Consider the following 114,270-nt stretch of genomic DNA (forward strand, 5'->3'; position numbering starts at 1 on the left):
CTTCCGACAGGCCAGGACACATGGTTCTGACGTTCCAGCTTGCAAAACGAAGGGCTGGTACCTTCTTTCCTTTTTTGGTCGTGCTGTTTGGTGCGGTGTTACAGTCCACTTGTGGGGCAATGACCCTGAGCTCCAAGCACCCATTGAAGCAGGTGGACTGTGGCGGGACAGAACCTTACTGACCGGGGGCTGCCCGGTTTGAGGCGGGCGATAGCTGTCCTGTGAGATGCGATGGCCTCTCCCACCGACGAAGGCAACCTGTGGCGCCCAATCTCTGCGCCAATTGAGCTGGACTTATAACCCGTAACTGCTGACTTCCGTGTTGATTTGGTCACTGTGAGGCAACTATGGAATGACCTCTCCATGGCGCATGCCTGGGCGGATGTATGGAGGTTGTGAGTTGCCCAAGCGTCAAAACCCCTCTCTCGGCCTTCCTGGTGGGGTCCAAAGGAGTGCAGAGCACGACGTTTGGCACCAGTGTGGCTGCAGGAACTGCCGGAAACATGCCAAAGGTGACACATGACCGCCTTCGGGGTTCCGCTCCGGATTTTCTGTTCGAGTTTACTCCCTTAGCCTTGGTCTCTGCCGAGACGCCCACAATGCAGTGGGGTGATGGGGGTCCCTACACATGGGTAGGTGGATGCCGGTGGGAAAGAGGTGGAAGGAAGGGGGGGGGGGGAAAAGGGGGTGCAGGGTGGGGGGTGCAAGGAGGAGGAGTGCAGTGGGAAGGGGTGGAGGGAAGGGGGTGCAGAGGAGCTGGGAGGGGGGCTGCAGGGGGTAGGGGTGCAGGGGTGCGGGGGAAAGATGGTGCAAGGGGGGAGCTGGGAAGGGGGTGGGAGGGGGGTAGGGGGAAAAGGGTGCGAGGGGGTGGGGCGGGGGGTGCGGGGGGGAGGTGGGGAGTGGGTGCAGGTAATAAAGCATTGCATCAGCTCCCACCATTGTCCCTTTTAAAATTACTTTAGTAATTTACTTTAGACTGTTGGATACGGGCATTAAAGATAGAAACCACATATGAGAACCTTCGAGAACTGATTCTCTTAGAAGAGTTTAAAAACTCCATTCCTTCAGTAGTGAGAACTCATATGGATAACCTGAAAGTTTTGAAAGCTTGGCAAGCGGAAGTGATTGCTGATGATTTTCAGCTTGCGAATATTCCAACTTATTTTGTCCGTCACCCCCATAAACACGAGAAAGATAGAAGGTTTTTAAAAAATTCATTCAGGTGATGTGGGTGTCGCTAGCTGGGCCAGCATTTATTGCCCATCCCTAATTGCTCTTCAGAAGGTGGTGAGCTGACTTCCTGAACCGCTGCATTCAATCGGATGATGTGTGACTTGGAGGGGAACTTGCAGGTGGTGGTGTTCCCGTACATTTGCTGCCTTGTCCTTCTAGTTGGTCGAGGTTACGGGTTTGGAAGGTGCTGTCTAAGGAACCTTGATGCATTGCTACAGTGCATCTTGTAGATGGTACACACTGCTGCCACTGTGCGTCGCTGGTGGAGGGAGTGAATGTTTGTGAATGGGATGCCAATCAAGCAAGCTGCTTTGTCCTGGATGGTGTCACTTTTCTTGAATGTTGTTGGAGCTACACCCATCCAGGCAAGTGCAGAGTATTCCATCACACTCCTGACTTGTGCCTTGTAGATGGTGGACAGGCTTTGGGGAGTCAGGAGGTGAGTTACTCATCACAGGATTCCCAGCCTCTGACCTGCTCTTGTAGCCACGGTATTTATATAGCTACTCCAGTTCAGTTTCTGGTCAGTGGTAATTACTAGGATGTTGATAGTGGGGGATTCAGCGATGGTAATGCCATTGAATGTCAAGGGGAGATGGTTAGATTCTCTCTTGCTGGAGATGGTCAGTGCCTGGCACTTGTGTGGCGCGAATGCTACTTGCCACTTATCAGCCCAAGCCTGGATATTGTCCAGGTCTTGCTGCATTTCTACACAGACTGCTTCAGTATCTGAGGAGTCGCGAATGGTACTGAACATTGTGCGATCATCAGCGAACATCCCCACTTCCTACCTTATGATTGAAGGAAGGTCATTGATGAAGCAGCTGCAGATGGTTGGGCCTAGGACACCACCCTGAGGAACTCCTGCAGTGATGTCCTGGAACTCAGATGATTGACCTCCAACAACCACATCTGTAATTATGGGTGATTGTAATCTGCATATAGATCGGGCAAATCAAATTAGTCACAATACCATAGAGGAGGAATTCTTGGAGTGGAGACAGGATGGTTTTCTGGACCAATACATTGAGGAACCAACTAGAGAACAGGCCATCCTAGACTGCGTATTGACAATCTAGTGGTGCGAGACCCCTTGGGGACGAGCGACCATAATATGATAGAATTCTTAATCAAGATGGAGAGTGACGTAGTTGATTTTCAGACAAGGGTACTGAATCTTAGTAAAAGAAACTACCAAGGTATGAGGCGCGAGTTGGCCATGACGGATTGGGAACCGTTACTTAAAGGGATGACAGTGGATAGGCAATGGCAAACATTTAAAGAGCGCATGGATGAACTGCAACAATTGTTTATCCCTGTCTGGCACGAAAGTAAAATGGGAAAGGTAGCCAAACCATGGCTTACAAGGGAAATTAGAGATAGCATTAGATCCAAGGAAGAGGCATATAAATTTGCCAGGAAAAACAACAGATCTGAGGATTGGGAGCAGTTTAGAATTCAGCAAAAGAGAATCAAGGGATTGATTAAGAAGGGGAAAATAGAGTACGAGAGCAAGCTTGCGGGGAACATAAAAACTGACTGTAAAAGTTTCTATAGGTATGTGAAGAGAAAAAGATTGGTGAAGACAAAGTAGGTCCCTTACAGTCAGAAACGGGAATTTATTATGGGGAATAAAAAAATGGCTGACCAACTAAATGCGTACGTCGGTTCTGTCTTCACAAAGGAGGACAAAAATATCATACCAGAAATGTTGGAGAGAGAGGAACCGAAAGAAATCAGTATTAGTAGAGAAATGGTTGGGCAAATTGATGGGATTGAAGGCAGATAAATCACCAGGGCCTGTTGGTATGCATCCCAAAGTACTTAAGGAAGTGGCCCTAGAAATAGTGGATGCATTGGTGGTCATCTTCCAAGATTCTGTAGACTCTGGAACAGTTCCTATAGAATGGAGAGTAGTTAATGTAAGCCCACTATTTAAAAAGGGAGGCAGAGAGAAAGCAGGGAATTATAGACCAGTCAGCCTGACATCAGTAGTGGGGAAAGTTCTAGAGTCCATTATCAAAGATTTTATAGCAGAGCACTTGGAGAACAGTGGTAGATAGGACAGTCAACATGGACTTACGAAAGGGAAATCATGCTTGACAAATCTACTTGAATTCTTCGAGGATATAACTAGTAGAGCCAGTGGATGTGGCTGATTTGGACTTTCAGAAGGTTCTCGACAAAGTCCCACGTAAGAGATTAGCATGTAAAATTAACGTGCATGGGATTGGGGGTGGTGTATTGCAATGGATAGAAAATTGGTTGGCGGGCAGGAAACAAAGAGTAAGGATAAATGAACCTTTTTCCGAATGGCAGGCAGTGACTAGTGGGGCACCACAGGGATCGGTGCTAGGACACAATATACATTAATGATATAGATGAGGGAACTAAATGTAATATCTCCAAATTTGTAGATGACACAAAACTGAGTGGGAGGGTGAGTTGAGAAGAGGATGCAGAGAGGCTTCAGGGTGATTTGGACAAGTTGAGTGAGTGGGCTAATGCATGGCAGATGCAGCATAATTTGGATTAATGTGAGGTTATCCACTTTGGTAGCAAAAACAGGAAGGGAGATTATCTGAATGTTTATAAACAGAGAGGGGAATATGCAGTGAGACCTGGGTGTTCTCGTACACCAGGCGCTGAAGGTAATCATGCAGGTGCAACAGGCGGTAAAAAAAGGCAAATGGTATGTTGGCCTTCATAGCGAGAGGATTCAAGTACAGAAGCAGGGATGTCTTGCTGCAATCATACAGGGCCTTGGTGAGGCCACACCTGGAATATTATGTGCAGTTTTGGTCTCCTTATCTGAGGAAGGACGTTTTTGCTATTGAGGGAGTGCAGTGAAGGTTTACCAGACCAATTCCTGGGATGGCGGGACTGACGTATGAGGAGAGATTGAGTTGGTTCGGATTATATTCGCTGGAGTTCAGAAGAGTGAGGGGGATGGGGGGGATCTCATAGAAACCTATAAAATTCTAACAGGACTTGACAGGGCAGATGCAGGAAGGATGTTCCTGATGGTGGGGGTGTCCAGAACCAGAACCAAGGGTCATAGTCTAAGGATACAGGGTAAACCTTTCAGGACTGAGATGAGGAGAAATATCTTCACCCAGAGAGTGGTGAGCCTGTGGAATTAGCTACCACAGAATGCAGTTGAGGCCAAAACATAGAATGTTTTCAAGAAGGAGCTAAATATAGTTCTTGGGTCTAAAGGGATCAAAGGGTATGGGGTGAAAGCCGGAGCAGGTTACGGAGTTAGATGATCAGCTATGATCATAATGAATGGCAGAGCAGGCTCGAAGGGCCAAATGGCCTACTCCTGCTCCTATTTTCTCTGTTTCTAACCACAACAATCTTCCTTTGAGCTGGGTATGACTCCAACCAGCAGTGTTTCCCCCTGATTCCCATTGACCAGTTTTGCTTAGGTGCCTTGATAAACGAAGAACAAAGAAAATTACAACACAGGAACAGGCCCTTCGGCCCTCCAAGCCTACACCAATCCAGATCCTCTATCTAAACATGTCGCCTATTTTCTGAGGGTCTGTATCTCCTTGCTTCCTGCCCATTCATGTATCTGTCTAGATACATCTTAAAAGACGCTATCGTGCCCGCGTCTACCACCTCCGCTGGCAACGCATTCCAGGCACCCACCACCCTCTGCGTAAAGAACTTTCCACGCATATCCCCCCCTAAACTTTTCCCCTTTCACTTTGAACTTATGACCGCTAGTAACTGAATCCCCCACTCTGGGAAAAAGCTTCTTGCTATCCACCCTGTCTATACCTCTCATGATTTTGTACACCTCAATCAGGTCCCCCCTCAACCTCAGTCTTTCAAATGAAAATAATCCTAATCTACTCAACCTCTCTTCATAGCTAGCGCCCTCCATACCAGGCAACATCCTGGTGATCCTCCTCTGCACCCTCTCCAAAGCATCCACATCCTTTGGGTAATGTGGTGACCAGAACTGCACGCAGTATTCCAAATGTGGCCGAACCAAAGTCCTATACAACTGTAACATGACCTGCCAACTCTTGTACTCAATACCCCGTCCGATGAAGGAAAGCATGCCGTATGCCTTCTTGACCACTCTATTGACCTGCGTTGCCACCTTCAGGGAACAATGGACCTGAACACCCAAATCTCTCTGTACATCAATTTTCCCCAGGACTTTTCCATTTACAGTATAGTTCACTCTTGAATTGGATCTTCCAAAATGCATCACCTCGCATTTGCCCTGATTAAACTCCATCTGCCATTTCTCTGCCCAACTCTCCAATCTATCTATATTCTGCTGTATTCTCTGACAGTCCCCTTCACTATCTGCTACTCCACCAATCTTAGTGTTGTCTGCAAACTTACTAATCAGACCACCTATACTTTCCTCTAAATCATTTATGTATATCACAAACAACAGTGGTCCCAGCACGGATCCCTGTGGAACATCACTGGTCACTCGTCTCCATTTTGAGAAACTCCCTTCCACTACTACTCTCTGTCTCCTGTTGCCCAGCCAGTTCTTTATCCATCTAGCTAGTACACCCTGGACCCCATGCGACTTCACTTTCCATATCAGCCTACCATGAGGAACCTTATCAAACGCCTTACTGAAGTCCAAGTATATGACATCTACAGCCCTTCCCTCATCAATCAACTTTGTCACTTCCTCAAAGAATTCTATTAAGTTGGTAAGACATGACCTTCCCTGCACAAAACCATGTTGCCCATCACTGATAAGCTCATTTTCTTCCAAATGGGAATAGATCCTATCCCTCAGTATCTTCTCCAGCAGCTTCCCTACCACTGACGTCAGGCTCACCGGTCTATAATTACCTGGATTTTCCCTGCTCCCTTCTTAAACAAGGGGACAACATTAGCAATTCTCCAGTCCTCCGGGACCTCACCCGTGTTTAAGGATGCTGCAAAGATATCTGTTAAGGCCCCAGCTATTTCCTCTCTCGCTTCCCACAGTAACCTGGGATAGATCCCATCCGGACCTGGGGACTTGTCCACCTTAATGCCTTTTAGAATACCCAACACTTCCTCCCTCCTTATGCCGACTTGACCTAGAGTAATCAAACATCTGTTCCTAACCTCAACATCAGTCATGTCCCTCTCATCGGTGAATACCGATGCAAAGTACTCGTTTAAAATCTCACCCATTTTCTCTGACTCCACGCATAACTTTCCTCCTTTGTCCTTGAGTGGGCCAATCCTTTCTCTAGTTACCCTCTTGCTCCTTATATATGAATAAAAGGCTTTGGGATTTTCCTTAACCCTGTTTACTAAAGATATTTCATGACCCCTTTTAGCCCTCTTAATTCCTCGTTTCAGATTGGTCCTACATTCCCGATATTCTTTCAAAGCTTCGTCTTTCTTCAGCCTCCTGGACCTTATGTATGCTTCCTTTTTCCTCTTAGCTAGTCTCACAATGTCACCTGTCATCCATGGTTCCCTAATCTTGCCATTTCTATCCCTCATTTTCACAGGAACATGTCTCTCCTGCACGCTAATCAACCTCTCTTTAAAAGCCTCCCACATATCAAATGTGGATTTATCTTCAAACAGCTGCTCCCAATCTACATTCCCCAGCTCCTGCCGAATTTTGGTATAGTTGGCCTTCCCCCAATTTAGCACTCTTCCTTTAGGACCACTCTCGTCTTTGTCCATGAGTATTCTAAAACTTGCGGAATTGTGATCACTATTCCCAAAGTAGTCCCCTACTGAAACTTCAACCACCTGGCCGGGCTCATTCCCCAACACCAGGTCCAGTATGGCCCCTTCCCGAGTTGGACTATTTACATACAGCTCTAGAAAACCCTCCTGGATGCTCCTTACAAATTCTGCTCCATCTAGACCTCTAACACTAAGTGAATCCCAGTCAATGTTGGGAAAATTAAAATCTCCCATCACCACCACCCTGTTGCTCCTACATCTTTCCATAATCTGTTTACATATTTGTACCTCTATCTCACGCTTGCTGTTGGGAGGCCTGTAGTACAGCCCCAACATTGTTACCGCAGCCTTCCTATTTCTGAGTTCTGCCCATCTTGCCTCACTGCTCGAGTCCTCCATAGTGCCCTCCTTCAGCACAGCTGTGATATCCTCTTTGACCAGTAATGCAACTCCTCCGCCCCTTTTACCTCCCTCTCTATCCCGCCTGAAGCATCGATATCCTGGGATATTTAGTTGCCAATCATGCCCTTCCCTCAACCAAGTCTCAGTAATAGCAATATCATACTCCCAGGTACTAATCCAAGCCCTAAGTTCATATTTGGTCAAATGCTGCCTTGATGTCATGGGCAGTCACTCTCACCTCACCTCTGGAGTTCAGCTCTTTTGTCCATGTTTGAACCAAGGCTGTAATGAGGTCAGGAGCTGAGTGGCCCTGGCGGAACCCAAACTGAGCGTCACCGAGCAGGTTATTGCTAAGCAAGTACCGCTTGATAGCACAGTCGATGACACCTTCCATCACTTTACTGATGACTGAGAGTAGGCTGATGGGGCGGTAATTGGCTGGGTTGGACTTTTCCTGCTTTTTGTGTACAGGACATACTTGGGCAATTTTCCACATTGCGGGGGTCGATGCCAGTGTTGTAGCTGTACTGGAACAGCTTGGCTAGGGGCACAGCAAGTTCTGGAGCACAGGTCTTCAGTACTATTGCCAGAATATTGTCAGGGCCCATAGCCTTTGAGGTATCCAATGCCTTCAGTCATTTCTTGATATCACGGGGAGTGAATCATGCAGAGTGAATTAAATTGGCTGAAGTCTGGCATCTGTGATGCTGGGGACGTCAGGAGGAGGCCAAGATGGATCATCAACTCGGCACTTCTGGCTGAAGATTGTTGCAAATGTTTCAGCCTTATCTTTCGCACTGATGTGCTGGGCTCCCCCATCATTGAGGATGGGGATATTTGTGGAGTCACCTCCTCCAGTTAGTTGTTTAATTGTCCACCACCATTCACGGCTGGATGTGGCAGGACTGCAGAGCTTAGATCTGATCTGTTGGTTATGGGATTGCTTAGCTCAGACTATCGCATGCTGCTTACGCCGTTTGGCATGCAGGTAGTCCTGTGTTGTAGCTTCACCAGGTTGACACCTCATTTTGAGGTATGCCTGGTGCTGCTCCTGGCATGCCCTCCTGCACTTTTCATTGAACCAACGTTGGTCGCCTGTCTTGATGGTAATGGTAGATTGGGGGATATGCCAGGCCACAAAGTTACAGATTGTGGTTGGGTACAATTCTGCTGCTGCTGATAGCCCACAGCACCTCATGGATGCCCAGTTTTGTATTGCAAGATCTGTTCAAAATCTATCCCATTCAGCTCGGTGGTAGTGCCATACAACATGGAGGGTATCCTCAATGTGAAGGCGGGACTTCGTCTCCACAAGGACTGTGCGCTGATCACTCCTCCCAATACTGTCATAGACAGATGCATCTGCGGCAGACAGATAGGGGAGGACAAGATCAAGTATATTTTTCGCTCTTGTTGGTTCCCTCACCACCTGTCACACATCTATTCTAGCAGCTATGTCCTTTAGGACTCGGCCAGCTCGTTCAGTCGTGGTGCTACCAAGCCACTTTTGGTGATGGATATTGAAGTCCCCCACCCAGAGTACATTCTGCGCCCTTGCCACCCTCAGTGCTTCCTCCAAGTGGTGTTCAGCATGGAGGAGTACTGACTCCTCAGCTGAGGGAGGGCAGTAGGTGGTAATCAGTAGGAGGTTTCCTTGTCCATGTTTGACCTGATGCCATGAGACTTCATGGGGTCTGGAGTCGATGTTGAGGACTCCTAGTGCAACTCCCTCCTGACTGTATACCACTGTGCCGCCACCTCTGTTCGGTCTGTCCTGCCGGTAGGATGGTGATGGCAGTGTCTGGAACATTGTCTGTAAGGTGAGTATGACTATGTCAGGCTGTTGCTCGACTAGTCTGTAGGACTGCTCTCCCAACTTTGGCACAAGCCCCAGATGTGAGTAAGGGCTGGGTTTGCCGTTGTCATTTCCGGTACCTAGATCGATGCCGGGTGTTCCAATGGCTTCGTTCAGTGGGAGAGTGAAAGGAAGGCAAGTAGCCGGGGACAAGAAGGAAGAGCTGGGAATGCCCCAGGATCACCTCCTCAGGTCAAAAAGGAAGGTACTAAGGATAGAAGTGAGGTTTGTAAGCCGAAGTGTTATCATTGCAACAAAACGGGTCATCTTCGTTCAGAGTGCTGGAAATTGCAAGGTAAACCCATAGGACCTATTGGGGTACGCAAAGCTAGTGCAGAGGTAAAAGACTCTGACAGAGTATAGCAGAGCAGGCTATAGCTTTTACGACAGCTGTGAATGTGAAACCAGCTACAAAAACTAAAATGAGTGTGGAGGTTAAGAATAAAATACCTGAGTGTTGTAATGAATTTTTGTCAAAAGGGAGAGTAACTCCGTATCCTGTAAGTGAGGCAGGAAAACCGATTATACTCAGGGACATAGGAGCAATCCAAACACTCTTGCTGGGGAAAGATACAAGATTTCCACCAGAGGGCACCTTGAACGCTAAAGTTTTAGTTAATGGAATTGGCGACGAGTACATACCCATACCTTTGTATAAAGTACGCCTAGAGAGTGACTTAATATCTGGGATAGTAACTGTAGGTTTGTCCACAGTTTACCAGTAAAGGGAATTGATCGACTCCTGGGAAATGATTTGGCAGAATCAAAAGCATCAGTTTCTCCTATAGTTAGAGGAATCAAGTGAAACTAAGGAAACAGAGCAATTACAGGAACAAGTTCCAGGAATACTTCCTGTGTGTGTAAGCACCCGAGCAATGGCTAAACAGGATCCATTGTCAGAGGTAAATGGGCATCACAAATAGATAGCCAAGTATCTGAAACATTATTTGGGGATTTAGATAATTGAAATGAGTTAACAGGTTGTCTATCATTGCAGCACAGCAAGCTGATCCAGAGATATACCAAATAGCACAGATGGCTCTGTCAGAAGCTGAGGCGAAAGGAGTTTGGGAAGGCCATTATATGGCAAATGGGGTTTTGAGGAGGAAATGGAGACTGCCTCATAGACCTACCAATGAAGACTGGACAGTTGTGGAACAGATAGTAGTACCACCTAAATATCGACAAGGATTAAGGTTGCAGGACATAACGGAATTCGGAAGACCAAATCACACATAACCCAACATTATTACTGGCCAGGTCTTACAAAGGATGAGAAACAATTTTGTAGAACATGCATACCTGTCAAATTGTGGGAAAACCACAACCTAGCATAAAACTAGGGGATGAAGTATTAGCGTTGTTACCGTCACAGGGAGAACCATTAAGAACACAGTTCAGTGGCCCATATAGAGTGATCAAAAGAGTGGGTAAGGTATATTACTTGACTGACATCCCTGATCGCCAGAAGAACCGTTGTGTCACATTAATATGCTCAAACAATATTACTGCTGGGAGGAGGATAAGCCAATACTGGTACGTCAGGTAATCATCAGGAGTTCTGATGAAGGGTCACTGACCTGAAACATTAACTCTGCTTCTCTCTCCACAGATGCTACCAGACCAGAGTATTTCCAGCATTTCTTGTTTTTATTTCAGATTTCCAGCATCTGCAGTATTCTGCTTTTACTATATTAAAAGGTAATGGGGACTGTTGAGAAGGAAAAGGATAGTGAGGATGAGGCAGAAGCAGGCCTAGGAAATTCTCAGATTGAACCTCCAATTATCCGATTAGCAAATACAGAATGGCTAGGAAAATTGAATAATAGGCTTTTACACTTCGAAGCAAAACAGCGTGAAGTCCTAACCAGGGCTTTCACAACATTTCATTACGTTTGTTGGGATAAGTCAGGATATACAACCTTACCCACACATGTGGGTATAAGGGGAACCATTCCTTTAAAAGAACATCTTTGTCGCTTAGGTCCAGATAGACAGGCTCAAGTGGAAGCAGAGGTACAATGCATGCTGAAGGGCAGCTTAGTTGAATCTAGTCAGGACAGCTGGAATTCACAGATGGTCTTGATGCTTAAACCTGGTGGGTCAGGTTAAACTTGCATAGGCTCTAGAAAAGTCACTGTGGTAAAGGTAACAGACTCCTACCCAAATTCTCATTTAAAGGACTGTATGGACAGAGTGGGCGACACCATGTGTCTGAGACACAAATGTATTAGAGGAAACCTGTCAAATTCCTTGGACATCCCAGGGTGAGGGGGAAAAAAAAAAATCAGCTTCTCTTACACTGGATAGGGTTTTCCAGCGTCAAGTGATGCCACATAGGTTAAGGGGTACTCGAGAAACTTCTCAGAGAACAGTGAACCCAGTAGTGGTCGGTGCCCCTAGCTGTGGTGATGAACAATAGGGACACTTGGAAGGAAAACACGAAACTGGAAGACAATCCTTAGAAATTTGAAATGGGTTAATTGGGACAACCTTTTTAGCAAATTTAAAGCCAAATATGTTCTGGTGGAATTTGTTGCTGTAATCTTACCATTTTAGAGAAACTGTACATCTGTAAATACGGGGAAAAAATTAGTTTTTAAAAAAAAACTTATTTTTTCCCCATTGTCATGAAACGCATTCCAGGAATGGTGTTCCATTCTACCAGGGGTGGAGATGTTATGATCCTTTAGTTTTCTTTTCTTTTCTGGGAAGTATGCAATGTGCATTTAAGGCTGTAACAGGAGCAGTACTGCTTTAAGGCAACAAGCTCCAGATACTGTGATTCAAAGAGTGCATTCTCATTGCCACAGGATACAGCCACTCAGGACCAAAGACACAAGATACATTGTTGTCGACTGACATTTGAAACTAGTTGAAAAACTGGCTTTTGAGACACAGTTAACAGGGACAGACAGCTGGACCAGCATATACTGAAGGAAGGAAAGCTCTCTCAATTTACTTAAACTCTATTTATTATACTCTCAGACTTCTGATGTCAAGCCAGATTAATTTTTAAAAGAAAATAACCAATTCCTTTAACTACAGAACTGTAATTGTTGTAATTCATCGTTGGAAAAAAAGAGCATCAATTCAACTGCTATTTTAGAATATGGACTGCTCTACTGTTGAAGAACCTTTTTGCCCCCATTGGATGGCTGTGAGGACTTCAAGCAACCTTGGACTATTCCACATTGGAAGATTTCACTTCGGCAGGAGCGTAAATCTGTAAGGACGCATTTTTTTCTATTTTAAAATGTTGTTTATATCTTAGTAGTGTTTAAGAATTTAGTTTTTCTAATTAAACAGTTAATTTGTTGATCTAAAGACATCTGGTTTGGTTAGTCTCATTCGGGAATTAAGAGATGGTACAATTTGGCTGGGTCTTTCCTTAATTTAGAAAGTTTAAAATGATATGTTAAACAATCTGTGGAGGGACAGGACTGAATCAACAGTGCGCTTCTCCCACCGCAATCAATCGTATATTTTGATTGAGGGCTTTGACTTGAGTTGTCGGTCGTAACACCAGACCCCTCATGATTTTGAATACCTTTATCAAATCTCCGCTCAGTCTTCTCCAGTCTATCTTCATAACTGAAGTTTCTCATTCCTGGAATCATTTTCGTGAAACTTTTCTGCAACCTCTCTCATGCCTTCACATCCTTCCTAAAGCGTGGGCGCCCAGAACTATCCCAACAATACTCCAGCTGAGGCCGAATTAGTGTCTTATACAAGTGCAACACAACCTCTGTTTTTGTACTCTATGTCCCTATGAATAAAGTCCAAGATACTGAATGTAATAGAGGAAGGGACAAGCAAAAAGGAGTACCATAGCAACTATGAGGAAGTGTTTCCTATGCTCAGTATTCTGTTCAGTCAGTGAGAGTCAACTTGTGGATATCACCGATAATTAAAATGCAATTCATCATAACTAATGTGAAACCTAAATTTGGTTTGTAGATGATAAATTGCTTGTGAAGTGCAGAAACAAAAAAAAAAAAATCAATCCTGTTCAATGATGCACAACCATTCAAGGAGGACAACCACTTCATGGTCAAATATTATTTGAAGTTCATCCTGGATAAGAACAAATTCAAACTGCCTTACTCCAGCACTACTCATCTCCTCTGACCTCACTTCCACCCTCTATTTCCTCTTGACAGTGAGAGCTCAGACTTCTTTGCCCCTCTTAGCCATCTCAGCCTTGCATCATTCTGCATAGCCCAATTAGGCCAAAACTAGGAAGGAGAAAATATCCAAGGAAGTAGACAGTGTACCTTTTTTATATTAGGTAGGTCTAACCTCCTAATGTTCCTTGGTTCACAGTGAGTGTTAGTGTTCCCGAATATGGATTCACAGCAGGTCAATACCTTGCACTATTCTGTAACATTTCTAGAATGTGATCAGCTCAAGTTTAGAACTGCACAAGCTTAGTTAAATCTCTTCAATAAAACCAACACAAATCAGGCATTCATTTGTAAAATAAACTACCTGCCACAAACTCCTCTCCCTAGCCACCAAGTCTATTTCTCTTCCTGGCTCTAGTCCACAGCTGAACCAGACTGTTCACAACCATGGCGTCCTACATGACCCCAAGTTGAGCTACCGACTGCATATCATCTCCATGACCATGTCGGTTTACTTCCATCTCTGCCCCTGCCTCAGCTCTTCCACTGCTGAAACCCTCATCTATGCATCTGTTACCTCCCGACTGGACTATTCCAACATACTTCTCGCTGGCCCGCCACCCTGTACCCACTAAACTTAGCCTCATCCAAAACTCTGCTGCCCATAACCTAACTCACACCATTCACCCATCCCTGTGCTCATTAAAACTCTTATCCTTGTTTTTAAATCCCTCCATAGCATAACCCCTCCCCATCTCTAATCTCCACCAGCCCAAACATCACAGATACGTACTCCTATAACTACAGCCCTTGCATATCCTGATTTCCTTTGCTACACCATTGGTGGCTGTGCCTGCAGGTGCCTTGGCCTTAAGATCTGAAATTCCCTCCCTAAAGCACTCTACCTCTCTCCTTTAAGAGACTCTTTACAACCCTCCTCTTATTCTTACCATTCCTTCCTAATATTTTATGTAGCTCAGTGTTTTGTTTGATAACACTTTTGTGAAGCATTTCAGGACGTTTTACTGTGTTAAAGGCTCTATAAATGCATGTTGGAGTTAGTTAATCACAAGCGTAATGATGGTCATTTTGCAGACATTAAATCATCCACCTGGAAAAGACAGACCCCATGACAGTACCCAACTGGCCCACACAAAGGTTTTTGCCTCCTCCATCCCTACCTTTAAGTCTCTTACAGGTGTTATTGCCTGCAAAGAAAAATATCTCATCAGTACTAACATTGCTGTGCACCAAATATGATTAGTTAAAAAAGGTTGATTAAAACTGTAACATTCCTCAAAGCCGTCTGCAAAGTCAGGTTGGCTTAACAGTTGACTAAATATTGGAGAGTAAGGTATATAAATTGTGAAATAAGTTGGCCATGTCTGTGGTCAGACAATTCCAACTAGCACAATCCACTGGAAGAAATTTAAAAATGTTCCAACATATATTTAAATGAGATTAACCTGAATTTGGGACTCAAAATTACAGTGGTAATTTTAAATTTTTTTGAAGAAATTTATCAAAAGCACATCTAATGTCGAATTAAAAAGCGATACATAAATTCAACTGTAAATGGGGTCAGGGCACTAGCCCAAAATTTTACAGTCTCTACTAAAATAGTTCAGCTCAGGCAGCAGCGGGGAACAATATCTGGCTTCAGCACTCCTTGGTCAGGGAAGAAAAAAACCCAAAGGACTCCTTTTCCTGCTTGCCATCCAGTGAACTTCACTAGAAGGTGCACGTGTGAGCAGATGGGAGCCGGCATGGTTATGATGCATCATCCCTCCATCCCGGATATATCCCTGCCTGCAGCTCAAGTCAAAAATGACCACCTGGACAAGATACCCCATGAGCGCCACCAGTGCATCACCACCATCAGGAGTTGGGCAAACTGGTGGGGAGAGTAAAATGTCTTCTGCTTAGCTATCATCAGCAAGAATCTTAGAATGCTCCTCCCAGAACCCATCTCCAATGATGTCCACATGTAACGGGAGAACTTTGTTGCGAGTCCTTTTAACCACAAAATGTTTCCCCTCTGGTGCATCCGGGGTTGTGGCCCTTTTATCAATAGTTTCTTCAACCTTAAGGGGAAAAAAATCAGAGACATCTCAATACCCATAAACTTGTTAGATTCTGAAACTAAATTGGTCTTTATTTCACAATGATAAAATGATTTTAAAGGAGTTTAACAACCACCATCTGAACAGGATAAATTTCATCCCAAATGCAAATTAAAACAAAACATTTGACTTATTCCCAGGATGGCAGGATTGTCCTATGAAGAGAACCAGGGGAAAGCCACTTAGGACCGAGATAAGGAGAAATTTCTTTACTCAGGGGGTTATGAATCTTTGGAATTCCCTACCCCAGAAGGCTGTGGAAGCTCAGTCACTGAGTATGTTTAAAGCAGAGATTGACAGATTTCTAAACACCAATGACATTAAGGGATATGGGGATAGTGTGGGAAAAAGGCATCGAAATGGATGTTCAGCCATGATCGTACTGAATGGTGAAGCTGGCTTGATGAGCTGAGTGGCCTACTCCTGCTCCTATGTTCCTATGTACAAGCAAAGGGCATTCAGGCCCAATAAGATTGTCCTATTAAAGGATCAACTTCACCATATCTCCTGGACACAAAACTCTCCAGTAGAGGATCAAATTGCCTATGAAACTATTTAAACTACCTACTTGAACAGCCTTTTCTTGTAAGTTATGCCCAACTCATTATAATCAGGCTGAAAATGTTTTACACAACTTCCCTTCTTGCATCCCCTGGTATTTGAACTCCATAGTGAACATCTACATCTGCTAGATAAGGAATCAATCTTATTCTCTTTGGAATGGTTTAGCTAATCCAGTATTCGATTACTCGTGCTTGGAGTACATCATGCAACCTGGAAGCTTCAGCACACTCCTAAACCCAGAATGTGTCATGAACTCAGAATCCCCACTGCCTCCATGCTCAACCTCTGAATACCTGTCGATTATAAATATACCAAAGGGTTTCTTTTCTTACAATACTTCCTCTTTTAACTTGTTTTGATTTTGGTTCCTGGTGTAGGCGGAAATGAGGAGGGTGCTGCAGTGGCAGCTGAGTAGATGGCCTTGAACCAGCAATGAAAACTGATCACAGTGAAAATCCTGGACATTCAATGGTTGGTATTCCAACTCTATACAGCAGTCCTCACCTTATGCCATATCAGCACAGTTCCTTTCCTATAGATTTCTGGTTCATTATTGTAGTTAATATTGAACTCCAAAAATAAAATCTCATTTTTGTCTGCTGCAATTGTGCCCTGTGACCAAAAGAGAAAAAAATGCATCATTTAGTGAAGTAAACAATGCCTATCCAAGATACAAATTTAAAAATAAGCAGTTCTTAAACATTAAAGATTAAAGACTTGTATTTATATAGAAAGTTATTACACCTCGCAAACAACTCAAAGCACTTCACATAAGTTATTTGAATCGTGATAATATTGGCAAATTGGCAGCTATTTTACACAACAGGATCCCACAAACAGCAATGAAAATAATGACAAATTATTTTAGGTGGTGTTAGTTAAAGGCAGAGTGATGGCTAGGACACCAGACGAGCATTCTGCTCTTCTCTAAATAATGCCATGGGATCTTTAGTGTCAACCTAAACAAGATATATCAGTTTAATACCTTGCCTGAGGGACTGCACCTCCAGCAGTGCAGCACTGCACTGAAGCGACAGTCTAGGTTGGTTGGTTGGCTTCCTTCCATCAATGAAAGATGGACATGCAGCAAACAATCCGTTTAAGCGGGGGGGTCTTCTCTTGGTGCACCTTTGTTAATGGCTGTGAACCCTTGAGATGTAGGTTCTGCCACAAGTGCTGCACGTGAAGCTGGCGAGCGATGCTGAGTGTTGTTGTTTTTAAACATTTGCGCCTGTTGCCAAGCTGCTGTAGCAACTGGTCATGGTGGTAGTGCACACCAGTCCACAGGATGTGTCACCATTTCCTTCTTTCGCCACCTAGTGACTTCAAAGTGCAATAGTCGACATTTAGCACCTTCATGTCACGCTAGCAAGCATCCTTGAAGCAGAGCTTTGGGTGCCCCACAGGTCATCTGGCCCCAGCTACCTCACCATACAGAAGGTCTTTGGGTATGCCACGGTCTTCCATCTGTGGAAATATCTGAGCCGCCTTTTTGATTAGTGCCAACACAATAAGGAGCTCGGCCTTTGACAGGACTGCTGCATTTGTGATTTTGTTCTGCCAGGATATACCCATAATGCGCCAAAGATGGAAATTATTGAGCTTTTCATGGTAGCTGTAAGTTGCCCATACAGCAAAGTGCTGAGAACATAGGCCTTATAAACCATGAGCTTGGTCCTAAGGACCAGCTTGGTGTTATTCCACGTGCGTTTCGCAAGTCAGCCAAAGATGGTAGCTGCTTTCCTGATGCGTGCGTCAAGCTCTGCATCATGGGACAGATTGTCTTGTTACCGTTGACCCAAGGTAGCAGAATTTGTCAACCACTTCCTGTTGGGTGTTATCTAGTGTGATCAGGGGCAGAGATGCAACACCTTGTTCCATGACCACGGTTTTCTTGAGGCTTCTAGTCAAGGAGAACAAGTTACAGGCACGGGAGAGAGTCAGTGAGTCTGTAGCTGAGTTTCTGTGTGAAAGACTAGCACAGCATCATCAGCCTAGAGGAGTTCTCTGATTAGGGCGTGTTGTGTTTTTGTCTTTGCGTTCAGCCTGGATAGATTGTAGAGCTTGCCGTCTGATCTAACGTGCAAGTAGACTCCTTCCCTATCTTCAGGGAAGGCGAAGGTCAGGAGCATGGAGATGATGATGCCAAACAGAGTGGGAGCTAGGACACAACCCCTGTTTCACTCCATTCTTCACTCTGAAACTGTTGGAATAGGAGCCGTCAAACTCTACAGTGCAGTGCATGTCGTCATGGAAGGAGCGGATGAGACTGAGGAGCTTCAGTGGACAGTCAATTTTTTCCGAAATCTTATAGCTCTGCTGACTGTGCCAAATGCCTTAGTGAGATCTACAGAAGTAAAGTAAAGGGGTAAAAACCTACGGTAACGTCTAGATTGTGAGCTCGGATTATGATGTAGGGCTTGAATCCACAACCTGCCGACTATCAAATGAGCCAGTGACATCAATTCCTTGCCCGAGAGGGCCAGCGATCAAGGTAGAAGAGGTTAGAATGCAGAGAAGTGCTGGACAGCACAAGGCTTTTTCCTCCAAAACCCTTTAAAAGTACCTCGTTTCAAATCGAGAGACAATTGCCAGCAGCAGCCCTCAACTAGGGAAGTGAAAAGTTAAGCCTCAAAGTGATCAGTATGTCGCAACTGCTGCTAAAAGTGCACTTGTCTGGTACCTGTGCGAAAACAATTGGAATCCACTGTGAGGTCCTCCATAATCAGATGGCCTGCTGACTCTCAAAACTCATGCAAGTATTGCAAATTTGGCATTGCTCAATAGGACAACCCTGATTGTTTTACTGCAATAACAGGCACGTGGACTCAGGAGAGAGAATATCAATAATCTTTATTTATCAAATGCATATAAACCCAACAGTACTTATGAGTTAGGCCCATTTAAACAGACTCATTGGAGGTTTGTGAACTAAGCCTTCTGACTACTCACGGTACACTCTCAAGACTATTTAGTCCCAATAGTTTTTCAACATACCCAGTTCGCAAGGTTGATGCCCAAGTGCATCAGCAGTCCTGCCACATCCAGTGGTGAACAAGTAAACTACTAGCAGGAGGAGGAGGAGGCGGCGCCACAAATATCCCCATCTTCAACGATGGGGGAGCCCAGCACATCAGTGCAAAAGACAAGGCTGAAGCATTTGCAACCATCTTCAGCTGGAAGTGCTGAGTTGATGATCCATCTCAACCTCCTCCTGAAGTCCCCAGCATCCCAGATGCCACTCTTCAAACAATTCAATTCACTCCACGTGGTATCAAGGAACGGCTGAAAACACTGGATACTGCAAAGGGTATGGGCCCTGACAACATTCCACAATAGTGCTGAAGACTTGTGCTCACAAAACTTGCCCCGCCCCGAGCCAAGCTGTTTCAGTACATCTACAACACTGGCATCTACCCGGCAATGTGGAAAATTGCCCAGGTATGTCCTGTATACAAAAAGCAGGACAAATCCACCCAGCTAATTACTGCCCCAGTCTACTCCCGATCATGAGCAAAGTAATCGAAGTTGTTATCGACAGTGCTATCGAGCAGCACTTACTCAGCAATAATCTGCTCACTGATGCTCAGTTTGGGTTCTTCCAGGGCCACTCAGCTCCTGACCTCATTACAACCTTGGTCCAAACGTTGCCAAGAGTTGAACCCAAGAGGGGAGGAGAGAGTGACTGCCCTGGACATTAAGGCAGCAGCTGACAGAGTGTAGCATTAAGGAGCCCTAGCAAAACCTACAGTCAATGGGAATCGGGGGAAAACCCTCCACTAGTTGGAGTCATATCTAGCACTAAGGAAGATAGTTGTGATTGCTGGAAGTCAATCATCTCAGCCCCAGGACATCACTGCAGGAGTTCCTCACCGACCCGGAAATATCATACCAAAACATTACAACCGAGTCATTTTATTATTCCCAAGAAACATCTGTAAACCAGAACATCCTTTTATAACCAGTTAACCATTTTTTTTGAACGTATGTGTGCGCGCACATGAGGGTTAGGAAGAATAAGAAGTCTGAAAAGGATCCTTTCACATATAGAGTTATCTCATTATTGTTTAAGACTTAGTTTATTAATAGTTAATTTTGTTGTTGTTTAAAGAAACCTGATTTGGTGTGTTTTATTCTGGGGGACAAATAGAGTGTTTAATTTGGCTACTTTTCGGTAGGTGGGAAACTTTACAAATATGCTGTGACCTGTGGAGTAGTGGGTCTGAGTTAACTGTGCATTACTCCCGCCTTGATTGTAACATATTAATTGGAGGCTCTAGTCAGGATCGTTTTCAATGCGAATTACGTTAGAGGGGAGCAATAATTTGAAAGAGAAATAAGAAGACCAGGCTTCTTGTATAAAGGTAAAGGCTATACCATCTGAATGGCATTAGCAGTTGCAGCAGTTTTGCTGGGAAGGAAGAATGTGCCCGAGTAACTTGACAACTTTAACCCAAGATTAAACTGAAAGATTTGGCAGGACAATTGGGGTTAGAATTGAAATCAAATGCTAAAAAAGAGATAATTGACGAAATTGCCCAACATTAGAAATTGGAAGATGACAGCAAGTCAGATAGTGATGCAGTTGAATTGGCTAAAATTCAGTTAGAAATGGAAAGACTTAGGCTTCAACAGGAGAAAGAAAACTTGAGGCTGAGAAAGAACTGAAAATGAAAAACTTGAATTTGAAAAAGAGGAAAGGGAGAAAGAGCATTTCAGAGAGAAAGTGAAAGAGAAGCAAGGCAATTTAAATTAAAGGAGATGAAACAAAGACAAAAGGGTAGTCTTGACTCTAGGGAAAATTCTGGTCAGTAAGAATTTGAATCCAGCCCAGGACCCAGCAAAAAACTGTTCAAATTTATACATGCTCTCCCTAAGTTTGAGGAAAGTGACATTGAGGCATTTTTCATTTTTTTGGAAAAAACAGGCAAACAAATGAAATGGCCAAAGGAAAGTCGGACACTGCTTATGCAAAGCAGGTTGACGGGCAGAGCTCATGAAGTTAATGCCATGCTTTCTGAAGAGGCTTCTGCAGATTATGAGATGGCAAAAAAGGCTATTCTCACTGCGTATGAGTTAGTCCCTGAAGCTTACCGACAGAAGTTTCAGAACCTCTGGAGATTGACTGGGCAGACTTATGGCTTGTGAATATGCCAAAATCCTTTGTCCATCACCCTCACAAACCCAAGTAGGATAGAAAGAGAGAGTGAAAGGAAGGCAAGTAGCCAGGGACAAGAAGCAGCAGCTGGGAACGCCCCAGGCTCCCATCCTCAGACCAGAAAGGAAGGTGCCGAGGGTGGAAATGAAGTCCGCAAGCCAAAGTGTTATCATTGCCACAGGGTGGGACATGTTCGTTCAGAATGCCAGAAGTCGTGAGGTAAACCCATGGGACTTGTTGAGTACACAAAGCTAATGCAGAGAAAGGGGTCCTGACTGAGAGTACAGCAGACCAAGCTGTAGTGTGATGGCAGCAGAAAAACTAGATACAGAAAGTAAAGTGTGTGTCAGGGTTGAGAATAAGATACCTGAAAGTTATAATGAATTTTGTTAAAAGGAAAAGTAACTCCATATCCCTTAAGTGAGGCAGGTAAACCTATTATCCTCAGGGATACAGGAGCAACCCAAACTCTTTTGCTGGGGAAAGGTATAACATTTCCAGAGAGCGCACTGAACACTAAAGTTTTAGTTAATATTATTGGCAAGGAGTATATACCCGTACCTTTGTATCAACTGCACCTAGAGTGTAACATAATGTCTGGGATGGTAACTGTCGGAGTTGTCCATAGTTTGCCGGTAGAGGGAATTGACCTACTCCTAGGGAATGATTTGGTAGAGCAAGAGTATCAGTTTCTCCTGTCGTCACAGAGAAACCAAGTGAAGTTAAAGAAATGGAACAATTACAGGAACAAGTTCCAGGAATATTTCTTGTGTGTGCAGTAAACCGAGCAATGGCTAAACAAGTTCCATTGTTGGAGGTAAAATTGGCACCACAAACAGACAGCAGAGTATCTGAAATTTTCCTTGGGGATTTAGATAATCCAAATGAGATGTTTAATAAGTCTTCTTTAATCACAGCACGACAAGCTGATCCAGTTACACAGAACAGCACAGTTGGCTCTGACAGAAGTTGAGGCAAAAGGCTATTATGTTGAAGACGGGGTTCTGAGGAGGAAATGGAGACCGCCTCATAGACGTACAGATGAAGACTGGACGGTTGTTTGACAGGTAGTGGTACCCACCTACATATCACCAGGAATTATTAAGATTAGCGCATGACATTCCTCTAACAGGACATATGGAAATCCGGAAGACTAAATCACATATAAGTCAACATCATTACTGGCCAGGCCTTAAAGGACATGAGGCAGTTTTGCAGGACATGCCATACGTGCCAAATGGTGGGAAAACCACAACCTATCATAAAACCGGCACCTCTAATTCCCATACCAGTTACTGAGGAACCATTGAGTAGGGTATTGGTAGACTGTGTAGGACCCTTGCCAAAAACAAAAGGAGGACATCAATATATAGTTACCATCATGGATATGGCTACTCGATTTCCAGAAGCCATTCCCTTGACGACAATTACTGCTAAAGTAGCAGCAGAGAAGTTAATTCATTTCTTTACGAGATATGGATTACCAATTGGATCAAGGTCAGTGAACTGGACAGGCAGGAGACAGAAAAATAAATGGCTGGGACCAGTTTTTTTTTGCAGACCAGATAAAAGACCTCTCCCTGAAAAAAGGCTTGCCTCTCTTGTAAAAAGAAATTCTACATTTGAGGTGGTGGCTGTGGTCTACTTGGAGAGAGGAAAAGACCCAAGAAAAGAAGAGTTGTAGCTCTCTGTGGAGAAAGGCTCCTTTGCTTAGAGGAGGCCTCTGATGTTTTGGGAGATCCTGAAAGCTCCTATTGCTAGACTGCTATTTTAAAACCCAAGTAGACCTGTTGCTACACCCTTTGCTGAAAGATCTGTATGACACCTGCAGCAGACAAAGTGCCGCGAACGCCTACACATCACAGACTGTTCATCAACCTCGCCTGGAGAGACTCCAAGCGGCATCCAACTATTCGACTCTGGGACACCTCACCAACCCTGAAATATCCTACCAGAACATTACAACCCAGTTATTTTGTTATTCCTAAGAAACAGTTGTAAACCAGAAAATTCTTTTAAAACTGGTTAACCCTTACTTTTGGAATGTATTTATATGTGCACGAGGGTAAGGAAGAAGAAGTTTGAAAAGAATCCTTTCACATATCGAGTTATCTCATTATTGTTTAAGACTTAGTTTATTAATAAATAGTAAATTTTGTTGTTGTTTGAAGAAACCTGGTTTGGTGTGCTTTATTCTAGGGGACAAATAGAGTGTTTCATAAGATCATAAGAACTAGGAGCAGAAGTAGGCCGTCCGGCCCCTCGAGCCTGCTCCGCCATTCAATAAGATCATGGCTGATCTTTTCGTGGACTCAGATCCACTTACCCGCGCTCCCACCGTATCCCTTAATTCCTTTATTGTTCAAAAATATATCTACCTTAGCTTTAAAGACGTTTACTGAAGAAGTGTCAACAACTTCACTGGGCAAGGAATTCCATAGATTAACAACCCTCTGGGTGAAGAAGTTCCTTCTTAATTCAGTCCTAAATCTGCTCCCTCTAATCTTGAGGCTATGTCCTCTTGTCCTAGCTTCACCTGCCAGTGGAAACATCCTCTCTACTTGTATCTTATCTATTCCCTTCATGATTTTATATGTTTCTATAAGATCCCCCCTCATTCTTCTGAACTCCAATGAATATAATCCCAATCTACTCAGTCTCTCCTCTTTCGGTTAGGTGGGAAACTTTACAAATACGCTATGACCTGTGGAGTTGTGGGACTGAATTAACAGTGCATTATTCCCGCCTTGGTCGTAATAGCTGATGACTTGCACAATATTCAACACCATTCGTGACACCTTAGAGTACATATCCATATGAAGCAAGACCTGGATAACATTCAGACTTGGGCTGATAAATGGCAAGTTACATTCGCGCTACCCAAGTGCCGGACAATGATCATCTCTAACAAGAGAGAATCCTATCATCTTCCCTTGATGTTCAATGGAATTACCATCACTGAATTCCCCACCATCAACATCCTGGGGTTGTCATTGACCAGAAACTGAACTAGAAGAGCCAAAGAAAGTACTGTAGGTACAAGAGCAGATCATAGGCTAGGAATTCTGTGGCAAGTAACTTGACTCTCCAAAGCCAGTGCACCATCCACAAGACACAAGTCAGGAGTGTGATGGAATACTCTCCACTTGCCTGGATGGGCGCAGCTCCAACAATACTCAAGAAGCCAGACACCATCCAGGACAAAGCAGCCCACTTGATTGGCACCCCATCCAGCATCTTCAACATTTACTCCCTCCACCACAGCGCACAGTGGCAGCAGTGTGTACCATATACAAGATGCACTGCTGCATCTCACCAAGACTCCTTACACAGCACCTTCAAAACCCACGACCCCTACCACCTAGAAGGGCAAGGGCAGATGCATGGGAACACCGCCACCACCTGCAAGGTCCCCTCCAAATCACACACCATCCTGACTTGGAACTACATCACCGTTCCTTCACTGTTGCTGGGTCAAAATCCTGGAACTCCCTTCCTCACAACACTGTGGATGCACCTACACAACATGGACTACAACGGTTCAAGGTGGGGCTCACCACCAACCTCAAGGGCAATTACTGATGGGCAATAAATGCTGGCCTTGCCAGTGACGCCCATATGCTGTGAAAGAATTTAAAAAAACATTTCCTGCTCCAGATGTGCATTTTAGCTCAATCTGTTCATTGTTCTCCAGACATTTCACACAATTGAACAGTTAGGCCGACTGTGAAGGTCAGCACTTCCTATCTCCACAGACATTTCTTCCACTTGAAGATCTGCTCGTCCCTGAATTATCATAACCTTAGCAGACATTCTAATGCCTAGCACACACTCTCTCTCTCGCAACATTATATTTCCAGCTTTCTATTCAACAATTAAAGCCTCAAATTATCCCTACAACAACTACTATCACCACTATTCAACCTTACTTAATATTCCTAACATTGTTCAACTAGGAAACTGAGAAAGGGATACATTTCCACCAGAATGCTGCCCCAAGCCATTAGGAAAATAGAAAGTAAAAAATTACAGGGCAAAAAAAAAACATCCGTTTAAAACAAAATTTCATATGTGCCATTAAGCAGTCCCAGTCCTAACCCACAATGAACAGCATGGTCAGGATTTGTACCTTCAGTTTCTCTTCAGCTTCGATGTTGGACAAACCACCTTGCTGCACCAGTGCCCAGAATGTCGTGTTGTAAAGATTATTGATATGACCTATTGATGGAAAACTGCAGTTAGTGCATTTAAAAAAAAAAGTTCTGAATATTTGATTTTAATAAAAACACACATTTATACAGGCGTGCAATGGCTCAGTAGGGGCAGAGAACTCAGGCACTTGAATAATTTATATACACCCACTTATGATACAAAGTAGTGCTGCCACTAATGTTTCAACGGGAAAGAATTTTGGGACAGGGTCGAAATTTTCATATCATGCTCACTTGAACAATAAAAAAAAATCCAGTAAACTGAGCCACAGACCAGGACAAAAGGAGTGCAACAGAGATTCATCAGATTAATCTCTGGGATGGCGGGATTGTCTTATGAGGAGAGACTGGGCCTGTATTCTCTAGAGTTTCGAAGAACGAGAGGTGATCTCATTGAAATTTACAAAGGCGGATGTACATAGGATGTTACCCCTGGTTGGAACCAGGGGACATAGTTTCAGAATAAGGGGGAAGCCATTTAAGACTGAGATAAGGAGGAATTTCTTTACTCAGAGGGTGGTGAATCTTTGGAATTTTCTACCCCAGAGGGCTGTAGAAGCTCAATTATTGAGCATGTTTTCTGGATACTAATGACATCAAGGGATATGGGGATAGTGTGGGAAATTGGCGTTGAGGTAGATGATCTGCCATGATTTAACTGAATGATGAAGCAGGCTTGATGGGCTGAATGGCCTACTCCTGTTCCTATGACATACGCCTGGTCTGTGCTGAGGTGCCTTATGTCGATTGGGCGAGACTAGCCAAGGCTCCAATTATCACACTGCACCCTCTGTTCAAAGTGCATAGAAGTGGCCTCCAGCAGGCTGTCTTCACCAGACCTCAGCACGTAGAGATGTATGTACACACAAACAAACACACACATCCACTGGGATGTTTGACTAGGATGCCCCCATCCCAGTTTATTGATGAGCCACAGCAAGGGGGCAAAGCCTTCAAGAAAGGAGGGGGAAAAATTGTATAGTCATTCAATTATATATTTTTTTTTACATTATTGTGTAAAAGCATTAGAAAATGAAAATAATCTCCCCTAAATTACAAATTTAAAAAACCTGTAAATTTCTCACAATCTGCCTGCCTCCAGCTTAGGTAGTCTCGCAAGTTCTGGTTGCTAGGATACAGAACAACTCTCCCATCAAATCCAGGTGGAAATAAGAGGGCCTGATCTTTAAAGTAATCTTGCCAGTAGAAAACAAAGCTGGAAGAAAACTGGGAGACCACATGGCTCATGAATTTGCTGTTGGAAAAGGGGAAAAAATGAAATGTTAATCTTACAGAAAATTAATTTCTATTTGTATTCCCCGTTTTATAATACACTGGATTCTGAAGAGATATTTGCCCATTGGCTCAGTAGATAAATATACAGCCCTAGTAGTGATCGGTGGTTAGAATGTGGGACTTACTACCATATGGAGTAATGAGGCAAAATGGCATAGATGCCCTGAAGGGTAATCTAGATAAGTACATGAGGAAGAAATGAATAGAAGGATATGCATAGTGTCAGATGAAGTAAGATGGGAGAAGGCTTTATGCACATAACCACCATACAACCAGCTGAGCCAAATGGCCAGCTTCTGTGCTGTAAATTTGATGTAATTATGCTATTTGGATTAGGTAGCCCCCATGTGTGATCCTGTTTTATGCTGAGTGAGTTAATCTCAGTCAGAGCTGTTTAATTGGTGGGCTCAGTTTCCTAAGTAGATAAAAGAAATAAAAGTCTATGCTGGGGAAGCAGTGCGAATGTCCAGAGGACAGTTGAACAGCCTGCCGAAGCTCACTGTCTTGGGTAATATTGGAGAACAGCTGAGTGAGGTTCCAGGGGGCTGATGTCACTGAACTCAGCACCAATCTAACAGCTGAGGGAGGGGGAAAAAAAATTAGCAGCCAGCCAGAATTACTATTTCTCCCACCTTCACCTCCAACCAAACAAGCCATTTAACCCTTCACTGTAAAGCATGCAGAATGGTTACCACAATCTGTTTATCGCATCCCAATGTATGCTGCAGTGTCCCTAAAGCACACAGAAAGGAGTCACCCTTCAGCACATTGTGCCTGTGCCAGCTTTCTGCAGAGCTTTTCTGGTGATGATATCAGGGCTAAATGGGTCAAATTAGGAGGTCAGATTGGATGGACTAGGCTTGTATACCCTCAAGTACAGAAAATTAACGGGTGATATAATACAGGGTTTTTTTTAAAAAACAATTAAATGAGTTGACAGGGAGATTGATTGATTTTTTTAAAATTAAGGTATTAAGGGATATGGAACCAAGGCAAGTAGATGGCATTTCAGATACAGATCAGTGATGATCTAATTGAATAGAGAACAGGCTCAAAAGGCTGACTGTCCTTCTCCTGTTCCTATGTTCATTCCCCTACTCTTTCCCTATAAGCTTTTAAATTCTTTTTCAAATCCTTACCCCATTTCCCTTTTTAGAGCCATTATGGAGTCTACTTGCTCATTCCATCTCCAAACCATCCTCAGAATGAAAGTAAATCTTCTAACCTCTCCTATACTTCTCTGACGGATCTTAAATGTATGGCTCCTAGTTACTGTCTCACTGACTAGCAGAAAGTTTTCCCCTGTTTACTTCAAAGCTTCTCAGTAGTGGGCAAATTATTGGAATCTATTCTGAGTCACAGGATAAACTGTCATTTAGAAAGGCACAGATTAATCAAGGACAGTCAGCATGGATTTGTTGAGGGAAGATCTTGTCTGACCAACTTGATCGATTTTTTTGCAGTAACAAGGAAGATTGATGAGGGTAGTGCAGTTGATGTGGTCTACATGGATTTTAGCAAGGCTTTTGACAAGGTCCCACATGGCAGACTGGTTTAAAAAACCATGGGATCCAAGGAAATGCAACAAGGTGGATATAAAATTGGCTCAGTGGTAGGAAACCAAGGCGAATTGTTGAGGGGTGTTTTTGCGACTGGAAGCTGTTTCCAGTGGCGTTCCGCAGGGCTCAGTACTGGGTCTCCTGCTTTTTGTGGCATATATTAATGATTTGGATGGAAATGTAGGGGGCATGGTCAAGAAGTCTGCAGACGACACAAAGATTGGCCGTGTGGTAAAAAGCGAGGAGAATAGCTGTAGGAAGATATTGATGGTCTGGTAAGATGGGCAGGAAAGTGGCAAATGGAATTCAACCCAGAGAAGTGTGAGGTGATGCATTTGGGGAGGTAAAACAAGGCAAAGGAATACACAATTATTGAGAAAATACTGAGAAGTATAGAGGAAGTGATGGACCTTGGAGTGAGCGCCCACAGGTCCCTGAAGGTAGCAGGACAGGTCAATAAGGTGGTTAAGGCAGCATATGGAATCCTTTCCTTAATTAGCTGAGGTATAGAATATAAGAACAGGGAGTTTAAGCTGGAACTGTATAACTCATTGGTTAGGCCACAACTTGAGTACTACGTGCTCATTACAGAAAGGATATAATTGGACTTGAGGGTACAGAGGAGATTTACGAGGATGTTGCCGAGACTGGAAAAATGCAGCTATGGGGAACGATTGGATAGGCTGGAGTTGTTTTTGGAGCAGAGAAGGCTGAGGGGAGATCTGATTGAAATGTACAAAATTTTGAGGGGCCTGGATAGACTGGAGGTGAAGAGCCTATTTACCTTAGCAGAGAGGTCAGTGACAAGGGGGCATAGATTTAAAGTCATTGGAAGAAGATTAGAGGGGAGATGAGGAAAAACTTTTATCCAGAGGGTGGTGATGGAACTCACTGCCTGAAAGGGTATTTCAGGCAGAAACCCTCAACTAATTCAAAAGCAGCCTGGATATGCATCTCAAGTGCTGTAATCTGCAGGGCTAAGGACCAAATGCTGGAAGGTGGAATTAGACCGGGTGGATCGCTTTTTGGCTGGCACAAACACAATGGGCCAAGTGGCCTCTTTCTGTTCCGTAAACCTTCTATGATTCTATCCTATGATTCTCAAAATAACCTCTATCAGATCTCCTATTAACCTTTCTTGCTGTAATAGTAAGTGTCCATTTCTTCAGTCTTTTCTCGTAACTATAGCCTCAATATGCGGTGCATGTTATCTATATGGATTTTAAGAAAGCTTTCAAAAGAACACATAAAAGGCTGGTTAACAAAATTCAGGCTTGTGGAATAGGAGGGTCAGTGTCCAATTGGATGAAAAATTGGCTCAAGGACAGAAAACAGCAAGTCATGGTAAATGGTTATTTTTCAGAGTAGAGGATGGTAGACATTGTTGTATCCCAAAAGTAAATGCAAGGTCCACTGCTTTTTTTGCCATATATAAATAACTTGGATTTTGGAATACAGACTTGCAAAATTTGCTGATATCAAACTGAAGGAGTTGCAGTGAGGATGATACAAGCTGCTGCTGCAACAGGACATGGATAGGCTCGCAAAATAGGCAGACAAGTGGCAAATGGAATATAATACAGACAAGTGTGAGTCAGAGCCATTTACATAGAAGGAGGCCATTGGGTCCATGCCAACTGTGCACAGAGCTATGCTATCAGTCCCACTCCCCGGCTGATCCCCTAGCCCTGCAAGTCTGTTCCTCTCAGGTGGCCATCCAATGTCCTCTTGAAGTCATTGATCATCTCCGCTTCTGCCACCCTTGTGGGTAGCAAGTTCCAGGTCATTACCACCCATTTCGTAAAAAAGTGCTTCCTCATATTCCCCTGCATCTTTTGCCGAAAACTTTCAATTTGTGTCCCCTAGTCCTTGTACCATTTGTTAATGGGAACAGTTTTTCCTTGTCTAACTTATCTAAGTCTGTCATAATCTTGTACACTTCTAATAAATCTCCCCTCAATCTTCTTTATTATAAGGAGAACAAAGCCAGATTGAAGGTTTTTGGCAAGAGATGCAGACAGAATGCAAGGAAGAACTTTTTTGTTTTACGCAGTGTGGTAATGACTTGGAACTCACTGCCCATAAGGGAGGTGAAAGCAGTGACAAATGATTTCAAAAGGAAATTGGATGGGCAGTTGAAGGAAATAAACTTGCAGGGCTACGGGGATCAAGCAGGGGAGTGGGACTGATTGGATTGCTCCACGAAGATGTGGTATAGATTCGATAGGCCGAATGGCCTCCTTCTATGCCATAAATGGCTCTGTATTATATATAACCAGTGTATTTGATAATGACACATCGTTCCTTCCCAACACTTGGCTCACAATATATCTGAAGAATTTTATGATACTGCAAATAAAACCAGAAGACTAGTCCACAGTACAAGTCTCTATTTGTATACTGCACCTTGCTCTCCTCTTGAACCAGTTGCTTCTCTTTTTAAAGACAAAGCTGTATTCGTCACTTTGGCCATACGCAATCACAATGTCATTCAATTCTTCCATGACAGTCAACGCACACTTAGTCATCAGATGGAGGGCCCGCTCATCATTGGGCTTTCTGAAATGGTGCTGATCTGCAAACCTGAAGTTGAGAAACCAGTTTAAGTAAGGATTGTCCAAACAAAGGGACTTTCAAACTTCCACAAACTGGACTGAACTTAGAAGCCAAACACACTCGGCCAGGATGCAAAGCTTCAGCCCTCCTCTAGATGACAAAAGGGAGAGCACTTTTCTGTAATTCAGGAACAGAAGAATCTCTAAAGCAGGTTGCTAAATAATGGGTCATGGGTCTGAACTCAACCTTTTTTCTCCTCCCAAATCCAGGGCTGCCCAGGGAATTTAAACTCTATCCCATTAAGAGGTCAAAGGCTTTTTACTGACTATGTATTTCAACAAATACTGACAACTAGTTTGACATCAAATGCTTTCTTTAAAAAAAAGGTTCTGGGTGACACTTGCAAAGCTTTACTGCCCTTCCCAAGTTGCCTTCAGAATGGTTTCAAAAGTGGGCCAGACCAGGTAAGGTTTCTTTCCTTGCAAAGGGCATTAATCAACAATTGGACTTTTAACAACAATCCAACAGCTTTTATTCTGGTCCCAGCTCACAAAGGACCAGACTTATTGAATTAACAACATGCTATGTTAAGATTTGAACCACACCCTCTGAGTCGCTAGACCAGTACCATAACCACTAAGCTATTGCATCCTTTGCTCTGTAACCATTCATTAGTAGAGGCAAAATACTGCAGATGCTGGAAATCTGAAATAAAAACAAGAAATGCTGGAACCACTCAGCAGGTCTGGCAGCATCTGTGAAAAGAGAAGCAGAGTTAACGTTTCGGGTCAGTGACCCTTCATTGGAACTGACAAATATTAGAAAAGTCACAGGTTATAAGCAAGTGAGGTGGGGGTGGGGCAAGAGATAACAAAGGAGGTCTAGATTGGACCAGGCCACATAGCTGACCAAAAGGTCACGGAGCAAAGGCAAACAATATGTTAATGGTGTGTTGAAAGACAAAGCATTAGTACAGATTAGGTGTGAATATACTGAATATTGAACATCAGCAAGTGCAAACCTGAAAAAAAGCGGGTAAGCAAACTGAACAAACTAAGATGAAATGAAATAAATGCAAAAAAAAAGATTGTAAAAAAGTAAAAAAAAGGAAGAAAAAATAACTAAAAATGAAAGTAAAATGGGGGGCTGTCATGCTCTGAAATGATTGAACTCAATGTTCAGTCCGGCAGGCTGTAGTGTGCCTAATCGGTAGATGATATGCTGTTCCTCGAGCTTGCGTTGATGTTCACTGGAACACTGCAGCAATCCCAGGACAGAGATGTGAGCATGAGAGCAGGGGGGAGTGTTGAAATGGCAAGCAACCGGAAGCTCAGGGTCCTGCTTGCGGACTGAGCAGAGATGTTCCGCAAAGCAGTCACCCAGTCTGCGCTTGGTCTCCCCAATGTAGAGGAGACCACACTGTGAGCAGCGAATACAGTTATTAGAATTAGAATATTAGAACATTACAGCGCAGCACAGGCCTTTCAGCCCTCGATGTTGCGCCGACCTGTGAAACCATCTGACCTACACTATTCCATTTTCATCCATATGTCTATCCAATGACCACTTAAATGCCCTTAAAGTTGGCGAGTCTGCTACTGCTGCAGGCAGGGCGTGCCACGCCCCTACCACTCTCGGAGTAAAGAAACTACCTCTAACATCTGTCCTATATCTATCACCCCTCAACTTAAAGCTATGTCCCCTCGTGTTTGCCATCACCATCCGAGGAAAAGGACTCTCACTATCCACCCTATCTAACCCTCTGATTATCTTATATGTCTCTATTAAGTCACCTCTCCTCCTCCTTCTCTCCAACGAAAACAACCTCAAGTCCCTCAGCCTTTCCTCGTAAGACCTTCCCTCCATACCAGGCAACATCCTAGTAAATCTCCTCTGCACCCTTTCCAAAGCTTCCACATCCTTCCTATAATGATGTGACCAGAACTGCTCGCAATACTCCAGGTGCGGCCTCACCAGAGTTTTGTATAGCTGCAGCATGACCTCGTGGCTCCGAAACTCGATCCCCCTACTAATAAAAGCCAACACACCATATGCCTTCTTAACAGCCCTATTAAATCCCTGAAGGTTGCTACCCAGGTTATGTACCTGGACACCAAGATCTCTCTGCTCATCTACACTACCAAGAATCTTCCCATTAGCCCAGTACTCTGCATTCCTGTTACTCCTTCCAAAGTGAATCACCTCACACTTTTCCGCATTAAACTCCATTTGCCATCTCTCAGCCCAGCTCTGCAGCCTATCTATGTCCCTCTGTACCCTACAACATCCTTCGGCACTACCACAACTCCACCGACCTTCGTGTCATCCGCAAATTTACTAACCCACCCTTCTACACCCTCATCCAGGTCATTTATAAAAATGACAAACAGCAGTGGCCCCAAAACAGATCCTTGCGGTACACCACTAGTAACTAAACTCCAGGATGAACATTTGCCATCAACCACCACCCTCTGTCTTCTTTCAGCTAGCCAATTTCTGATCCAAAGCTCTAAATCACCTTCAACCCCATACTTCCGTATTTTCTGCAATAGCCTACTGTGGAGAACCTTATCAAATGCCTTACTGAAATCCATATACACCACATCCACTGCTTTACCCTCATCCACCTGTTTGGTCACCTTCTCGAAAAACTCAATAAGGTTTGTGAGGCACGACCTACCCTTCACAAAACCGTGCTGACTATCGCTAATGAACTTATTCTTTTCAAGATGATTATAAATCCTATCTCTCATAACCTTTTCCAACATTTTACCCACAACCGAAGTAAGGCTCACAGGTCGATAATTACCAGGGCTGTCTCTACTCCCCTTCTTGAACAAGGGGACAACATTTGCTATCCTCCAGTCTTCCGGCACTATTCCTGTCGACAATGACGACATAAAGATCAAGGACAAAGGCTCTGCAATCTCCTCCCTGGCTTCCCAGAGAATCCTAGGATAAATCCCATCTGGCCCAGGGGACTTATCTATTTTCACACTTTCCAAAATTGCTAACACCTCCTCCTTGTGAACCTCAATCCCATCCAGCCTAGTAGTCTGAATCTCAGTATTCTCCTCGACAACATTTTCTTTCTCTACTGTAAATACTGACGAAAAATATTCATTTAACACTTCCCCTATCTCCTCTGATTCCACACACAACTTCACACTACTATCCTTGATTGGCCCTAATCTAACTCTAGTCATTCTTTTATTCCTGATATACCTATAGAAAGCGTTAGGGTTTTCCTTGATCCTATCCGCCAATGACTTCTCGTGTCCTCTCCTTGCTCTTCTTAGCTCTCCCTTTAGATCCTTCCTGGCTAGCTTGTAACTCTCAAGCGCCCTAACTGAGCCTTCACGCCTAATCCTAACATAAGCCTTCTTCTTCCTCTTGACAAGCGCTTCAACTTCTTTAGTAAACCACGGCTCCCTCGCTCGACAACTTCCTCCCTGCCTCACAGGTACATACTTATCACGGACACGCAGTAGCTACTCCTTGAATAAGCTCCACATTTCGATTGTGCCCATCCCCTGCAGTTTCCTTCCCCATCCTACGCATCCTAAATCTTGCCTAATCGCATCATAATTTCCTTTCCCCCAGCTATAATTCTTGCCCTGCGGTATATACCTGTCCCTGCCCATCGCTAAGGTAAACCTAACCGAATTGTGATCACTATCAGCAAAGTGCTCACCTACATCTAAATCCAACACCTGGCCGGGTTCATTACCCAGTACCAAATCCAATGTGGCATCGCCCCTGTTTGGCCTGTCTACATACTGTGTCAGAAAACCCTCCTGCACACACTGGACAAAAACAGACCCATCTAAAGTACTCGAACTATAGTATTTCCAGTCAATATTTGGAAAGTTAAAGTCCCCCATAACAACTACCCTGTTACTCTCGCTCCTATCGAGAATCATCTTCGCTATCCTTTCCTCTACATCTCTGGAACTATTCGGAGGTCTATAGAAAACTCCCAACAGGGTGACCTCTCCTCTCCTGTTTCTAACCTCGGCCCATACTACCTCAGTAGACGAGTCCTCAAACGTCCTTTCTGCCGTTGTAATACTCTCCTCGATTAACAATGCCACACCCCCCCCTCTTTTACCATCTTCTCTGTTCTTACTGAAACATCTAAATCCCGGAACCTGCAATATCCATTCCTGCCCCTGCTCTACCCATGTCTCTGAAATGGCCACAACATCGAGATCCCAGGTACCAACCCATGCTGCAAGCTCACCCACCTTATTCCGGATGCTCCTGGCGTTGAAGTAGACACACGTTAAACCAAGTTCTTGCTTGCCAGTGCCCTCTTGCATCCTTGTAACCTTATCCCTGACCTCACTACTCTCAACATCCTGTACACTGGAACTACAATTTAGGTTCCCATTCCCCTGCTGAATTAGTTTAAACCCCCCCGAAGAGCACTAGCAAATCTCCCCCCACAGGATATTGGTACCCCTCTGGTTCAGGTGAAGACCATCCTGTTTGTAGAGGTCCCACCTACCCCAGAAAGAGCCCCAATTATCCAGGAAACCAAAACCCTCCCTCCTACACCATCCCTGCAGCCACGTGTTCAACTCCTCTCTCTCCCTATTCCTCGCTTCGCCAGCACGTGGCACGGGCAACAACCCAGAGAAAACAGTATACTACATTGAAAGAAGTACAAGTCAATCGCTGCTTCTCCTGAAAGGAGTGTTTGGGGCCCGGGATAGTGAGGAGAGAGGAGGTAAATGGGCAGGTATTACACCTCCTGCGATTGCAGGGGAAGGTGCCATGGGATGGGGACGAGGTGGTGGGGGTAATGGAGGAGTGGACCAGGGTGTCGTGGAGGGAACAATCCCTTCGGAATGCTGACAGGGGAAGGGAGGGGAAGATGCGACTGGTAGTGGCATCACGCTGGAGGTGGCGAAAATGGCGGAGGATGATCCTTTGGATATGGAGGCTGATGGGGTGAAAAGTGAGGACAAGGGGAACCCTGTCACGGTTCTGGGAGGGAGGGGAAGGGGTGAGGGTAGAGGTGCGGGAAATGGGCCGGACACGGTTGAGGGCCCTGTCAACCACAGTGGGGAGAAATCCTTGGTTGAGGAAAAAGGAAGTCATATCAAAAGCACTGTCATGGAAGGTAGCATCATTAGAGCAGATGCGTCGGAGACGGAGAAACTGGGAGAATGGAATGGAGTCCTTACATGAGGTAGGGTGTGAAGAAGTGTTGTCGAGGTAGCTGTGGGAGTCGGTGGGCTTATAATGGATATTAGTAGACAACCTATTCCCAGAGATGGAGACAGAGAAATCGAGGAAGGGAAGGGAAGTGTCAGAGATGGACCATGTCAAGGTGAGAGAAGGGTGGAAATTGGAAGCAAAGTTGATAACGTTTTCCAGTTCGGGGCGGGAGCAGGAAACGGCACCGATACAGTCATCAATGTACCGGAAAAAGAGTTGGGAGAGGTGGCCTGAGTAGGACTGGAACAAGAATGCTCGACATATCCCACAAAAAGACAGGCATAACTAGGACCCATGCAGGTACCCATAGCGACACCTTTTACTTGAAGGAAGTGCGTGGAGTTGAAGGAGACGTTGTTCAATGTGAGAGGGCTCTCCGCTTCTTCCTGGAACAGAGGCCCAACCAGTCCCCATCCACCACCACCCTCCTCCACCTGGCTGAACTTGTTCTCACATTGAACAACTTCTCCTTCAACTCCACGCACTTCCTTCAAGTAAAAGGTGTCGCTATGGGTAGCCGCATAGGTCCTAGTTATGCCTGTCTTTTTGTGGGATATGTCGAGCATTCTTGTTCCAGTCCTACTCAGGCCCCCTCCCCCAACTCTTTTTCCGGTACATTGATGACTGTATCGGTGCCGTTTCCTGCTCCCGCCCCGAACTGGAAAACTTTATAAATTTTGCTTCCAATTTCCACCCTTCTCTCACCTTTACATGGTCCATCTCTGACACTTCCCTTCCCTGATTTCTCTGTCTCCATCTCTGGGGATAGGTTGTCTACTAATATCCACTATAAGCCCACCGACTCCCACAGCTACCTCGATGACACTTCTTCACATCCTACCTCATGTAAGGACTCCATTCCATTCTCCCAGCTTCTCCGTCTCCGACGCATCTGCTCTGATGATGCTACCTTCCATGACAGTGCTTCTGATATGACCTCTTTTTTCCTCAACCGAGGTTTTCTCCCCACTGTGGTTGACAGGGCCCTCAACCGTGTCCGGCCCATTTCCCACACCTCTACCCTCACCCCTTCCCCTCCCTCCCAGAACCGTGACAGGGTTCCCCTTGTCCTCACTTTTCACCCCATCAGCCTCCATATCCAAAGGATCATCCTCCGCCACCTCCAGCGTGATGCCACTACCAGTCGCATCTTCCCCTCCCTTCCCGTCAGCATTCCGAAGGGATTGTTCCCTCCACGACACCCTGGTCCACTCCTCCATTACCCCCACCACCTCGTCTCCGTCCCATGGCACCTTCCCCTGCAATCGCAGGAGGTGTAATACCTGCCCATATACCTCCTCTCTCCTCATTATCCCAGGCCCCAAACACTCCTTTCAGGTGAAGCAGCGATTTACTTGTACTTCTTTCAATGTAGTATACTGTATTCGCTGCTCACAATGTGGTCTCCTCTACATTGGGGAGATCAAGCGCAGACTGGGTGACTGCTTTGCGGAACATCTCTGCTCAGTCCGCAAGCAGGACCCTGAGCTTCCGGTTGCTTGCCATTTCAACACTCCCCCCTGCTCTCATGCTCACATCTCTGTCCTGGGATTGCTGCAGTGTTCCAGTGAACATCAACGCAAGCTCGAGGAACAGCATATCATCTACCGATTAGGCACACTACAGCCTGCCGGACTGAACATTGAGTTCAATCATTTCAGAGCATGACAGCCCCCCATTTTACTTTCATTTTTAGTTATTTTTTCTTCCTTTTTTTACATTCGTTTTTACAATCTTTTTTTTGCATTTATTTCATTTCATCTTAGTTTGTTCAGTTTGCTTACCCACTGTTTTTTTCAGGTTTGCACTTGCTGCTGTTCAATATTCAGTGTATTAACACCTAATCTGTACTAATGCTTTGTCTTTCAACACACCATTAACATATTGTTTGCCTTTGCTCCGTGACCTTTTGGTCAGCTATGTGGCCTGGTCCAATCTAGACCTCCTTCGTTATCTCTTGCCCCACCGCCACCTCACTTGCTTATAACCTGTGACTTTTCTAATATTTGTCAGTTCCGATGAAGGGTCACTGACCCGAAACGTTAACTCTGCTTCTCTTTTCACAGATGCTGCCAGACCTGCTGAGTGGTTCCAGCATTTCTTGTTTTTATTAATTAGTAGAGGCTTTGTGTTTCATTACTTCTGTGTGTTCTTTGTGCAAGATTTCAGTAAAAGCCTTTTCTGAAAGTAACGTGATTTGACAAGCAGACTAAGTTAAGTCGATCCCTAATGTGTCCATTGACCAATTGTGGGTGACTGGTTAACACGAGCTTACACGTACCACAATGTGATTAAAGAATCTTTCCTTTTGCAGGATCTCAAAAATGTGGAATTCCTTCCCTCTCTAGCCACAGAGTTTTATACCTGAAGCTTGGTGTCATCTAACCTCTACCTGCTGATTTAAAGGAATAAGAGAAGAGGAGATAAAACATTAATGTCCCGCACTATTGACTATCCATAGTTTCTCAAAGGAAAATTAATTCATGCCCATCTAAATGTGTAGCAACATAAGCTTGGTCGATGTGCTATTCTGGTTTTACATGGCCAAAATTGAATCACGCCTACATAAGCTCAGCTGATAGCACTCATCTCCTGAGTAGGATGGAATAAGTTTCAGCCCCATTGAGATTCAGTTCACAATCTTGTCTGACACCAAGAGTGTTGCATTTTTGGAGATACAATTCAGACAACATTGAAATGAGTTCCTGTTTGTTCAAGTGGATGTAAAAGATGACCTGGGCAACATTTTCTTCCTCATTCAGTACTAGCAAAAAATACATATTAACTTCCTGTTTATGTCATCGCTGTTTGAAATATATTTCTGACACAGAATGACTCATGTTTCTGGCACTTCTATAAGTTAACAACTTATATATATAATAGTGCCTTCAATGAGGTAAAATGTCCCAAAATGCTTCACAGAAGAGTAATCAGTCAAAGAAGGAGATATTAGGAAAGGATCTGTGCTGGGATTCAACTATTCACTGCATTTTTTGTTTAATGGCTCAGATAACAACAGACAGCCATATATCCAACTTTGCTAATGACAAAAAGATTGGTGGTACAGAAAGTAGTGTAGATGGGGACATAAAATTAGAGAGATATTTATAGATTAAGTGAGTGAGCAAAATTGTAGCAGGTGGATTTCAATGCATACAAGTGTGAGGTCATCCATTCTGGACCAAAAAAAGGAAAGATGCGAGAACTTAAATAGTGAAAAACTAGGAACAATAGAGGTCCAACGCGATTTAGGGGTTCAGGTACACAGATCACTAAAATGTAGTAGGTACAAAATATAATCAAAAAGGCCTTTATAACCAGAGGCTTAAAATAAAAAAAGGGGAAGAAGTTTTGCTACAGTTATACAAAAACCTGGTTAGACCCCATCTGGAGTAATGTGTACAGTTCTCACCATGCCAAAGAAAGGATATACTGGCCATGGAAGGAGTGCAGCAGAATCACCAGAATATTACCAAAGCTCCAAGGAGAGATTACATAAACTAGGCTTGTATTTCCTGGAACATAGGTTAAGAGGTGATTTAATTTGAGGTGTAGCCAATTTTGAAAGAAATCAATAAGGTAGATACTTGGGTCTTTCAAGTTTTTCTGCTGGTGGGGAGAGTCCAGGAAAAAGGCACATATCTTTAAGATTAGAACCAAGCCATTCAAGAGAAAAGTTAGCAAACATTTCCTGCGAAGATTGGTAGAAGTGTGTAACACTCTCCCATAAAAAAGCACTAGCTGAATTAATAATGTTAAAACTAAGTGATTGATTTTTGGTAGACAAGTGTATGAAAGGATATGGAACGAAGGCAGGTGGATGGAGTTAAGATACAGATCATTCATGATCTAATTAAATGACGGAACAGACTGGAGACACTGAATGGCCTACTCCGGTTCCTATGTTGGCAGACAAGGAGCCGAAGTAAGTCAGCGAACACATGGATAATGGATGAATGGGACTTGGTGTGAGTTAGGACCCGGGCAGAAGAGATTTAGATGAGTTTTAAGTTTATGGACTGCATAAAACGCCTCAAAATGCTTCAAAGTTACAATCATTTATTCATCTACAATTTATCAGTATCTATCATATGATACTATGTTTTCCACTCACTTGTGAAAATTCCGGCCATCCAGTCGAACCACAACCCAACAATTTTGCAGACAGGTATCATCAGCTTCAAAGTTGCGAACATATTCAAATTTACTTTTCGCCATAGTTTTGCGACTTTGAGCATGCAAGTGTGGCATGACCGAAAAGAACCCGCGACCTCCACTGGTTTCCCTAATGCATCTGGAAAGATCGACGCTAACAACAGCTTTTGAAAGTTGGTTCAAAAATGTCCTACATAGCATCGAGCAGCCTGCAAAAATAAAGAAGCTGATGCATATCATCACCATCAAACTCCAGAGGACATAGTTTTAAGGTGCTATCATTTTACATCAGTGACAATCCCAAACACAGCTTGCATTTAATAACAAATCCCAAGTCATTTAGCATCCTGCTTGAAGGCCACTGACAGTAATATGTCAACATATTGCCCTACAGTATTATGGGATGTGGGTCTGGACCAAAGTTCCCTCTAAGCTGCATGGCTGCGGCAAACTGGAATTTCCTACACAGGCCGAGCACAAGAGTTGGCCCCTTTAAGTTGTCACAAACAAAGATTTATAGGGCTCATGCACTTAAATGAATAGGATGCGCAGAAAAAGAATTAGAGGAAACGCTGGTCTCGACGCATAATTCCACATGTGTTATACCCCAAATTGGCCACTTTGGCAATTGTCAAGTACAAGCCAGAGTTTCCCCAAATTAGGAGAGGTGGGGGTGGGGTGGAAAGTGAGAGTGAGAGAGACAGAGACCATGGGTGGCTCTGCTGCACAGGGGGCACAAGGCAGACTGGAAGAGCGATAGTGATAGGAGATTCAACAGTCAGGGGAACAGACAGACACTTCTTTGGCTGCAGAGGTGAATCCAGGATGGCGTGTTGCCTCCCTGGTACCAGGGTCAAGGATGTCACTGAGCAGCTGCAGAGCATCCCGAATGGGGAGAGTGAACAGCCAGCAGTCTTGATCCACATTGGTACCAACGACGTAGGTAAAAAGAGGGAAGTGGTCCTGCTGAGTTTACTGAGCTAGTTAAGAAATTAGTAAGCAGGACCTCAAAAGTAGTAACCTCCGAATTACTCCCAATGCCATGTGCAATGAGTACAGGAATAGAAGGATAAGACAGACAAATGCATGGCTGGAAAGTTGGTGCAGGTTGGAGGGTTTTAGAATCTTGGGACTATGGGACCGGCTCTGGGGGAGATGGGACTTGTACAGGCTGGATGGGTCGCACCTGAACAGAGCTGGGACTTGAGGGTAGACTCAGTTGGGACAAAATCAGACATGAAAATGGAAGGCAGAAAATTAATGAATGAGGTTGGAAGGCAGAAGAAACAAAGGTTCGAAAATAAAAAAGAGAGAGTTTGGCAGTGCTCAAGGGTATCTACTTCAATGCAAGGGGTATAGCAAATAAAGCAGATGAGCTGAGGGCACAGATAGACACGTGTCAGTATGGTATTATAGCTATTACAGAAACATGCCAAAAGGTGGGACAGGAATGACAGCTCAACGTTCCTGATTACAGGGTTTTCAGACACGATAGGGAGGGGGATAAGAAAGGAAGGGGAGTGGCAATTTTGGTCAAAGAAACAATTACAGCTGTGAGGAGTGATGTTATGTTGGAAGGTTCATCAAATGAGGTCATAAGGATCGAGCAAAAAAAAAAAAGAGGCAATTACACTGCTGGGAGTGTATTATAGACCCCCAAACAGTCAGAGGGAGATAGAACAGATATATAGGCAAATCGCTGAGAAGTGCAAAAACATTAGGTCAGTAATTGTAGGGGATTTTGACTACCCCAATATTACCTGGGATAGTTACAGTGTGAAAGGAATTGAGGGAGCAGAATTCTTAACTTTTTTGGCCACTATGTAACAAGTCCAACAAGAGAGAGCACAGTTTGAGACTTAGTTTCAGGAAATGAAAATGGGCAGGTGGAAGGAGTGGCAGTGGGAGAAATCATAATTCAGTCAGTTTAAATTATGGACAAGGATAGAACAGGATTTAAGAGTTCTCAATTAGGGCAAGGCCAATTTTACTAAGCTGAGGAGTGATTTAGCAAAAGTGGACTGGAAACAGATGCTTGAAGGTAAATCAGTGTCAGAGCAGTGGGAGGCATTCAAAGGGGAAATTCAAGAGTTTCACAGTAAACATGTTCCCACAAAGAAAAAGGGTGGGACAGCCAAATCTAGAGCCTCACGGATGTCAAGGAATTTACAGGGCAAGATAAGGCAGAAAAGGAAAGCATATGTATGACACGGAGAATTCAATACTACAGAAAGCTGAGAGAAGTATAGAAAGTGGAGGAGTGAAATCAAAAAGATAAATTAGGAAAGTTAAGAGAGGGCATGAAAGAATATTGGCAAGCAAAATCAAGGTGAACCCAAAGATGTTTTATCAATACATTAAAAGAGGATAACAAAGGAGAGAGTTGGGCCCATAAAAGACCAAAAATGTAACCTATGTGTAGGGGCAGAAGATGTTGGTATTGTTCTGAATGAATACTTTGCATCTATCTTCACAAAAGAGGAGGACGATGCAGATATTATAGTTAAAGAAGAGAGGGGTGAAGTATTGGATGTGATAAACATAGGGAAGAGAGAAAGTATTGATCGGATTAGTATCCTTGAAAGTTGATAAATCACCAGGGCCGGATGAAACGTACCCCAGGCTGTTAAAAAGCCAGGGAGGAAATAGCAGAAGGTCTGACCATTTTCCAGTCCTCAATAGACTGACTGGCCTGTAATTATTTGGTCTATCCCATACTCCCTTTTTAAACAAAGGTACAACGTTAGCAGTCCTCCAGTGTCAGAGGATTAAATTGCATCTGCCATGTGTCTGTCCATTTCACCAGTCTATCCTCATCCTCCTGAAGTCTTACCTTGCTCACCATTTACTATGTTGCCAAGTTTTGTAACATAGCAAACTTTAACACTGGCCTGTAGTTTGCAATTTGCCCAAAATCAGCCAAACCAATGCAAAGACTGAGGTACTTCTATGCAAATTACATTCAGTGCAAATTGAGTTTGTACAATTTTCTGCACTGGTTTAAAAATCACACTGATCCCACTTTCGTCTGTTGAATGCACTCTTTGCCATTGGGATTCTCGATCTATCTCTCTCGTGCAGATCCTATCTTGTCAGTTTGGTACTAAGGTATTTGAACCACACTTGTTCCAGTTGTTGTCCATTTACTTTAAATTCTATCTCCAATTTTTCCCCCACCTACATCACTTTTGTCTTTATGATGTTGATCTTCACCCCATACTCCTCCATCGCCCTGCTCGAGGAATCCACCATCTGCTGTAGGCCTTGCATAGTGCTAGTCGTCATTGTCTGATCGTCTGCAAATCGACTGCCTGTACTAGATGACCGCCGACTTTTACTCCTGCCTCCACCATTGAGTGACTCTTTCAGCATCACCTCTGCATAAATGTTGAACAGGGGTGACAATGGACATCCCTGGGGCACACCTCTCCCAACAATGCCTGGTTCTGACTCGCTACCTGCTACCCTCACATTGACCTCTTGATTCATATACAATGACTTAGGGAGCAAAAAAAGAGCAGTGGACTAGGAGTCAAGAGATTAGGGCTCCAGCGAAGAGTTGGGGGCGATAACCATCATTTTCTGCAGAGCCAGGAGCAGCAAAAACAAGGAGCGGGAGAAGTACAGAGAGGCGAAGCCAGTAAACTGGATGAGCCAAGGGGGAGAAAAAGAGGAGAAAGATGCGTAAACTGAGGGCTATTAGACCATGGGATTCTTCACCACATGCAGATGTTAGGGTAGAGACCAATATTTAATATGAAAGGGAAGGGCATAATTATCTGAAAAGGAGGAATATAAAAGTATCTGTGGGGTGAAAGGTGAAAGCACCAGCACCAGGGGCTTGAAGGTATTCTTCTGTACTGTAATTACTCAGTTTGCCCTATTCATCTGCTCATAGAATGATACACACCATGCGCCTGCCCATTGCAACAGCTTATGCCCATCTGGAATCGGTTGCTACCCACGTCATTGTTTACTACATTTCCAAATTTTATATCATCTGCAAACTTTGAAATTATTCCCTGGATATCCAAATCCAGGCCACTTATACATTTACATACCCCTCCTTCCCCGCCGTGTCTCTAGCATTTATATTACATCTTTCACAACCTCAGGACATCCCAAAGCGCTTTACAGCGACTGAAGTATTTTCAGTCGGCAGAGGGAAGCCGTCCACATTGCCCTGTTTCACCCTGTACAGGCTACAGCTGCCAATTCGGCATAACTCTTACCTTCGCCCTTTCAGTGACCCTCCAATGTACCTGTCAACCTTACTCCCCCACCTCGGCCCACAGACACGATCTAACTGACTACTCTTTGCTGCCGTGAGACAACGCGGAACCGCAGGCCTCGAGCTCAGCCGTTGAGCGTCGCGGACGGAACCACTTCTAGATCGGAGGGGGGGGGGGGGGTACCTTCTTAATCATAAAGAACAAAATAAATGAAATCGATAAGTGGCCGAGTTTCCCAGCAATAACTATTGCGCTACTTTAAATATTACATTTTAATTATTAATTTTCCGCCGCTGGCCTCAACAAGGGGTATCTTTTTCTCCAATACGTCTGGATATTTTATTCCTCCACCTCCTCGTCTCGTGTGAACCAGTGTGGTGATTAACAGACGGAGCCCCGCCCCTTTCCGTCGGCGTCAAGGCTAGGCCCGGCCCCGCCCATCTGTGACATCACTCTCCCTCCCGATTGTGACGCGTCGCCGGGACACGTGCTGAGCCAATGATTTTCAAAAAGGTTCGATCCGTTTGTTACCAACGAAACAAACCCAACAAAAGGGTGAGTGAGTGTTGAGTGAAGAAGGATCCCATTGACTGAGATCACAATAAAATAATGATCACAATGGAGGCATCTCCGAATAAAGCAATCCAGGTAAACAGGGAGACAGAAGAGGAGACACTGCAGGTGAAAAACGGCATTGAGAAACGTTGTCAAATACCCAAAGTGAAACCTTTAAAAAGAAAGGAGGGTAAAAATGAGGTTGGTTTATTACTCAACCATCGCACCCAAAACCAATGGTACCAAATGAGAAATCAGGACTCTTCTCCATGACATTGAAAAAGAATAATAATTTGTAAATATTGTATTTAGGGGCATTATCTTGGATGAGAGGCAACTAAAAAGCTGTCAAAACTTGATGGGTTCGCTTAAAACATATTTTTGTCTGAACAAGTGTGTCCTCTTTCTGTTTTGCATTTCAGTTAGGAATTATTATGGAATAATTCATACTTAAAGTTTTGAGTAGATGATGTGCACTGCTATTTACTGTTATCTTCCTCCACCTGCAGCTATGGGATTCCCTCATTGACCTACTCCTCCCTTAGCACTTAAGAGGATATAGAAGAAAAGATCTATTGGTGGTCACTTTGGGAGGCTTCAAAGTTTTGTCTTGTTTGTTGGCTACAATAATAGCCTAGCCATGGGAATGATGAGTATAATACAAAAGAAACATTATGTAGTGTTGCAAATATCTAATAGCACAAATGAGTGCAGTCTTTCTATTTCTGTTATGGGAGAATAAGTGTTACCAATCTTAGAGCCATGCCAAGATTCACATATTAGGTGATGTGTTGCATTTATTAATCAGAGAAGTGGGAATAAAAGACTAATGCATAGCTATGGATGCTTGCTAAAATGTAGTCTTGTCAAAGAGCCCTGATGCTGTTTTAAACCATAGGGCAAAAGTTCAGGAGGTTTATAACCAGAATCTGAACCCCAAGTTGACATAGTATAATTCCGTCAATGTGGGCATTATTGCTACTTTTTACTTCTGGTTTTTGGTCTGCGCTGGCATATCCTAACAGACATTGGCAGTCAGGATACTCCATGCAGTTAAGGCGGGATGACATGCTCACTGAGGGATTACCAATTGTGATGTAAGCATTGCAAATTTATTGAGTGATAATCTGCACTTGATTACCAGAAAATGGGACTTTCAGTGTAGCAATCGAGCATTTCATATTGCTGACATTCTGACATTTTATGTGGAAAAGAGGTGCAGATGAGGCTTGGACTACATCACGTAGGAACTGTCAAGGTAACCTAATCAAAAACATTTAAAGGAAAGGTACAGTTATATGCTTTATATTGTAATATAATTAACATTTGCCTATTTAAAAATTGAAAATTGACTCCTAAGCATTCATTGGTTTTGGGTAGTATTGAGGTTTCTAATGCCATTCACACTGCTGTTTTTCCATTACTATTGATATGCACATATGTTTGTCTGTTTTGCCTAGTCATATCACTTGTGCCCTGGTCAGAAGTTTGTGGTTTCAAACTCAGCACTTGATCACATAATCTATGCTGATGCTTCAGTACTATACTGAGGGAATGCTGTAATGTTGGAAATGCTGTCTTTCAGATGAGGTGTTCACATATAAAAGATTCTGTGGCTCCTTGAAGAAGATCAGGGAGTTTCTACGGTTTCCTAGCTAGTGTTCATCCTTCAACCAGCATCACCAAAACAAATTCACTGGTTGTTTATTTCATTTGCTCTTTTTGGAAACTTCCCATGTGCAATATGGCTGCTGCATCTACCCATATAATAGTGATCACGCAGTAATTGGTCATGAAGGGCTTTAAGGTATCCCAAGCAGGTGATAGGTACCGTATAGATGCATGTTCTTTCTTTTTTCTTTTAGAATATTTTAATACTATATTGCAAAGATTAATTGGAATAAGAAGTAAAACAAGGTTTCCCAAAAATTATCAGAAAATGTTATTACTGATGTTCAGATACATTTTCATTATTCTTTTATTGACGATCTAACATCAGTTATAGATACAGATTAGGTCCTTTCCTAGGAAATCCTAAGGAGCTTCCCTGTAAGAGGATTTGATCTCAGCCCTCATGGCAAACTTTTGCCTCTCTGCATTCCCTATAACTTCCTTCCTACTCCATTTATAGGCTTCTAATCTTGTTTAGCTGTCTGACTCTCTGAGGCAACTGTCAGAGACTGAGCCAGACTGTTCGTAACCTTGATTTCATATTTGACCACGAGATGAACTTGCAACTACATACCTGTGCCATCTCTAAGACTGTCTATTTCCACCTCCGTAACATTGCCTGACTCCGCCCTGCCTCAGTTGATCCGCAGTTGAAACCCTTATCTATGCCTTTGTTACCTCTAGACCAATGCCCTCCTGGCCAGCCTCCCACATTCTACCCTCCGTAAATTTGAGGTCATCCAGTTCTCTGCTGCATGCACCAAATCCCGTTCACCCACTTATATTGGTTTTCAGTCAAGCAATACCTCACTTTTAAAATTCTGATCCTTTTTTTCAAATCCCTCCATGGCCTCACCCTATCCTGTCTCTGTAATCTCCTCTAGCCCCACTATCATCTGAGATAAATGCACTGATCTAATTTTGGCCTCATGAGCATCCCCAATTATAATTGCTTCACCATTAGTTACCCTACCTTCAGCTGCCTGCACCCTAAGCTCTGGAATTCCCTCCCTACACCTCCCCTCTTCTCAATCTCTCTTTCCTCCTTTAAGACACTCCTTAAAAGCTTTCGGCCATCTGCCCTCAGTCAGCTTATGTGACTCAGTACTACATTTTGTTTTAGAACACTCCTGTGATGTGCCTTGGGATGTTTTATTATTTTACAGGTACTAAATAAATACAGGTTGTTGTAGTTTGAACTCTATCAATGTTTAATACCCTGCATTCTTAAATACATTGAACAGGCTTTCCAAAGACAAAGATAAATGTAGAGAGTAGCAAGCTTTTTAAAAGTTAACTATTATATTCTTTTAATGTTAAACAATTTGATTTTCACAGCATTTTCCTTATTCAGTTTAATATTCCTAAGTGTGAAAGAATTCAGATAGTAAAACGCAATACTGAAACTAGACTGGTATAAGAAGTAGATCTAGGTTGGCCAAGAGGGGCGATGGCTCTTAAATGTGGTATCTGGAGGAACTTTCATTCGAAAAACAATAAAGACAATTTAGTGCATATAATCTTTTTATTCATTTATATCCTATACCCGTCAAAGGTAGGCTTTCCAAAGCATTACACTTCAGAATATGGGCAAATCCATCTGCTTGGAATCCATAGCAGAAATAGAGCGTCCAACACTGTATATATTGGAACCTACATGGTGGGCAATGGTGATGGTAGACAATTGAAAATCTACAAAATTTGGCCTTATACAAATTCTGCAGCAACATCCTAATCACAGAAGACAAGTAAACAACAAAATGAATATTATTTAGTTTTGTTCATCAAGTAAAAGAGAACAATTTAAAGAACAGAAGCAATGTAAACATGCAATGAGGCAGACTTGTGAAAGGCATTGTCTTGTAAAAATTCTGACAATCAGAAAGTGGATAATTTACGGACAGGTCAGGGAGATTCCATGTTGCTCACATTGGCAAAAGAGTGAACATCACTGAATGCGTCAATACGTAGGTTAGCTGCCTCACATATTGTACCTGGCAGTTGCTTGAGAGCACTGAAAGAGCTAGAATCATAAGAACATAGTACATAAGAAATAGGAGCAGGAGTCGTTGTCCATTTGACCTCTCAAGCCTGCTGTGCTATTCAATAAGATCATGGCTGAACTGGTTGTGACCTCAATTCCACTTTCATGCCTGCCCCCATAACTCTTGACTCCTTTGTAGATCAAAAATCTGTCTAACTCAGCCTTGAATATATTCAATGACCCAACCTCCACTGCTCTCTGGGATAGAGAATTCTGAAGATTTATGACCTTCTGAGATAAGAAATTCCTCCTCATTTCCGTCTTAAATGGGTAACCCCTTATTCTGAAACTGTGCCCCCTATTTCTAGATTCCCCCAGGAGGGGAAACTTCCTGTCAGCATCATACAAAGAACAAAGAACAGTACAGCAAAGGAACAGGCCATTCGGCCCTCCAAGCCTGCGCCGATCTTGATGCCTGCCTAAACTAAAACCTTCTGCACTTCCGGGGACCGTATCCATCTATTCCCATCCTATTCATGTATTTGTCAAGATGCCTCTTAAACGTCATTATCGTACCTGCTTCCATCACCTCCGCCGGCAGCAAGTTCCAGTCACTTACCACCCTCTGTGTAAAGAACTTGCCCCACACATCCCCTCTAAACTTTGCCCCTCTCACCTTAAACCTATGTCCCCTAGTAACTGACTCTTCCACCCTGGGAAAAAGCTTCTGACTATCCACTCTATCCATGCCACTCATAACTTTGTAAACCTCTATCATGTCACCCCTCCACCTCCGTTGTTCCAGTGAAAACAATCTGAGTTTATCCAACCTCTCCTCATAGCTAATGCCCTCCAGACCAGGCAACATCCTGGTAAACCTCATCTGTACCCTCTCCAAAGCCTCCACGTCCTTCTGGTAGTGTGGCGACCAGAATTGCACGCAATATTCTAAGTGTGGCCTAACTAAAGTTCTGTACAGCTGCAGCATGACTTGCCAATTTTTATACTCTATGCCCCGACAAATGAAGGTAAGCATGCCGTATGCCTTCTTGACTTCCCTATCCACCTGCATTGCCACTTTCAGTGACCTGTGGACCTGTACGCCCAGATCTCTCTGCCTGTCAATACTCCTAAGGGTTCTGCCATTTACTGTATACTTCCCACCTGCATTAGATCTTCCAAAATGCATTACTTCACATTTGTACGTTCTGGCTTTTTGACAGAGCTCTACAGTTTAGTCCCATAGCCCACCTTTTTCTCCATAACCCTGAAAATTAGTCTTTTGAAAATACATATCCAGATGTCTTTTGAAAGTTCCCTTGGAATCTCCTTCCACCATCCGTTCAGGTAGTGTGTTCCAGATCTTTACAACCCATTTTGTGAAATAAATTGTCCTTATTTCTCCTCTAGTTCTTCTTCCAATTATTTTAAATCTACAATCTTTGTTTACCCACCCACTTGCCAGAGGAAACAGTTTTTCCTTGTCTACTCCATCAAAACCTCTCATAATTTTGAATACCTCCATCAAATTCAACCTTCTCTAAGGAGAACAACTTACCATCTCCAATCTCTCCACAGAACTGAAATCCCCCTTCTCTGGTATCATTAGTTAGTCTATGTAGTTTAAAAAAAACAAAGCATGCAAGTTCACATCCTAAAACCGGGGTCAATATAAAATGAAGACATGTCAAGACATGCATCTTAGGGTCTCTGTCAACATGCCCAGTCAGTTCAGTGTTTCAAAGCTTTTGTGCTTCTACTTCTTGCTGTTCACATCCTTTAAGCCCCTCTCTCCTCTGTACCCTCTCCAAGACCTTGACATCATACCTAAAGTGCACAATACCTCAGCTGAGGCCCAACCAATTTTTTCAAAATGTTTAGCAGAGCTTATTTTTGTATTCAACAACTCTATTTACATAGCAAAGTATCCCATAAGCTTTCTTAACTGACTTATCAGCTTGCCCTGCCACCTTCAGGGATTTTGAATATGTACCTGTAAAATTTTTGTGTGTTTAGGTGGGATGTTGACTAGCTTTTGACTCACAAGGTACAAATTAGCACCACAGCCTCACAGCTCCAGGGACCCGGGTTCGATTCTGGGTACTGCCTGTGCGGAGTTTGCAAGTTCTCCCTGTGTCTGCGTGGGTTTTCACCGGGTGCTCCGGTTTCCTCCCACATCCAAAGACTTGCAGGTGATAGGTAAATTGGCTGTTGTAAATTGCCCCTAGTGTAGGGATATGGGATTACTGTAGGATTAGTATAAATGGGTGGTTGTTGGTCGGCACAGACTCGGTGGGCCGAAGGGCCTGTTTCAGTGCTGTATCTCTAAATTAAATAAAATAAATAAATAAATTCTGGCTTCTTAATCAAGATAGGGAGTTTATTATATTAGGTACAACAAGAATATACAAGCAATACTTAACAAACGGCAGTAGTTATACAGCAGGATATAGGGTGTTCTCGGTCCTTGCCTTCTGAGCTGCTGAGGCGCCATCCTCTTTCTTGAGGTGTTCTGTTGACTGTAGGTTGGTTTCTTCTTGAATCAGTGCACCCAGAGTTGTCCCAGCACCTGTCATTTATGGCCCCTCCGAGGGTTCCTTCCTTCCATATTAGGTTATAGTCCACCTTAACCCTTTGATTGGTCAGGTTTAACCTCACCTTCTGTAAATTGTTCCTTCTTGATTAGATTATAGAATTCAGATTACAGCAGATATGACCTTACCCTCTGTACATTGTCCCTGCAGACAGCTTGATGGTCCAGGCATTGTCACACAATGGGGAATGTTTACTGTCAATTCAAGTCTTGAATGGTCTCTGAATATCTTTATTTGCATTATCATCCTTCGTGAGGTTTCCCATGTCTATCCCTTATTGTGACTGAATCTGTTTTAGCTTGAAATGCAGAATGGGCATCCGGTCTCATAGTAATACTACGTCTGGTACGGTTGTGAAAATAAACAGTGTCTCTCACCAGCTCCCCACTACAGTATACCAATATACATTTCATATTTAACAACATGAATCTAAACACAAAGTCCACAACTTAGTTCTAATCTAATATTGAAATGTCTATATATATATATATATAAGATATATGTATGTATATATTATAAGGTATGACTATTCCTGAACATGGCCGCACTATCATTTGAAATCATTCTAATTTAAAACATAGCATCTCGTGAGTTTTATCAGAGCATAACTTGCAGATTCACCCAACAGATAAAACATGGCAGAGGTTAGCCCCTTAGTTCCTACAACCCCCAGGTCCCTCTGCTCCTGCAACTCCTTCAAAATAGTACAGTTTAGATTATACTGCCTCTCCAGATTTGTTCTCCCAATGTGCATCACTTCAGACGCATCTACATTGAATTGCATCTGCCATCTGTCTTCCTATTTCATCAGCCTATCTAAGTCTTCCTGAAGTTTGCTACTATCCTACTCACTGTTTACTATGTTGCCAAGTTTTGTATCATCTGCAAAATTCAAAACTGTACTCTGTCTACCCAAGTCCAACTCATTGATATATAAGAAGAAAAGCAATGACTCAGATATCCCAAAGTCAATTATATTCCATTGATAAATGAGAGAATGCACCATCCGTGGCTAACTAAGGATGTTAAGGATGGTATCAAATTGAAAGAAAAGGTGCAGAATGCTGCAAAGATTAGGGGTAGGTCAGAAGATTGGGAACATTTTAGAAACCAGCAAAGGATGACTAAAAAAAAGAGATAAGCTAGATTGTGAGAGCAAACAATCAAGAAATATAAAAAACAGACAGTAAAAGCTTCTACAAATATATAAAAAAGGAAGAGAGTAGCTAAAGTAAGTGTTGGTCCCTTCGAGGATGAGACTGGGAAATTAATAATGGGAAACAAAGAAATGGCAGAGACTTTGAACAAGTATTTTGTATCTGTCTTCACAGTAAAGGACACAAAAAGCATTCCAAGAATAGCAGAAAATCAAGAAGCAAAAGGGAGAGAGGAACTTAAAACAATCACTATCACTAGAGAAAAAGTACTAGGAAAACTAATGGGACTAAAGGCTGACAAGTCCCCTGGACCTGATGACCTGCATCCTGGGGTCTTAGAAGAAGTGGCTTTAGAGATAGTGGATGCATTGGTTGTAATCTTCCAAAATTCCTTAGATTCTGGAAAGGTCCCAGCAGATTGGAAAACTGCAAATGTAATACATCTACTCAGTAAAGGGGTGGTAGGGTGGGTGGGGGTGGGGGGGACAGAAAGCAGGAAACTATAGGCCAGTTTTTCTAACATCTGTCATTGGGAAAATGCTTGAGTCCATTATTAAGGAAGTAGTAGCAGGATATTTAGAATATCATAGTGCAATCAGACAGAGTCAACATGGTTTTATGAAAGGAAAATTGTGTTTAGAATATTTGTTAGAATTCTTTGAAGATGTAACAAGCAGGGGAACCAGCAGATGTAGTGTATTTGGATTTCCAAAATGCATTTGATAAGGTGCCACATAAAAGGTACTACACAAGATAAGAGCTCATGGTGTTGGGGGTAATATATTAGAACAAATAGAGGATCGGCCAACTAACAGGACATAGAGAGTCAGGATAAATGGAACATTTTCAGGTTGGCAAACTGTAACTAGTGGAGTGCCACAGGGATCAGTGCTGGGGCCTGAACTATTTATGATCTATATTAATAACTTGGATGAAGGGACTAACTTTATTGTAGCCAAATTAGCGGATGATACAAAGATAGCTAGGAAAGCAAGTTGTGAAGAGGACACAAAGTGTCTGCAAAGAGATATAGATAGGTTAAGTGAGTGGGCAAAAATTTGGCAGATGGAGTATAATGTGGGAAAATGTGACATTGTCCACTTTGGCAGGAAGAATAGCAAAGCAGAATATTATTTAAATGGAGAGAGCCTGCAGAATGCCGCGGTACAGTTCAAAATTATGTCTGGGGCGGGAAAGCCTGTGAATGGCCTTCCTGCCCCACCCTGAGGCCCTTAACTGGGTCCAATTAAGGGCCTCGTCCTGCCACTGCTGCAATTAGCCTTGCAGCAGGCGGCCCTGTCGCCGCATGGGACGCACACCACAAAAAACTGAGCGGGCTGCTTGCTGGCTCCGGGATGGGTTTTGGGGGTCCAGGGGGGTGGGGGGGTCCCTTGTTATAAGGCACAGTGTTTGAGTGACGGACCTAACATCGGGAAAGGGGGGAGGCCTGCTGAGAGCCACTCCCTGCCCTTGCTACCAACCCCCTCCCCTGCGACACCTACCCTGCGAGACCCGTCCCACCTTGACCTACCTGTGGCCTGGGTCCAACACTGCCCCTGGGCCTTGGGTAGGTGCCCCACTGGCACCAGTAACCACCTGAATGGTGGCACTGCTCAGTGAAAGAGTTTCTGGCCTCTGACTGTTCGGCAGCTCTCCAAGGGCGGGACTTCCATTGCTGGGATCCTTGATTCTGTGGTAGGCCCGCCGCTGTCCACTTAAGTGCCTAATTGGCACTAGATTCTGCGGGCATCCGACAGAAGAGATGATGCTGGGTTCTTGGCAACACTTTTTCTAGATGTCAAGATCCCCATCATCAGGATAAAATACTGGCCCTTATATTCTTATCCATGCCACCACCATCCCTTTAATTCCATGCACTTCTATTTTTAAGTATATGTGATGTAAAAGTATGTTATACTCTGTAAAATGCCTTTTGAAAGTCCATACTTGAAGAAATGTTCTACAGAGCTTAATTCTGACCTAATACATGTTAGCAACCATTTATCTGTACACAAGAAGTCAAGTTCCGGACAGCAACTTTCTCTGTGTAAGCTCCACAGGTAAAAGCAGTAGTTTGCCAAACAATGTTAGTGTTCTGTTCAGAAATTTTGAAGTGATGTTGAACATTGTGGTGTAGCTCACAAGTTTTGGGTTTCGTCTCAAGAATGAAATCCTGCTTAATTGATAATGTTATTGAATTTCTGTTACAATGATCTTGTAGAGAAGACTATGAGTTCAAGTAAGCAAGCATGGTCGAGTTTGTTGCTCTTACTGGCCTTCAATTGTACTGAGCTGGAGAACTTTGTTCCCTTCAGCCTTCCATCAAGGCTCCATTTATTCAATTATTGGACAGATATAGACTTTGTGGATTATGATAAATAGGGGTGATTTTCCTTGAAGATTTCCATTCTTCTTCTAGCTTTCCCAGACAGTTTTGTGCTCCACCATAATGTGAAGCCAAGGAACTGAATGTGAACAACTAAAAAGGAGTTGATAAAACAGAGATAAGCAAACAACTTCAGTCAAATTTCTCAACCAAGTTAGTTTTATATGTTGCTATACAATTTTATTATTGCTCCTGGGAAGATTATTCAATGTATTTAAGAATGCAGGGTATTTGATCATGATATTTTTCAAACTACCTCCTTTAAACAAGATCAAAAGTCTTTAAGTGGAGCAATAGGGAATGTGAAGAGGCAAAAGTGTGCCATCACTAAAACCTAGTGTACATATATGAAAAGTATTTAAAAAGGTTAATAGATTGTTAGCCTTTATCTGAAAGGGACTGGAATTCAAAAAATTAAGAAGTCATACTTCAGTTGTACAGAACCTTGGTCAGCTACACTATCTGGAGTACTATGTTCAGTTTTGGCATCAAACCTCAGGAAAACCAAAATATATAAAGATGCTGGAAATACTCAGCAGGTGAGGCAGAATCTCTGGAGAAAGAAACAGTTAATGTTTCAGATCGATGACCTTTAATTGGAACTGGCAGAAGTCAGAGATGTAACTGAAATTGGTTGGGCACTTGAAGGAAGGAAACTTGCAGGGCTACAGGGATCGAGCAGGGGAATGGGACAGACTGGACTGTTCCACAGAGAGCTGGCATGGATTCAATGGGATGAATGACTTCCTCCTGTGCTGAAAATGACTCAATGGCCCTATGACTGTATAACAGATTTTAAACAAGTGCAGGTGCAGGGAAAGGGTGAAGGGAGGAAAGAACAAAAGGGAAGGTATCTGATAGCATGGAAGGCAAGAGTGATTAAATGACAAAAGGGATGATGCTGCAAGGCAAAAGCGGGTGGTATTGGGACAAGCAAAGAAACAAAAGTTGTAAATGACAATAGCACACCCAGTACCAGCACCTGCTGTCCAATACAATATGAGCAGTGTCTATGATATGAAATTGTTGAACTCAGTGTTGAATTTGGAAGGCTGAAAAGTGAAGAGGTGCTATTCCTCGAGCTTCCATTGAACTTCATTAGAACAGTGTACGAGGTTGAAGGTAGAGAGGCAAGAGTTGGAGTGGACTGGAGAATTAAAATGACAAGGAAACAGAAGCTCAGGGTCACACTTGTGGACGGAACAGAGGTGTTCAGCAAAACGAATCACACAGAAGAGTGTCTGCAGAGACTCATCAACAGCTTTGCGGCTGCCTGTAATGAACTTGGCCTAAACATCAGCCTCAAGAAAACAAACATCATGGGACAGGACGTCAGAAATGCCCCATCCATCAATATCGGCAACCACACTCTGGAAGTGGTTCAAGAGTTCACCTACCTAGGCTCAACTATCACCAGTAAACTGTCTCTCGATGCCGAATTAAACAAGCGCATGGGAAAGGCTTCCACTGCTATGTCCAGACTGGCCAAGAGAGTGTGGGAAAATGGCGCACTGACACAGAACACAAAAGTCCGTGTATCAAGCCTGTATCCTCAGCACCTTGCTCTACTCAGCGAGGCCTGGACAATGTGCGTCAGCCAAGAGCGACGTCTCAATTCATTCCATCTTCGCTGCCTCCGGAGAATCCTTGGCATCAGGTGGCAGGACCGTGTCTCCAACACAGAAGTCCTCGAGGCGGCCAACATCCCTAGCATATACACCCTACTAAGCCAGCGGCGCCTGAGATGGCTTGGCCATGTGAGCCGCATGGAAGATGGCAGGATCCCCAAGGACACATTGTACAGCGAGCTCGTCACTGGTACCAGACCCACCGGCCGTCCATATCTCCGTTTTGAAGATGTCTGCAAATGCGACGTGAAGTCCTGTGACATTGATCACAGGTCGTGGGAGTCAGTTGCCGGTGATCGCCAGAGCTGGCGGGCAGCCATAGAGGCGGGTCTAGAGCATGGCGAGTCGAAGAGCCTGAGCAGTTGGCAGGAAAAAAAACAGAAGCGCAAGGAGAGAGCCAACTGTGGAAGAGCCCCAACAACCAATTTTATCTGCAACACCTGTAGAAGAGTCTGTCACTCTAGAATTGGCCTTTATAGCCACTCCAGGCACTGCTTCACAAACCACTGACCACCTCCAGGCGCTTACCCATTGTCTCCCGAGACAAGGAGGCCAAAAAAGATTCAAGAAGGGTAGCAGGGATAAACCAGGTAATTACAGGCCAGTGAGTCTAACATCAGTGGTAGGGAAACTATTAGAAAAATTTCTGAGGGACAGGATTAATCTCCACTTGAGAGGCAGGGATTAATCAAGGATAGTCAGCATGGCTTTGTCAGGGGGAGATCCAGTCTAACAAACTTGATTGAATTTTTCAAGGAGGTGACTAGGTGTGCAGATGAGGGTAAAGCAGTTGATGTAGTCTCCATGGACTTCAGTAAGGCTTTTGATAAGGGAGATTATTTCAGAAGGTAAGAGCCCATGGGATCCAGGGCAATTTGGCAAATTGGATGCAAAATTGGCGTAGTGGCAGAGGATGATGGTCGGAGGTTGCTTTTACGAGTGGAAGCCTGTGACCAGTGGTGTACTGCAGGGATCGGTGCTGGGACCCTTGCTGTGTACATTAATGATTTAGACTTGAATGTAGGAGGTATGATCAGTAAGTTTGCAGATGACACGAAAATTGATGGTACCGTAAATAGTGAGGAGGTAAGCTTTAGATTACAGGATGATAAAGATGGGCTGGTAAGATGAGCGGAGCAATGGTAAATGGAATTAAATCCTGAGAAGTGTGAGGTGATGCATTTTGGGAGGACTAACAAGGCAAGGGAATATACAATGAAAGGTAGGACCCTAGGAAGTACAGAGGGTCAGAGAGACCTTGGTGTACTTGTCCATAGATCACTGAAGACAGCAGCACAGGTAGATAAGGTGGTTAGGAAAGCATATGGGATACTTGCCTTTATTAGCTGAGGCATAGAATATAAGAGCAGGGAGGTTATGATGGAGCTGTATAAAGTGCTAGTTAGGCCACAGCTGGAGTACTGTGTACAGTTCAGGTAACCACACTATAGGAAGGATGTGATTGCACTGGAGGGGGTACAGAGGAGATTCACCAGGATGTTGCCTGGGCTGGAGCATTTCGGCTATGAGGAGAGACTGGATAGGCTAGGGTTGTTTTCCTTAGAGCAGAGTAGGCTGAGGTGGGGGTGGGGGGGGAACGTGATTGAGGTATACAAAATTATGAGGGGCATTGATAGGATAGATAGAAAGAAACTTTTTCCCTTAGCGGAGGTGTCAATTACCAGTGGACATAGATTTAAGGTAAGAGGCAGGAAGTTTAGAGGGGGATTTGAAGAAAACATTTTCACCCAGTGGGTGGTTGGAATCTGGAACACACTGTCTGAAGGGGTGGTAGAGGCAGGAACCCTCACAACATTTAAGAAGTATTTAGATGAGCACTTGAAACACCAAAGCATACAAGGCTACAGGCCAAGTGCTGGAAAATGGGATTAGAATAGATAGGTGCTTAATAGCCAGCACAGACACGATGTGCCGAAGGGCCTGTTTCTGAGCTGTATGACTCGATGACTCTATTTCAAGTTCGCAGATGACACAAAACTAGGTGGGAATGTGTGTTGTGAGGAAGATGCAAAGAGGCTTCAACGGTATTTGGACAGACTTAGTGAGTGGCCAAGAACGTGGTGGCAGATGGAATATAATGTGGAAACATGTTACGTTTATCCACTTTGGTAGGAGGAATAGATGTGCAGAGTATTTCTTAAACGGTGAGAGATTAGAAAGTGTAGATGTACAAAGGGACCTGGGTGTCCTCGTCAATAAGTCAGCTGGTGGTCAGGGACAGGAGGGTGTGTCTATGAGTGAGGCAGGTAGAGGGATCTAGGAGGTAGTGTTGCAGGAGCCTCAACCCTTGTCCTTGTCCAACAGGTTCGAGATTCTTGCTACCTGTTGGACGAGAGCAGGGACTGTAGGGAGGATGAGCAGACTGACCATAGCACCGTGGTACAGGGAGCCATTCAATTGGGGGAGAAGAGAGAAATGTAGTCGTAATCGGGGATAGTATAGTTAGGAGCAGAGACACTGTTCTCTGTGGCCAGGATCAAGAGTCCGAAGGCTGTGTTGCCTACCTGGTGCCAGGGTTCGGGATATCTCATCTGGGCTGCAGAGGAACTTGGAGTGGGAGGGGAAAGGTCCAGTTGTCGTGGTCCACGTAGGTACCAACGATATAGGTAAAACGAGGATAGAGGTTCTGCTGAGGGAATATGAGCAGCTAGGGGCTAAATTAAAAAGCAGAACCAAAAAGGTCATAATCTCCGGATTACTACCTGAGGCATGAGCAAATTGACACAGGGTCAATAAGATTAAAGAGGTAAATGCGTGGCTCAAAGATTGGTGTGGGAAAAATGGGTTCAAATTCATGGGACATTGGCAGCAGTACTGGGGAAGGAGGGCGCTGTTCTGATGGGCTGGGCTCCACCGAATCATGCTGGGGCCAGAGTCCTGGCGAATTGCATAACTAGGGTTGTAGATAGGGCTTTAAACTAAATAGTGGGTGGGAGGAGGGTTCAGTTGCATGGAAAATTAGGGAGTCAAAGTTAAAGGAGAAGATAGGAGTGCAGGTTAGTGATGAGGCTGATTGTTACCAGAAAAAAAGGAAGGGATAGAACGTGTGAACGTCATATTGTACCAAGGAATCGTACAAGAGTAGGGAAATTTAATAATAGAACAAATTTAAAGTCTTTGTATCTGAATGCACGAAGCATTCGGAATAAAATAAATGAGTTAACAGCACAAATAGAGATGAACGGGTATGATTTAGTGGCGATTACTGAGACGTGGTTGCAGGGAAACTAGGTTTGGGAATTGAATATCCAAGGGTACTCAGTATTTCGGAAGGATAGGCAGGAAGGAAAAGGAGGTGGTATAGCTTTGTTAGTAAAGGAAGAGATCAGTGCTGTAGTGAGAAACGATATAGGCACTGGAGATTAAGACGTAGAATTTGTCTGGGTAGAAATAAGAAATAGCAAGGGAAAGAAGTCCCTGGTGGGAGTAATCTGTCGGTCCCCAAACTGTAGTTCCGCAGTGGGGCACAGTATAAACCAGGAAATACTGGGGGCTTGTAAGAAAGGTACAACAATAATCATGGGTAATTTTAATATGCATATAGACTGGATTAATCAAATTGGCAAGGGTAGCCTCGAGGGAGAGTTCATTGAATGTATTAGATATGGTTTTTTGGAGCAATATGTTGTGGAACCAACCAGGGAGCAGGCTATTCTAGATTTTGTATTGTGTAATGAGGTGGGATTAATTAATGATCTCATAGTTAAGGATCTTCTAGGGAAGAGTGATCATAGCATGCTAGAATTTCAAATTCAGTTTGAGGGCGAGAAACTGGAGTCCCACACGAGCGTTCTGGAGTTAAACAAAGGTAATTACATAGGTATGAGGACAGATTTGGCCCTAGTGGACTGGGCAGGAAGACTAAAAGGTAGGACAGTTGATGAGCAGTGGCAGATGTTTAAGGAGGTATTCAATTCATCCCAACTAAAATATATTCCAGAGAGGAAGAAAGATTCTAAGAGGGGGAAAAACATCCATTGCTAAGCTAGGAAGTTAAGGATAACATAAAGACAAAAACTAAGGCATACCATATTGCAAAGGCCAGTGGCAGGCTGGAAGATTGGGAAACTTTTAAAGATCAACAAAGGATTACTAAAAAAAAATAAAAAGAGCAAAGGTAAATTATGAAAGAAAACTAGTGCAAAATGTAAGAATGGATAGCAAAAGCTTCTATAAGTATGTAAAAGGGAAGAGAGTTGCCAAAGTGAATGTTGGTCCTTTGGAGGATGAGACTGGGGAGTTAATAGAGGGGAACACAGAAATGGCAGAGATGCTAAATCAGTATTTTGCCTCAGCTTTCACGGTGGAGGACACTAGTACCATCCCAATAGTAACAGGTAATGCAGAGGTTATAGAAAGGGAGGAACTTAGAAAAATTATCATCACTAGGGAAAAAGTACTGAGCCAAACTATTGGGATTGAAGGCAGACAAGTCCCCAGGGCCTGATGGCCTACATCCTAGGGTCTTAAAGGAAGTGGCAGTGGAGATAGTGATCCATTGGTTATAATATTCCAAAATTCCCTGGATGCGGGAAAGGTTTCAGTGGATTGGAAAAAATCTAATATGCCCTGATTCATAAAGGGAGTGAGGCAGAAAGTAGGAATCTATAGACTAGTTAGTTTAACATCTGTCATTGGGAAATTGTTAGAACTCATTATTAAGGAAGTAACACAGGACATTTAGAAAGTCAAAACACAATCCATCAGAGTCAGCATGGTTTTATGAAGGGTAAATCGTGTTTGACTAATTAGCTAGAGTTCTTTGAAACTGCAACAAGCAAAGTGGATAATGGGGATCCTGTAGATGTAGTATATCTGGACTTCTAGAAGGCATTTGATAAGGTGCCACACAAAAGATTAATACACAAGGTAAGATCACATTGGGTTAGGAGCAATTTATTAGCTTGGATAGATGATTAGCTAACCAACAGAAAACAGAGGGTCGGGATAAATGGGTCTTTTCTGGTTGGCAAGATGTAACTAGTGGGGTGCCACATGGTCCGGTCTTCAGGCCCCAACTATTTACAATCTATATTTAATGACTTGGATGCAGGGATAGAAGGTACTATAGCCAAATTTGCAGACGACACTAAAATAGGTGGGATAGTAAGTTGCAATAAAGAAATAAGAAATTTACAAATGGATACGGATAGGTTAGGTGAATGGGCCAGAATTTGGCAGATGCCGTTTAATGTGGATGAGTGAGAGGTTATCATTTTGGTCGGAAGAATAGAAAGGCAAATTATTATCTAAATGGAGAGAAACATCAGAGTGCTTTGGTGCAGAGGGATCTGGGTGTCCTCATGCATGAATCGCAGAAAACTAGTATGCAGGTGCAGCAGGTAATAAGGAAGGCAAATGGAATTTTGGCATTTATTGCTAAAGGAATAGAGTATAACAGTAGGGAAGTGTTGCTGCAACTGTACACGGCATTAGTGAGACCACACCTGGAGTATTGCATACAGTTTTGGTCCCCTTACTTGAGGAGGGATGTAGTTGTGTTGGAGGCAGTTCGGAGGAGGTTCATTAGATTGATTCCAGAGATGAGGGGTTTGTCTTATGAAGAGAGATTGAGCAGTTTAGGTCTTTACTCTCTAGAGTTTAGAAGAATGAGAGGAGATCTAATTGAGGTATATAAGATGATTAAGGGGATAGACAAAGTAGACGTAGAGAGGATGTTTCCTCTTGTGGGACAATTGAGAATGAGAGGTCATAGTTTTAGGATAAGGGGTAGCAGATTTAAAACAGAGATGAGGAGAAATTACTTCTCTCAAAGGTTCGTGAGTCTGTGGGATTCACTACCCTAGAGTGCGGTGGATGCCAGGACATTGAGTAAATTTAAGGAGGAGATAGACAGATTTTTAATTAGTAAAGGGTTGAAGGGTTATGGAGAATGGGCAGGAAAGTGGAGTTGAGGCCGAGATGAAATCAGCCATGGTCATATTGAATGGCAGAGCAGGCTCGAGGGGCTGAATTGCCTACTCCTGCTCCTAGTTCTTATGTTCTTATAAAAGCTATCATGCAGGTGCAGCAATCAATTAGGAAGGCTAATGGTATCGCAAGAGGATTTGAGTACAGGAGTAGTGATGTCCTGCTTCAATTGTATAGAACCTTGGTTAGACCGCACTTGGGAAGGATATTATTGCCATAGAGGGAGTGCAACAAAGGTTCAGCAGACTGTTCTATGAAGAGAGATTGGGGAAACTGGGCCTGTATTCTCTAGAGTTTCGAAGAATGAGAGGTGATCTCATTGAAACCTACAAAATACTTAAAGGGATAGACAGGGTAGATGCAGCTAAGATGTTTCCCCTGGTTGGGGAGTCTAGAATCAGGGGACACAATTTCAAAATAAGGGGGAAGCCACTTAGGACAGAGATGAGAAATTTCTTTACTTAGAGGGTTGTGAATCTTTGGAATTCTCCACCCCAGAGGGCTGTGGAAGCTCAGTCGTTGAGTATGTTTAAAGCAAGATTGACAGATTTCTAAATCCAAATGACATAAGGGGATAGTGTGGAAAAAAAGCATTGAAGTAGATGATCAGCCATGATCATATTGAGTGGCAGGGCAGGCTCGATGGGCTGAATGGCCTACTTCTACTGCTATGTTCTCCAGTCTAGAGAAGTTGAGGAAGGGAAGAGTCAGAGATGGGCCATGTGAAGACAAAGGAGGGGTGGAAACCAGAAGCAAAGTTGGTGAAAGTTTCCAATTTGGGCGAGAACAGGAAGCGGCACTGACAGTTAACATTGTACCAGAAAAAGAAGCAAGGGAGCGGAATTGTGTAGTACTGGAACAAAGAATGTACCACATAGGCTACAAAAAGGCAAGCATAGCTCGGACCCATATGGGTTTGCAGAGCAACACCTTTTATTTGGAGAAGGTGAAGTTGTTCAAAGTTGGAACAAGTTCACCCAGGTGGTAATGGATGGGAACTGGCTGGGCCTCGGTTCAAGGAAGAAGCGGCTGTCCTGGTGGGGGATGGTGGTGTAGAGGGACTGCGGGTCCATGGTGAAAAGGAGATTGTTAGGGCCAGGAAACTGTGCAAGTGGTGGAGATCATTGGAAGAGTCACGGATGTAGGTTGGAAGAGAGTGGACAAGGGGAGAAAAAATAGATTTGAGATAGAAAGAAATAAGTTCCATGGAGCAAGAATAGTCTGAAATGATGGGTCTACCAGGGCAGTCCTGTTTGTGGATCTTGGGAAGGAGATAGAAATGGGGGGTTGGGGGTCCAAATCCAGGCCCATCTTTACTGAAACTCCATATTTGATAACCTCCAAAAAGATTTCCATCCCTGTTTCAGTACTGAAACATAAAGTTTTTTTTATTCATTCAAGGGAGGATTGTGTTACTGGTGAGGTCAACATTTATTGCTCATCCCTTGTTGCCCTTGAGGAGTTGATGGTGAGCCATCTTCTTGAATACAACTCAGAGTAGTTTGCCAGGCCATTTCAGTGTCAACCACCATGCTGTGAGTGTGGAGTCACACATAGCCCAGACTGGGTAAGAATGGTAGATTCCCTTCCTTCAAGAACATTAGTGAATCCAGTAGTTTCATAGTCACCATTAAGTTTTTTATTCCGGATTTTACCAAATTAACTCAATTTAAATTCCCCAGCTGACATGGTGAGATTTGAACTCATGTCTCCACAACATTAGTCTTGGCCTCTGGATTACTAGTCCAGTAACCATTATGCTACCATACCCACTAACTATGTAACTGTAACCATGGTAAACCATCCCTCCTAATCCTTCTCGAATTGTCTGCAGTATTCAACATGGTTGACCACACTATTGGCGCAGTGGTTAGCACTGAAGCCTCACAGCTCCAGCGACCCAGGTTCAATTCTGGGTACTGCCTGTGTGGAGTTTGCAAGTTCTCCCTGTGTCTGCGTGGGTTTTCTCCAGGTGCTCCTGTTTCCTCCCACAGCCAAAAGACTTGCAGGTTGGTAGGTAAATTGGCCATTATAAATTGTCCCTAGTATAGGTAGGTGGTAGGGAAATATAGGGACAGGTGGGGATGTGATAGGAATATGGGATTGGTGTAGGATTAGGATAAATGGGTGTTTGATGGTCGGCACAGACTCGGTGGGCCGAAGGGCCTGTTACAGTGCTGTATCTCTAAACTGAACTAAACTAAACTAAACTATCCTCCTCCAACATTCATTATCCAGCTGAATGGGACTATCCTCGCCTGGTTCCATTCTTATCTGCCCATTCGTAGCCAGAGAATCACTTGCAATGGCTTCTCTTCCTGCTCCCACACCATTAGCTCTTGAGTCCCCCAAGGATCTATTCTTGGCTGTAATCTGTTTCTCATCTACATGCAGCCCCTCAACGACATTATCCAGAAGCACATCCAGTTTCGCATGTAGGCTGACAACACTCAGCCCTACCTCACCACCACTTACCTTGACCCCATCCAATGTCTCTGATTTGTCACACCGTTTGTCCGACATCCAAGATTAGATGAGCAGAAATTTCTTCAAACAAAATACTGGAAAGACCAAAGCCATTGCCTTCGGTCCCCGCCACTAACTCTGTTCCCTACCTCGGACTTCATCCCTCTCCCTGCAGCTGTCTGAGGCTGTGCACTTCATCACCAAGACTGTCTACCTCTACTCCATAATAATGCCCGACTCTGTCCCTGCCTCAACTCATCTGCTGCTGAAACCCTAGTCAGTGCCTTTAAATCTGACTATTCCAATACTGTCCTGGCCGACCTTCCATCTTCCAACTTCGGCTCATCCAAAACTCTGCTGTCTGTATTTTAACTCGCACCAAGTCCCATTCATCCATCACTGCTGTGCTCGCTGACCTGTATTGGCTCCCAGTCTGGCAATGTCTCAATGTTAAAATTCTCATCCATCTTTTCAAATCCTTTCATGTCCTCACCCCTAATTCTATAACTTCCTAGTGCCCTACAAGCACTTCTCCAAATCTGGTATCTTCTGCCTCCCTGATTTTAATTACTCCACCATTGGTGGCCATGTCTTTGGTTGCCAAGGCTCTGGAATTCCCTCCCGAAACCTCTCGGCCTCTCTGCTTTTCCTTTTAAGATACACCTTAAAACTTAGCTCTTTGACCAAACTTTTAGTCATCTGTTCTGATACCTGCTTCTGTGGCTCAGTGTTAAATTTTGATTAATAATGCTCTTGGAAAGTGCATTAGGAAATTTTGTTACGTTAAAGGTGGTACATAAATGCAAGTTGTTGTAAGTTGTTGTTGTAGGTTGGAGGCCATGGGGCAGGGGAAGATCTCCAGAGGAAATGAGGTCAGTGACGGTCTGGGAAATGATGGCTTGATGTTTGGTGGTGGGGTTATGGTCCAGGGGGAAGTAGAAGGAGGTCAGAGAGTTAACATTCAGCCTCCACCAACCAAGTCCGCTCACGAAACAACAGTGCCACCCTTGTTAGTAGTTTAAGTGGCAAAGAAAAATTTCTCTGGAAAGATATATTAGCCTTGGAAGGGTTACAGATTTTCCCAAATACTACCAAGTTAATTTTTGAAGACAAGTTACATAAACTTGGTTTATATTCCCTTGAGTTTAGAAGATTGAGAAGGGATCTAATCAGGTTATTTAAAGTTATTTAAAATGCTTAGGGATTACTGAGACATGGCTACAGAAAAATCAGGACCAGGAATTCAACATTACTGGGTATAACATATTGTTATGGCCATGTGAGGAAGGGGTCCCAGGCTCCCTTCCCGCCCCTTCTCCGGTTTGGCCATAACAGGGTTTATCTTTTATAAACACTGACTTTAGCTTACCACCTCAGTGAGCCCTAGCTCACTGCACTCTAATTACAATTGCAAATGAACCAATCAGACAGGTTTTCTTAGGTTTAAACAAGAAAGATGTAACTTTATTATCCTTAGCACTCTAACCTGGTTAAAATTACTAAGATAAGCACAGATCCATGCTCACAAGCATACGAGAGGCACACACACACACAAATAGATACAGAGGGGAAGGAAGAGTTAGGGAGGTTGAAGTAGAGATTTTAATAAATAAAATACAGATACGGTTCTTAATGTCCTTGGTATAATGTCCTCAGTTATGAGGACAGACTGGAAAGGCTAGGGTTGTTTTCCTTGGAGCGGAGAAGGTTGAGGGGGGACCTGATTGAGGTATACAAAATTATGAGGGGCATTGATAGTATAGATAGCAAGCAACTTTTTCCCTTAGCGGAGAGGTCAATAACTGGGGGCATAGATTTAAGGTAAGGAGCAGGAGGTTTAGAGGGGAGTTGAGGAAAACATTTTTCACGCAGAGGTTGGTTGGAATCTGGAACACACTGCCTGAAGGGGTGGTAGAGGCAAGAACACTCACGACATTTAAGAAGTATTTGGTTGAGCAGTTGAAACGCCATAACATACAAGGCTACGGGCCATGTGCAGGTAAATGGGATTAGTTTGGACGGGTGCTTGATGGTCGGCGCAGGCGCCTTGGGCTGAAGGCCCTTTTTCTGTTCTGTAAAACTCTATGCCTCTAATTGAAGTTAAGTTCTTGGAGTCCTTGCTGGGGCCATATGCACAATTCCAGGCTTGCTTCTCTGGTACCAGAAGGCCGAAGAGAGGCTTTGTCTGTGGTCTTGAAACGTAGAAGCTGCCATCATGGTTTTCCTGGGTTTTGCTGGAGAAAGAGACAGAGAGAGATGTCTTCCTCTTGAGGTTCAGAATTTCAGTCTGTTTCCTTTCTGTGAGGCACAATTCAAAAAGCCCCAGACTTACCATCAGGTAGGTTATGTGACCATCTCCTTGTTTGAAACAGCAACTTCTTGGAGGGTTGTTGAATTTCCAAGTCTTTCAGACATACTCGGTGGGGGTGGAGCTTGGCTCCTACAAAGTCAAACGGTGTTGATCACCACTATTACCAAGACCAACCTTGCTAATTGAATCAAGGAGCACCCCCATTGTCTCTCTATACACCTGTCTGTCAGCTAGCCCTTATCTTCTCAGAATGGAAATGTGCAACCATGTTTTCAGCTGTTCAGTTCCACTTTTAAAAAAAAAGTTATTTGCAATGACCAGTAAAAAGTTACACGCAGTGTCCCATATGACGAAATTAATATGTTTCCATTTGGCAGGTGTGATTTCCGTCACAATATTTAGAAAAGATAGAGGGAGAAAAAGGAGAGGTGTACTTATTAGGATAAAATAGTGGCAGTAGAAAAAAGTGATGCAGCTAACAGCAACACAGAAATAGAATCCATATGGATAGAGATGAAAGATAATAAAGGATCAATCACACTGATAGGTGTACTCTACTGACCACCTAATAGTGGAAGGGAGGTGGAGGAGGAAATATGCAGACAAATTAGTGAATTGAGGTAAAATCATAGAATGATAATCATGGGGGATTTCAACTACCGAAATATTAGTTGGACAGAAGAGGTAGGTAAAGGGGATAAGGGAATGTGTACAGGACTGCTTTCTAATCCAATATGTAAAAAGCCCAATAAGGGAAGATTCACTATTGGATCTAGTAATGGGGAATGAACCAGAGCACATAAGGAAAAGTACGGGAACAAATAGGCAAAAGTGGCCATAATATATGCTTTAAGATGATGATAGAGAAGAACATATGTATGACGAAAACCAGGTTAATAGATTGGAGAAAAGCTGATTTTGCAGGGCTGAGAATAGAGCTTGGGAAAATAAAATCGGCAACAATATTGGCAAACAATAATGTAGAACAACCACTGAAAGCATTTAAAACGGTGTTCAACAGAGTAGGAAAAATATATTCCGCTTAAAGGAAAGAACAAAGTAAACATTAGTAAGACATCATGGATGAATAAAGACATGAGGGAACAACTGAGGGTTAGGAAAGAGGCATACATAAAGTACATAGACAGCAGAGGAGTGCATGATAATACAGAATACGAAGAGATTAGGAGAGAAGTCAAGAAAATAATTAGGAAGGCAAAGAGGAAATATGAAATTAAATTATCAAGAAACATAAAACAAAGTAGCAAATTATTTTACAGGCACACCAATAAAAAAAGGAAGGCTTTGATGGGAATAGGACCATGAAGGGATAGATAGAATAATACCACAGGTAATTATAGAGAGAAGGCAGAAATATTAAATAATTATTTCACTTTTCAGTGTTTACCAGGGAGATAGAACAGATAGACATGACATTGAATGATGAGATGAGTAATGAGACTAGTGTGTTCAAAATAAAACTGGGATGTATTAAATAAATTAACCAAACTCAAAGAGGATAAAGCCCCTGGTGTGAGTGGATTACATCCATGCATTTTAAAAGAATCTAGGGAAGAGATAGCAGAGGCATTGCTATACATATTTAGTAATTCATCAGAGAAAGGTGTAGTGCCAGAAGACTGGTGGATAGCTAACATAATTGTAATATTTAAGAAGGGGGACAGAACATACCCAGAGAATTATAGACCAGTCAGCTTAACATCGGTGGTAGAAAAAATAATGGAATTTCTACTAAAGGATAAAATAGAAGAACAGCTAGTAAAAAAGTGAATAGTCATCATAGATTTTTAAGGGAAAATCTTGCTTGACCAACCTTATTGAATTTTTTGAAGAAGTAACAGAGAGTGTAGACAATGGTGATGCAGTAAATGTAATTTATCTGGATTTTCAAAAGGCCTTTGATAAATCGCCCCATAATAGACTCATGAACGAAACCAGAGAATGCGAAGTCAGGGGACAAAGGGCAGCATGAATTGCTAACTGGCTTCAAGACAGATAGCAGAGAGTGAGAGCAAAGTGTAGTTATTCACAGTGGCAGAAGGTGGGAAGTGGATAAATGCTGGGACCACTGCTGTTCACAATTTACATTAACAATTTTTACTTTGGAATCAAAAGCATAATTTCTAAATTTGTGGATGACACCAAGTTGGGGGAAATGGTCAATATTGCAAAGGACAGCAATAAATTACAGGAGGACTTTAATACATCTGCAGAATGGGAGAATAATTGCCAAATAAAGTTCAACACAGATAAATGTGAGGTAGTACATTTTGGTAGGAAGAATAAGGAGGTCACATATTACTTGGATGCTACGAGTCTAGGTGGGGTAGAGGAACAAAGGGATCTCGGACAATAAATACACCAATCACTAACAACTGCACCACAGGTTAGCAAGGCCATAAAATAGCAAACCAAGCACTAGGCTTTATTTCTAGAGGGACAAATTGAAAAGTAGGGAGTTTATGCTAAACCTGTATCGAACCTTGGTTAGACCACATGTTTACGACGAAGTGAGAAAGGTGTCTAGGGGTTCCCTCTCAGCCTTTGCCTGATTTAACCGTAACGGGGTTTAATTTTAAAAGCAGTGTTTTTATATCCCCTCAGTGAATCCTTGTTTGTTGCTTTCCAGTTGTAAGGCAAATAAATCAATCAGACAGGTTTTCTTAGATTTAAACAAGAAAGGTGGAAGTTTATTAATCTTAAACTCTAATTCAGTTAACGACTACGAATACGCGATGCGACCACGCTAGCATGCATATGCAATAAACACACACACAGACAGAGACAGAAAAAGTAGAAAGTATATAGGGGAAACATTTGAGGCAGTATCTGGGAATTATTTGCGGTCCTTTAAGTTCGATGTAGAGTCTTTGGTCGCTGGTAAGTCTTTTCTCTCTTGAGCTTTAAGTGATCTCAGTGGATCTGGAGGTTAGTGAAAGACAGAGAGAGAGCTAGCTAGGAGAGAGGCTCTCTTCCACGTTCAGGTACAATCTTCCGTCTGACCCAAACTGTCCTGTGTGCAGTTCAAAAACAGAGCTGGGCCAGCGGGTTAGCAATGTGACTTGCTTTTTAAACAAACTCCTGCGTTTGTAGATTCCAAAGCTCTCGGTGTGGGGTGGGGTGGGGTGGGGGGGGGGTGTGGTGTAGTCCTGTCTCTTATACCGACAAGATGTGGATCACCATTTCCCAGACTGATCTCTGTTAACTGAATCAGTGAGTAGTTCTCATTGTCTTTTCAAGCACTGTCTCTGAGAATGCAATTTTTTTGCCAGCCACTGCTGATCTCTTTAAACAAGTCATCTCTCCACTCCAGCAACAGTTTAAAATTAATATTCATGTGATAAAATTAATATGCCTCATTCTTGGCAGGAGGGGGTCTTCATGACACCTCAACATCCAGCAGAATGAAATGCGATTTTTTAAAAGAGCATTTCATTAAAAGGGACTAGAGAGAAGAGTAGGTACAACAAAACATACATGCATCTCTCTCATTCATTCAGCAATCCTAAGAATTGTTACAGCCTGTCTTTTCTTGGCAGCAGTGTTGCTTTAAACTAACCTTTTTGGCATCTCGATAACATGTGGTTTTTGGGGAAGTTTTTCAGTTTGCATAGTTCCAGGACTGCTTAGGTTGTCTTTGTTCCTGTTGAGGTCTGCAGGGGAGGGTTAGATTTAATTAGCCCTAGGTTGGAGTTCTGCTCAGGGGCACCAGCAGTGGATGGAACCACTGAACTCTCTTTCAGTGCTTTGATGAGTCTTGCAAAGACTTTTCACCTTAGGGGATGGTTAGTTCCCGTTTCTCCTGACTGTGAGGGAGGATTCCTTGCTAATCTTCCGTTTGTCCTCTGGGACACTCCTGCTTGCAGGTATTTGCCCAGATTCTACTGCACTGCCCTGTCCTCTCGAGGACTTTCTTTGTCTCTGCAGGTTCCTCTAAATGCTGTTAGCAACTCTGGTGGGATGCTTCTAGTGTCTGCATTTACATAGGAAGATGTGGGGTCTAACTTTTCAAATATCTCGGGGTTGGCTGACCGGACAGTAGGGGTTTTCATCCGGGATTCCTCCTGGACCTCCTTTAACCTGCCCTCTTTATCCCTTTTCCCCCTTTCCTTTCTAACCTTTTGCCAGTCTTGTGCCTGGCTGTTCCCTTTTACTTTTGGCAGGGGTCCCTTACAGTTCACCAGCCCTCTGTTGGAGGGCCCCCCAAACACCGATACAGGACTTAGGGGTGCAGGTTCCACTGTACGTTGGGGTTTCTCCTCAACCTGGCACATGCAGCAACTCCTACAGTACTCTGCCACATCTTTGTGGAATTTTGGCCAGTCAAACCGCAGTCTTATGCGGGCTTTGGTTTTTCGTATACCGACTTGTACAGTCACTGTAATCTCATGGGCCATTCTTAATATTTCTGTCTGCTACCTCGGCGGCACCACTAACCGGTGAAACACTGTCCACTCCTTTCCCTCAGATCTGTGAGGAGAACTCCACTTCCTCATCAGTACCTCATTCTTTAGATAGTAGCAGTCGGGGACTCTCTCTGCTTCAATCTCAGACTGGGCAGCTTGTGCTAACTCTTTCAATACTGAGTCAGCTCACTGAGCCTCAACTAGAGAAGATTCATTTAATTTATTCCCTGGGTCTTCTAACTTTCTAAAGGAAGTCTCAGACAGACAGACCTCATGGTTATCTGCCTGTAGTGCCAATTCAGTCTCCTCTGGGGAGCTGATTTGGTCCTGGCCTGATTCATTATACATTCAGGGAAACTGCAGGGGACCATCTCCTGCCACAGTCCTGTCTCTCTGACCTCCTGCGGTCTCTCTTCCACTACTGGAGAAGCTGCCACCTTCGACCCTGCCTGATCATTACTTAGGAGCAGGTCAACCTCGTCCACAGGCAAACTAGGGACAATCCCTACGTTCACTGGTCCCGAAACTAGGTCGCACTCCAAGTGCACCCAGTGTAAAGGTACAAGCACACACTGCCCTCCAATACCATTCACTACCATTCTGGTGTTCACTGCACTCTCTGGGGGAAAGATCAGGCCTTTTCCCAGTAAAAGGGATCTCGTGGCCCCTGTGTCCCTGAGAATTACTATGGGCTTGCTTTCCCCCTTGAGGGGTTACTCTCCCTTCAGACACAAAACCCGGATAACCTTCAGGAATCCTGTTAAATTGTCCTGCACTTGCAGCAGTAAGCTTCCTAGATCTGACTCTTACTGCAGTTAAAGCCACACCTTGTTCTGCTGTGCTTTCCCAGCGGGGTCCTTTCTCCTTCACTGAGCGGGTGTGTCCTGATTAACCCCACAGGTTTTCCCTTTAGTTTCCAGCAGTCAGCTCTTAGATGCCCTGCTTTATTACGATGGAAGCACACAGGTCTCTGGGTCTCACTCCTACTTACAGCACCTTCTTTTTTGGCTGGAGGAGGACCTCCTGTGTCTCCTGCTTTTCTTTCCCTCCCAGGACTGCTTGGGTTTCTATCACCTTTCCACCCTTTGTCCTTTTCGGATTTGTGGGGGTGACTAGGAAAGGTTTTCCTCTGGGGAACCGACTTATAAATGAGAGCAAACTTATCAGCCAGCACTGCGGCTTGCCGGGATCTATGAACCTTCTGTTCCTCTACATGTGTTCTTTATGGAGAGTGAGAGAGGGTAGCAAAATTACCTCTCTATGATTTTCATAGCTGAGCTGCACTTTAAGAACCCTCATCCATTGGTCAAAAGCCAGCTGCTTATCTCTCTCAATCTCCAGGTAAGTTTGATCAGCTTGCTTCTTGAGGGTTCTAAACTTTTGGTGATAGGCTTCCGGTACTAACTCATAGCAGTTTTTATCAGTTCATAATTGGATGAACTCTGATCTGGCAACATGGAATAAAACCTCATGGGCTTTTCCGGTTAGCTTGCTTTGTAGCAGGAGAGTCCAAGCCTCAGCTGGCCACTTTAACTGCCTTGCCAGTTTTTCAAAAGACACAAAAAAAGCTTCCATGTCTCCCTCAATGAATTTTGAGATCAATTGGGAAAGTTTTAACAATTCTGTACCCAGCCCTGAATTACAATGCTCCATATTGGCCATGCTTTCACTGGGGTTAGTCTGTCGCCCTCTAGTTAACTCAAGTCACCTCAGCTCTCTCTCTTCACATTCCTTCTGGAAGGTTCTTTCTCTTTTTCCCTCCTTTCTCCTTAGGTTCCTTTTGGAAGGCTCTTTCTTTCTCTCTGTGTCTCTTTCCCTTTCTTCAAATTCAAGTTTCCTCTGTTCCAATTGTACCTATGCTAGTAATACCCTGTTGGAGTCCACTTATAACCCTGTTTCTGCTTCTTCAGATTCAAGGGGAAAATGGTTGGCCACTATTCTTAGGAGTTCAGACTTCCTAGCCTTGCCATGTACAGTGATCCCACACTGCTCAGCCATTTTCCTCAATTCTTCCATTGATAGTGCTTTTAACATCCCAAGTTACTTCACCCTGACTTGGAGAGCCACTAGCTTCAGTTTCAGACATGTTATTATTCTAGCACACACAACCACAAGAAAACCTGTATTGAAATCTTTTCTCTTTTTGATTGGGAACAATTTGGCTTCCCTGTGAGTCAAATCCAGATGCTAGCCCCCAAATTTCTGTTATGACCAGGTGAGAAAGGGGTCTAGGGTTCCCTCTCAGTCTTTGCCTGGTTTAACCGTAATAGGGTTTAATTTTAGAAACACCATGTTTTTAGCTCCCCTTCCTTGTTCTCTGCTTTCCAATTATGAGGCAAAGAAATCAATCAGACAGGTTTTCTTAGATTTAAACAAGAAAGGTGGAAATTTATTAATCTTAAACTCTAATTCGGTTAACAACTATGAATATGCGATGCGACCATGCTAGCATGGAAACACGATAAACACACATGCAGATAGAGACAGAAAAAGTAGAAAGTGTAAAGGGAAAACCTTTGAGGCAGTATCTGGGATTATTTACGATCCTTTAAGTTTGATGTGGAGTCTTTGGTTGCTGATAAGTCTTGCCGTTTCGTTGGGGCCCAGTACACGCTTTAAAACTTGTTTCAGTGTAGGAGTCTTTTCTGCCTTGAGGTTTAAGTGACTTCATTGGATCCGGAGGTTAGTGAAAGAGAGAAAGAGAGCTAGCCAGGAGAGAGGCTCTCTTCTTCCAAGTTTGGTTACAATCTGCCGTCTAACCCAAGCTGTCCTGTGAGCAGTTCAAAACCAGACCTGGGCCAGCAGGTCAGTCATGTGACTCCTGCGTTTGTGGATTCCAAAGCTCTCGTTGGGAGAGTGTAGTTCTGTCTCTTACACTGATAAGATGTGGAACCATTGCCCAGACCAATCCCTGTTAATTGAAGCAGTAGCAGCTCCCACTGACTTCCCAAGCACTGTATCTGAGAATGTCAATTTTTTGCCAACCACTGCTGATCTCTTTAACCAAGTCATCTCTTCACTCCAGCAACAGTTTAAAATTAATGTTCATGTGACAAAATTAATATGCCTCAATCTTGGCAGGTGGGGGTCTTCCTGACAACACTTAGAGTACTGCATGCAGTTCTGGTCGCCATATTATAAAAAGGATATAGAGGCACTGGAGAGGGTGCAGAGAAAGTTTACAAGGATGCTACCAGAAATGCATGGGTATACATATCAGGATTTGATGAACAGGCTAGACCTCTTCTCAAGAAAAAAGAGGGCTTATGGGTGACCAAATAGAGGTCTTTAAAATTATGAAAGATTTTGATCGAGTGGATACAGAGAGAATGTTTTCTCTTGTGGGGAAGAGTATAGCTAGAGTCCATCAATATAACATAGTCACCAAGAAATCTAATAGGGAATTCAGAAGAAACCTCTTTACCCAAGAGTGGTGAGAATGTAGAACTCGCTACCACAGTGAGTAGTTGCAGCGAATAGTATAGATGCATTTAAGGGGATACTAGACAAGCGTATGAGGGAGAAGGGAATCGAGGGTTACAATGATAGATTTACATAAGGAAACATGAGTCTCGAGTGGAGCAAAAACGCAGCATAGACTGGTTAGGCCGAATGATCCGTTTCTGTGCCATATATCCTATGATTCAAGGATTCATTGGGATAAATACAGAGAAAGAAACTAGTTCCTCTGACGGGGAGTCCACAACAAGAGGGCATAAACTTAAAATTAGAGAAAGTACTTTTTCAAACAAAGGGCAGTGGAAATCCGGAACTTGTTCACTCAAACCACTGAAGACTGAGATTGAAAACGTTTTGTTAGGTAAAGGTATCGAGGGATATGGAACAGAGGTGTATAAATGAAGTGATGGTGCAGATCAGCTGTGATCTAATTGAATGGTGGAATAGGCTCGAGGGGCTGAATGGCCTACTCATGTTTCTATGTTCCAATTTATTTGATCTTCTCCTATTTGTCATTGTCTAATGCCATCTTTGTCTATGTGCAGTATTTTAGCTGCTGCTCTTGGAGAGTTTTAACAGTCTCAAAAAATTTGTTATTAAAAGTAAAAGGAACAATATTTTGTGATAGCCATTGATAAGTTAGGAATCAGATAGGCTTCCCCGAAAAACAAATGAAGGCAAACGTCTACTTTTCATGATATGATGTTTGCATCCTTGAAACAAGGATATTCTGATTAGAAGCTCAGAATAAAAATAATAAGCCAGCATAACAATAAGAGAAGGATGCCATAGCCTATCATAGAAACAGGAGTAAGCCATTTAGTCCCTCGAGCCTCTTCCGCCATTCAGTTAGATCATGGCTGATCTGCGACCTAACTCCATATATCTGCCTTTGCCCCATATCCCTTAATGCCTTTTATTAACAAAAATCTATTACCCTAAATCTATCTATTAACAATTAATCTAACATTAATTGCCATTTGGGGAAGAGTTCCAAACTTCCAACACCCTTTGCATGAAGAAATGGTTCCTCATTTCACTCCTAAAAGGTCTGACTCTAATTTTTTTGACTATACCCCCTAGTCCTAGACTCCCCAACTAGCAGAAACAGTTTCTCCCAATCTACCTTATCTGTTCCTCTTAATATACTGAAAACTTTGATCAAATCACCCCTTAATCTTAATTCCAGGGAATACAACCCTATTTTGTTAAATCTCTCTTATCTTAATCCTTGGAGTCCAGGTATCATTCTAGTAAATCTAAGCTGCACTCTCTTCAAGGCCTATTTATCCTTCCTAAAGTGTGGTGCTCAGAACTGCTCAGAGTATTCCAGGTGTGGTCTAGCCAGGACTTTGTATAGCTGAAGCATTATTTCTAACCCCTTATATTCTATTCCTCTAGATTTAAAGGCCAGGATTCCATTAGTCTTTTCGATTATTTGTACCTGTTCAGGACATTTTAATGATCTGTGTACCTGATTCACAGAGAATCTTGGACCTCCACTGTTTTTAGCTTTTCATCATTTAGGAAGTATCCTGTTCTATCCTTTTTAGGTTCAAAGTGGATGACCTCACATTTGCCTACATTGAAATCCATTTGCCACAGTTTTGCCCAGCCACTTAATTTGTAATTTTACATTTCCATCTTCAGTTTACCAGCACAGACACTATGGGCCAAATGGCTTCGCCCTGTGCTGTCACCATTCTATGATCTACACTGCTTACAATGCCGCCTACCTTTGTATCGTCAGCAAATTTGGATATGTAGCTTTCTATCCCACCATCTAAGTCATTACTAAATATAGCGTATAGTTGAGGCCCCAGTCCCGTAATGAGTTCTTTTATGTTGTCTAATGCAACATAAGTGAGATGGATGGAGTCCAGTTAGTTGAAGATCTCAAATAGGTTTATTACCGCTAAACTATTATATAGTACAAGCTAACTATTTACAGAATCTTAATCTGGGTGTTACTGTTACAGAGTGACTCTGGCTTCAAGTCACATGACTACGTCCTGGTACTTAGCTCATTAGCATACTAAGATTTTAAAGGGACATCACTCTTAAAGGAAATCATACATGTTACGACTGAGGCGGGAGGAGTGCACTGTTAAGTCAGTCCCACTTCTCCACAGCTCACAACATATATTTAAATTTTCCCACTTACCAAAACAGTCAATCAGATACACTATTTTTCCCAGAATAGTACACACTAACCAGATTTCTTTACTGAACAACAAAATTATCAATTTATTATAAAACAAGTCTTAACTAGGAATGAAATGAAACATAAACACACAGATTAAAAATTTTGAAAGTCCCAACATTAAATTTGTAATGTCCCCTTTTTTTCACCTTAGCCAAATTTTAAAGTCTCTTTTTACCTTAATCCCTTCACACACACGCACGCATATACATCGGTTAATCGAAAAAAGATAAAAGGGATTTTTATAAATTCAGAGCTTCTGTTACAGAAAAATGGGCAGATTACTTGCTTGTTTTTGAAGAAGACAGCAAATGAGATGTGTCGTTCCAAAACTGGCGTACAGTCTAACATCCGAGTACACGTGGACGGATCACTAAGATTTTCCAGAACAGTTCTTTTCAGGTAGCGTTGAGAATTATTTTTAGCAGGCTGTCTTCAAATACAGGAAACAAGATGAATTGACAGTGAATTTATCAGGGTCTTTAGAGTTTTGCTGGAAAACGAAGCTGGGTTGTGGTCTTCTCTTCTTCCTTGGAATTCTCTCCTTCTGCAGCAGACTTGACTTTATCTCAGTCCGGAAGGTGAAACGCACACACATGACTGACTGATAACCAAAAACCTTGAGTTTTCTGCCCATCCCAGGTGCGCTCTGCTACTACTAGGCTTGTCCAATCAAGGGAATGATTGTCAGTTCTCTTCCCCTGTTACCAGGGTTTCTGTTCTGTGTTTAACTTGAGACATGTGGCAACCAGTAATATTGTTGCCACAAGTTACTTTAATGCCCCCTTGATGGCTTCCTTTAAAAAAAAAACATGGTCCAACATTTATTCAGTTTAATTATAAATTCCTTTGAAAAATATTTTAAACAAAATACAGAATCACTTTCATAACAGACGACATCCCCTTTCTTTCCAAAGATAGGTCTTGTATGCTAAAGATAAAAGCACATAACATTGGATAACATCAAAATTATTTACATAGGTATAGATATTGTGAAATTTACAAGTATAGAGACTCAAACGTTCATATATCATCTCAGTGGTTTGACAACTCTTGCTGGGATAATTTGCGTCTCAGCTGTTGCTGTTTCTTCTGAGGTTTCTCCCTTTCTGCATCGGTTTCTGTTGTTCTGCTTTCAGCCTGTTAATATACTCTGTTGCTTTTCTCAAGATTACAACTTTTGAGACCTTGTCATTCCTGGAGAGTTCTGGCACCTCATCTCGAAGAGCCAACAGAAAATGCTTCAACTCATTCCCCCTCTGCTTCTTCAGGGCATTGCATGTCCATCGACCTCTCTTCATCCTCCGCAGCTGATGGCCTTGGGCTCAAGGTCGAGGACTTGTTGGGGAGGAGTACTGGCCTCGTGGTGGTACCTGTCTGTTCTGGCTCGTCTTGGTGCTGGCGGTTCTCTAGATAACAGAGGTGAAGGTGCGGCATAGTTGTTCTGTTGTTGGGTTTCCAGACTGTACTTTGTTATGCTGGCCAGAGTGAGGGACTTGAAACATTTGTGTGGGACCCCTCTGTTCAGCTCTCCATACAACACGATCTTGGGCAGGCAACTGTTGTCCATCCGGGCAACGTGACCCGCCCAATGCAGTTGGCTTTGCAGGAGGATGGCCTCAATGCTGGCAATGTTGGCTGTTTCCAGGACTTCAATGTTTGTGATGTGGTCTTGCCAGCGGATTTTGAGGATGCTGTGGAGGCAGCGCTGATGGAAACGCTCTAGAAGGCGTACATGACGGCAGGATAGGACCCATGACTCGGTGCCATACACAAGGGTTGGTGAGGACTATGGCTTTGTACACTTAGAGTTTGGTCTGTGCTCTGAGGCTGTGGTTGCTCCACACTTGTTTGTAGAGTCTGTCGAATGTACTGTTTGCTTTTGAAAGCCTTGTCTATGGTGGAATCAAACGAGATGACGCTCCCCAAATAAGTAAATTACTTGACGGCATTCAGCTTGGTTCCCTGGATGACAATGCTTGGTGGTCTATATTCTTCTTGGGGTGCAAGCTGATGCAGAACTTCAGTTTTCTTCAAACTGGTATTTAGTTCGAAGTGTTGTGCCGCCTCGGAAAAAATCCGACTGACTATGGGCCAGGAGAGCAGAGTCATCGGCGAAAAGAAGTTCACAGATGAGGTTTACTTGTGTCATTATATGAGCCTGATGACGCCTGAGGTTGAAAAGGACTCCATCAGTCTGAAAGTGTACGTAAACTCCCTCCTTAAGGTCTTCCATTGCCTGCTGCAGCATCATGCTGAAAAAGATGAATAAGGTTGGGGCCAGCACACATCCCTGCTTTACGACATTGGTGATTCAGAAGGGACTCGAGAGGTCGCTGTTTTGCTTGACTTGTCTGTACTGATTTACATGAAACTGCTTCACCATGGCCTGGAAGCTGGGTGGGCATGCAAGTTTTTCAAGGATTTTCCAAAGTCTGCTTACAGTGCCTTGGTGAGGTCTATGAAAGTGACATACAAGTCTTTGTTTTGCTCACAACACTTTTCTTGCGATTGTCTGAGTGCAAATACCATGTCTGTGGTGCCACTGTTTGCTCTGATACTTCACTGGCTCTCTGAGAGGCTTTCTTCCGTAATGGTAGGCACAAATCTGTTCAGAAGTATTCTAGCTAGGAAAGGAGGGTGATCCCCTGGTGGTTGGAGCAGTCTGATTTTTCTCCTTTGTTTTTGTACAAGGTGATGATAATGGCATCACGAAGATCCATGGAATCCTGCCCTGTTCCCAGCAGGCCGTGAAAAACTCATGGAGCTTGGCTTATAGGGCAGGGCCACCATGCTTCAAGGCTTCGAGTGGAATTCCATCGAATCTGGGGGCTTTGTTGCTCTTCATCTGGTTGATGGCGGTCACAGTTTCCTCCAGAGTTGGGCTCTCATCCAGTTCTTCGTTGATAGGTTGTTGTTGGATGCGATTGATGGCAGTATCATGCACTGTGCACTTGGCGCTGAAGGGAGTTTCAAAGTGCTCCGACCAGCGATCCAGGACTGATTCCTTGTCAGTGTGTAGGGTCTTGCCATCGACACATCTCAAGGGGTTTTGGGTTTGATGTGCTGGTCCATAGACAGATTTTAGTGCTTCATAGAAACTTCTTAGGTCGCCAGTATCAGCGTACAGTTGAGTTTTGACCGCAAGTGCGATCCACCAGTTATTTTGTATGTTCCTCATTTTGAATTGAAGGGTGCTGCATGCTTGACAGTAGGCTGTCTTTTTCTCTTGGCTGGCCGGCTGAGCCAGGTGAGCCTGATAAACTGACCTTTTTATTGTTAGCAAATATTGAATTTCCTTGTTATTTTCATCAAACCAGTTCCTATTCTTCTTGGTGCTGGGTCCGATGATCTTGTTGGAAGTATCTAGAACTTAGCCTTGATGTGTTCCTAGAGTTCTTCTGGAGTGGAATCAGCAGTGAGAACAGGATGTTCCAGTCTAGTCCATAAGGTTGCTTGATATCTATCTTTGTAAGATGAGGTTTGCAGGTTGCTGACTCGAAATTTCTTTGATGAGTTGTCTCTAGGCCTGTTCTTGGGCTTTGACTTGAAATGGAAGTTCAACTTTGAACAAACGAGCCGGTGGTCTGTATGACGGTCAGCACTGGGCATGACTCTAGTATGCAGGAAGTTCTGATGGTCACACTGATGCACAAAGATATAATCTAGCAGGTGCCAGTGTTTAGAGCGGTGATGTATCCATGTGGTCTTGAAGCGATCTTTTCGTTGAAAGAAGGTGTTGGTTATGGACAGCTGCTTTTCTGCACAGAGTGCCAAGAGTAGGGCGGCACAGTGGCGCAGTGGTTAGCACTGCAGCCTCACAGCTGCAGGGACCCCGGTTTGATTCTGGGTACTGCCTGTGTGGAGTTTGCAAGTTCTCCCTGTGTCTGCGTGGGTTTTCTCCGGGTGCTCCGGTTTCCTCCCACAAGCCAAAAGACTTGCAGGTTGGTAGGTAAATTGGCCATTATAAATTGTCACTAGTATAGGAAGGTGATAGCGACAGGTGGGGATGTTTGGTAGGAATATGAGATTAGTGTAGGATTAGTATAAATGGGTGGTTGATGGTCGGCACAGACTCGGTGGGCCGAAGGGCCTGTTTCAGTGCTGTATCTCTAATCTAATCTAAAAAAAAATCCGTTTTCATTACAGTTTCCAAGCACTCTCTTCCATGCCAGGCTGTCACAGCCCACTCTGGCATTGAAATCGCCAAGGATGACAATTTTGTCCTTGGGAGGGGCATTCTGGATGAGTTCACGGAGATCCGTGTAGAACTTATCTTTGCCAGCTGGATTAGCCTTCAGACTTGGAGCATAAAAGCCCAAAAGCTGATGAGCGTTGCATGCTGTTGGTCTTGGAGGGGGAGGTGCAGGGACATGATGCATTTGGAATAGCCAGTTGGCAGGCTTGGAAGTTTAGTGGTGATAGTCTTCTTCACCATGAACCCAACACTAAAGAGGTGTTGTTCACCTTGAGGTCTACCTGACCAATAGAGGGTGTAGCCAGCGTTGTGTTCTGTCAGGCTGCCTTGCTCCGAGAAGCAGACCTCACTTGACCACTATATCATCTGGCTAGCTCATGGGCCACCAGGGCTGAGCCTCGTTGGGAGCAGCTATTGTCACCAGAGTCAAGCATTGTTCTCACATTCCAGCAGGCGAGTTTCAGAATTTTTCTTCTTTTCCAACCTTATGAAGTGTTAGGAGTTCACGTTTCCTTCTCAGTCGCGGTTTGGCCACATTAAAAGATACCTGTTGACCGCTGCACGCCAACTGGGTGGTGAGAGGATGAGCATTTGTTTAGGCCACCTTTTCTAGGTCCCTCTCCAATTCAGGAGCAAGCAATGCTGTCCTTCAAAAGGCTGCTTGATCGCTCAGGGTGCTACCAGGTGATGATGTCTTCTTTAGGTCATCATCAAAACAAAACAATATCCTGCATGCAAGATTGGAACTCCGGCTGCCGTTTTCACCCCTTTCCCGCCACTACAGGACTTACATGCTGAGTTGTAGTTGGGATGGATTTCCTGCCAGTTTGCGCTGACTGACCCCACCCTTTAAACCTGGAGCTCATCTGTTGTGACCCAGCGAACTAAGATGGCCGCAGCGAGGTCTCCAAGCCATTAATTTGGATTCAGAGTTTCCCTCTCCTAGGTGGGTTGCCGACCAAGGCTTGAAAGGAACCTCATTCCCATACTATTTTATCCATAGCTGGTATATCAACAGCAATAGTCCGTGCAATATGGTGTGGCATGCCTTTGGTCGGGAACATGATGGTCACTTGAGCTGCTTGGAATCCTTCCGCCCTGGCCATTACCTTTATCAAGAAAGACATCTGCCCAGATGGTGTCATGTTCATCATTTCTCCCCTCACTACGTTTCACTCATCAGCTGAGACGGTGTGCCGGGGTGTGGCGCCTTGAGCCAGCAGTGAGAGCTGGGTGTAGATGAGGACCAGTGATTCCAGTCCATCCTTCAAATAGGATGCACCTGACTGAAAATACAAGGGTGCTACCTCTATCTGAACACCCCAGAAAACAGTGGGCATTAACTTATAGAATAATACAGCACAGAAGGAAGCCATTCAGCCCTGTGCTGACTTTATGAAAGCTATCCAAATCATTCCACACCCCTGGTCTTTCACCATCACACTGAATATTTTTCCTTTTCAAGTATTTATCCAATTCCCTTTTGAAAGTTACTATTGAATCTGCTTCCACTACCCTTTCAGGCAATGCATTTCAGATCATAACAACTTGTTGGGTAAAAAAAAAGTCCTCCTTATCTCCCCCAGCTCACTGCCAATTATCTTAAATCTGTATCCTCTAGTTACCAACCCTCCTGCCAGTGGAAACAGTTTCTCCTTATTTACTCTATCAAAACTCCTCATAATTTTGAGCACCTGTATTAAATCTCTCCCTAACCTTCTCTACTCTAAGGAGAACAATCAGCCTCCCCATGTAACTGAATTCCTTCATTGCGAGTACCATTCTGGTACATCTCCCCTGCACCCTCTCCAAGGCCTTTCTAAAGTGTGGTGCCTAGAATTAGACTCAGTAGACTACATGAGCAGGTGGCTGATGCAATCTCTGAGCACATCAGCCACCCCAAACCCACCCACAGTCAAAATCTTCCACATGGTCCTTTCATGTTTGAAATTTGAATAATGATCTTCCCAATTTTCTTTTGACCTAATAAATGAGTGAATGACCAGAAAATTCCTTGGAACTGGTCTTGCCTGGCTGCTGAAATATTGCCAAAAATGTGGTGGAAACATTATTTACGTGCATTAACTGGGATTTTGCCACACTGAGTGGAAACAGCTCTGAAGAATTTACTGCCAATGTCAGTAGTAGACTTTTAAGGCAATATTTCATAAATCTCAACAGAGACCTATTCCATTGAGAGAGACTCTGCAAGACGGATGAACCATTGGTGGCTAACTAAGGAAGTTAAGGATGTTATCAAATTGAAAGAAAAGATATATAATGTTGCAAAGATTAGTGGTAGGCTAGACAATTGGGCAAATTTGGAAACCAGCAAAGGAAGACTAAAAAGATCATGAAGAGGGAGAAGATAGATTATGAGAGCAAACTAGCAATAAATATAAAAGCAGCCAAGACTTTCTGAAAGTATATAAAAGGAAGAGAGTAGTTAAAATAAACATTGGTCCTTTGGAAGATGAGACTGGAGAATTAATAATGGGAAACACAGAAATGGCAGAGACTTTGAACAAGTATTTTGTACCTGTCTTCGCTGTAGGAGACACTAAAAGCATCCCAATAATAGAAAACTGGGGGCACAACAGAGGGAGGAACGTAAAACAGTCATTATCACTCGAGAAAAAGTACCAGGAAAACAAATGGGACTAAAGGCTAACAAGTCCTCTGGAAGTGATGGCCTGCATCCTAGTGTCTTTAAAGAAGTGGCTGTAAAGATGATGGCTGCATTGGTTGTAATCTCCCAAACTTCCCTAGATTCTGGAAAGGTCCTCAGCAGATTGGAAAACTGCAAATGTAACACTTCGATTCAAGGAAGGAAAGAGACAGAAAGCAGGAATCTATGGGCCAGTTAGCCTAACATCTGTCGTTGGGAAAGTGCTGGAATCTATTATCAAGGAAGTAGTACCAGGACATTTAGAAAATCATAATATAACAACCAGCATCAACATGCTTTTATGAAAGGGAAACTGTGTGTTGACAAACTTATAAGAGTTCTTTGAGGATGTAACAAGTGGGGTGGATAAAGGGGAATCAATAGATGGATTTCCAAAGGCATTCAATAACGTGCCACATAAAAAGGTTACTGAACAAGATAAGAGCTCAGGGTGTTGGGGGTAATACATTAGCATGTACAAATGATTGGCTAACTAACAAAAAACAGAGAGTCAGCATAAATGGGACATTTTCAGGTTGGCAAACTGTAACTGATGGGGTGCCACAGGAATCAGTGCTGTGACCTCAGTTATTTACAGTCTATGTTAATGACTTGGTTGAAGGGTACTAGTGTATTGCAGACAAATTTGCTGACAATACAAAGGTAGGTGGGAATACAAGTTGTCAGGAGGACATAAAGAGTCTGCAAAGGGATAGAGATAGGTTAAATGAGTGGGCAAAAATTTGGCAGATGAAATATAATGTGGAAAAATGTGAGGTTATCCACTTTGGTAGGAAGAATAGAAAAGCAAAACTTTATTTAGATGCAGAGGGACTACAGAATGCAGTGGTCGAAAGGGATCTGGGTGTTCTTGTACATGAATCACAAAAAGTTAGCATGCAGGTATAGCAAGTAATTAGAACAAAATAACAAAGAAAATTACAGCACAGGAACAGGCCCTTCGGCCCTTCAAGCCTGCGCCGATCCAGATCCTCTATCTAAACATGACGCCTATTTTCTAAGGGTCTGTATCTTTTACTTCCTGCCCATTCATGTATCTGTCTAGATACATCTTAAAAGGCGCTATTGTGCCCGCGTCTACCACCTCCGCTGGCAACGCGTTCCAGGCACCCACCACCCTCTGCGTAAAGAACTTTCCACGCATATCCCCCCTAAACTTTTCCCCTTTCACTTTGAACTCGTGACCCCTAGTAATTGAATCCCCCACTCTGGGAAAAAGCTTCTTGCTATCCAACCTGTCTATACCTCTCATGATTTTGTACACCTCAATCAGGTCCCCCCTCAACCTCCGTTTTTCTAATGAAAATAATCCTAATCTACTCAACCTCTCTTCATAGCTAGCGCCCTCCATACCAGACAACATCCTGGTGAACCTCCTCTGCACCCTCTCCAAAGCATCCATATCCTTTTGGTAATGTGGCGACCAGAACTGCACGCAGTATTCCAAATGTGGCCGAACCAAAGTCCTATACAACTGTAACATGACCTGCCAACTCTTGTACTCAATACCCCGTCCGATGAAGGAAAGCATGCCGTATGCCTTCTTGACCACTCTATTGACCTGCGTTGCCACCTTCAGGGAACAATGGACCTGAACACCCAAATCTCTCTGTACATCAATTTTCCCCAGGACTTTTCCATTTACAGTATAGTTCACTCTTGAATTGGATCTTCCAAAATGCATCACCTCGCATTTGCCCTGATTGAACTCCATCTGCCATTTCTCTGCCCAACTCTCCAGTCTATCTATACTCTGCTGTATTCTCTGACAGTCCCCTTCAGTATCTGCTACTCCACCAATCTTAGTGTCGTCTGCAAACTTACTAATCAGACCACCTATACTTTCCTCCAAATCATTTATGTATATCACAAACAACAGTGGTCCCAGCACGGATCCCTGTGGAACACCACTGGTCACACGTCTCCATTTTGAGAAACTTCCTTCCACTGCTACTCTCTGTCTCCTGTTGCCCAGCCAGTTCTTTATCCATCTAGCTAGTACACCTTGGACCCCATGCGCCTTCACTTTCTCCATCAGCCTACCATGGGGAACCTTATCAAACGCCTTACTGAAGTCCATGTATATGACATCTACAGCCCTTCCCTCATCAATCAACTTTGTCACTTCCTCAAATAATTCTATTAAGTTGGTAAGACATGACCTTCCCTGCACAAAACCATGTCGCCTATCACTGATAAGCCCATTTTCTTCCAAATGGGAATAGATCCTATCCCTCAGTAACTTCTCCAGCAGCTTCCCTACCACTGACGTCAGGCTCACCGGTCTATAATTACCTGGATTATCCCTGCTACCCTTCTTAAACAAGGGGACAACATTAGGAATTCTCCAGTCCTCCGGGACTTCACCCGTGTTTAAGGATGCTGCAAAGATATCTGTTAAGGCCCCAGCTATTTCCTCTCTCGCTTCCCACAGTAACCTGGGATAGATCCCATCCGGACCTGGTGACTTGTCCACCTTAATGCCTTTTAGAATACCCAACACTTCCTCCCTCCTTATGCCGACTTGACCTAGAGTAATCAAACATCTGTCCCTAACCTCAACATCCTTCATGTCCCTCTCCTCGGTGAATACCGATGCAAAGTACTCGTTTAGAATCTCACCCATTTTCTCTGACTCCACGCATAACTTTCCTCCTTTGTCCTTGAGTGGGCCAATCCTTTCTCTAGTTACCCTCTTGCTCCTTATATATGAATAAAAGGCTTTGGGATTTTCCTTAACCCTGTTTGCTAAAGATATTTCATGACCCCTTTTAGCCCTCTTAATTCCTCGTTTCAGATTGGTCCTACATTCCCGATATTCTTCCAAGGCTTCGTCTTTCTTCAGCTGCCTAGACCTTATGTATGCTTCCTTTTTCCTCTTAGCTAGTCTCACAATTTCACCTGTCATCCATGGTTCCCTAATCTTGCCATTTCTATCCCTCATTTTCACAGGAACATGTCTCTCCTGCACACTAATCAACCTCTCTTTAAAAGCCTCCCACATATCACATGTGGATTTACCTTCAAACAGCTGCTCCCAATCTACATTCCCCAGCTCCTGCCGAATTTTGGTATAGTTGGCCTTCCCCCAATTTAGCACTCTTCCTTTAGGACCACTCTCGTCTTTGTCCATGAGTATTTTAAAGCTTACGGAATTGTGATCACTATTCCCAAAGTAGTCCCCTACTGAAACTTCAACCACCTGGCCGGGCTCATTCCCCAACACCAGGTCCAGTATGGCCCCTTCCTGAGTTGGACTATTTGCATACTGCTCTAGAAAACCCTCCTGGATGCTCCTGACAAATTCTGCTCCATCTAGACCTCTAACACTAAGTGAATCCCAGTCAATGTTGGGAAAATTAAAATCTCCTATCACCACCACCCTGTTGCTCCTACATCTTTCCATAATCTGTTTACATATTTGTACCTCTATCTCACGCTCGCTGTTGGGAGGCCTGTAGTACAGCCCCAACATTGTTACCGCAGCCTTCCTATTTCTGAGTTCTGCCCATATTGCCTCACTGCTCGAGTCCTCCATAGTGCCCTCCTTCAGCACAGCTGTGATATCCTCTTTGACCAGTAATGCAACTCCTGCACCCCTTTTACCTCCCTCTCTATCCCGCCTGAAGCATCGATATCCTGGGATATTTAGTTGCCAATCATGCCCTTCCCTCAACCAAGTCGTCTCAGTAATAGCAATAACATCATACTCCCAGGTACTAATCCAAGCCCTAAGTTCATCTGCCTTACCTACTACACTTCTTGCATTAAAACAAATGCATCTCAGACCACCACTCCCTTTGCGTTCATCATCTGCTCCCTGCCTACTCTTCCCCTTAGTCACGCTGACTTCATTATCTAGTTCCTTACAGGCTTTCGTTACTACCTCCTTACTGTCCACTGACCTCCTCATTTGGTTCCCATCCCCCTGCCACATTAGTTTAAACCCTCCCCAACAGCGTTAGCAAAAGCACTCCCAAGGACATTGGTTCCAGTCTGGCCCAGGTGTAGACTGTCCAATTTGTAATAGTCCCACCCCCCCCAGAACCGGTCCCAATGTCCCAAAAATCTGAACCCCTCCTTCCTGCGCCATCTCTCAAGCCACACATTCATCCTGACTATTCTTTCATTTCTACTCTGACTATCACGTGGCACTGGTAGCAATCCTGAGATTACTAACTCTGAGGTCCTACTTTTTAACTTGGCTCCTAACTCCCTAAATTCTGCTTGTAGGACCTCATCCCGTTTTATACCTATATCATTGATGCCTATGTGCACAATGACAACTGGCTGTTCACCCTCCCCCTTCAGAATGTTCTGCAGCCGATCTGAGACATCCCTGACCCATGCACCTGGGAGGCAACATACCATTCTGGAGTCTCATTTCCGACCACAGAACCGCCTATCTACTCCCCTTACAATCGAATCCCCGATGACTATAGCCCTTCCACTCTTTTTCCCGCCCTTCCGAACAGCAGAGCCAGCCACGGTGCCATGAACCTGGCTACTGCTGCCTTCCCCTGGTGAGCCATCTCCCTCAACAGTATCCAAAATGGTATACTTGTTTTGGAGGGAGATGACCGCAGGGGACTCCTGCGCTGCCTTCCTGCTCTTTCTCTGCCTTTTGGTCACCCATTCCCTTTCTCCCTCAGCAATCCTCATCTGCGGTGTGACCAATTCGCTAAACGTGCTATCCACGACCTCCTCAGCATCGCGCATGCTCCAAAGTGAGTCCATCCGCAGCTCCAGAGCCGTCATGCGGTCTAACAAGAGCTGCAGCTGGACACAATTCCTGCACGTGAAGGAGTCAGGGACATCAGCCGTGTACCTGAGCTCCCACATTGAGCAAGAGGAGCATGACACGGGTCTGAGATCTCCTGCCATTTTTAATCTTAAGCTTAACTTAATTAAATGAAAAAGGAACGAAAAGTTTTTACCAATCAGACGATAAAAAAAAAAGAGAAATAGAAAAAGCTTTACCTTATCTAACACCACCGAGTCCTTTTTTTTTGGTTAGAGGAGGAGGGCGGGTGGGAGACACTACCCGTGTAGTGTCTCGGAGTCAGAAATGGCCCAAATATATATTAGGAAGACAAATCAAATGTTGGTCTTTATTGCAAGGGGATGGAGTATAAAAGTAAGGAAATCTTGTTGCAGAACAAGTTAAAATAATATACAGTCTGTGGGGTTGGGTAATTCTGTTGTCTTCCGGCTGAAGTTGTGATCTTGAAGTCTCTGGCTGGTAGAAGTGCACTTTGTGCCAAGCCCACATGGTTCAGGTTTTTCTTGAAGATAGAGTTGTAGGTGGCTTTCTTCCATGGGATCTCTGTCTGTAGCAGTGGTAGACTTGGACTGACAGTCTCAGACAGGTTTCAAACTTGAAATGTTCTCTGGAGAGAGAGAGAGACACACACAGACACATACACACACACACACACACACACACACCCACAGCCCCCACTGGAGTCTTGTCTGGTTAGCACTTGAAGCTTGTCTGCTTCAAAGTCTCAGGAGCTTGTCCTTTTGAAAAAGACTCTTAGTTTTTCCACACATGGGAAGGCAGTCACATGATTATTCAATGTCCTCGTTTGCAATTTAATTGGATTCAAGTCTAGGTATTTTCAATCTATCTCGAGTCTCATTGTTTCAGTGTTCACCCCTGGAGGTATGACCCCACTGTTAATGTTCCAAGATGGCTTTGAATGTTTTTCCATTAGAAGTGAAGCTATAGCTGATTCCAAATTCAGGAGGTATTTTCCTGAATGCAACTTAGTTAGACATGCGTCTCCAATTCGATGTCTTGGAACATGAGGTATTCAGTGCAGAACGTGAGGTATTTCAATGCAAATTGTGGTGGCCATCTTGGCTGCCAGCTTTTTAAAAGTTAACTGTAGGATCCCAGCTCCTTTTTAAAGGTTTAATGTAGGTTTCCAATCGATAAATTAAAAATCCTCATTTGGCATAGCAGTTTTTCTTGACAGTTCCAAACCACGCGGAATGAAATGTGGTGACAGGAATATTTCATTACAAGGCCATGGGGAAAAAACTTTCATTCTCAAAAACTCACTTCTCAAACTCACACTGCCCTAGCTAGGCTCTGGTTTAATTTTTTCTTTTGGGATGATTCTGTGTTGAGTTAGATTCTAGACAACACATCAGCTATCACATTGTTTTTTCCTGCAATGTAGGTAATTTTTAAGTGGTAGGGTTGTAAAAGCCATCTCCATTGAAATAGCCTGTCGTTTTGATTTTTGAATTTCTCTACAAAGGTTGAAGGGCTATGATTGGTGTAGACAATAGTCTCTCTATATCCATTTTGGACATAGACCTCAAAATGCTGGAGAGTTAGCAACATTCCCAGTGTTTCCTTTTCCCCAGTGGAATACTTCTTTTGGTGTTGCTTTAATTTTTTGGAGAAGTACCCAAATGGTCTCTCAATGCCTGACTCATCATCTTGGAGCAGGACAGCACCTACCCCTAAGTCACTAGCATCAAATGCCACTTTAAAGGATTTATTAAAATTTGGAGCTGCAAGCACCAGTTCATTGATTAGAATGGCTTTCAGCTTCTCAAACGCTGTTTGACACCTCTCTGACCACACTATCTTTTCTCTTTTCTGCAGTAAGTCTGTCAGTGAGGCAGCTATAGCACTGAACTTTGGGACAAACTTGCAGTAGAACCCACACATCCTCAAAAATCGCACTATTTCCCATTTGACCATGGGGATGGGAAAATCTATCAGCACCCTGGGCAGCACTTGCCTCTGCCTACAACATGCCCTAAGTAGATTACTCGAGCTTTAACAAAATTGCTGTTTGCAAGGTTTACCACTAGGCCAGCTGACTGTAACCTTTGGCAAATGGCTTCTAATTGTGCAAGTGGTTCCCCACCATGTATTACTGTACGTTAGCAAATCATCCAGGTACACGACACAGTTGGGTAGGCCAGCCACTAACTGGTTCATCAACCTTTCGAAGGTGGCTGGGGCATTCCTTAATCCAAAAGGCATCACTCGGCACTGGAATTGGTTGAAAGCTCTTTTGTGCAGGGTGTTAAGGGAACCTGCCAATATCCTTTTAGAAAGTCCATTTTGGCTATGTGGGTGGCATTCCCTACTCTATCATTAGTCTTCCAGGTGGGGAATTAGGTAGGAATCAGCTCTGGTCATTGCAGTTTGTGCTGCCATGGAAGCTGTCATAAGAGTTTCATTATGGTGGGTTCTACTTCACTCTTGATTGAGCTAGCCACCAGGTCCACTTTGGACAGAATGGTCTTCATGCTCTGTACAAAGATGGACACCTTCATGTTCCATGACATTTATGCACAAGCACTCTAGCAGGCCGCCCACCTAGCATTACCCAGTGTATGTCCAATAGCCTTCTTTGGTAGCCTGGGCCTGAGAAGTCTGCATCTGAATCCTTGCAGAAGAGCTGGTATGCAACCTCGCTCTCTGGTGATCTGGCAGCTGTGGTGTCCTATCCCCCCTGCCCATACCTCTGCGCACATGTGCCCTGGTGAGTTACCATGTGTTAAAATTTTCTCGAACCTAGACAAAATTTGCTTCTAGCTAAAGAATTCTGAATTAATGGTAACCAAAGAGTGAAAGAAAGGGCATACGATTTAAATACAAGGCCAGGAATTTTGGTTTGGAAGACATGGCAGTGATACTCCAGGCATCCAACGTTTACCTAGGAATCAGATAGTATTCTCTGACTGAGCTGTCTTTGAAAAGGCAGTGACATGCAGAAGTTGCTGCTATGAGCAACTTGGTCGATGTATCCTTAAGAACTATGGCCAGTAAATGCAGAACATAAGATGGGAACTAAATATTAATGGAATAGTTAATATTGTTACTTAAACACAATGTTTCCATTCACTGTTATAATTCCTACGTACAGATTGTTTTCTGGAGGCCAGAATTGCATTGATGGAGTTCCAGGTAGGTGGGCTCATTCTTTAGCCCATTCATAACCAGTTTGCAGAAAACTTAGCTCTCTAATCTTCTGCTACATAAAAGTAATAACTGCACTTCAAGAAGTAGTTGGAACAAAGGGATAAGTTTCTGCTCATTAAAAAGTCTGAGAACTATGTTTCATGGGCCTTTTTCTACTTTGAGGATCAGCATCATCCTTTACAATTATGTTGGAAATTAACAACAACAGCAACTTCCATTTATATAGTGCCTAGTGCCTTCACTATATTCACAAGATGCTTCACAAGAATGTAATCAAAGAAAGCATTGATACCAAGCCAAAGATCCAATTCACCTCCTGACTCTCCAAAGCCTGTCAACTATCTACAAGGCACAAATCAGGACTGTGATGGAATATTCTCCACTTGCCTGTATGAGTGCAGCTCCAACAACACTTAAGAAGCTCAACACTATCCAGGACAAAGCAGCCCACTTGATGGGTACCCCATCCACTGCCTTCACTCTCTCCACCATTGAAGCACAATGGCAGCAGAGTGTACCATCTACAAGATACACTGCAGCAGTGTGCCGTGGCCCCTTTGACAGCATCTTCCAAACTGTGACCACCTAGAAGAAAGGGCAACAGTTGAATGTGAACACCACCGCCTGCAAGTTCCCCTCCAAGTCACTCACCATCTTGACTTAGAGCTATATCGCCATTTCTTCACTGTTGCCAGGTTAAAATCCTGGAACTCCCTTCCTAACAGCACAATGGATGTACCAACAGCACAAGGACTGCAGCAGTTCAAGAAGGCGGCTCACTATCACTTTCTCAAGGACAATTATGGATGGGCAATAAATGCTGGCCTTGCCAGCAACATTCACAACTTATGAATGAAATAAAAAAGATTAAATCCAATGCAGGATTTTTGGTTTGGAAGATGCAGTATGATGTTTCAGACATCCAATGTTTACCTAGATATCAGATAATACTCTCATACTGAACTCCTTTTGAAATGTTTTAAGGAGCGTCCTAAAGCAGGAGAGGGAGCAGGAGATGCTTAGGAAGGATATTCCAGAGCTTAGGGCCAAGAAAGTTGAAGACACAGCTGCCAACAGTGGGCTGAAGGATATTGGAGGAGCATAAGAGGGCAAAATTGGAGAAACACAGAGTTCACAGAGGGTTGCAGGAGGAGTCACAGAGATAGGGAAGGATGAGCTCGTGGAGGGAGTTGAATACAAGAATAATCATTTTAAATTCAAGACATTGCTGGACCTGGAGCCAATAAAGGTCAGCAAGCACAGAGGTGATGGATGAATGGCACTTGGTGCGAGTTAGGGTATGGGCTGAAAAGTATTGGATGTGCTCAAGTTTATTGAAGATGGGAGGCTAGCCAAGAGCACATTGGAATAGAATAGATTGGAGGCAGCAAGAGCATTGGTAAAGGTTTCAGCAACAGATGAGATGAAGCATGGGCTGTTTAAAAAGAATCTAAATGTTGCCATCTGCCATGCTGACATCGAAAGAGGCATCTTGCACCTTTGTGCACGTTATGCATTGAACCCTCTGTACAAAATTATATTCTGAATACACCCACTAGCCATAAATGCAAATTCAATATATTAGTGTAGGAACAGCATATTTTATTGCAATAGGCACATACAAAGTTACAATTGGCTTGAATACTTTCATATAATCAGGAACCATAGGATAAAAGAACACCAAGTGTACTTGCACATTCCAGAAGCAGTCATATCCTGAAGGTATATTTGAATGAGGGTTAAATGACTGACATGGAAGGGGGTGAAAAGAGGACACTGGAAACAGAATGGAAAGAGTGTTAATTTCACCAGCCAGAAAATTATGACAATTAAAGCAACAATATTGAACGGGAAATCAAACAATATTTATTGTTTATCTTCATGACAATGTGTGGTAGTATCTTGAAATGGTTAAATGACATGTAAGCGAAGAATACATTTTTCTTTGTAGAATGGCTGCTATATTGTTGTAATACTGTGGGAGAAATTTTATGCTCTCCCCCGCGGCGGGTTTAGAAGTGGGGAGCTGCAGGGGATGTGCGGTGTAGTCCCTCGTTAAAAGGCACAGTGCGTGAACAAGGAACTCGGCATTGGGAGGGCTGGCGGGGGAGCTGCTGAGAGCCACACCCCGCCTTGCTAGTGAGCCCCGTGCAGCCTCCCCCCCGCCCCCCAAAGCCCCCACTATGTGAGACCCCTCCCACCCTGACCTACATGTGGCCCGGGTCTAGCGCTGCTCCTGGGCCTCTGATAACTGCTCCTCTGGCAGCAGCCACCGCTTCTGCAATGGCACTGTTCATTGAAGGAGCTACCGGCCTCTGATTGGCTGGCAGCTCTCCAAGAGCGGGACTTCCAGCGACAGGGTCTTGTGGAAGGCCCGCTGTCCACTTAAGTGCCTGATTGGCGCTAGATTCAGCAGGGCTTCCAAAGAAGAGGTGACGCGGGGTTCTCTGCATCACTTTTTCTGGATGTCAAGGCCCCTGTCGCAAGCATAAAATCCCAGCTTGTGTGAATATGGTAAAGATAAAGATACATATAAATGTCCATTATAGATTTACATGAATACAGAGCTAAACTGTAGTTTCCTATTTGTGGCATCAGATTTATGATTTGATTAGCTTCACTGAAGGATGCCCCACAAGGTGGTGCCACTATAGAAAAAGTAAAATGGATCTTGGTTCTCATATCCTTCACAAGTAGGCTCCCAAATGATTTGAATTAGCTTTAACAGCACCTTTAGTATTGAAAGCACCCCATGGTACTTCACAAAGACATAAGGTAAAAACGGACACTGAGCCAAAGAAGGAGATATTGGGTGAGGTAAAAAAAAGCTTGGTCAAATAGATGAATTTTAAAGAGGTTGTAAACCTCAAAAAGGATGAGGTGTTGGGTGTCTTGCAAAGCATTAAGGTAGATAAGTCCCCAGGGCCTGATGGGATCTACCCTAGAATACTGAGGGAGGCAAGGGAGGAAATTGCTGGGGCCTTGACAGAAATCTTTGCATCCTCATTGGCTACAGGTGAGGTCCTAGAGGACTGGAGATTAGCCAATGTTGTTCCTTTGTTTAAGAAGGGTGGCAAGGATAATCCAGGAAATTATAGGCCGGTGAGCCTTATGTCAATGGTAGGGAAACTATTAGAGAGGATTATTCGGGACAGGATTTACTCCCATTTGGAAACAAACGAACTTATTAGCGAGAGACAGCATGGTTTTGTGAAGGGGAGGTCGTGTCTTACTAATTTGATTGAGTTTTTTGAGGAAGTGACGAAGATGATTGATGAAGGAAGGGCAGTGGATGTTATCTATATGGACTTTAGTAAAGCCTTTGACAAGGTCCCGCATGGCAGACTGGTACAAAAAGTGAAGTCACACGGGATCAGAGGTGAGCTGGCAAGATGGATACAGAACTCGCTCGGTCATAGAAGACAGAGGGTATCAGTGGATGGGTGTTTTTCTGAATGGAGGGATGTGACTAGTGGTGTTCCGCAGGGATCAGTGCAGGGACCTTTGCTGTTTGTAGTATATATCAATGATTTGGAGGAAAATGTAGCTGGTCTGATTAGTAAGTTTGCGGACGACACAAAGGTTGGTGGAGTTGCGGATAATGATGAGGATTGTCAGAGGATACAGCAGGATATCGATAGGTTGGAGACTTGGGCGGATGGAGTTTAATCTGGACAAATGTGAGGTAATGCATTTTGGAAGGTCTAATGTAGGTGGGAGGTATACAGTAAATGGCAGAACCCTTAGGAGTATTGACAGGCAGAGAGATCTGGGCGTACAGGTCCACAGGTCACTGAAACTGGCAATGCAGGTGGATAAGGTAGTCAAGAAGGCATACGGCATGCTTGCCTTCATCGGTCGGGGCATAGAGTATAAAAATTGGCAAGTCATGTTGCAGCTGTACAGAACCTTAGTTAGGCCACACTTAGAATATTGCGTGCAATTCTGGTCGCCACACTACCAGAAGGACGTGGAGGCTTTGGAGAGGGTACAGAAGAGGTTTACCAGGATGTTGCCTGGTCTGGAGGGCATTAGCTATGAGGAGAGGTTGGAAAAACTCAGATTGTTTTCACTGGAACGACAGAGGTGGAGGGGCGACATGATAGGGGTTTACAAAGTTATGAGTGGCATGGACAGAGTGGATAGTCAGAAGCTTTTTCCCATGGTGGAAGAGTCAGTTACTAGGGGACATAGGTTTAAGGTGCGAGGGGCAAAGTTTAGCGGGGATGTGCGAGGCAAGTTTTTTACACAGAGGGTGGTAAGTGCCTGGAACTTGCTGCCAGGGGAGGTGGTGTAAGCAGATACGATAGCGACGTTTAAGAGACATCTTGACAAATACATGAATAGGAAGGGAATAGAGGGATATGGGCCCCGGAAGTGCAGAAGATTTTAGTTTAGGCAGGCATCAAGATCGGCACAGGCTTGGAGGGCCGAATGGCCTGTTCCTGTGCTGTACTGTTCTTTGTTCTTTGTTAAAGCTGGACATAGAGAGGCTAACAAGTTTAAGAAAGTAATTTCAGAACCTGGGCCTCAGGCCCTGAAGATACAGGTGCCAAAGGTGGAGAAAAGGGAGGAGAGGAGTAAGTCACAGAAACAGTATAGGGGTGTGTTTATAACACTGGAAGAACAGGTGAAGCCATAGAAGGATGAGAATCTCAAGTTGGAGGCAGCTGGGTAGAAGCAAGGATCGGAGTGATGGGAGAGTGGCACTTGGTGCAAGATAGTGTTGAGCAGCAGATTGTTGGATGAGCTGATGGTTATGGGGCATGGAAGATGGAGGGCCATCTAGGAGAGCATTAGAATAGTCAAATCTTAAGTGATAAAGGCATGATGAGGGTTTCAATAGCAGATGTGCTGAGATTGGGATAGAGAGGGTTGATGTTACAGAGATGGAAGTAGCATCGTTTGTGATGGAAAGGAGAAGAGATTAGAAGCTTAGTTCAAGTCAAATAATATGCTGTGCCATGTTTAATGGCGAGGAGTCGGTGTCAAGTGTAAGGAGTTTGCAGTGAAGAACAAAACTGATGCCTTTAGTCTGCCCATTGTTTATCTGGAGAAAACTATAGCTCACCAAAGACTGGATGCCAAACAACGAGGGGAAATGTCAAAAGAGATGCCGGAGAGTTAGGGCTAGGTGTCATCAATGTACTGTGGAAACTGGCCCCATGTCTGCAGAGATCTCACCAAGGAACAACATATAGATGAGGAAGAGGACGTGGTCGGGGTGGATCCTTGGGGGGGTCTCGGGTGACAGTGTGGGGTGTGGGAACAGAAGCCACTGCTGGAGATCCTAAGGCTACCATTGAATTGGTACGAGTGGATTCTAATGAGGGTATTCTCCCTTATCCGGACAACATTGGCAAGGCTTTTGGAGGAGAATAGTGTGGTTGACTATGTCAAAGACTACAGAGATCTAAGATGCATGAAGAGTGATAATGCACTATGGTCACAGTCACAGAGAATGTCTTTTATGACTTTGGTTAGGGCCACTTTGGTGCTGTGGAAGGGCAGAATCCTCATTAGAGTGATTCAAACAGGAAATTGTGGCAGAGATGACATGGATCTGGGAGGCAATAACACAGTCAAGGACAAGCTACATGTTAAAACAGTGTGATCTGTTCCATGATCACAGTATGATTTTTGAAATGACATTTATATTGTTGATCATAATGCCTAATTTGCTCATCTCTAGAAATTCAGTGATTCACTTGTCATCACCATGGACATCTCCAAAACCTTTGCCATCATGTGATTTAAAAAAAAAAATCAGCATGATCTTTTACCAAAGTTACATTCATGGTTAGCAGGCTCTTCTCAAATCTGTGCTGTAGTAGATTGCTCGTCCAATGATTATTTCACAACGTTTTTGGTATTCTCAATGGTTCTGCTGTGCTTGCAACCTCATTCTGTTCCTCCTTCTTATTGGAGATCTCCTACATTCTCCATTCAACCCTATCCATTCTTTTTCAGATGATCCCGCTCTACCTTCATCAGTCTCCTTCAGATTGCGGGACCTCAGTGCAAACATCATTCTTCTTGCAGTGTAGTGGTTAAATCATCTTTGTCACCCCCCTGCTTTTCAACAGCCCTGTGAACTCTTGTTTCTTTCAATTCTTCAAAAACTCCACTTTTTTATGTCTCCCAATTTGTGGTCTAGTCCTATTATATGCTATGATCTCAACTGGAACTTCCAAATATCCTCTATTGGTCTGGCTGCCCTCGAGAAATCAGTGTGCTGAACATTTATTTTTCCCCTTAACAGCTATTAGCTCCCTATAAAATCCTAATTTGCCCAAGACTGGAATACTGCTCCCATATCTTATGCTTTTCTAATACTGCTGCCACATTTCTGGTCAAAATTTAAGAAAATTGTACTAATAGGCAACCTTCTCTCACTTATACCCATATCTCTGTAAGAGGCCATTTTCCAATCAACATCTCACTTTGTTGAATTTAAGAACTATTTCACCATTTGCCACTCTATTTCATTCTTTTTCAGTACATCAGAACTCCTTACCTCTCTTAGTCTTCCCATTCCACAGTCTACGGGGTTCTGAAACCTAATTTTGCCATCATCTGATCATTACTTGGTTTATTTGATCTACCCTCCTGCTTGTTTCAACCTTGGTGGTGGTGCGCACTATGTGCCTTGACCTTTCACCTGGCTTTGTTAATATATGTGAAAAATTAAAAGATAACTGGAATAAGCGATTGCTATCATTGAAATGGAACTAGAACAAACTGAGTGAATGGCTTAAGGAATGGTAGATAGGTTTTCTATGATTAGCCAAGAGAGGTATTGTGCATTGGAGAACAAGAACCATGAAATGGACACAGTAATTTTCCATTAGTGAAATGTAAGAGTAGACGCACTCAGGTGTGATTATTAACCATTTTCTACAAGTGCCCGGTCAATATCAAGCTGTTATCAGTACGATAATCAAGTACTGAGATGCATTTGTTGATTAGTAAACTATTTTAACTCTTTAGTTACTGAGATCTATTTTAGAATATTGCATGTAGGGCATACTACCTTCAAATGGAATTGATGCACTGGGGAGAGTTCAGAGAAGAGTAACAAGGATGATTGCAACATGCAGAACTGTTTTAATTGGAGAAAAGAAGATTGATATCCATATACAGGCCCTCAAAATGTTAACAAGCATGAATAATATAGGTGTAAGCAGGCTGCTTAACTTGGACTATGAGCACAGACCAGAGTTGCAAGTACTAAATTAAACTAGAGGGGTTTCTCCCACAGAACAGTAGATATGTGGAGTAGATTCCTAATAAAAGTAGTTAATGTTATAGAAATTAACTTCTTAAGATGTTGGATAAATGTCTGGTTGGAAGTAGGATTGAGGGCTATCTGGATGTGTGGACAGAATTGGATTTTGTGGAGTTTTCCATGATTGACTTTGGAGGTCAGCGAGAGGTTTTGCAGAACGTTCCCTGAAGCAAGTAAATACATTTGGAGGTACCATGATAGAAAGGATTGCACTTGGCTTGTGGGGAAAAAAACAGCATTGATGGCCTGAAGGGCCTTTTCTCATTCCATGCTTTCTTATTTACAGATTACATTTGCAACTATCTGTGGAACTTTGGGAGAAATCTTCATTGGAGATACCCTCCACAGGATCATTTTCAGGATGAATGGCACATCGGCTAGAGTGCCACTGGATGATTCCCCTACATTTCTCTGAAGGTAACCTTCAGTTGACTCTGTGGAGATATAAATGGCAACGTCTTGGCATGATATAGAGGAGAACTACTGGATTTTCACAATGACATGCAGCACATCAATTGGACAGTTGACCTGCAAAGACAACCATACGTTGAGATATTGCAAAAAATTTGCAATCTACTTGTCTCAATTTTTGTGGTTGAGCCTATGCAACATAGTCTTCCTGTTTAGCTATCCTTTGGCATATGGGACTATATTCTCCTATCTTCATACTCTCAGATTATGTTGGAGCAAATGAAATTACAACACCTATTGTTCATATGTTCTTCTGTGTCAATCCTGTGGAAGATACCTTCATTTGAGAGATTTTCTCCTCAAACTCAAGTCTAAACTGAAATATCTTTGCCTCAATATACTTAGTTGCTCTGATTTTGACGATTTATTTAGCCACAACAGCTTTTGGTGACACTTACAAGCCCCCTCCTCCAAAATATCTATGGAGTCCTGTTTTATTGACCATAAAGAAGTGAAAGAATCATCTGTGCAAGGTTTTGCTGAACTGGCATTGGAAAAGGCATGACTTGGGAACTATTTCACAGTAAGACTTTCCAAGAATTGATCATTAGCACGAGCGTATTCAGTTTATGAAGAAGCACATCTTTGCAGACCAATAACATTTGTCTGTGTTTGTAAAATATCAACGTATAATATTGTATTGGATATTATATTGTGTGAAACAATAATAGTTAAGATTGTAAAGTTCTAGAATCTGGTTTGATAAAATGACCTAACACCGGAATCAGTGGATACATGTTCCACAAAATAGAATATTAGGGATCCATCCCTCTTCCTTTGATCATGTAAATATTCTTCCTAAGGATACATCAATGTTTGACGTTGTTACTTAAAAAAAAATCTATATAAATGGCACAGATCAGTCTTACAGTTCTGAGCTTGGTGTCTATAAGTAAATATAATTTTGAAAATGGTTTACAAGCACTGTTAGAACTATTGGGGTGGATTTCAGCAGTCAATTGTGTTAATACCACATTTCACCAGTTATTACCTGTATCAAGTGAGGCAAAAATAATAACTAAAAATAATAGATCAAATGACTGATTGATATTTGAGACATTGAATTAGCATAAAAAACAATTGACTTTTAATTGAAGGTCTCGCATCTCTGACTGCAAAGAATAAATTACTCATTAATTTTTCAATCTATTGTGGCAGGAAAATACAATGGGAATTCTTGAGTGGATTTTTTTTTACAAAGAAACTAGAAGCAAAAAGATTTTCCTTCCTGTTGTCTCTAATGTCTTGGTAGGGGTGTTCAATATGAATGCTAATTCCGTTGAAATTTTCAAGACTGAGATCATAAATTTTGTTTAGATAAGGATATCAAGGATATGGAGAAAAGTTAGGTAGATGGAGTTGAGGTACAGATCAACCATGATCTAATAGAACTATGGAGCAGGCTCGAGAGACTAAATGGTCTATCTTTATGTTCCTTTGTTAATTTTGAGTTAATTAAGATTTAGCTTTGTTTCTGCTGTACCTTCTTATACTCCACTTTTAAAAATAGAAGTAACTTCTTTGAACTATTACAAGTTTGGTAGCTCATCATCCTTCTTTGATTCTGTTTTAGATAGTACAGGATAAATTCAATGGTCCCACATTCCGGGCTGGATTTTACCAAGCCCATGGCCGGAGGGAGCCGATAGATTGTTCTGGCAGAGGCCTGCCACAGAGGCCAATGCTGGGAGGGCCCAGTCCACTCCTCCCTGCGGCTGTGAGGCTCCGTTGCAGCCCACCCGCCGTTGCTGGGTGATAGGACCTCAATTTCCATATTTAAATCATGAAAATGAATTAATTTAAATATACTTAGCAGCAACCTTCCGGTCCAGCACGCCCGTGCCTTCAAATCCTCTTTTTGGGAAAGCAAGCGTTATGCTGGTGGGGAAGGGGAGTGGTGAGTTAAGTTTTTCAGTGGGGGGGCGGGGGTAATGGGGTCAAATAAGCATCATCAGTGTAGAGGATGGTGGGAAGGGGTGAACTTTCAACTTTGTACAGTCGGTGGGGGTGGGGGGGAGGTCAAAATTCAAGGGTAAGTGTTTTGAGGGGGGAAAGGGAAAATACTTACTGTAATTTTTATTGGGGGTTTGGAAAAGGGCATTACAATTTTATTTTGTAAATTTTGGGGGATTCGCTTTAAAAATTCAAATTTGCCAGCAGGGATGGTTGCCCTTTAAAAACGGCACCTGCACCTGTGCACAGGCAGCTGATGCCATTGCCGGCGACGGACAGCCCGTTCCCCCCCCCACCCACGTGATTGGGGGGGAGGCAGGCCATCCCAGCTATTTAAATGAGCTGCCACTTTTTGAGCTTGCTGGCGGGAGTGACAGCGGGCTCTTAAAATCTAGCCCTCCAAGTGGATAACTGTTCTTGGAGTGAGGTAGGGGTACAAGCCTACAGTGCTACCTTTAAGTGTGGCTCCTCAGTAGGATCGCCGCTCAGTGAATATACCCCTGTATTTTCATGTATTATTGAAGTAATGAGACTGGGTTATTGCTTCAGGCTCTTCAGTTATAGATGAATATTGCAAGTGACCAACAGATGCTTCAGTTGTTCATTGTATAATGTCGAAGCATTAAGGGCAGAAAAACACTGCCAGAACAAATGTATCCTAAAATACCATTGGCACATCCATGACACCCATATTTATGTAGAAGTTGAGGTTTGCTTGAATCCATATGAATTCCTAGCTCCAGAAAAGGGCATGAAATTTAATGACCACGCCTCATTTGTTTGATGTATTTAGGTTCATTTTTTCATTCTTGGGATGTGGGCATCACTAGTAATGTAAGTATAGGAGGTGGTAGTGAGCCTTCCTCTTGAACTGCTGCACTCTGTCTGGTAAAGGTGCTCCCAAAATCCTGTTAGGTAGGGAGTTTTTGGATTTTGGCGCAACAGCAATGAAGGAACGGTGCCACATCCATGTGATGGTGTGTGGCTTGGATGGGAACTTGGAGGTGATGGTGGTCCCATGCACCCACTGGTCTTGTTCTGTTAGGTGATGGAGGTCACGGGTTTGGGTGGTGCTGGCGAAGAAGCCTTGGCAAGTTACTGCAGTGATTCCTATAGACAGCACACACTGCAGCCATGGTACACCAGTGGTGGAGGGATTTGTTGTTTAAAGTGTACATCTGTCTATCTGTCTAGCCAGCTAACTAGCCAATATAATCTACCTATAGTGTCTTTGTTTGTCGTGTTCAAACGGATGTAGTGCTCAATTTTTAAAAACACAGTGTATTTTTACACTTGTATGTAGTGCTCACTAAAAGTTGGATGTATGAAGGTGCTTTTAAAATATTGTGTTACACACTCTGTACAGTTCGAATTAACAAGCCGGATTTTAATCCATTCAAGAACCACCCACAGAGCAGAGAGCAACATGTGAATTTTTAATCAATAGATTGAATTCAGCGATTGCCCAAAAGCGAGAATCTGAATGATATAAGTTCACTTGATATATTTTATGACATTGTGGTGAAAGGTTCCCTTTGTTTAAGCTGTATGAAAACTACAAAGTCTGGTTGTATTCCCCAAACACAATTCTTCCTCTTACAAAAAGTTAAAAAAAGGCAAAGGAATTAGAGCAATTACCAAATCTATAGGTAAACAACTTTATTTGTGTAAGTACAAATACCAATGGGCTCCACATCAAGTTCCAAAAAAACTGATTCCAGATTTGGTCCTGTTAATTCCTGAACTCTCATTATTTCTCTACTTCCCAATGCAAAATACCCCATCTATCAAGAAGACCTGGATTACAGTGTTGAACCGAGTTTAAGAGCAAATAAAAATGCTCTCTGGTGCACATGTTGCCACAGAACATTTGACATATTTCAATAAATTGTTCAAAATGACAGATGTAGTTTGGATTCAATTTTGAGGTGGTCTCCAGCAGGTGAAGACAGTTTTGTAATATATAATAATCAGTGCATATAACATTTATGGACCGTGACTGTCTAGACTTCAGCTATAGCTCTCATTAGCATTGTATCCATATATTGCATTGTCATGTCCTGGCAGAGCATATCATGTCCCTTTCCCAATCGCAGGCCACTTTAGTTGATTCAACAAGATTTATTTGGAGGTCAATGTAGTACGTCTTGTATTACTTTTGTTACCTTCTTCCATTTTACCCCTTTTTATCCTCCCCTTTCTGAAGATGGTGATTCATGGAAGAGTATTGTTCGACAGGTACCTGCAGCTCTCCAGTACCCTTTGCTCATGAATGAGTTTGAGACAGTCTGTGCTTGCAGGTGTTCAACAGGGTGGGGAGGACGAGGTATGTAGGGAAATAAACTGTAGCTGAGCTTGATTTTGTCCTCACCCAATATATATGCAGTTTCCAGTTGGTGTCACTGGATAAAAAGATTGGAAATCTTGGCCTTTTTGTATCTCTATCACGAGCTCAATGGCACTGTGATCAAAGTTAACTCAGTACATACCACAGGTCAAACCTGGTTCTTTATTGACTCAGTACCAAACCAAGCAGAACATTTACTTAACAAGACATCAAGGAACTCTATAATACCTGTTAGTGCTGACATCATTCGATTTATCATTGTAAAACTTCTGGGAACAACACAGAAATGAAATATGTCTTTGTTTTCATGAACATCAGATGGACACCATATAGGCTGTTCTGCCACCAAGTACAATATTAAGCCCAATTTTAACCCAACCCACCAGGTGGGAACGAGTCTCGATCAGGTCAGACACCCATTTTACACCCTGCACAATTTTACTCGCCATTGACTTCAGTGTTGTTTCGGGGTTCTCCTATCCTGTGGATATTTTCTGGCCACTAGGCAGAAAAGTCATGGAGAAAGGTTTGCAATACTGGCATTGGGAGAACAAAATGGAAAGTTTTCCACTTCTGAATGCTGATATTTCTCACCTAGATTAGCATTACAAACACACATAGTCACTTTTACCTTTTCGCTGCAACCCATTATAACAGATTACCTTTGTTTTTTACATATCTCAGGCTCAATCAATGGCTGCTATTAAACAGCTGTTGCAGTGTTAATATTTTTAAAAAGGAGCTGTATTAATATCTGATTAGGAATAGGATTAAGCTTTATAAATACAGAAAGCGATAATCAAGGCTTCTACGAGACTATCACGCCAATAAAGACAACTTGTCAGAGATGAATAATTTGGGATTTTTCTTTATTCATTCATGGGAGTTGGACATCACCAGCAATGCCAGCATTTATTGTCCATTCCTAATTTCCCTTGAGAAGATGGTGGTGAGCTGTCTTCTTGACAACAGAGTGACTTGCTCGACAATTTCAGATGGCAGTTAAGAGTCAACCATATTGCTGAGGGTCAGGAATCACATGTGGACCAGACTGGGCAAGGACGGCAGATTTCCTTCCTCTAAAGGACATTAGTGAGCCAGATGGGTTTTTACGACAATCCAGTAGTTACATGGTCACTATTACTGATGCTAGCTTTTTATTTCAACAACAACTATCTTTATATAGCGCCTTTAACGTAATAAAATCTCCTTCACAGGAGCAATCGGAACAAAATATGACCCTGAGCCATATAAGGAGATATAAGATCAGATGATAAGAAGCTTGGTCAAAGAGGTAGGTTTTAAGGAGTGTCTTAAAGGAGGATAGAGAGGTGTAGGGAGGGATTTCCAGAGCTTAGGGCTGAGGCAACTGCAGGTGTGGCCACTAATGGGAGTGATTAAAATCGGGGATGCTCAAGAGGCCAGAATTAGATGAGCACAGATATCTCGGAGGGTTGCAGGAGATTGTGGAGAAATGTAGGCTAGGCCATGGAGGGATTTGCAACAAGGATGAGAATTTTGAAATCAAGACATGGCTTAACCAGGAGCCAATGTACGTCAGTGAGCACCGGTGTGATAGGTGAACGGGGAGCAGAGTTTTGGATGACCTCAAGTTTACAGAGCGTAGAATGTGGGAGACCAGCCAGAAGTGCTTTGGAATGGTCAAGTCTAGAGGCAACAAAGACATGAATGTGATGTCCTCAGGACTGGAGTGAGGTTTAACTGGGTCTGGTAGAAGATATTTGTGACAGAGATTGCAGCAACATAGTGGAGTCTTCTTCATTCTGTTTTTACTTTCACTTTCCCTTTGCTAGCATACGTGTTCTAGAGCAGGCTCAAGTGTACACAATGCACAATACAATTGCAATTTCAAAACACTACAACACTACACCACCCACCCCCCTGCCCCCCACCCCCACCGAGTAAATGAGTGACATAGCATGTTTCATTGGTTTGTTTCCAAAAATGTAAACAATAAACTTAAAACATAAATAGTTCACTTTGTATCATAGTCATTTTAGTATGGTGGGCGTTTTCTCTCATGAGTAGGATATCATCTGGCATCAGATGTAGTCTCATTTGACTCATGTTTGTTATCCGAGGTGTCAGTGTCGGAATCGAGTTCATTGTTTGCGAGTGGTGTTTTCAGTGCTCTGACGAATGATGTGTTTCTTGGGATGATTTGTGAACCACGCTGCGCAGTGATCATTGATCCTTCTGTGTTGGCAAGAACAAATGGTTGGATGTGTCATGCAGGTCCCTACCTGCCAAGAATGAGGCATATTAATTTCACCACATGGACATGCAAGTCCAAATTGTTGCTGGGAAGAAGAGAAGGCTTGTTACAAGGACTGCCAGACCTTGGCTGGAAAATAAACATTTGCATATTAACAGACAGTTTGGAAGGACTAAGCACCCTGACATTCAACCCACAATGAACTTTTGATCACCAGATGTTGAAGGCGGGGGAGCTCGCATTCCAGGTTCACTGCGAAGATGGCCGAATACACAAACGGATATGGTCACATGACTAATCTATTGGGAAACCTGAGTTTTTTGAATTTGTACAAGCAGTTTGGGCAGAAGTCTGTTTTCTCCTGGACTGAGAAGATCTCTCTCCTGTCTGCTCCCAATTCTTTCTCACAAGCTTCTGAATCCACTGAAGCCACCTGAACCCCAAGAGAGAAAAGTCTCCTACAGCGAACAAGGTTTAAGAAAAATACTGGGCCCTAACGAAAAGCAAGATCTACCTACAATCAAGGACTCTACAGTGAGCTCGAAGAACCGGAACAACAACTCTTCAAATATTGCCTCAAACCTTTCCACTTTATTTTTCTTCTCTTTTCTGTCTCTATTTGCGTGTGTATATCACGTTTGCATGCTAACGTGGGGCGCGGCATGTATCCGTAAGCGTTAACTGAATTTAAGTTTAAGTTTAATAAATTTCAACTTTTCTTCTTTAAACCTAAGAAGGACTGTGTGTGCTGGTTTCTTTGCCTCATAATTGAAAAGTGGTGAACAAGGATTCATCAAGGGGGAGCTAAAAACACGGTGTGTTTAAAATTAAACCCTGATACAGTAAGACCAGGTGAAGGCTGAAAGGGAACCCTAGACCTCTTTCTCACCTGGTCATAACAGAAGTTTGGGTACTAGCATCCGGAATCAATCCACAGACAAACGAGAGAAATTGGAAGTGGAAAGCCAAATTGTTCCCAGTCAAAAAAAGAGCAAGATTTCAATACAGGTTTTCTTGTGGTTGTGTGTGCTTGAATACGAACATGTCTGCAACTGAAGCTAGTAGCTCTCCAAGCCAAGGTGAAGTAACTTGGGATAAGTTAAAAGCACTGTCTATGGAGGAGTTGAGGAAAATGACTGAGCAGTGTGGGATCACCATATGTGGCAAGGCTAGGAAGTCTGAACTCCTAAGGCTAGTGGCCAACCATTTTTCCCTTGAATCTGAAGAAGCAGAAGCAGGGTTAGAAGCAGACTTCGACAGGGTATTTTTAGCAAAGATACAATTGGAACACAGGAAATCTGAATTAGAGAGGGAGAAAGAGAGAACCTTCCAGAAGGAATGTGAAGAAAATGAAAGGCAGGAGAGAGAGCGAGAAGGAATATTCCAGAAAGAATGTGAAGAGAGTTGAAGCAGCTTGAGTTAACTAAGGGGGTGGGGGGGGGGGGGAGCGACAGAGTAACTCCAGTGAAAGCATGGCCAATATGGAGGAGCAGCGCATTCAGAGAGCCCAGCAAGCGGCCGTTCTGGCCGATGAGTTTGCTTTAATTTATAAATTGGTTTCCCAGGGAGAACCTTTCCTACTCACCCCCACAAATTCAAAAAGGATAAGGGGGGGAAGGTGATTGGAGCGTAAGTCCTGGGAGGGAAATGAAAGCCGGAGACACTGGGAGCCTCCTCTAGCCAATAAGGAAGGTGCTGTGAGCAAGAGTGAGACCCGGAGACCTTGGTGCTTCCATTGAAATAAAGCAGGGCATTTAAAAGCTGACTGCTGGAAACGATAGGGGAAACCAGGAGGGTTAATCAGGGCACACCCGCTCAGTGAAGAAGGGAACCTGATGGAAAGGACAGCAGGACAAGCTGTGGCTTCAACCACAGTAAGAGTGCAACCCAGGAAGCTTACTACTGCAAGTGCAGGAAAATTTAATAGGATTCCTGAAGGTTATCAGGGTTTTGTGACTGAAGGGAGAGTAACCCCATACCCCTCGAGTGGGACAGGCAAGCCCATAGTAATTCTCAGTGACACAGGGGCCACTAGATCTCTTTTACTGGGAAAAGGCTTGACCTTTCCCCCAGAGAGTGCAGTGAACACCAAAATGGTGGTGAATGGTATTGGAGAGCAGTGTACGCCTATACCTGTACACCGGATGCACCTGGAGTGCGACCTAGTTTTGGGACTGGTGACGGTAAGGATTATTCCTAGTTTGCCTGTGGATGGGGTTGACCTGCTCCTAGGTAATAATCTGGATGGGGTGAAGGTGGTAGCCTCCCCAGTAGTGAAAGAAAGACTGCAAGAGGTCAGAGAGAGAGGGCCCTGGCACGAGATGGACCCCTGCAGTTTCCCTGAATGTGTGGTGGATCAGGCCATGATCAAACCAACTCCCCCAGAGGAGACTCCATTGGCACTGCAGGCAGATGACCATGAGGTCTGTCTGTTCGAGACTTTCTTTGGAAAGTTAGGAGACCCAGGGAATAAATTAAATACATTTTCCCTAGCTGAGGCTCAGCAAGCTGACCCAGTATTGCAAGAGTTAGCACAGGCTGCCCAGTCTGAAAGTGAAGCAGAGGGACTAGAAACATAGAAAATAGGAGCAGGAGTAGGCCATTCGGCCCTTCGAGCCTGCTCCACCATTCATTATGATCATGGCTGATCATCCAACTCAGTAACCTGTTCCCGCTTTCGCCCCATACCCTTTGATCCCTTTCAACCCAAGAGCTATATCTAACTCCTTGAAAACATACAATGTTTTGGCCTCAACTGTTTTCTGTGGTAGCGAATTCCACAGGCTCACCACTCGCTGGGTGAAGGAATTTCTCCTTATCTCAGTCCTGAAAGATTTACCCCGTATCCTTAGACTATGACCCCTGGTTCTGGACTCCCCCACCATCGGGAACATCCTTCCTGCATCTACCCTGTCAAGTCATGTTAGAATTTTATAGGTTTCTATGCGATCCCCCCTCACTCTTAACTCCAGTGAATATAATCCTAACCGACTCAACCTCTCCTCATACGTCAGTCCCGCCATCCCAGGAATCAGTCTGGTAAACCTTCGCTGCACTCCCTCTATAGCAAGAACATCCTTCCTCAGATAAGGAGATTGCTACTATTTAAAGAATGAGGTACTGATGTTCAATGCTCAATGTTCAGCACCATTCACGTCTCCTCAGACACTGAAGCAGTCCGTGTAGAAATGCAGCAAGACCTGGACAATATCCAGGCTTGGGTTGATAAGTGGCAAGCAACATTCGCACCACACAAATGCCAGGCAATGACTATCTCCAACAAGAGAGAACTTAACCATCTCCCCATGACATTCAATGACATTACCATCACTGAATCCCCCACTATCAACATCCAAGGGGCTACCATTGACCAGAAACTGAACTGGAGTAGCCATATAAATACAGTGGCTACAACAGCAGGTCAGAGGCTAGGAATCTTCCGGCGAGTAACTCACCACCTGACTCCCCAAAGCCTGTCCACCATCTACAAGGCACAAATCAGGAGTATGATGGAATACTCTCCACTTGCCTGGATGGGTACAGCTCCAACAACACTAAAGAAGCTTGACACCATCCAGGACAAAGCAGCCCGCTTGATTGGCACTTCATCTACAAACATTCACTCCCTCCACCACCGACGCATATTGGCAGCAGTGTGTACCATCTACAAGATGCACTGCAACAACGCACTAAGGTTCCTTAGAGAGCACCTTCTAAATCTGCAATCTCTACCAACTAGAAGAACAAGGGCAGCAAATGCATGGGAACACCACCACCCTCAAGTTCCCCTCCAAGTCACACACCATCCTGACTTGCAACTATATCGCCGTTCCTTCACTGTCGCTGGGTCAAAATTTTGGAACTCCCATCCTAACAGCACTGTGGGTGTACCCACCTCCCATGGACTGCAGCGGTTCAAGAAGGCAGCTGACCACCACCTTCTCAAGGGCAATTAGGGATGGGCAATAAATGCTGGCCTAGCCAGTGACGCCCACATCCCAGGAATGAATTTTAAAAAATGAGGAAATGGAGTTCTCACAGACCTGAAAACAAGGTGTGGGCAGTCGTTCACCCGTTAGCAGTGCCACAGAGGTACCAGAGAGAAACATTAAGAAAGGCCCATGAGACTACAGTGGCTGTACATGCCAGTATACGATAGGCCAAAGCCCGCATAAGACAGCAGTTTGACTGGCCAAAACTCCACAAAATAGTGGTGGAGAACTGCAGGAGTTGCCACATGTGCCACGTTGAGGCGAAACCCTAACCTACAGTGAAATCTGCACCCATAAGTTCTGTACCGGTGTTAGGAGGTGCAGAGTCTGCACAAATACCTGCAGGCAGGAATGTCTCAGAGAACAAAGGGGAGATTAACAAAGAAACCTCCTCCACAGTCAGAAAAAAGGGGAACCACCCATCCCCTCAAGTCAAAAGCCTTTGCATGACTCAGCAAAGCACTGAGAGTTCAGTATAGACCTGCCCACTACTGACTCTCTTGGAAAAAATTCCAATTTAGGGTTAATTAAATCTAACTCCCCGCCACCCCCCCCCCCCCCCCCCCACACACACACACACCTTTGGCAGACCTCAGCAGGAACAAAGATCCAAGGCAGTCATGGAAATGGGAAAACTGAAGAAAAACTTTCCCAAAGAACCATATGTTTATTGGGATGCCAAAAAGGGGCAATTTTAATAAGTTTTAGGATTTATGAATGAATGGGAATGATTGAGAGACATGCATTTTTTTTTCTGTATCATATTTTTTCCTCGACCCTTTTAATGAAATGCTCTTTTCTCAAATCCCACCTGCCAAGAATGAGGCATACTATTTTCGCCACATGGACATGAAAGGTCAAATTGTTGCTGGGACGAAGAGAAGGCCTGTTACAAGGACTGCCAGACCTTGGCTGGAAAAAAGACATTTGCAAATTAACAGTGTTTGGAAGGACAAAGCAGCCATTCTCTGACATTCAATCCACAATGAACTTTTGATCATCAGATGTTGAAGGTGGGGAAGCTCGCATTCCAGGTTGACTGCTAAGATGGCTGAATACACAAGTGGACATGGTCAAACCAGCTAGTCACATGACTAACCTGTTGGGCAACCTGAGTTTTTTGAATTTATACAAACAGTTTGGGCAGAAGTCTGTTTTCTCCTGGACTGAGAAGATCTCTCTCTGAATCCACTGAAGACACATGAACCCCAAGAGAGAAAAGCCTCCTACAGCGAGCAAGGTTTAAGTAGAATACTGGGCCCCAACGAAAAGCAAGATCTGCCTACAATCAAGGACTCTACAGTGAGCTCAAAGAACCGTAACAACAACTCTTCAGATATTGCCTCAAAGCTTTCCACTTTATTTTTCTTCTGCTCTTTTCTGTCTCTACTTGCATGTGTGTATCGCATATGCATGCTGGAGTGGGGTGCGGCGTGTATCCGTAGGTGTTAACCGAATTAGAGTTTAAGTTTAATAAATTTAAACTTTTCTTCTTTAAATCTAAGAAGGACTGTTTGTGCTGGTTTCTTTGCCTTATAATTGGAAAGTGGTGAACAAGTATTCACCAAGGGGAAGCTAAAAACACGGTGTGTTTAAAATTAAACCCTGTTACATTAAACCAGGTGAAGGCTGAAAGGGAACCCTAGACCTCTTTTTCACCTGGTCGTAACAGATATCATAAGAGGTTGTTTACTTTCTAATATGACCATCATGTTGTTTTGCTCTGCATTTACCTTCATTTGATCCTTCTGTTCTCGATTACATATGCATACACATTGATCATTAGCTCTGCAGGGTAGCTCAGGTAGACGTGTGGACATAGGATGTGAAAAGATGAGTGTAGCTGGAGGTTTCCAGTAAATGAGTGAGGAGTTGCTCTGTAATTACAAAGAAAGTGATATAGTTCTTGTTTTCATGACTTGTTCTCAGCTGTAGCCATACGTACCACTTTTTTCAAGGTTCGCATAAATATTTCAACTTCTCCATTAGCTCTTGGCCAATGGGGTGTGATTTTCCTATGAGAGAACTCTAGGTAGTTTACGAATTTGCTGAACACATCACTGTTGAATGGGGGTCCATTGTCAATTCTTATCATTTGAGGGATTCCAAACAAAGCGACAATCTGGTCAAGCTTTGGGATGACTGATTTCGTTGAAGTTGACATAACTAATTCCACGATTGGAAACTGCTGTAATCATCAGTGACAACAAATAGGTGTTCACCTGTGGGCAAACCTGTGAAGTCAAAGCTGACTTCAATCCATGGTCCTGGAGGTAGTTCGGATACCTTGAGAGGCTCATGAAGATCTGACATTGTGGTCGCCTAACATGACAAACAATGATTGATTTTGTGCTCTACCATGTGGTCAATTCCTGGGAACCATACCGTTTCCCTAAGGAGTTGTTTGGTCTTGACTATTCCCTGGTGTCCTTCATGTTCTATATCGACAACACATATCCTTAATGAGTGTAGAATGACAATACAGTTGTTGTGTAATATGAGATCAGATGTGCTTGTAATGGTGAGCTCATTTCAAACATTGTGAAGACCTTGTGTGTGAGCAATTTCGTTTGTTGATGTTTTCTCGATCATGTTATTCCAGTTTCGTGATTCCATAGCCTTCATACATAGTTGCAGACCTTCATCTTGTTTTGTTGCTGCTTTGATGTTGCTGCTTTTAGCGACTTTGGCACCACATTTATGTAATTAAGATGTTGTTCAGCAACTTTTTTCTCACGACTAGTAGGACCGACTGTCAGCAACTGATGTTGCGAAAGGTAGTCCACTGGGTTGAGCTTGCCTGGCTGATACACAACCTGGAACTTGTACTCTTGTACTTTGAGTATCCAACGTTCTATTCAAGTGGGTGGTTTGCTATGTGGATTGTTGAACAAGCTCACTAGTGGTCTGTGATCAGTTATTACTTTAAACTCACTTCTATATAAGTAGAGACGAAAGTATAAGATACCCCATGTGATTGAGAATGCTTCTCTCTCTGTTTGCAAATAACATTGTTGTACGAACGTTAATGATTTGCTTGCCGTCGCAACATTTGATTGGTTACCTGTCTTGTCTTTCTGTATGAGAACTGCACATAAGCCAACCAGGCTTACATTGATAGCTGGGTGGTTTTCTCAGGCTCGAAATAGGCATTTGTGCAACTTGCTGACAAGTTTCGTTTGATCTGGTATACTGCCTGTTTGTGTGATTTAGTCCATTCCCACTTGGTGGTCTCTTTTCTCAGATCGTGTAGTGGGGCAGACAGCGTAGCGAGGTCAGGGATGAAACGACTGCAATACGTGACAAGTCCTAGCAGATTCTGAACTTCTTGCACATTTGTAGGATCTGCAGCGTTTGCAATGGCCTCAAATTTCCATGGGTCTGTTGATACTCCTTCACCACTGAACATATGACTGAAGAATTCAATTCTGCTTTCATTGAGCAAGCACTTGTTCAAGGTGAGGTTACATTCTCTGAGATGTTGCAAGCATGCATGCAGGCATGTCTCGAGATCCTTTTCGGTGCGATCACAGATAAAAATGTCATCACTGATGTTCAACGTGCCTTCATGTCTTGAAGTGTAGATTGAATCAAGTGCTGAAATACCTCAGCTGCTGAGCTGACTCCAAAGTTGAGCTTCTTGTATCAGAAAAGACCAATGTAAGTAGAGAATACAGTAAGACATCTCAATTCTTCTACAAGCTCCATTTGATGACAGCCTGCATCGAGGTAAAGTTTAGCGAAGTGTTTAGCACCTTTCACTTTCTCTCTGATATCAATTGTCACATTATCTAGATATGACATAGAATACAGCATTTGTTCTAGTATCTTTGAATGAGACAGATGTTTCAAAAGTTCTGAGAATTTTCAGCGGTTTGTCACTGTTGTAAGGGAAATGTTTTGTATTCCCTGGTTTGCAGAGAATGGGGCAATCCTGAAGTTTGTTGAATGAGTTGTCTCATAATATTGA

General features: G+C 43.5%; 1 protein-coding gene across 6 annotated transcripts; it reads right to left on the minus strand.

Annotated features, from left to right (window-relative positions):
• Positions 1-12,129: 12,129 nt before the first annotated feature.
• On the minus strand, positions 12,130-98,642 carry thg1l (tRNA-histidine guanylyltransferase 1-like). 6 transcript variants are annotated; one of them, XM_068043207.1, is made up of 8 exons: positions 98,531-98,642; positions 77,462-77,969; positions 40,107-40,356; positions 30,617-30,793; positions 26,426-26,610; positions 25,274-25,362; positions 16,491-16,598; positions 12,130-15,383 (listed from the first exon to the last, which is right to left on the minus strand). In XM_068043207.1, exons 3-8 carry the CDS (start codon positions 40,346-40,348, stop codon positions 15,222-15,224), a joined length of 963 nt encoding a protein of 320 aa, XP_067899308.1. In that variant the 5' UTR covers positions 40,349-40,356; positions 77,462-77,969; positions 98,531-98,642; the 3' UTR covers positions 12,130-15,221. The 6 variants fall into 6 exon arrangements, with proteins under 6 accessions (XP_067899308.1, XP_067899309.1, XP_067899311.1 ...); XM_068043208.1 differs by lacking the exon at positions 77,462-77,969; XM_068043210.1 differs by lacking the exons at positions 77,462-77,969; positions 98,531-98,642 and adding an exon at positions 44,649-44,670.
• Positions 98,643-114,270: the final 15,628 nt, after the last annotated feature.

Source organism: Heterodontus francisci, chromosome 12, assembly GCF_036365525.1.
Source record: "Heterodontus francisci isolate sHetFra1 chromosome 12, sHetFra1.hap1, whole genome shotgun sequence".
Classification (NCBI taxonomy): domain Eukaryota; kingdom Metazoa; phylum Chordata; class Chondrichthyes; order Heterodontiformes; family Heterodontidae; genus Heterodontus; species Heterodontus francisci.

What these genes read in the sequence shown, in the direction of transcription:
- thg1l (XM_068043208.1), bottom strand. Translation starts at nt 40,348, where the DNA reads ATGCTATGTAGGACATTTTTGAACCAACTTTCAAAAGCTGTTGTTAGC. An exon ending in GATGGCCGGAATTTTCACAA is followed by an intron (nt 30,794 to 40,106) that starts GTGAGTGGAAAA and finishes TCTCAACTTCAG; the next exon opens with GTTTGCAGATCAGCACCATT. An exon ending in AGATTGTGAGAAATTTACAG is followed by an intron (nt 25,363 to 26,425) that starts GTTTTTTAAATT and finishes TTCCATCAATAG; the next exon opens with GTCATATCAATAATCTTTAC.